Below are 144,179 nucleotides of genomic sequence, written 5' to 3' on the forward strand. Positions count from 1 at the left end.
TAGCATGGATAATAAACGATTATCTTGATACAGGAATTATAATAATAACTATATTTATTATTGCCTCTAGGGCATAATTCCAACATATTTTACAATGATGCTTGGGAAGACACGTTTCGGATCAGCGACATCTCGGCTCTGAGTTGCAACATTTTAGATCATTGCCCCCTCCTGTTGTCCAACTCTAAGGCGAGACCTAGGGCCTTCCGCTTCCGCTTTGAGAACTTCTGGTGCAAATTGCCTGGTATCATTGATGTGGTCGACAATGCATGGGATAGGGAAGTTCTGTGTTCTGATCCAGTTTTCGTCTTCAACGCCAAGATGGGCCATACTGCTCGGGGCTAAGGAGTTGGGGCCAAAGGAGGCAGAGTGAACTCGCTCTACAATTTCATATTGCTAATGAGGTCATCTTGCAGCCCGATGAGGCTAGATAGTGTCGCCCTCTCACAGAGCAGGAGGAGGGCCTTCGGGTGCTTCTCAAAGGAAAGTGCCTTGCCTTCTCTTCCTTGGAGAGGGTCAGGCGGAGGCAGTGCTCGAGAGTTAGGGACCCGAAGGAGGGGGATGCGAACACAAAATACTTCCATATGAAGGCGAACGCTCAGTGCCGTAAGTGTTTGATTCCAATGTTGTGGGATGGCATTCATTGTGTTGCACAACCGGAGGCTAAAGTGGAGCTGGCCCGTGATTTCTACCGCGGACTGATGGGTGAGGTGCATGCTCGCTCGCGGGCCATTAACTTGGGTCCTCTTGATTTGTCAACTCTCTCCTCGGAAGCGTCCGCTTGCTTGGAGGCGCATTTTACTGAGCATGAAGTACGCCAGGTGATTATGGATATGCCATCTGACCGTGCGCCTGACCCAAACGGTTTCACCAGGTTATTCTTGAAAATCTGCTGGGATACAGTGAAAGTTGACCTGTCTCGGGTGTTTTAGACACTGCCTGGTGGGAGGTTTGGTTCCTTTGATTGCCTCAATTCGTGTCTGATCACTCTGCTCCCGAAGAAGGCAGATGCCATTGATTTGTTGACCTCCAGGCCCATTAATCTCATCCATTCGGCTGCCAAGATCTTTGCTAAAACCCTCTCAGGTAGGCTGGCCCCCTTCTGCCCAGTCTGATCTCTAAGGGTCAGTGCGCTTTGTGTCTGCTAGAAATATCCACGAGAATTTCAAGCTGGTGAAGAATGTGGCCAAATGGTTGCATGGAAGAAAAACCTCTGCGGTCTTGATGAAAATTGACATTTCCAAGGCCTTCGACACCTTGTCGTGGGAATTTTTCTTCGGGTTCTCATGAGAAGGGGTTTGGACATCGGTGGTGCTCGTGGATATGTGTGCTCCTAGCTTTGGCCTCGTCGAAGGTGATGATCAATGGTCAGCAGTCTAAAGCTTTCGCCATTGCCTATGGTGTGCGCCAGGGGGACCCGTTGTCGCCGGCTCAGTTCATCTTGGCGATGGATGTTTTGCACGCGATGTCATCTTGGGATACCGGCAACCGGCTGCTCTCAGATATTGGGTTCAGCCCCAGAGTTCCAATGACGTCTATGTTCGCGGATGATGCACTAGTGTTCTTCAGGCTGTTGCCCACGGATCTTCAAGTTACTTCCTCCCTCCTGGGCCTATTTGGGGATTTCTCTCATCTACGTGTGAACCTCAACAAGTGCTTTGTAACTTGCATTCATTGTGACGATAGCTTAGCGAGCAGTGTGGTGGCATTTTTCTCGTGCAAGCTCTAATCATTTCCACTACAGTACCTGGGGATTCCTCTATCCATTTATCTGCTCCAACGTCACCACTTTGAGCCCCTCATTGACAAGTTCTCCGGGAAGATGAAAAGATGGAAGCCAGAGCTGTTGGCGGTCGTCGGGTAGCTATCCTTGACCAAATCAGTCCTCATGGCCTTGCCGGTGCATTTCATGGAGGTGTTGTAGCTCCCCAAGTGGGCTATCAAGATGATTTATCGCATGTATCGGAGCTTCTTTTGGAAGGGCGAGGACAACATCAACGGAGGTCACTGCGTGCTTCCTTGATCTCGGGTGTGCATGCCGGTAGAATAAGATGGGCTTGGGGTGCTGAATTTGAGCTGGTTTGGCGATGCGCTGAGATGCAAATGGATTTTTGCTCGTTGGGGTTCTGCAGATCGCCCATGGCAATGCTTTTTGGACCCACTAGATGCTTCGGCTTCCAAGTTATTCATGGGTGGTTTGGCTGTTTAGCTCGGTGATGGTATGAAGGCTATGTTCTGGACTGATAATTGGCTCCCAGGAGTATGTTCGATCGCTGTGCTGGCTCCATCCGTCTTCTTCTCTGTGCATCGATGGAACAAGACGGCTGCTCAAGACTTGCATGGACGTGCCTGGGCCAGGGACATTACTGGCGGTATCTCTGTACAGGTGATTGCCCAATACCTGAGGATTTGGGACATGGTGGAACCGGTAACACTCAGGGAAGAAGAACAAGACACCATCTATTGGAAGATGTTTAAGGAGAGGTTGTTTTCCATGAGCTCCGCTTACCAAATGTTCTTCATGGCCAAGGTACATTTTCCCTGCCACCGTGTAATCTGGAAGAACAAGGCGATGCCACAATGTAAGTTCTTCATGTGGTTGGCGGTCCATTGCAAGTACCTCACGACGGACAACCTTCGGCGTCGGGGCTGGCCATGAGATCCCTTATGCTCACTTTTCCACGTAGATTCGGAGGACTATGATCATCTCTTCATCCTTTGTCGGTTTTCATGTGAGGTCTGGGTAGGCTCAGAGCATGGTCAGCTGTGGACTTCGCTATCCCAGGCTCGTCCTTTGGCTCTACGAGGAGTGGTGGCTGCGGGCCAGGGATAAGGTGCACAAGAATGCTAGGAGGAACTTCAACACGGTGGTTATTCTGGTGCACTGGAAGCTTTGGAAGAAGCGCAACACCAGGATTTTTGACAACAAAATTACCTCGGCTGCCCAGGTCTTCCAATCAATCCAGGAGGATATTCTCTCTTGGAAATTGGCCGGTTTCATAACCGATCTTGTTTAATAGCTAACTGTACCACTTCTGAGGTTTTCTCCTGTAGTGCTCGATCTAGATAGCATAGACTGTAAAACCTTGTAAGATACAACATTTTTCATTTAATAAAATACGGTTGGGGCCCTTTGAGAAACAACATTTTTCATTTAATATGAAACAAAGAAGATCAAACAAACATAAAATAATTTTTTTGAAAATAGTTTAATTCTTATTACAACTGGAAAAAAATAAACTTAAATACAACAAATGTTCAGCACAACAAACATACAACATCATGTGTTTTGTCGTCCATTCCATACGCATCACTCCTCAACTAGATCCTTCTGAAGATCATCATGCCTTTCGCCACGTCGAATGGCGTGATAGGAGGCAACAAAGTGGGCCACCCTCTCGAGTAACGAATTTCTTTAGTCAACCAGAGATGTCAACTAATTTCGATTAAGGTCTATGAGTTGAAAACACACCTCACCAGCACACACCAGTTTAACTTACCAATGTCTGGATCAACCACGACACTCATTAAGTAAAACTCTAAGTGGGGAGACTCCCATCTCAATTAGCATGGGATCAAATTTATATCGCGCGCTACTAAGGGGTGCCCCCTCTTAGCCCCAGGCCAAAAACACCCATGCCTACGGACCAAGTGGCATGCCTACCACATGCATCTCGTATATTCCGTTGTGGCCTCTCTGTACGGTGTGTGCAAGGAAAGGGTCAATGACTTACTCGACCGCACCCTACCCATGGCAGGAACAAGTGGTAGCACAAATCAAGTATGGGGGTTACTCGCGCAAGACTTGATCTACGGTCAACTCAGGAGGTTTAAGTTTTCCTGCAATGGTTAGCACCACAAAATTCCTCAATGATATTTAATAGGGTTACCACCATCACACCTTGATATCCCCGATTGATCACTCTCGTCGCTACGAGATATTAGTTTAACGGTCACATATTCACCATGACGAACCTTCCTTCGAGGTTGTCCGAACCGGCATGGCAGAATTGGCATGAGGCAGTATCCACTCATCATGTGTATTATATGCTCAACAGCAAATAAATACCCATCACATGCATTCATGCAAAGTATGTTACTATGTGGATTTTTTATCTAAGTAACATAACCATGCATTTATTCATCGCAGCAAGCAATCACACAACTTAAGACAAATTAGGGTTCAAGATACTTGCCTTGGGTATGAACAAGGGTGGGGTGCACCCCAAAGTCTTGAAAGGGTTCTTCCCTCCACTTTTTCCTATTTTTGAAAATACCGGAATCAACACACATTCCAGAAATAGTGTGTAAAAGTTGTTTGATTTTTTTAGTAAATATAATAATAAACTAGGTGAAATTTGAGAAACAACAGAAAAAGAATAAAGTTATTTGGAGTTGTAGTTTAAAAGTTATAACCAGTCAAAGTTTGGTCAAAGCTCTGATTTTAAATAAACACACAAAAGAAAGCTCTTCGGGAAAAATACGCTTCCCGGTTACTAAAGCGTACTTACAGCGCTCCGCTTTCTCAAGGAGGAAGCGCACTAGAGGGCATGCGCCATCGGGGCCGAGGTTGACTCGCCGCAGGTGGAACCCACCTGTCGGGTTCGTCTTCTTCCCCGTCGCGCGCACTGGCAGAGAGGAGGGCTGACGCCGACGACGATTGCCGGTGCTACGAAGCACCATTCCTAGAGCTGGACATATCGGCATGCTCAGGGGGGCCTCATCCTCTAGAGGGCACAAGAGTCGCGGGAGAGATCGGGACTGAGCACACCTATGGCCATGACGGAAGGGAGCCTCCAGCACACTGGCATCCGTCTACGGCTTTGTTATAGTGCAAATGCAAGGGGGAATGAGTTCTGGGGGTCGAGGGGAGGCTAGAAGCGGCTAAGGTGGTGCGGAAGGGGCCCAGGGTTGGCAACGACGATGCGGTCAGAGGCGAGCAGGGCGGGCGGCTCCGGGCGAATTGGAGCGTCAGGGAGCTAGCGGCGGGTCCACGGAGGAGGATAGGGTGCTCAGAGAGCTCGGGAGGCCTCCTTATATAGTCGCACGACATTGGTTCATTGTCTCCCGAAGATAAGCATGGCGGCGACCGTATCTAATGTAGCACATGGGCGGCAGGAGGATCTGGCTGAGTGCTTCGGGGCTGTCGGAGGAAGGAGACGCTGAGGGGATAAGCTTGACGAGCTGGGGGCTCATGGGCTTGCCCAGTGGCCTGCACGGCACTGGTCACACAAGGGAACGGTGGTGGCTTGCACTCTCACACGGAAGGGCTAGACGCTACACTACAGAGCACGGTAGAAAATCTGTCGGGGTTCGGCTTGATGCGACGCGACTCTACGCCTAGCAAAGGGGCTAAGGAACGGGGTTTTGGCACACGCGGCGGCTCGACAAAGTGGCGTGCAAAACATGCGCTCTCGCCGCTCCCACAGCACGCACGGGAAGTGCTCGATATAATGCCTCTCACTACTAAATGTCTTCGATTCTCCTCAAACCTACCAGGGTTGGGTTAATGGATAAGGGAAGGTTCCTAGACATGCTGGTTAGGCTAGGGGATCAACTCCATAATGCAGTTTTAAAATCATGCCAAAACTGGCCATGCACCCAGGTGTTTGATGAAATGGCAGAGGCATCTAAAAGATTTTTTTGGCACCCAAACTTCCTAGTTTGATGTCTCTCTGGACATTAAGAATGATGATGGGGTTAAATTTGAAAAGGAGAAAACTTCCCAATGCAAGTTTTGGAGAAAAACAGTTCTGGTCAAAAATGCAAGCTATTGCTAAATGCACTTAAAATACTCCAATGAGGCTAACAACCTCGACTTAAGGGTTTGGTAGGATGGACTTCAAGCAGGAAAAAGTTTCATGGCCAAAAGGGCAAGCTAGAGTAGGGTTGCAGTTCAAATTGCAAAATTGGACCAAAATAGAAAAAGGGTTGCTTTGCTCTAATTTTCCAAAGAACACAAATGGGTTTTTGCATAAAAGTGAATCACACGCATGCCTTGATATCTCAAAAAATGGAATTTTTAAATGGGTTTAAGAAATGGTTGCAGTGCAACACAAACTCTTAAATAATGATAAGGCCTTTAAAAGAATCAAATTTGGCAATTATTTTTATAAAAATAATTCCCTATTGAATTTATAAAATGAAATACAAATGAATTTATACCAATACTCAAATCCATAATGCTTTTCAAAAGTCTACTTGGAGGGAAAAGTTTTAGAAAAGGGGTTCTCAAATAAGCAAAAAAGCAAATTATGTTCAAAAGTTTTATTTCAGGCAATATTTTAATTCTACCATCTTTACAAATAAATCTCGTCCCCGAGATTTGCTTATGGAAAGAAAGTACATCTGGGGTGAAAACATGGAACAACGTCACCCATATGCAGGTGCAATCAAGACAATCATATAGCGCACAATCACTCATATAGCATCATGAAAATACACTGCTAGAGTAATGTACACTCCAATGATGTCAACAATGCACAAGCGATGGGGTTCTGAGGAAATGTCTCGGGTCAGGGGACACACTCTGCTCCTCCTTGGAGGTGTTCGGAGAACGTGCCCTCTCTGGCGTGGCAACAACGATGTACCGACGGAATCCTGAGGATTCTCGACAGCAAGCGTGTGGAGTTAATCCACCTGTTACTTTGTCAAACACTTCTGGCAATGAAATATGGGACAAGGGTGGTCACACGTGGGCTTCTCTACCTTGGGTTGCAAGGAAACACGTCTTTCTATCGTGAGGTTGCATCCAGTAATCCCAGATGAATCCCAATGGGTAACAGGGGGAACGAGGGTTGCGGGGTAGTGCACACGGTGAGGAGTGCTTGGGTGGGTCATGGGTGTGGCCTCATATAGAGTGTCTGGTTTAGGGACAAATAGTTTAGCACTTGTGCAACCTAGGTTATCGGGGCGGGGGTCTCAGATATCAATTCCCAAAGTGACACATCACTCGGGTAGCTGGTTAGGTGGCTTTGGTGGCACGCTCAAAAATTTATTCTAAGGCCAAATGTAAACTAGCTAATTCTGGTTACACTTACTACCCTTAAAATAACTACATGCTAATACGTTCCAAATCTATCTACAATTTTTGCTTGTTCCATGATCTTTTGGGTGACATTGTTACATGTTTTGCTACACTTTTATGTCATTTTACAGATATTTGGACTAACCTACTAACTCAGTGCACCGAGTGCCGATTTCTGTCTTCTGATGTCTTTTTTGCACAAGCTTTTACCCAATTTTCCGAAGCCCGAAAAAAATCCAGAAAAATATAATAAAAAAATCAGCGAAACAGAAGCTTCGGGATCACCGAAGGAGGGCCACGGGCCTCCCAAGTGGCGTGCTGGCGCGGCCAGGCCCTAGGCGCGCCAGGAGGTCGCCTGGGTGGGCCCCACCTCCTCTGGTGCCCTCCTTTGGCCTATATTTAGTGTTCCTTGAGGAAACCCTCGTAGACTATGTGGAATCGCAAATTTCTCCATCGTTCCGCCGCCGCAGCGCTCCCGAGATCGGGAGCGTCAGGAAACCTCTTCCTGGCACCGTGCCGAAGGGAGGATTGACCTCCGGGAGCTTCTCCACCACCATGGACGCCTCCCGGATGTGCTGTGAGTAGTTTCCCTTGGATCATGAATCCATGACCAGTAGCTATGTGATATCTTCTCTCCAATCTTGTGCTTCAATGGTTAGTCCTTGTGAGCTGCCCTACATGATCAAGGCATCTATGTAATTCTCTTGCTATTGCTATGCTCGGTTTGTTGGGATCCGGTGGATTATGAGATTATGTTCAGATTATTATGAGTTATATATTTGATTATCATTTTATATTATGTTCCTTAGTGATTCATGCATGTTCTCCGTTGCTTTTTATTGCTTTGGCCAAGTAGTAGATCGTAACTCCAAGAGGGAGCGTTATGCATGATTGTGGGTTCGGGCCCCTCGATGTCTAGCTTGAGTGACAGAAACATGAGACTAGGGGATGTGCTTGTTGCCACCAGGGAGAAAGCAACGGTGCTTGTGACCACGATTGCAAGGATTGTTTACCTTACACATAGTTTGTTAATGCAATTGTCCGTTGCTTTGAGTTTACACTTTTGGTGGGGCTCGCAACTTAATATCGGAGAGATGTTCTGGATAGATATCTCAAGGTGGATGATTAGTAAGTAGATGCTGATGAATAAACGGTCTACTTGTCATGGCGTATTTCCCATTACTATTGAACCTCTAACTATCAAGGAGCATAATTAGCATTGCGGTGCGATCATAATTCTATCAATTGCCCAACTGTGATTTGTTTACCCTAGCGTAGTTGTTTATCGTCTTTTGGGAGAGAGACATCACTAGTGAACGTCATGTGACTCCGGTCCATATCACCATCATTGCTTACACCTCCATCATTTACCGCTTTATTTACTTTTCCGTTGCAATCATTATTACCTTCCCGCTTGTGTTTTGATCCTTTGCATACTACAAGACCGGAGAGATTGACAACCTCTCTGTACTCGTTGGGAGCAAAGTTATTTGTTTTGTGTGTAGGTCCATGTCTTCTGCTGACCAGGACAGGAGACACCTACTTGTTGAGCCGAGGAGTCCTCCTGGTTCGATAAACCTTGCAGTCTTCATGTAAGGGAAATTTGATGTTGACTACATCTCCACCTTCCACTTGGGATATCCAACGAGGGGCGAGAAGTATATACATCACCTCGTCATCAAGTGAATTTATGGCGCCGTTGTCGGGGACTCCACTCTTCAAGATAGGAGAGTTTCACACTATCTTTTACCTTTGCTTGTTAGTCTTGTTAGTTTGCTTTCTAGTTTTTGCTTTAGAGTCTTATACCAAAAACCCAAAAAAATTAGTTACTTTTCTTTTAGTTGTCAAGCATGTTAAGGTTTGATTCCTGGAAAGAATCCGAGGTCCTAGACTTCCATCAAACGAATGGAGAAAATATGAAGGAAGCATGTGATAGAATTTCTGAAGCACACAAAAGAATTATGCCTTGGATACCCATCAAAATTGTGCTTAGAAGTTTTTATCATGGTCTCTTTATATGGTGTGAACACTCTCTTGATATTATAGCTAAGGAGATTTCTTAGAGTGTGATGAGGCAAGATCTCTTGATATTATACATGGTCTATCTAATAATCTTGTTTATAATCATGGTTCTGACACTATTATAGATAGAGTTGCTACTATTGAAGGGAAAATAGATGCTCTAGATTTAAGAGAAAGATAGAAATCCATGGTTGATAACGAGCAGATTTTGAAAATAGACGATGACTGGGAGCCTTTTGTTAGAATTGGCATCTCTAACGAAGACTTCCTTGCTTATTGTGATATTGGATCCATGGTTTCTACTATGCCAAAAGTTGTTTATGATTCTCTCTGGTTAGACATGGAATTTTTTTCATCCTATCATGAACATGCTAATGTTGACATTTCTGAGATCTAGGGAAAGGTAAAAGATGTCCAGGTTACAATCCCTAAAAGGAGTGCAACAATTGATTTCTTCATCATGGAGCCCAACAAAGGGAATATAGTGCTTGGAAGGGACTTCCTCCGAGCCATGAGAGGATTCATTGATTTAGGTAAAGGACACATACGCTTACGAGGTAAAGAGAAAGGTACGTACCCATTCCCTAGGAAAAATGAGGATGAACTTGTTGAGGATCCGTTTGAAGGTCTTTATAATTCCGATAACTTTGAAGAACTTTGATCCTCCTTCTTGCATTATGCCTAGCTCAAAGGCATAAAAGAAAGCGCTTGTTGGGAGGCAACCCAATATGTTTTTTACTTTCTGTTTTAGTGGTCTTGATGTGTGTTACTACTGTAGAAACATCATGGTATCTTTATTTTTAAGCTTTGTGCCAAGTTATAGCCTCCGATTGCAAGAAAGATCAAGAATTGTGACATGTTGTCCAGAAACAGATTTTGTCTGCTTGACGAAACAATTCGCCAAACATCACCAGATCATCTTTGTGATCTGAATTTTTTTGAAAAAATGATCTATATAATTTTATTTCTAGCATGTGTTCTGAGTTTTTTGATTTGAGTTGTAGAAGTGCCTCGAATAAATTATTTACTACCTTATGTGCTGTTTTTCACAGATTCTGCCATGTTTTGTGTTTTCGTTGATTTGTGAATCCTAAGCTTGCTTTTTATTTGCAAAAATCTTTTGGCATTCATGATAAGCAGTAGCTTTTCATGAAAATCTTTATTTCCAGCACGTATTGAGTTATTTTATTAAGGAAACTAACTACTCTAATCAGCATATGATGAGTTTTGTATGAAGGGAGTTTTCAAGTATTACGATGGGAGAGATGATGAAAGAAGATAAAGGAGTGTCAAACGCTCAAGCTTGGGGATGCCCCCATGCATACCAAGAAATATTCAAGGAGACTCAAGCGCGTAAGCTTGGGTATGCCCCCGTGCATCCCCTTCTCTATCAACAATCATCAGGTCGTTCATCTCCTTGTTATATTTTTATCACTTCATATGATATGTGCTATGCTTGGAGCGTCCCGCTATTTGCTCTTTAGTTTGTTTTAGTTTTGCTTGCTGTTCATAACAAATCGGAACCTATCCTACCTTGTTTGGGAGAGAGACACGCTCCATTCCACTCTAGAACACAACATAGGTTTTCATGCTTATTCTTTTTGTGTGTTATTCATCTTCTCGTAGCTACTGTCATGCTTAGCTCTTAGCTTTCATGCTTATCTTTTTAAGAGATATTACTTAGGTTGATTTTGGAACTCTCTTGAGTTTTCATGCTTATCTTGTTTAGAGAGTTGGCTTGTTGCACTGAGTTGTGTGTCTTGCATGAGTAGGTAATTGAGGTTGTTATTTAAGTATAGTAGTAACTTGAAATAGTTTTGAGGTATTGATTTGAGTAATGTTTGGACTATTCGTGCAAGATCTTGAGACTATTAGTGATAGGTGTCGTATTTTGGGAAATCCGTGTGTTTTTCAAAAACTAAAATTTAGTAGAGAACTCTAGCTCCTAAATTGATCGCTAACCTCTAGGGTTGGAATATATAGAGTACCCTCACGTTACCATGAGTCGAGGATGCACAAGGATAACCAAACCCCCAAACATTCCTCCTCGGGGTACATGTCTCTTTGAGAATTTCCTAACTAGATGGAGAGTTACCGATAATAAGTGTACGAGTTCTTCGGACTAATGTGAGTATTCGATTGTTGGCACTTCCACCATCCATATTTTGCTAGCCTCTTCGGTACCGTGCATTGCGCTTTCTCACATTGAGAGTTGGTGCAAACTCCGTCGGCGCATCCAAACCCATGACATCATACACTCTGTCATACATAAGCCTCATTATATATTTCCTCAAAACAGCCACCATACCTATCTATTAAGGCATTTTCATACCCTTTCCGAGATACATTGCCATGTAACATCCATCATCTCATGACTTGATCTTCAGGTTATACATGTTTTTTCCCTTAAGAGAGGAAAAGATCCCAAAGAGGACAAACAAAAGATCCCAAAGAGGACAAATGAGAGATAAAAAGAAAGAGCCAAAGAGGACACAAAATAAAAAAGAGAAAAAATAAAAATAAAAAGAGAACAAAAAGAAAAAAAGAGAGAAGGGGGCAACACTACAATTCCTTTTGAAAGATCCACAATCTTACTCCATTACTATATTGGTACTATATAGAGATTATCATTCATGCATAACTATGTGGTGATCCTTACACTATAGAACTTGGTTTGCATATTCCAATGATGAGCCTCCTCGAATGAGCTCTAGGTCTTCATGAGCAAACAAGTTGGATGCACCCCCACTAGTTCCATTGTTGAGCTTACCTTAGCTCATATGTGCATCCGTTACATGGCAATCCGTACTCCTCACATCATATCTATCGTTTGGATTTCTCTCGCCTATGGTTGTCCTCATTGATGTGATCCTTTCATACCTTTTTGTTTTCCTTCCCCATAATTATTCTATTTGCCATCCTAAGTGCCAACATATCTTGCTTACGCTCATCCATTGCATGAGTGCTCAAAGTCGAAAGGGAGAGGATCATTTTGACTTGTGCCTAACAAGTGGTATGGGGATGAGTCAATTTTTTTTCCAAAGGAGACTAAGTGTGAGGTTTAGTAGATTGAGTTCTCAATTAAAAAAATATTTTATCTTTGAACCCATATCCCACTTCTTGCACGCAAACACCATTTGGAGACATTCGAGTCACGGACATCGAGAGCTCTTGCACCTTTATGTTCTTACTTTGCTAAACTCAATACTAGATATAGACTCTTGCTTGTTATTGTCTTGACTTGAATTGCATATCTCACTTGCTTTACTTTGAAGTTCTTATATGTGTGTTAGGATTGTTGGAGAACGTTGCATGAGAAACAAAAAATTTCCTACGCACACGAATACCTATCATGGTGATGTTCATCTACGAGAGGGAGATCGGATCCACATAACCTTGTAGATCGCTAAGCGGGAAGCGTTAAGAAACGCGGTTGATGTAGTGGAACAACTTCATGATTCAAATCACCATCGTCCCACGATCCGTTCCGATCTAGTGCCGAACGGACGGCACCTCCGCGTAAAGCACACGTACAGCTCGATGACGATCTCCGCCTTCTTGATCCAGCAAGAGAGATGGGTTAGTAGATGAGTTCTCCGACAACATGACAACACGCCGGTGATGGTGATTATCTATTCCTGCAGGGATCCGCCCGAGTTCCGCAGAAAACCGATCTAGAGGAAGAACTACGAAGTAAAGGTTTAGGGTTGCACGTGGCAAAGTTGTGTCTCAAAAATCCCTAAACCTCAAGTATATATAGGAGGTGCCAAGGGGTGAGGCTTGCCCTTGGGGCGCCGGACGAAGGGAGGAGGGATCCTCCTCCAAGTCGGTTTGGAGGAAGGAGTCCCTTCCTTCCTTCCCACCTCCGCTTTTTTTTCTTTCCTTTTTTTTCTTTCTCCTTGATTTTTTCCTCTTGGCCGAAATAGCCCACTTGGGCTGGCCTCACCAGCCCTCTAAGGGCTAGTGCACCACCTTTGGGTTATTAGGTTCACTTCCGGGTGGGTGGGCCCCTCCCGGTAAAAACCTGGAACCCATTCGTCACTCCCGGTACAATGCCGGTAATGCCCGAAATCTTTCCGGAGGCCAAATGAAACAATCCTATATATCAATCTTCGATTCCGGACCATTTCAGAAACTTCCGTGACGTCCGTGATCTCATCTGGGACTCCAAGCAAACCTCCAGTCACCAACACCTATAACTCAACTATACCAAAACGTCACCGAACCTTAAGTGTGCAGACCCTACAGGTTCGAGAATTATGCAGACATGACCTAAGATACTCCCCGACCAATATCCAACAGCGGGACGTGGATGTACGTATTGGATCCTACATATTCTACGAAGATCTTATCGGTTGAACCTCTATGCCAAGGATTCATATAATCCCGTATACCATTTCCTTTGTCCTTCGGTATGTTACTTGCCCGAGATTTGATTGTCGGTATCTCTATACCTTTTTCAATCTAGTTACCGACAAGTCTCTTTACTCGTTCCGTAATACAAGATCCCGTGACTAACACTTGAGTCACATTGCTCGCAAATCTTATATGTGATGTTGTATTATCGGGTGGGCCCTGAGATACCTCTCCGTCACACGGAGTGACAAATCCCAGTCTTGATCCATGCTAACTCAACGAACACCTTCGGAGATACCTGCAGAGCACCTTTGTATTCACCTAGTAACGTTGTGACGTTTGATACACACAAGGTATTCCTCCGGTGACAGTGAGTTACATGATCTCACGGTCATAGGAATGAATACTTGACACGCAGAAAACAACAGCAACAAAATGACACGATCACATGCTACGTTTATAGTTTGGGTCTTGTCCATCACATCATTCTCCCAATGATGTGATCCAGTCATCAAGTGACAACACCTGCATATGGTTAGAAAACCTTAACCATCTTTGATCAACTTACTAGGGACATTGTTTTGTCTATATATCCACACATGCATCTATGCTTTCATTTAATACAATTATAGCATGGATAATAAACGATTATCTTGAAATAGGAAATATAATAATAACTATTTTATCATTGCCTCTAGGGCATATTTCCAACAGTCTCCCACTTGCACTAGAGTCAATAATCTAGTCTCACATCGCTATGCGATTTACATTGGAATGAATCTAACACCCATACAGTTCTGGTGTTGATCATGCTTCGCTCGTGGAAGAGGTTTAGTCAGCGGATCTGCAACATTGAGATCCGTGTGCACTTTGCAACTATTTACGTCCTCTCCTTCGACATAGTCGTGGATGAGGTTGAAGCGTCGTTTGATGTGTCTGGTCTTCTTGTGAAACCTTGGTTCCTTGGCTAGAGCAATGACACGAGTGTTGTCACAGAACAGAGTTATTGGATTTAGTGCGCTCGGCACAACTCCAAGATCCGTCATGAACTGCTTCATCCAGACACTCTCCTTAGCCGCCTCCGATGCAGCCATGTACTCTACTTCACATGTAGAATCAGCTACGATACTTTGCTAGGAACTGACCAGCTTACCGCACCCCCATTAAGAATAAATACGTATCCGGTTTAGACTTAGAGTCATCTGGATCAGTGTCAAAGCTTGCATCGACGTAACCCTTTATGACGAGTTCTTCGTCACCTCCATAAACGAGAAACATTTCCTTAATCCTTTTCAAGTACTTCAGAATATTCTTGACCTCCGCCCAGTGTTCCACTCCTGGATCACTTTGAAACCTGTGTGCCATACTTATGGCCACGCCGACGTCCGATCTTGTGCACAATATTGCATACATGATAGACCCTATGGCTGAAGCATAGGGGATGATACTCATCTTTTCTCTATCTTCTGCAGTCACTGTACATTGAGTCTTACTCTACTTTATACCTTATAACACTGGCAAGAACCCCTTCTTGGATTGCTCCATTTTGAACTTCAAAACTTTATCAAGGTATGTGCTTTTTGAAAGTCCTATTAGGTGCCTCGATCTATCTCTATAGATCTTAATACCTAATATGTAAGCAGCTTCTCCTAGGTCTTTCACTGAAAAACATTAGTTCAAGTAATCCTTTACGCTCTCTAAAATCTCCACATTGTTTCCAATCTGCAATATGTCATCCACATATAATATTAGAAATGCTACGGATCTCCCACTCACTTTCTTGTATATACAAGATTCTCCAACAACTTGTATAAACCCAAACGCCTTGATCACCTCATCAAAGCGCTTATTCCAACTCCGAGATGCTTGCACCAGTCCATAAATGGATCACTGGAGCATGCATACCTTGTTAGCATTCTTTGGATCGACAAAACCTTCGGGTTGTATCATATACAACTCTTCCTTAAGAAAACCATTAAGGAACGCCGTTTTGACATCCATGTGCCAGATTTCATAATAAAAAAATGCAGCTATTTCTAACATGATTCAGACGTACTTAAGCATCGCTACCGGTGAGAATGTCTCATCGTAGTCAACTCCTTGAACTTGGGAAAAACCCTTTGACACAAGTCGAGCTTTATAAACGGTCACATTATCGTCCACGTCCGTCTTCTTCTTAAAGATCCATTTGTTCTGAATAGCCTTACGACCTTCAGGTAATACTTCCAAAGTCGACACTTTGTTTTCATACGTAGATCCTACCTCGGACTTCATGGCTTCTAACCATTTGTTGGAATCCGGGCCCACCATTGCTTGTTCATAATTCGCAGGCTCATTGTTGTCTAACAACATGATAGATAAGACAGGATTCCCGTACCACTCAGGAGCAGTACGTGATCTTGTCGACCTGCGAGGTCCGATAGTAACTTGATCCGAAGCCTCATGATCATCATCATTAGCTTCCTCCTCAATCAGTTTTGCCTCAACAAATATTTCCCTCTGCCCTGCGCTACCATCTAGAGGGAGCAGAGGTTCCAAAACCTCATCAAGTTCTATCTTCCTCCCAATCAATTCTTTCGAGAGAAACTCCTTCTCAAGAAAAGCTCCGTTCTTAGCAACAAACACTTTGCCCTCGGATTTGAGATAGAAGGTGTACACAACTGTCTCTTTTGGGTAACCTATGAAGACACACTTTTCCGCTTTGGGTTCCGGCTTTTCAGGCTGAAGTTTTTTGACATAAGCATCGCATCCCCAAACTTTAAGAAATGACAACATAAGCTTTTTGACATAAGCATCGCATCCCCAAACTTTAAGACATGCCGTAGCTCATATGGTGTCGTCTCAATGGATTTTTATGGTGCCTTATTTAATGTGAATGAAGCTGTCCCTAATGCATAACCCCAAAACGATAATGAAAATCGGTAAGAGACATCATAGATGGCACGATATCTAACAAAGTACGATTATGACGTTCGGACACACCATTACGCTGTGGTGTTCGAGGCGGTGTCAACTGTGAAACGATTCCACATTGTCTTAAGTGAGTGATACGTCTCCGTCGTATCTACTTTTCCAAACTCTTTTGCCCTTGTTTTGGACTCTAATTTGCATGATTTGTATGGAACTAACCCGGACTAACGCTGTTTTCAGCAGAATTGCCATGGTGTTGTTTTTGCGCAGAAATAAAAGTTCTCGGAATGACCTGAAAATTTACGTAGAATTTTTGTGGAATTTATGAAAAATACTGGCACAAAAATCAGTGGAGGAAGTAGAGCCGTGAGCCCACAAGCCCACCAGGCGCGGGCCCCTCCTGGTCGCGCATGGCAGGCTTGTGGGGCCCACAAAGCTCCACCGCCTCCAAATCCAGCTCTAGGTAGTTCGTCTCGCCCGGAAAAAAATCAAGAAGAAGAGTTCATCGCGTTTTACGATACGGAGGCGCCGCCAGGGCAGATCTGGAGTCCGTTTTGGGCTCCGGAGAGGGGAAATCGTCGCCATCGTCATCACCAAACCTTCTTTCATCGCCAATTCCATGATGCTCTTCACCGTTCGTGAGTAATCTCATCGTAGGCTTGCTGGACGGTGATGGGTTGGATGAGATCTATCATGTAATCGAGTTAGTTTTGACGGACATTGATCCCTAGTATCCACTATGTTATAAGATTGATGTTGGTACTACTTTGCCATGCTTAATGCTTGTCACTAGGGCCCGAGTGCCATGATTTCAGATCTGAACCTATTATGTTGTCGCCAATATATGTGTGTTCTTGATCCTATCTTGCAATTTGTAGTCACCTACTATGTGTTATGACCCGGCAACCCCGGAGTGACAATAGCCGGAACCACTCCCGGAGATGACCATAGTATGAGGAGTTCTTGTATTCACCAAGTGTTAATGTGTTGGTCTGGTTCTTTATTAAAAGGAGAACCTTAATATCCCGTAGTTTCCATTAAGACCATGCTGCCATGGGAGGGATGGACAACAGATGTCATGGAAGTTCTTTTCCCTAAGCACGTATGACTACATACGGAATACTTGCCTACATTAGATTGACGAACTAGAGCTAGTTACATATTTCTCCGTGTTATAACTGTTGCATGATGAATAGCATCCGGCATAATCATCCATCACCGATCCAATGCCTACGAGTATTTTCCTACTGGTCCTTGCTACGTTACTTTGCCGCTACTGCTGTCACTGCTACTACTGTTACTCTGTTGCTACTGCTGTTACTTTGCTGCTACTGGTTACTGTTGCTACTGCTGCTATCATACCACCTTACTACTGATACTTTGCTGCAGATACTAAATCTTTCAGGTGTGGTTGAATTGACAACTCAAGTGCTAATACTTGAGAATATTCTTTCGCTTCCCCTTGAGTCGAATTACTAAATTTGGGTTGAATACTCTACCCTCAAAAACTGTTGCGATCCCCTATACTTGTGGGTTATCAAGACTATTTTCTGGCGTCGTTGCCGGGGAAGCACAACTATATTCTCTGAGTCACTTGGGATTTACGTCTGCTGGTCACTATGAAGAATCTGAGAGATCCAAGAACTAAAGTCTTGCCCTTAACTACGAGAACAGGTAAGGAACTGCCATCTAGCTCGGCACTTGATTCACCTTCAGTTATGACTAAGTTTGCGACACCACCTCCTGCTAGAAATCTTAATATGTCGCATGTGCTTGATGATGCTACTTCTGCTGCTCATGATGCTTATGATGATGCTATGCTTGATACTGCTCTGCCTGATGATGCTATGCTTGATACTGCTCTGCCTGATGATGTTATGCTTGATACTGCTTTGCCACTAGGTGCATTCCTTGATGCACAAATTGCTAGATTGCTGCTAGATGTGATGATACTTCTGAAACTGCTGATACTATTGAAGTAGAACCTGCTATTATGCCTGAATTGCTTGATATGCGTGAGCGTTATGTTATGGAGGGAGAGATAGCTCAGGATTTTCTTGCGTGTAAGGATAGCTATGATGTTGAGAATTTACTGCGCAAGTGGAAAGAAAAATCTCTGAACGCTAGGATGAAATACGACCCGAAGTTTGCTACTTCGCTTACCTTTGTGACCGATAAGGATTATGAATTCTCTGTCGACCCTGAGTTAATCACTCTGGTCGAATCTGATCCTTTTCACGGTTATGAGTCTGAAACGGTTGTAGCCCATCTTACCAAACTACACGATATAGCCACCCTATTCACTAGCGAGGAAAAGATCGGCCACTACTATATCCTCAAGCTGTTCCCTTTCTCGCTAAAGGATGATGCTAAGACCTGGTTCACTTCTCTTGCTCCTGGTTGTGTGCGTAGCCCCGAGAATATGGTCCACTACTTCTGTGAAAAATATTTCCCTGCCCATATGAAGCAAGCTGCATTGCAGGAACTATACAACTTTGCCCAAGATGAAGAAGAGAGTCTCCCACAAGCTTGGGGGAGGCTTATCCAGCTACTGAATGCTTTGCCTGATCACCCTCTTGAGAAGAATGAGATACTTGATATCTTCTATAATGGACTTACCGACGCTTCTAAAGACCACCTAGATAGTTGTGCTGGTTGTGTTTTTAGGGAACGAACCGTAGAACAAGCTGAGATCCTATTGCATCACATCTTGTGTAATGAGAATGCTTGGACTATTCCTGAACCACCTCCTAAGCCAACTCTGAAGAAAAGAGGTATTCTATTCCTCAGTCCCGAAGATATGCAAGAAGCTAAGAAATCTATCAAAGAGAAAGGCATTAAATCTGAAGATGTCAAAAATCTACCACCCATCGAAGAGATCCATGGTCTTGGTAACCCGATACAGGTAGTAGAAGTAAATTCTCTGTGTAGATTCGATAAGAGTGATATTCCTATTGATAAACCAGATAGCCTATGCCTGGATGAAATTGATAACTTTGTTGCCAAACAACAAAGTTTCAATGATTATGTTAGCAAACAATTGGAACAAAATGCTCGTATGCTTAGTCATTTAAGTGCTTGTGTGGACAGAAATGTCAATGATCTTAAGCTTCTGAGTAAACATGCCTCTATGGCTACTACTCAAGTAGAACAAGTACTTCAGGCTCATAATGACTTGCTCAATGAGCTGAATGACAATTCTGTCAGAGTCGTCACTAGAGGTGGTAGAATGACCCAGGAACCTTTGTATCCTGAGGGTCATCCTAAGAGAATTTAATAAGATTCTCAAGGAGTTAGCACTGATGCACCTAGTCATCCTAGAAAGAAGAAGAAAGATGATAGGAACCTGCACGCTAGCAACCTTGTTGCTGCTACATCTGAGAGTCCAAACGATGCCTCTGTTTCTGAAGCTGAAACGCAATCTGGTGATGAACATGAGCCTAATGATAAATCAATAGTGACATTCATGCACATGCTCAACCTAGCAATGATAAGTATGTGGAGATTGAACTTGTTGATCTTGATAACCCACAGCCTAAGAATAGAAGATACGATAAGAATGACTTCGCTGCTAGGAAGCATGGTAAAGAAAGGGAACCATGGGTTCAGAAATCCATGCCCTTTCCTCCCAAACCATCCAAGAATAAGGATTATGAGGATTTTGAGCGCTTCATTGAAATGATCAGACCTGTCTTTCTGCAAATGCGTTTGACAGATATGCTCAAAATGTCTCCGTATGCTAAGTACATGAAAGATATTATGACTAATAAAAGGAGGATACCTGAGGTTGAGATTTCCACCATGCTCGCTAATTATACCTTCAAGGGTGGAACTCCTAAGAAACTAGGTGATCCTGGAGTGCCCACTATACCTTGCTCCATTAAAGGCAACTACATTAGAATTGCTTTATGCGACCTTGGATCCGGTGTTAGTGTTATGCCTCTCTCTCTTTTTATCGTAGACTTGAACTGGATAAGTTGACACCCACTAAAATTCTCTGCAAATGGCCGACAAATCAACTACTTTCCCTATCGGTTTTCAAGGATGTGCCTGTTCTGGTTGCGAACGTCACTATCTTAACAGACTTTGTTACCCTGGATATTCCCGAGGATGATGCCATGGCGGTCATCCTCGGAAGACCCTTTTTAAGCACTGCAGGGGCTGTTATAGATTGCAACAAAGGCAATGTCACTTTACATGTCAACGGTAATAAGCATACGGTGCACTTTCCGAAGAAACAATATCGAGTACATTACATCAATGCTATCGGAAAACTTCATCGATTCTTATTGGGAGCTTTGAATTCCCTATTCCTCCTGTTAAGATGAAGTGTGATTTGCTTGTTGGGGAGATACACATCCCCATTGAGGTAACCTAGTGACTATTCGAAAATTCTTCGTTCTCTTTTGCGATTCGAAAAAGTTTGTCAAGGAGACTTGATCAACCTCATTGACGGATTCCTTTCGATGACCATGAGATGGATGAATTGAGGAGTCACAAACCTCTGTTCCAAGCTTTCACCTTCGGTTGCTTAGAAGAAAAATGATAGATTTAGTTTAGTTTTCCCTGTTTTCTGCTTTTAGCGTCCCATGGAAAAGTACCCCGAAAATAAAATTTCTCTGAACGTCCTGAAAATAAAGTATGATTTTTTCTGGAATTTTTGAAAAATACTGAGACAAAGAGCTAGTCTGGGGGCTGCACTAGTGGGCCACAAGCCCTGAAGGCGCGGGAACCTCCCTGGCCACGCCTACCAGGCTTGTGGGGCCCACGTGCACACCCTCCACTTATTCTAGCTCCCGTCTGCTTCTCCTACCTCCAGAAAAAATTGTTTCACAGCTCAAACCCGTGTTCTTGCTCTTCTTGCTGGGATTTTCGATCTCCTTGCTCAAAGCACCATTCTCCGAACTATTTTGGAGAAATTGCTCCTTGGTAAGTGACTCCTCCATTGGTCCAATTAGTTTTTGCTCCAGTCGCTTATACTTCGCGTATTTTTGCTGCCTTGGTGACCATGTTCTTGAGCTTTGCATGCTAATTTTAGCTGGTCCCAAGTAGTTTTGATGCGTAATATGGCCTCTAGGCACTTGTGGGAGTAGTTGCTATGAGTTTCGTTGAGCCTTATTCACTTTTCCTTAGAATCACTAAAATTTCAGAAATTTTCAGAGATAGAAAAGGGAAAAGATGAGGAGGTTCTTAAGAGGCTATTCAAGCCGTGACCCCAAGGATGATGGAAGTGAGAAGATGCCCAAGTATCCGTTCCCTCGAGTTGCAGAAGTACGAGCGTGCGAATGGCCAAGCAATGTGTTCTTACGCGCCGCCGGGCTTTATGAGGACTTTTATCACTTGGTGAAGAACGGAGGCCTTACCGCCGTCGTTGAATATAAGTGTCCGCAATACCTCCTCCTCACTAATATCTTTGTACAAAGCTTTAACTTCTATCCGAGGAAGAATCCTCCTATGCTTGAGTTCAAATTATATGATATCCCCCAGCGCATGTCACTCCAGGATTTTTGCAATGTTTGCAAATTACCTTACATTGGGGATATTCATGAACCTCGTCCACGGGACATGGAAGCTCTCATCGACACTATTGTTATAGGAGAGGAGAGAGGAGTGTCTTGCGCTAGAGCTGCTAGCATACATTTTCCCGTGCTTCGGTACTTCTCACTATTTGTGGGAAAATGTTTGATTGGCCATGGGAAAGCTGGGTCCCTTAGCTCCCCAGACCTTGCGGTCTTGCGTGAAGCCCTTTATAATGACAAAACTTATAGCTTGGGCGCTATAGTAGCTCAACAGTTGAACATGAACCGTTCTAAAGGCGTTGTCTATGGAGGTATCTATGCTACCCGTCTTGCTAGACACTTTGAGATATCTATTAGACTGGATGAGGAAGAAGAGATTCTTCTTCCCGAAAGATATCTAGATTATGATAGCATGGTTCGCCATGACTTTCTTGATAGAGATATAAATAGAAGGATTATTTATAACATGTTATTTAGTCAGGGTACTCGTGAGACTATTACTTTGCCTGCTCCTTCTTTGTTCAATCTTCATGCAGGCAGGTACATTATTATGCCCTCGGACATCTGCGCATATTGGGGCTTAGCCCAACCACAGGTGCCCGTGCCCGAGCCACCAGTCGAGTACCATACGCTAGTTTATCAGTGGGAGCCATAGGAGGTCACACTGCAGTGGCATCCTCAGTCCACTCTGGAGTACCCCGGAGCTGGTTATTTCCCTTCTTGGGAGTAGACCAACTTAGGTCAAAAGCCTAAGCTTGGGGGAGTACATGTTTCTCACCGACTTTACATTCTTGCTTATGCTTTCACTCTGTTCGTCGGTGTTCACACTTTGCCACTCTATCATCCATGCTAGTTTATTTTCTTTTTCTCGTTTTCTTTTCGTGTGTCTGTCTAGTTTGAGAAAACCCAAAAAGATTCTATTTTTCTTCTTTTGCTTGTTGGGAGCTTTCCCGTGTAAATAGTTTTTCTTTTCTTTGGGTCAAGGTAGAAGACCATGGCTACAATGTTTAGTGGCTTTCGCATGCATACATGTTTATCTGTTAAAGAGCCATATTACTTTGTCTTCTCCTTTGTGTTTGCCTGCAGATTCCAGCTTTAGTCCAATGCACGAGCACTCTTATTATAGTTCACATCATTCGGTCGTGCAAGTGAAAGGCAATAATGACGATATATGATGAAGTGACTGAGCCTAGAAAAGCTGGTATGAACTCGATCTATTTTGTTTTTGTAAATATGACTAGCTCAGCGTTCCTAGTTCAGCTTTGGTGTGAGAGCAACATGTTTGCAATGACAACTTAGAGATCATAGTTTCTGATGCCATGCTTAATTAGCTAGGAGCTAATAATGGTTTGTCTTGGATGCCAACATGAATTTTGAGATGACTATGATCTAGTATGATAGGATGGTATCCTCCTTTGAATGATTCAACTGGCTTGAATTGGCACATGTTCACGCATGTAGTTGAAACAAAATCAACATAGCCTCTATGATATTCATGTTCATGGTGATTTATGTCCTACTCATGCTTGCACTCAATGTTGGTTAGTCTCAATGCATTTTGATGACTTTTGTCGCTCTCTAGTTGGTCACTTCCCAGTCTTTTGCTAGCCTTCACTTGTACTAAGCGGGAATACTGCTTGTGTATCCACTTCCATAAACCCAAAGTTGTTCCATATGAGTCTACCATACCTACCTATATGCGGTATCTACCTTCCGTTCCAAGTAATTTGCATGTGCCACTCTCTAAACGTTCAAGAAATAATCTGTTTTGCATGCCCGAACCGCTCATGTGGTGACAGGGGGCTATCAGTATCTTCCATGCTAGACGTGTTATCCTCGATATGTGTTTATTCACTATCATTCACGAGAAAGGGGCCGGTAATTGGAATGCCCAGTTCCATACTCAAATCGAAAAGAAAATTGCAAACAAAACTCCCCCTCGATTGATGTTGGTATGGACGGCACCCGAGTATTCGGCTAGTCATGGAGTGTGATTGATTGGTGGTGGGGGAGTCAAAACTTTACTTTTCTGTTTGGGAACCGCCTATAGCATGTGTAGCTGTCACACCCAGTTTTTGGCCTTCCTGATTAATTAACTTATTTCAAAAATCAGGACCAGTTAATTTTTTTTGTGAATGCTTGTGATGTTTGGAGTGACTATTGTTTGCCTATTTGCTTGAATGCATGTGAATGCTCCCCATTAATTATTGCCATCCTCCGAATCACCTCCTCATCCCATGTTCTCCTACCTAATGATCATGCCATGTGTTTAGGATAAATATCTGTTTTCACCAAATATTATTTTCACCAAAAAGCATTTCTTTGAATTAAACTTTCAAACCCCTGAGATGAGGTTTGTACAACAAGTCCTCAAATTAGGGAAATTCTTTTGCACAAATTATTTTATTTGAAACCTATTATCAAAATGACTTCCAAAACCCATCATATTATTATTTTAAAAGTTATTTTATTATTTTATTTAAAGGCCTTTCTGTGAGGCCAAAAATGGTCTCCTATGAAGGAAAGCTACTTTTATTGCTTTCAAAATGTTTAAGAAAATTTAGGGAAACTCAGTGGATATATTTATTCCATATTTATGAGTTTCCACACATGGTCATGTTTAAAATATTGGGCAAATCCCTCCAAAACTATTCCTGCCTATTTCAAGCATTTGGAATATTTCTATAAGAAATATTCTCAATAAAATCCAGTAAAATTCTAGCAGGTTATCTATGATATTCTTGATGATCTAGCCAAGTTTCATTTCAATCCAAATTAATTTGGCTCCCCTAATCACTCTAAAACCCTATCTGTCCAGAATCAAATTTGAGCAACTCTACATTGTGAAGTGTCTCCAATTGTGCTCAAATTTGGTGGACATGTTCTAATACTCCAATAAGGCATCCACACCAAGTGGTGCACCAAGGAGAATAGAGGAACTTGTCCTAAGACCCTCAAAACCCTCTCTCTTGATTTCTGGCTTTGGTAAACTTTACATTACAAAGTTTGTCCAATTGACCTCAAACTTTTTGGGCTTGCCTTAATGCTCAAGTAATGCCCCTACACCAAATATTGGATTTGTGGGAATTATCTGAATAGGGTTCTAAGCAGAAACCCATTTATGCCCATTTCTAGGGTTTTTCAAGTCTACATTGGAAAACTTCTTCAGCAAATCCCAAATTTGGTGTGCAAGCCTATTTTCATCTATTATTTGATCCTGTTAAGTTTCATAGCCATTGGAATCCATCTGGTAGCCTAACCACAGATCAAACACCTTGTGTGCACTCACTAAATTGGCTTCTTTTGCCCCTTCCACTTTTACCCTTGAGCTCAAATTTCTACCACAGCTATAACTAGTTACATTCCCTTGGCCACTGGTCAATTACTGGAGAAGGTCCCTTTGTAACTTTCTCTCATTTTCACCCTTGCATCACTATTTTATCCCTTCATCCCATTCTTCTTCTTAACCCAAGGCTCCCAACTCTTTCCAGAGCATCTATTATATGCCAAGGCTTCATTTAGAACCAAGATATAGCCTGCTCATGTGGAGAAAATGAGCAGCACGTCCTCAAGTTGATTTCTGGCCAAAATATAGGATTGCACTACAAGTACTAGCTAGGCTCACTTTCCTGAGCTGAAATTTGGCAGGCTAGTAGTCCTTCTATTAACAAGAATGCTGGACATGGTTTTCCCTCAACTAACTCCGTGTGCAAACTAGTTTTACTAGCACTAAGTTTGCTGCTGCAAACTAAATCAAAGTCAACACCCATTCAAACCTTCTTCACTTGGCTCCAAACTCCACAAGTGACCTCTGGCAAGCATGCCTTGCATGGGAGACATCTTTTTCAGGTCGAATGGACATCCTGGACACGCGTGGCCATGGTGACCACGCTGTCAGCCTGCACTAATGGTGGTCTGCACCATTTCCTTGTTCCCTAGCTCGTGTCCCGCACTGCAGTATGCCCTAGAGCGCCAGAGCATCCCCCATCCCTCCTTGACCCCCCTCGACGACGCCACCAAGGCTCCAAGAAGGCTCAGGGACGCGTGGCCGCCGTGCCCTGGGTGCACCAGAGAGCTCTGAGGTCCTTCTAGGTTCCTCCTTCCCCACTTAGGGGGCCTCCCCACGCACCAGAGCCTCGGATCCACTCCCCTCTCTCTCTAGGAACCCCTGGACCGAGCCACATAAGCTCCCGAGCTCCCCAATCCTCTAATGCCCACAGCGGAGCCGCCTTGGCCTCCTCTCAGATTCGAGGTCCTACAAGCCTCCCCTCTCCCTTGAGCCCCTCCGGCGCCATGGCACCTCCGTGTGGAACCCTCGGTTAGCCCTCATTCCCTCCCCGGGGCGCCAAGAGCTCGAGGCCGCGACTTCCGACGGCCACCTCCGCGGTCAACCGAGGCGCCGCCACCTCGACCCCTTCCAGCTCGCGCTCAGCATGGGAATGGGTGCGGCTTGCCTCTCTGAGCTCTCCTGTTGTCGGAGCGCTGGGAGCCATGCCCTGTAGCTCCGACAGCCGCCGTCGGCCTCCCCTGCTCTCTCCCATGGCGGGAGGTTGAAGAAGGCCACGGGCCCGCACGTCAGCCGGCTGGCTAGGCCGCGAGGTGGGGTCGCGCCACTTAGGTGGCCGCGCCTCGGTGGGATGCCGTCACCCCCGTGGAGGAAGCGTATTTCATGCAAGGCGCCTCCCGCGTAGCCCTCACTGGTGGCCCGAGCCAGTGGGCCGGCCCAAAGGCTTATCTGGCGCTGGTGGCGCAAGATAGCCCCCCAAAGGCTGAGCTCTTTTCCTTTTTATTTTCTCTTTAACTTATAAATTCCATCACAAATTCGTACTAACTCCAAATCTGATGATTCAAAATTCTACAGGTTCCTAAATTCAAGCTCTATCCACATATGTGCCTTGCACATTTTTCCAAGACATATTTCTGTGGTGTTTTATTTAAAATCTAATTCTGGATAATTAAAACCCCACCTTGTGAAAATCCTAGAGGTTCCAATTCAACTCCAAATGGAGTTATTCCAATTCCTAGGAGCATCTAAAATCATTCCCTATTTTTAGGACGTTGGTCAACATTTTTGTGTGACTTACTTCTGTTGCAATAAATAAATAGCTCCTATTGCTATTTATTCCTCGTTGTAAAATTCCTAGAATATTCATACCAACTCCAAATCCAGTGAAACCACTTCCTAAATATTTCTAAAATCATTCTCTGTTAAATGGGTGCCTCCACTCATTTTTAACAGGATGATTTCTGTTGGCTTCTTCAATGATCACGTGTTGCTCTTTCCATCCATTCAAAAATCCTTGATGATTCAAATCTCCTATATCAAGATTCAGGTATTTTTCTTATGACCAGAGAGGTCCAACAAAAATATAACTTCTATTTTTGTGGCACTTTTATTCTGCTTGCTATGTGGCTTACTATGGTTGTTTCCGATGATAGTTCACGGTAGACGAAGTATTCGGAGTTGGAGCAGAAGACCTCGAAGACCCCAGGACTTACGTGAGCAACGCAAGCAACCCTTTGACCATGACTGATGCATATGTTACTTTGCATGATAAAATAGCAAGTATTCCCGTTGCATATGATCATAAGTGCCGGTAATCATTTGATATGATTTTACCGAAGGCTCCTCCAGAGCATTTGCATTGAGCTTGACTCTACCCCTTCGGGTCATGCTAATACCATGTTGACAAGTAAAGATAGAAGTAGTATTATTCATGAGCATGATGTTGTCATAAAGCAAGAGTTTATGAAAACCCCGTCGGGTGCCACTAATGCCCGAGGGTGATGATGAGTTGGTGGTCACTTTTGGTGAAGTGATGCACCCGGTATTTGTGTGAGTAAGGTTTCGGAAATGGGATTAGATTTATGATGTGTCGACCGTCCCAACCTTACCAGTACGACCACGTTAGTCCTTATGGGACGGGGCTATGTTAATTACTCTAGTCGGTGCTAGCAAAGAGCCACATTACTAGTGGCGGGAGTGATTGTAGTCACTCTCGTGATGGGGTCGTGCCGGGTAGGACGACTATGCCATTTTTATGAGTTCCAGTCACACCGTTGGTCCCCGCATGGTCGATACTGTCCAGAGTTGGTGCTTGTAAGACGTACGACATGTGGGCTGGGTACCAATCTAGTGGACCTCTTTCTCTAGTATAGTCAGCGGAAAGGCATTGATCGGGTACTTACCTCGGGTATGTGATATACCGCGAGTCGTGGATGACACGGAAGTTTCCGGATCTCGTGGGTTCAGCATACTACCTCTGTAGAGTGTAAACTATTCGAATAGCCGTGTCCACGGTCAAGGACAGTTGGGTAATCCTGCTTAAACTACGTCCTGATATTGCCGCATAAACCAAGTGTGTGTGAGTGAGTGTGTGTGGTGTTGGAAAAGGTGTTGTTATGAAAGTAATAATATGACCAAGTTCGGTGACTTGGCATATAGGGTGAACCCGGATGGTTTAGCCCTCAACTGATATATTGATGATATGACCAAGTTCGGTGACTTGGCATATAGGGTAAACCCGGATGGTTCAGCCCTCAACAGATATGTTGATATCTGTAACCTGTTCTTCAAGAGTAATGCTTTAACTTGATGCATGATCATTCCACCCAGATGAGTTACACCAAAGATGCATGATATTGTTATCCTTCACTTTCGTTGATTATATCATTGGTTGTTTGCGAGTACATTCAAAGTACTCATGGGCTTGCCACTGGTTATTTCATTTACTAGTTGTGAAAGATAGGACATGGTGAAAATTAACTCGGCGACGTTCATGCGCGCTAGGATGTTTCCCAGTCAGAATGCGTGTAGGTTAAGGCTGATGGCATGGGTTCACGCTTTCAACCAATAATTCCACTATTTGTCCAGTTTCAAGTGTAGGCCTTTAAGGCCCTATATATGTAAGACTCGACCGAAGTGGTCATTTATTGTATCAAATGGTATGTCTGGATGTAAGACTCTTTTATTCGGTATCTGTGTTCGGTGAGCATTGATCTCTGGGATCACTCAGCACGGCGATCTCGACTCGTAAGTCGGGGTCCCCACAGTAGCGTGGAAGATGGTGAAAACTCTTAGTCATTGCGTTGACAATGAAAGCATGCCACCCAAAATTATTATCTCTGTTTTCAAAGCTTGAGCTCTGGCACCTGTGCAAATCAGTGCTTCCCTCTGTGAAGGGCATGTTGATGGCTGCTGTGTATCCCTTGCAACGGCGCCAGAAATAGTTGTGTCGACGGCACCAGGAATCCTTCAGCTGTGGCTACGCCTTAAGGGACTTCCTAGGCAAGTATGCAAAGGATTTCCCCCGTGGCCTTGGAGCCTTGCGTTGGTGTTCCCTCGAAGCGGAAAGGGTGATGTAGCACATCGACGGTAAGTATTTCCCTCAGTTTGAGAACCAAGGTATCAATACAACGGAAGAGTATCTCAAGATCCTGCACAAACACAAAAGCTTGCACCCAACGCTATGAAGGGGTTGTCAATCCCTTATAGATTGTTTGCCAAGTGAGAACTGAAAGCAACAAAGTAACAAAGCAAAGTAAAAGCGGAGGTGTAAACGATGGATGTGAATAGACCCGGGGGCCGTAGTGTTTACTAGTGGCTTCTCTCATGGAAGCAAGTAGACGGTGGGTGAACAAATTACTGTCGAGCAATTGATAGAACTGTGCAGAGTCGTGACGATATCTATGCAATGATTATTTCTATAGGCATCACGTCTGAAACAAGTAGACCGATACTTTCTGCATCTACTACTATTACTCCACACGTCGGCGCCGGAAAGGGTCTCCAGATGAGATCTCGCGGAAATAGAAGCTTGCGGCGGCGGAAAAGTATTTTCGAGGCTGCCCTGATTTTTTGCGGAATATTTGGGAATTTATAGACCAAAGATCTAGGTCAGGGGGCGGCCAGGGAGGCCACAAGCCTGCCCACCGCCGCCTCCCCCCTGATGGTGGAGTGGGGGCTTGTGGGCTCCCTGGAGCCCACCTGGCTTGGCCCAAAAGCCCCCTGGTCTTCTTCCGTTTGGGAAAAAATCATTTCGGGGTTTTTCTTCCGTTTGGACTTCGTTCCAAAATCAGATCTGAAAAGAGTCAAAAACACGGAAAAAACAGGAACTGGCACTTGGCACTGAATTAATAAGTTAGTCCCAAAAAAGATATAAAAGGTACATAAAAAAACCAAAGAAGACGAGATAACAACGTGAAACCATCAAAAATTATAGATATGTTTGAGACGTATCAAGCATCCCCAAGCTTAACTCCTGCTCGTCCTCGAGTAGGGAAGTGATAAGAATGAATTTTTGATGCTTTCATGCTACCTAGCATAGGTGTCCTTTGTAATTCCTCTTATGTGACGTGAATGTTCAGATCCATTAGATTCAAAACAATAGTTTGCTATTGACGTGGAAACAATAATAATTCAAGCAAACTAGCAAAGTAATCATGAACTTTCAAAATAACAAGGCCAAAAGAAAGTTATCCCTACAAAAGCATATAGTCTGGCTATGCTCTATAATCATTGCACAACGAATTTAAATCATGCACAACCCCAGTATTGGCCAAGTAATTGTTTCACACCTTTACTTTCTCAAACATTTTCAACTCACATGCAATACATGAGCGTGAGCCATGGTTATAGAACTATAGATGGTGTGGAATGTGGTGGAGGTTGCAAGACAAAAAAAGGAGAAGATAGTCACATTAACTAGGCATATCAATGAGATGTCGAGATTCTCATCAATAGATATTAAAGTGAATGAGTAGGGATTGCCATACAAACAATGCACTAGAGCTACAAGTATGTGAAAGCTTTTAAAGAAAACTAGTGGGTGTGCATCTAACTTGCTTGCCCATGAAGACCTAAGGCAATTTTGAGGAAGCCTATCATTGGAATATACAAGCCAAGTTATATAATGAGAATTTTCCCACTAGCTATAAGGTGGTGACAAAACGAGAGACTATCAATCATGAAGATCATGGTGCTCAAAATGCACAAGTGTGGAAAAAGTGGTAGCATTGTCCCTTCTCTCTTTTTCTCTCATTTTTTTTAATTTCGGTGGGCTCTTTGGCCTCTTTTTTTATGGGCTTCTTTGGCCTCTTTTATTTCCTCACATGGGACAATGCTCCAATAATGATGATCATCACACTTTCAACTCAAAACTTAGAGCAATTATGACTCTATATGGAATGCCTTCGGTAGTGTACCATGGCAATGATCTAGCATGGCTTAGACATCAATGGAAACATCATGCTAGCTATCTTACAATCGTGCAAAAGCAATGAAGACATGGTGGCACATGTCATGGTGGTAGTTGCATGGCAATATATCTCGGAATGACTTTGAAAAAGTCATAGTCGGTAGGTATGGTGGCTGTTTTGAGGGAGGCTAATGGTGGGTTTTGTGCACCGACGAAAGTTGCACGACACTAAGAAGATAGTGATGGTGGAAGGTGAAAGTGCATCTAAACCATGGACTCAACATTATTCATGAAGAACTCATATACTTGTTGCAAAAGTTTTATTAGTAATCGAAACAAAGCATTCAACGCATACTCCTAGTGGAAGGGTTGGTAGGTATAAACCATCGCGTGATCGCGACCGCCACGCAAAGGATGATAATCAATAGACTAATCATGCTCAGATTTCATCACATAGTGGTTCACCATACGTGCATGCTACGGGAATCACTAACTTCAGCACAAGTATTTCTAGATCCACAACACCTTACTAGCATGACTTTAATATTACCATAACCACAACTCAAAACTAATTGAGATGAATCAAACTTCTCTAACTATTCAATACACATGAAGGTGGAAGTTTTCGTATCCCCTTGGATAACTACCCCTTTTGAGACTACTTTCAAAGCATAGATAAACTACCAAGCCACGCACCACTACGCTCTAAAAGATATAAGTGAAGCACATAGAGCAAAAGTATTTAGTTCAAAAGATATAAGTGAAGCACATGTGAGCTGAATTGTCTACCAAAAGATATAAGTGAAGCTCGACAAAATCATGGTGAGTGCATGTCTCTCTCTCTAGGTGTGCAGCAAGGATGATTGTGACACAACAAAAATAAAAGACTCCTACGATACAAGACGCTCCAAGCAAAAATACATAACATGTGGTGAATAAAAATATAGCCCCGAGTGACGTTACCGATGGATTGAAGACGAGAGAGGGGATGCCTTCCCGAGGCATCCCCAAGCTTAGGCTTTTACGACATCCTTGAATCTCTTGGGGTGCCTTGGGCATCCCCAAGCTTGAGCTCTTGCCACTCTTTATCTTTTTGTCCATAAGAACTTCACCCAAAACTTGAAAACTTCACAACACGAAACTTAAACAGAAACTCGTGATAACATTTGGACAAGAAAGCAAACCACCACTTCCTGAGGTACTGTAGACAACTTAAATTCTACTTGTGCTGATGTTGGGTTACTATACTTTCAATCTTCCATGGCTAATACCCCCCGATACTATCCATAGTTTCATCAAAATAAGCAACCAACATAACAAAAACAGAATCTGTTAACAGCAGACCAGTCTGTAGCAATCTGTATGTTTCGTATACCTCTGGTACTTCAAAAATTCTGAAAAATTACGACAGTCTGAAGAATTTGCGTAGCCATTAGCAGCAAAAATAATCAACTCAAAAGCTCTTACGGAAAAAAATGAAAATTCTTTTTGTGAGCAGAAAGTTTCTGTGTTTTCCAACATGACCAAACGATCATCCCCAAGACTAATCATAGCGGTTTTGCTTGGCACAAACGCAAAAAGAAACACAAAAAACACAATCATAACAGAATTATGAAAGTGTGAAAAACACAAAACAGAAAGAAAAAGGATAGATTCCTTGGGTTGCCTCGCAACAAGCGATTTTGTTTAACGCCCTTAGCTAGGCATTCAGTGATGCTCTCACAAAAGACAAGAATTGAAGCACAACGAGAGCATCATAAAGCATGTGAAAATCACATCTAAGTCTAACATACTTCCTATGCATAGGCATTTTATAGGAAAACAGATTGTCAAGACAACCAATAGTTGCCATATGCAAGGAAGAAGAAAGAGACAAAAGCAATCTCCACATAACGAGAGGTAATTTGGTAACATAAAAGTTTCTACCAAAATATTTTCCTCTCTCATAGCAATTACATGTGGGATCATATTCAAATTCAACAATATAGCTATCCCATAGGATATTCTTTTCATGATCCACATGCATGCAAAGTTGACGCTCTTCAAAAATAGTGGGATTATCATCAACTAAAGTCATGACGTCTCCAAACCCACTTTCAGTATTATTGCAAATATCATATTCATCATGAGGTTTGAACAAATTTTCAAGATCATAAGAAAGATCATCACCCCAATCATGATTATTGCAACAAGTAGTGGACATAGCAAAGCTAGCATCCCCAAGCTTAGGGTTTTGCATAATTTTAGCATGATTATCACTAATAGAATTTATAGTGAAACCATTGTAATCATGCTTTTCATCCAAGGAGCCCTCGTGAATCACTTCATGAATTTCTTCCTCGCAATTTTCAGATTCACGCATCTTATGCAAAACTCCATAGAAATAGTCAATTTCCCTCAACTCAATAGCAATTTGTTCCACACGAGTGGGTCTCTTAAAGAGACTAGAAAGTGGATGAGGATCCATATCACTAGATTTTCACCAAGCGAAGATGCAAGAATATTGAGGGCACATGGCACACAAGTGAGCAGGAAAACCGGCAAAGGCAAAAGAAAACGGCGAAGGCGAAAGGCGAATGAAAACGACAAATGTGAAGTGGGGGAGAGGAAAACGAGAGGCAACTGGCAACAAAAGTAAATGCAAGAGAAGAGTTTGTGAGACCTACTTGGATAGATCTTGATTTCTCCTCCCCGGCAACGGCGCCAGAAATACTTCTGATGGCTGCTGTGTATCCCTTGCAACAGCGCCAGAAATAGTTGTGTCGACGGCACCAGGAATCCTTCAGCTGCGGCTATGCCTTAAGGGACTTCCTAGGCAAGTATGCAAAGGATTTCCCCCGTGGCCTTGGAGCCTTGCGTTGGATTTCCCTCGAAGCGGAAAGGGTGATGTAGCACATCGACGGTAAGTATTTCCCTCAGTTTGAGAACCAAGGTATCAATCCGACGGAAGAGTATCTCAAGATCCTGCACAAACACAAAATCTTGCACCCAACGCTATGAAGGGGTTGTCAATCCCTTATAGATTGTTTGCCAAGTGAGAACTGAAAGCAACAAAGTAAGAAAGCAAAGTAAAAGCGGAGGTGTAAACGATGGATGTGAATAGACCCGGGGGCCGTAGTGTTTACTAGTGGCTTCTCTCATGAAAGCAAGTAGACGGTGGGTGAACAAATTACTGTCGAGAAATTGATAGAACTGTGCAGAGTCGTGAGGATATCTATGCAATGATTATTTCTATAGGCATCACGTCCGAAACAAGTAGACCGATACTTTCTGCATCTACTACTATTACTCCACACGTCGACCGCTATCCAGCACACATCTAGTGTGTTAAGTCCATAAGAACAGAGTAACGCCTTAAGCAAGATGACATGATGTAGAGGGGTAATCTCAAACCAATGATCAAAACCCCATCCTTTTACCCTTGATGGCTACTACTTGATGTGTGCCTTGCTGCCCCTACTATCACTGGGAAAGGTCGCCACATGGCAGAACCCAAAACCAAGCACTTCTCCCATTGCAAGAATCATAGATCTAGTTGGCCAAACAAAACCCAAGACTCGGAGAGACTTACAAGGATATCAAATCATGCATATAAGAAATCAGCAAAGACTCAAATATATATCATAGATAATATGATCACAAGTCCACAATTCATCGGATCTCGACAAACACATCGCCAAAGAAGATTACATCGGATAGATCTCCATGAAGATCATGGAGAACATTGTATTGAAGATCCAAGAGAGAGAAGAAGCCTTCTAGCTACTAACTACGGGCCCGTAGTTCTGAAGTGAACTACTCACGAGTCATTGGAGGGGCGATGATGATGATGAAGAAGCCCTCCACCTCCAAAGTCCCCTCCGGCAGGGCGCCGGGAAGGGTCTCCAGATGAGATCTCGCGGAAACGGAAGCTTGCGGTGGCGGAAAAGTATTTTCGAGGCTCCCCTGATTTTTTGCGGAATATTTGGGAATTTATAGGCCAAAGATCTAGGTCAGGGGACGGTGAGGGAGGCCACAAGCCTGCCCACCGCCGCCTCCCCTTGGTGGCGGAGTTGGGGGTTTGTGGGCTCCTTGGAGCCCACCTGGCTTGGCCCAAAAGCCCCCTGGTCTTCTTCCGTTCGGGAAAAAAATCATTTCGGGGTTTTTCTTCCGTTTGGACTCCATTCCAAAATCAGATCTGAAAAGAGTCAAAAACACGGAAAAACAGGAACTGGCACTTGGCACGGAATTAATAAGTTAGTCCCAAAAAAGATATAAAAGGTACATAAAACAACCAAAGAAGACAAGATAACAGCGTGAAACCATCAAAAGTTATAGATACGTTTGAGACATATCACCTGTCTATTTATGTTCCTGTTGAGTCATCCTCTTCTTATAAAAGCACCAAATAGAGAGCACCTCTGTCATTTTTATGCTTTGCTTTTAACTTTGATTGAGTATGACTGTGACTGGATCTTCTTTGCCATGAATTACAATGTTTAGTCATCCCTTGGTCTTTGAAGGTGCTCTGCAATTATGTTTTGCGGTCTCAAAAAGAACTAGCGAGATACCATCTGTTCGTACTGCTTCATGATTGTTTTGATTGAAGTGTTGATGTTTGAGACTTATTATTATTTGCTCGCTAGTTGATTATGCCATTGATATGAGTTTATCGTGAGACCTAGATGTCATTTGCTTATGTGGTTTGCTTGTGATCTTGCTGAAATTATGGTTATGAGTTAGACATAGTTGCAACAACAAGATCAAACAGAGTTCGTAAAAGTTTTTCTTTTGTCTCTTTCAGTTTGTCAACTGAATTGCTTGAGGACAAGCAAGGCTTCAAGCTTGGGGGAGTTGATACGTCTCCGTCGTATCTACTTTTCCGAACTCTTTTGCCCTTGTTTTGGACTCTAATTTGCATGATTTGAGTGGAACTAACCCGGACTAACACTATCTTTAGCAGAATTTCCATGGTGTTGTTTTTGCGGAGAAATAAAAGTTGTCGGAATGACCTGAAAAGTTACAAAGAATTTTTCTGGAATTTATGAAAAATACTGGCGCAAGAATGAGCGGATGAAGTGGAGCCGTGAGCCCACAAGCTCACCAGGCGCGGGCCCCCTGGCCGCACCTAGCAGGCTTGTGGGGCCCAGAAAGCTCCAGCGCCTCCAAATCCAGCTCTATTTAGTCCGTCTCGCCCGGAAAATAACAAGAAGAAAAGTTCATCGCGTTTTACGATATGGAGGCGCCGCCACCTCCTGTTCTTCCTCTAGAGGGCAGATCTGGAGTCCGTTTTGGGCTCCGGAGATGGGAAATCGTTGCCATCGTCATCACCAACCTTCCTTCATCGCCAATTCCATGATGCTCTTCACCGTTCGTGAGTAATCTCATCGTAGGCTTGCTGGACGGTGATGGGTTGGATGAGATCTATCATGTAATTGAGTTAGTTTTGACGGGGATTGATCCCTAGTATCCACTATGTTCTGAGATTGATGTTGCTACTCCTTTGCCATGCTTAATGCTTGCCACTAGGGTCCGAGTGACATGATTTCAGATTTGAACCTATTATGTTGCGCCAATATATGTGTGTTCTTGATCCTATCTTGCAAGTTGTAGTCACCTACTATGTGTTATGACCCGGCAACCCCGGAGTGACAATAGCGAGAACCACTCCCGGAGATGACCATAGTATGAGGAGTTCATCTATTCACCAAGTGTTAATGCGTTGGCCCGGTTCTTTATTAAAAGGAGAACCTTAATATCCCGTAGTTTCCATTAGGACCCCGCTGCCACGGGAGGGATGGACAATAGATGTCATGCAAGTTCTTTTCCCTAAGCACGTATGACTACATAGGGAATACATGCCTACATTAGATTGACGAACCGGAGCTAGTTACATATCTCCCCGTGTTATAACTGTTGCATGATGAATAGCATGCATCATAATCATCCATCGCCGATCCAATTCCTACGAGTCTTTTCCTACTGGTCCTTGCTACGTTACTTTGCCGCTACTGCTATCACTGATGTTACTGTTACTCTGTTGCTACTGCTGTTACTTTGCTGCTACTCGTTACTGTTGCTACTACTGCTATCATACCACCTTGCTACTGATACTTTGCTGTAGATACTAAATATTTCAAGTGTGGTTGAATTGACAACTCAACTGCTAATACTTGAGAATATTCTTTGGCTTCCCCTTGATTCGAATCAATAAATTTGGGTTGAATACTCTACCCTCGAAAATTGTTGCGATCCCCTATACTTGTGGGTTATCAGTGAGCACCAAACTCGAATCTCAGATGTTCACCCCCTCGATCAGATCGTAGGAACTTGATCTTGTTGTTACGATGATTTTCAACTTTACTCGGAATTGTTTGAACTTTTCAAACGTTTCAGACTAGTGCTTCATCAAGTAAATACATCCATCCTACTCAAATCATGAGTGAAGGTGAGAAAATAATGATATCCTTCGCTTGCCTCCACACTCATTGGCCCGCACACATCACTATGTATGATTTCCAACAAGTCACTTGCACGCTCCATTGTTCCAGAGAATGGAGTCTTAGTCATCTTGCCCATGAGGCATGGTTCGCACGTGTCAAGTGATTCAAAATCAAGTGACTCCAAAAGCCCATCAGCATGGAGTTTCTTCATGCGCTTTACACCAATATGACCTAAGCGACAGTGCCACAAAAAGGTGGCGCTATCATTGTTAACTCTACATCTTTTGGTCTCAATGTTATGGATATGTGTCTCATCACAATCAAGATTCAATATGAACAAACCCCTCACATTGGGTGCATGACCATAAAAGATATTACTCATAAAAATAGAACAACCATTATTCTCTGACTCAAATGAGTAACCATCTCGCAATAAAAAATATCCAGATATAATGTTCATGCTTAACGCAGGCACTAAATAACAATTGTTTAAGTTATTAACTAATCCCGATGGTAATTAAAGTGAGACTGTGCCGACGGCGATTGCATCAACCTTGGAACCATTTCCGACGCGCATCGTCACTTCATCCTTCGCCAGCCTTTGTTTATTCCGCAGTTCCTGCTTCGAGTTGCAAATGTGAGCAACAAAACTGGTATCAAATACGCAGGCACTACTACGAGAGTTGATTAGGTACACATCAATAACATGTATATCATATATACCTAGTCTGGCGTTGGTAGCCTTCTTATCATCCAAATACTTGGGGCAGTTGCGCTTCCAGTGGCCCATCCCCTTGCAATAATAGCACTCTATTTCTGGCTTAGGTCAAGCCTTGGGTTTCTTCATCGGAGTGGCAACAATTTTGCCGCTCTTCTTGGAGTTACCCTTCTTGCCTTTGCCATTTCTCTTGAAACCAGTGGTCTTATTGACCATCAACACTTGATGTTCTTTTCGGAGTTCTGACTCTGCAACTTTCAGCATCGCGAATAACTCGCCGGGTGACTTGTTCATCCCTTGCATGTTATAGTTCAACACAAAGCTCTTGTAGCTAGGTGGCAGTGATTGAAGAATTCTGTCAGTGATAGCCTCTTGCGGAAGTTCAACTCCCAGCTCAGCTAGACGGTTTGAGTACCCACACATTTTGAGCACATGTTCACTGACAAATGAATTCTCCTGAATTTTGCTAGCATAGAATTTATCGGATGTCTCATACCTCTCGATCTGGGCGTTCTTCTGAAAGATAAACTTCAACTCCTGGAACATCTCATATGCTCCATGACGTTCAAAGCGTCATTGAAGTCCCGGTTCTAAGCCATACAAGACTACACATTGAACTAGTGAGTAGTTCTCCTCACGTGCTTGCCAAGCGTTCAAAACATCTTGATCAGAGGGAGCGGGTGGTTCATCTCCTAGCGCTGCATCAAGGACATAATTCTTTTTCCCAGCTTGTAGGATGAGCCTTAGATTACGAGCCCAGTCTACAAAGTTGCTACCGTCATCTTTCAGCTTAGATTTCTCTAGGAACGTATTGAAATTCAGGGTTGCTACTGTGTGAGCCATTGATCTACAACATAAAATATTGCAAAGTGGACTTAGACTATGTTCAAGACAATTAGAGTTTAGCTAATCAAATTACTAATAAACTCCCACTCAAATAGACATCCCTCTAGTTACTTGAGTGTGGCATGATCCACATTTAGTAACTCAAGTCCGATCATCATGTGAGTTGAGTGTAGTTTTAGTGGTAAACATCTCTATGTTAATCATATCAACTATACGGTTCATGCTCGACCTTTCGGTCTCTTGTGTTCCAAGGCCATGTCTCCACATGCTAGGCTCGTCAATTTGAACCTGAGTGTTCCCCGTGTGCAACTGTTTTGCACCCGTTGTATGCGAACGTTGAGTCTATCACACCCGATAATCACGTGGTGTCTGGAAACAAAGAACTGTCGCAATGGTGCACAGTCGGGGAGAACACAATTTTATCTTGAAATTTTAGTGATGGATCACCATATAATGCTACCATAGTTCTAAGAAAGATAAGTTGCATAAAAGGATTAACATCACGTGCAATTCATAAGTGACACGATATGGCCATGATCTTGTGCTTCTTGATCTCCATCACCAAAGCACCGGCATGATCTTCATTGTCACCGGCGCCACAACATGATCTCCATCATCGTGCCGCCATCGAGGTTGCCGTGCTATCTATGCTATTACTACTAAAGCTACAACCTAGCAATATAGTAAACGCATCTACAAACACAAACGTTAGTTTAATGACAACCCTATGGCTCCTTCCGGTTGCCGTAGCATCGACGTGCAAGTCGATATTTCACTATTACAACATGATCATCTCATACATCCAATATATCACATCATGTCTTTGACCATATCACATCACAAGCATACCCTGCAAAAACAAGTTAGACGTCCTCTAATTTGTTGTTGCATGTTTTACATGGCTGCTATGGGTATCTAGTCTGATCGCATATTACTTACGCAAAAAAACAACGGAGATGTGCAAATTGCTATTTAACCTCTCTCCAAGGACCGTCTCGGTCAAATCCAATTCAACTAAAGTTGAAGAAACAGGCACCCACCAGTCATCTTTATGCAACAAGTTGCCTGTTAGTCGATGAAACCGGTCTCTCGTAAGCGTACGAGTAATGTTGGTCCGGGCCGCTTCAATCCAACAATAGCGCCGAATCGAGAAAAGACTAAGTAGGATGGAAAATCAAACATCAACGCCCAAAAAAACTTTTGTGTTCTACTCGAGATTACATCTATGCATGAACCTAGCTCTTGATGCCACTATTGGAGAACGTTGCATGGGAAACAAAAAAATTCCAACGCACACGAAGACCTATCATGGTGATATTCATCTACGAGAGGGAGATTGGATCCACATACCCTTGTAGATCGCTAAGCGGGAAGCGTTAAGAAACGCGGTTGATGTAGTGGAACAACTTCGTGATTCAAATCACTGTCTTCCCACGGTCCGTTCCGATCTAGCGCCGAACGGACGACACCTCCGCGTTCAGCACACGTACAGCTCGATGACGATCTCCACCTTCTTGATCCAGCAAGAGAGATGGTGAAGTAGATGAGTTCTCCGGCAGCGTGAAGGCGCGCCTGTGATGGTGATGATCTATTCCTGCAGGGCTCCGCCCAAGCTCCGCAGAAAACCGATCTAGAGGAAGAACTACGAAGTAGAGGTTTAGGGTTGCACATGGCAAAGTTGTGTCTCAAAAATCCCTAAACCTAAAGTATATATAGGAGGAGCCAAGGGGTGGGGCTTGCCCTTGGGGCTCCGCCCGAAGGGAGGAGGGATCCTCCTCCAAGTCGGTTTGGAGGGAGGAGTCCCTTCCTTCCTTCCCACCTCCTATTTTTTTCTTTCTTTCCTTTTTTTCTTTCTCCTTGACTTTTCCTCTTGGCTAAAATAGGCCACTTGGGCAGGCTTCACCAGCCCACTAAGGGCTGGTGCGCCACCCTTGGGTTATTAGGTTCACTCCTGGGTGGGTGCGCCCCTCCCTGTAAAAACCCAGAACCCATTCGTCACTCCCGGTACACTGCCTGTAATGCCCGAAATCTTTCAGGAGGCCAACTGAAACAATCCTATTTATCAATCTTCGTTTTCGGACCATTCTGAAAACCCTAGTCATGTATGTGATCTCATTCGGGACTCCAAACAAACCTTCGGTCATCAACACCTATAACTGAACTATACCGAAACATCATCGAACCTTAAGTGTGCAGACCCTGCGGGTTTGAGAACTATGCAGACATGACCTGAGACACTCCCCGGCCAATATCCAACAGCAGGACCTGAATGTCCATATTGGATCCTACATATTCTACAAAGATCTTATCCGTTGAACCTTTGTGCCAAGGATTCATATAATCCCGTATACCATTCCCTCTGTCCTTCGGTATGTTACTTGCCCGAGATTTGATCGTCGGTATATCTATACCTATTTCAATGTCGTTACCGGCAAGTCTCTCTACTCGTTCCGTAATACAAGATCCCATGACTAACACTTGAGTCACATCGCTTTCAAGGCTTATATGTGATGTTGTATTACCAAGTGGGCCCCGAGATACCTCTACGTCACACGGAGTGACAAATCCCAGTCTTGATCCATGCTAACTTAACGGACACCTTCCGAAATACCTGTAGAGCAACTTTATAGTCACCAAGTAACGTTGCGACGTTTGATACACACAAGGTATTCCTCTGATGTCAGTGAGTTACATGATCTCATGGTCATAGGAATGAATACTTGACACGTAGAAAACAGTAGCAACAAAATGACACTATCACATGCTACGTTTATAGTTTGGGTCTTGTCCATCACATCATTCTCCCAATGATGTGATCCAGTCATCAAGTGACAACACTTGCATATGGTGAGAAAACCTTAACCATCCTTGATCAACTGGCTAGTCAACTCGAGGCTTACTAGGGACATTGTTTTATCTATATATCCACACATGCATCTATGCTTTCATTTAATACAATTATAGCATGGATAATAAACGATTATCTTCAAATAGGAAATATAATAATAACTATTTTATCATTGCCTCTAGGGCATATTTTCAACAAGCATGTCACCACAAAAATTATTATGTTATCATTTATCTACTCGAGGACGAGCATAAATTAGGCTTGGGGATGTTGATACGTCCCAAATGTATCTATAATTTCTGCTTGTTCCAGGGGCCTCCCAGGCGGCCTGCTGTCACGGCGAGGCCCTAGGCCGCACTAGGAGGTCGCCTGGGTGGGCCACACCTCCTCCGGTGCCCTCCTTTGGCCTATATTTAGTGTTCTATGAGGAAACCCTCGGAGTCTATCTGGAATCCCGAATTTCTCCATCGTTCTGTCGCCGCAACACTTCCGATATCGGGAGTATCAGGAGACCTCTTCCTGGCACCCTGCCGGAGGGAGGATTGACCTCCGAGAGCTTCTCCACCACCATGGACGCCTCCCGGATGTGCCGTGAGTAGTTTCCCTTGGACCATGAGTCCATGACTAGTAGCTATGTGATGTGTTCTCTCCAATCTTGTGCTTCAATGGTTTGTCCTTGTGAGCGGCCCTACATGATCAAGGCATCTATGTAATTCTATTGCTATTTCTATGCTCAGTTTGTTGGGATCCGATGGATTATGAGATTATGTTCAGATTGTTATGAGTTATATATTTGACTATCCTTTTATATTATGTTCCGTAGTGCATGTTCTCCGTTGTTTTTTATTGGTTTGGCCAAGTAGTAGATCGTAACTCCAAGAGGGAGCGTTATGCATAATTGTGGGTTCGGGCCCCTCGATATCTAGCTTGAGTGACAGAAACATGAGACTAGGGGATGTGTTTGTTGCCACCAGGGGGAAAACAATGGTGCTTGTGACCATGGTTGCAAGAATTGTTTACCTTACGCATAGTTCGTTAATGTAGTTGTCCGTTGCTTTGAGTCTACACTTTGGGTGGGGCTCGCAACGTAATGAGATGTTCTGGATAGATATCTCAAGGTGGATGATTAGTAAGTAGATGTTGATGAATAAACGGTCTACTTGTCTTGGCGTATTGCCCATTACTATTGAAGCTCTAACTATCAAGGAGCATAATTAGCATTGCGGTGCGATCATAATTCTGTCAATTTCCGAACTGTGATTTGTTTACCCTAGCATAGTTGTTTATCGTCTTTTGGGAGAGAGACATCACTAGTGAACGTCATGTGACTCCGGTCCGTATCACCATCATTGCTTACACCTCCATCACTTAAAACTTTATTTACTTTTCTGTTGCAATCACTCTTACCTTCCTGCTTGTGTTTTGATCCTTTGCAAACTACAAGGTCGGAGAGGTTGACAACCTCTTTGTACTAGTTGGGAGCAAAGTTATTTGTTGTGTCTGCAGGTCCACATCTGCCGCTGACCATGATAGGATACACCTACTTGTTGAGCCTAGGAGTCCTCCTGGTTCGATAAACCTTACAGTCTTCGTGTAAGGTAAATTTGCTGCTGACTACATCTCCACCTTCCACTTGGGGTATCTCATACGTCCATTTTGCATCATACTTTCATGTTGATATTTATTGCTTTATGGGCTGTTATATTACTTTGTGGTACCATATTTATGCCTTTTCTCTCTTATTTTGCAAGGTTTATTTGAAGAGGGAGAATTCAGGAAGCTGGAATTCTGGACTGGAAAAGGAGCAAATCTTAGTCCACTATTCTGCACATCTCCAAATGCCCAGAAAAGTTACGTGGATTTTTTTGGGATTATATAAAAAATACTGGGCGAAAGAAGTACCGGAGGGGGGCTTCCAGGGCGCCACAAGCCCTGCCACCGCCACAACCTCCCTGGTGGTGGAGTGGGGGCTTGTGGGCTCCCTGACGACCCACTATCCCCCCCTATTTGGATATATGAAGGGTTTTGGTCCACAAAAATCTTTTAGGAGCTTTTTTGTGGTTTCGCCGCCGCCACGAGGCGGAACTTGAGCAGATGCAATCTAGATCTCCGGCAGGACGATCCTGCCGAAGAAACTTCCCTCCCGGAGGGGGAAATCGTCGCCATCGTCATCACCGACACTCCTCTCGTCGGAGGGGAGGCATCTTCATCAACATCTTCATCAGCACCATCTCCTCTCCAATCCCTAGTTCATCTCTTGTAACCAATCTTCGTCTCACGACTCCGATTGGTACTTGTAAGGTTGCTAGTAGTGTTGATTACTCTTTGTAGTTGATGCTAGTTGGATTACTTGGTGGCAGAGTTTATGTTCAGATCCTTGATGCTATTCATTACACCTCTGACCATGATTATGATTATGTTTTGTGATTAGTTACTTTTGTTCCTGAGGACATGGGATAAGTCATGTTAATAATAGTCATGTGAATTTTATATTCGTTCGGTATTTTGATATGTTGTATGTTGTTTTTCCTCTAGTGGTGTTATGCGAACGTCGACTACATAACACTTCACCATATTTGGGCCTAGCGGAAGGCGTTGGGAAGTAGTAAGTAGATGATGGGTTGCTGGAGTGACAGAAGCTTAACCCCCAGTCTATGCGTTGCTTCGTGAGGGGCTGATTTGGATCCGCTAGTTTAATGCTATGGTTAGACTTTGTCTTAATTCTTATTTTGTAGTTGCGGATGCTTGCGAGAGAGGTTAATCATAAGTGGTATGCTTGTCCAAGTAAGGGAAGTACCCACATATCAAATTATCAAAGTAACGAACGCGAATCATATGAACATGATGAAACTAGCATGACAGAAATTCCCGTGTGTCCTCGGGAGCGTTTTTCATCCTATAAGACTTTGTTCAGGCTTGTGCCTTGCTACAAAAGGGATTGGGCCACTTGCTGCACCGTTACTACTACTTGTTACTTGTCACTTTTTGCTTGCTACGTTTCACCTGGCTACACAATCACTTGTTACCGCTACTTTCAGTGCTTGCAATTATTACCTTGCTGAAATCCGTTTATCAGAGCCTTCTGCTCCTTATTGGGTTCGACACTCTTACTTATCGAAAGGACTACGATTGATCCCCTATACTTGTGGGTCATCAAGAATCTTTTCTGGTGCGTTTTCGGGGAGTGACACGCTTTGGTAAGTGGAAATTGGTAAGGAAACATTTTTATACTGTGCTGAAATTTATTGTCACTTGTCACTATGGAAACTGTTCCTTTGGGGAGTTTGTTTGGGGTATCTTCACCACGAACGAAAGCACGAGGAGTTGTTCCTCAACCTGAGGTACCTACTGAAAATATCTTTTATGAAATTCCTTCGGGTATGCTTGAGAAACTACTGGCTAATCCTTTCACAGGAGATGGATCTTCACATCCAGACTTACATCTAATCTATGTAGATGAAGTTTGTGGTTTATTTAAGCTTGCAGGTTTGCCTGAGGTTGAGGTAAATAAGAAAGTATTTCCTTTATCTTTGAAGGATAATACATTGACATGGTATAGGCTATGTGATGATACTGGATCATGGGGCTACAATCGGTTGAAATTGGAATTTCATCAAAAGTCCTATCCTATGTATTTAGTACATCGTGATCAGAACTTTATTTATAACTTTTGTCCTCGTGACAGGGAAAGCATAGGTCAAGCTTGGGGGAGGCTTAAATCAAGGCTATATTCATGCCCCAATCATGAGCTCTCGAGAGAAATCATCACTCAAAACTTTTATGCTCGGCTTTCTCATGAAGATCATACCATGCTTGACACTTCTTGTACCGGTTCTTTTATGAAGAAGGATATTGATCACAAGTGGAATTTATTGGAAAGAATCGAACGCAACTCTGAAGATTGGGAGCTGGAGGAAGGTAAGGAGTCATGTATGAATTTCCAGTTTGATTGCGTTAAATCTTTTGTTGAGACAAACACTTCTAGAGATTTTAGCGCTAAGTATGGACTTGACTCTGAGATAGTAGCTTCTCTATGTGAATCTTTTGCTACTCATGTTGATCTTCCCAAAGATAAGTGGTTTAAATATCATCCTCCTGTAGAAAGCAACATAGCCAAAACCAATCTAGTTGAGGAGAAAGTCATTGCTTTTAGTGATCCTGTTGTTCCTTGTGCTTACACTAAGAAACCACCATACCCTGCTAGGATAAAGGATTATTCTAAAGCTCCAACTGTGATACGTAGGGGTTACATTAGACCACTTGCACCCCCTGAGGAGATTAGAGTTGAACCTAGTGTTGCTATTATCAAAGATCTCTTAGCCGAAGACATAGATGGGCATGTTATCAAATTCTGTGAGGACTCCGCTAGAATTGCTAAACCTCACGCGAAAGACAAACACGGACCTGTAGTTGGCCTACCCACTGTTTCTGTCAAGATAGGAGATCACTGTTACCATGGTTTATGTGATGTGGGAGCTAGTGTTAGTGCAATACCCCGTTCTCTATATGATGAAATCAAAGATGAGATTGCACCTGCTGAGTTAGAACCCATTGATGTCACTATTACGCTAGCTAATAGAGACACTATCTGCCCTCTGGGAATTGTGAGAGACGTAGAAGTCCTGTGTGGTAAGACGAAGTATCCTACTGATTTCCTCGTCCTTGGTACTGCACAAGATAGCTTTTGTCCCATCATATTGGGTAGACCCTTTCTCAACACTGTCAATGCTCACATTGATTGCATTAAGCAGACCGTCACAGTTAGTTTCGAGGGTGTGTCTCATGAATTTAACTTCTCAAGGTTTGGAAGACAACCCCATGAAAGAGAGTCGTCTGGTAGGGATGAAATCATTGCTCTTGCCTCTATTGCCGTACCTCCTACGGACCCTTTAGAGCAATATCTTTTTGAGCATGAAAATGATATGCATATGGAGGAGAGAGATGAGATAGATAAAATTGTCTTAGGACAATATCCTATTCTCAAGAATAATCTGCCTGTTTTATTGCTTGGGGATCCTCCCCCACCAAAGGGTGATCCTGTGTTCGAGCTTAAACAGTTGCCTGATACTCTTAAGTATGCCTATCTTGATGAGAAGGAGATATATCATGTCATTATTAGTGCTCTCCTCTCAGAGCACGAAGAGAAGAAGTTAGTAAGAACTCTGAGGAAGCACCGTGCTGCTATTGGATATCCTCTCGATGATCTTAAGGGTATTAGTCCTACTCTATGTCAGCACAAGATTAAAACCGATCCTGACTTTAAACCAGTTGCTGATCATCAAAGGAGATTAAATCCTAAGATGAAAGAGGTCGTTAGAAAAGAAATATTAAAGCTTCTGGAAGCAGGAATCATTTATCTGTTGTTCATAGTGATTGGGTAAGTCCAGTACATTGCGTACCTAAGAAGAGAGGTATCACCGTCGTTCCTAATGATAAGGATGAACTAATCCCACAAAGGATTATTACCGGCTATAGGATGGTGATAGACTTCCGGAAACTGAACAAGGCAACCAGGAAAGATCATTATCCTTTGTCGTTCATTAACCAAATGCTAGAAAGGCTATCAAAACACACACACTTCTGCTTTCTAGACGGTTATTCAGGTTTCTCGCAAATACCTGTTGCACAATCTGATCAAGAGAAAACCACTTTCACCTGTCCCTTCGGTACCTTTGCTTATAGACGTATGCCTTTTGGCTTATGCAATGCACCTGCCACTTTTCAAAGATGTATGATGGCTATATTCTCTGACTTTTGTGAAAAGATTGTCGAGGTTTTCATGGATGACTTCTCTGTTTACGGGTCTTCCTTTGATGATTGCCTCAACAACCATGATCGAGTCTTACGCAGATGCGAAGAAACCAACCTCGTCTTGAATTGGGAGAAGTGCCACTTTATGGTTAATGAAGGTATCGTCTTAGGACACAAAATCTCTGAAAGAGGCATTGAAGTTGATAAGGCTAAGGTTGATGCAATTGAGAAAATGCCTTGCCCCATAGATATCAGAGGTATACGAAGTTTCCTAGGTCATGCTGGTTTCTATAGAAGGTTCATAAAAGACTTCTCTAAGATTTCTAGGCCTCTTACCAACCTCTTGTAGAAGGATGTTCCTTTTGTTCTTGATGAGGATTGTGAGGAAGCCTTTGAAATACTTAAGAAGGCTTTAATAACCGCACCTATTGTTCAACCACCTGACTGGAACTTGCCCTTTGAAATCATGTGTGACGCTAGTGATTATGCTGTTGGTGCTGTTCTAGGACAAAGGGTTGACAAGAAGTTGAATGTTATTCACTATGCTAGTAAAACTCTAGACAATGCCCAAATAAACTATGCCACTACGGAGAAGGAATTTTTGGCAGTCGTGTTTGCATGTGAAAAGTTCAGATCTTATATAGTTGACTCCAAAGTCACTATTCACTCTGATCATGCTGCTATTAAGTACCTTATGGAGAAGAATGACGCTAAGCCTAGGCTGATCAAATGGGTTCTCCTGCTACAGGAATTTGATTTGCACGTCGTTGACCGAAAGGGTGTTGATAACCCTGTAGCAGATAACTTGTTTAGGCTAGAGAATGTCCTTGATGACCCACTACCTATTGATGACAGCTTTCCCGATGAGCAATTAAATGCCATCCGCACTTCACATAGTGCACCGTGGTATGCCGATTATGCAAACTATATCGTAGCCAAATACATACCACCGAGTTTCACCTATCAGCAAAAGAAGAAATTCTTCTTTGATTTGAGACACTACTTCTGGGATGATCCTCACCTTTATAAGGAAGGAGTAGATGGTGTTATTAGATGCTGTGTACCTGAATATGAACAGGGACAGATCCTGGAGAAGTGTCATTCCGAAGCCTATGGAGGACACCACGCTGGAGATAGAACTGCCCATAAGGTATTGCAATCAGGTTTCTATTGGCCCACTCTCCTCAAGGATGCCCATAAGTTTGTCTTGTCTTGTGACGAATGCCAAAGAATAGGAAATATCAGTAAGCGTCAGGAAATGCCTATGAACTATTCACTTGTCATTGAACCATTTGATATCTGGGGCTTTGATTATATGGGAACTTTCCCGAGTTCCAATGGGTACACTCACATCTTAGTTGCTGTGGATTACGTTACTAAGTGGGTAGAAGCTATCCCCACTAAAAATGTTGATCACCACACCTCTATTAAGATGCTTAAAGAAGTCATTTTCCCAAGATTTCGAGTCCCTAGATATTTGATGACTGATGGGGGTTCACACTTTATTCATGGTGTTTTCTGCAAGATGCTCGTTGAGTATGATGTCAACCATAGAGTTGCATCTCCACATCACCCTCAGTCTAGTGGTCAAGTGGAGTTGAGTAATACGGAGATCAAATTGATCCTACAAAAGACTGTCAATAGATCTCGAAAGAATTGGTCTAGCAAACTTGTCGATGCACTATGGGCTTATAGAAATGCTTATAAAAATCCCATGGGCATGTCACCGTATAAAATGGTTTACGATAAGGTCTGTCATTTACCTCTTGAGCTGGAACACAAAGCTTATTGGGCAATCAAAGAGCTCAACTTTGATTTCAAACTTGCCGGTGAGAAGCGGTTTTTGATATAAGCTCGTTAGATGAATGGAGAGCCCAGGCATATGAGAATGCCAAGTTGTTCAAGGAAAAGGTTAAGAGATGGCACGACAAACGAATACAGAAACAAGAGTTCAATGTAGGTGATTATGTCCTGCTATACAATTCTCGTTTGAGATTCTTTGCAGGCAAGCTTCTCTCTAAATGGGAAGGTCCTTATGTTATCGAGGAAGTATATCGTTCCGGTGCCATCAAAATCAATAACACGGAAGGAAATTTTCCTAGAGTGGTAAATGGGCAAAGAATCAAGCATTACATCTCTGGTACTCCTATAAATGTTGAGACCAATATCATCAATGTCATAACTCCAGAGGAGTACATAAGGGATATTTATCAGCCTGTTTCAGACCCTGAAAACGAAGAGGTATCTGTTTCGGTAAGAAATTGGACTCCGATGCTTTTCCAATAGGAAATTTCCTCCGTTTTGGAATTTTTGGAAAACTAGAAAAATAAAAAGCAGTCCGGAGAGCGCACAAGGCGGCCACAAGCTTGGACACCGCCCCCTACCCCTTGGTGGCGGAGGGAGGGCTTGTGGGCACCTCGTGTGCCTCCTGGACTCTGTTTTCTTGTGGAGCACTCCTTCTGGTCCAGAAAAAAACAATATATATTCGCCCAAAGGTTTTGATCACCGTATCGTGTAGTTTTCCTTTGTTTTCGTTTCGAGCTTATTGTCTGTAGCAGATTTAGAGAAAAGATGTCTCAGGATTCTATTGGGGAGAATGATCTTCACCAAGTTCATGAGGAAGTAGATGCTTATCTGAAAAGAGTAGAAGTCACGGAAGCGAGGGACCAAGCTAAGGAGAAAACCCAAGCTAGGGAGGAAGTTCAACCTATGTTCAACATTGAAGATGTTGAAGGAGTAGATTTTCTCCAACCCTTCCTCCACGTGCTGTCTCCATCCTTGATTGAACTCTTGAGGTTTTGCGAAACAACTCGTGCTCGCAATATTTCCCTTTATCGTGAAGTTGCTTTGGTGGAAAACCATGTCATAGATCTCAAAGGTATAAATCAAAGATTGATAGCTCTCTTGGAATCAAAGGCGACAACTTCACCACCATCACCGCCAAAGGAAGACAACTAAGCATTGGTATGGGCAATCCTCTTGGCTTGTGCCAAGCTTGGGGGATTTGCCCTGGTATCGTATCACCTTTATATTCGTTGCTTTTACCTTTGTTTTAGTTCTTTCCTTTTCAGTTTTAATTTCTTCTCTTAGAGGAATAAGTCTTTAGTGTTTAGTTTGAGTCTTTTGCTTTTGTCTCTCCCCCGATGTATTCGAGCTCGCGAGCTATATAATAAAGAGTGTCTTAGTCAAGGGCTTTGCTTTGTGCCATGATCAATAGTATGAAAAGAACGATAGCATGAAAGATCAAGAGACGATCTTATGGAAAGTGATAACTTCACTTATGACACGTATGATGATTGAAACTTGTTGAGAATAAATCAACATAGACCTCAGTCATTGTTGCAATTAATAAGAAGTAATAAGGAAAGAGAGGTTCACATATAAATATATCATCTTAGACACTTTTTACAATTGTGAGCACTCACCAAACTATTACATGCTTAGGAGTAGATGTTGGACAAGGAAGACAACATAATGAATTGTGTTTGCTTGGTTCCAAACAATGTTAGATGATTAGAGATCCCTTAGCATGTGACGATTTCTTCCACCTCGTATTAGCAAAAACTCCCGCACCAAGTAGAGATACTACTTGTGCACCCATAAACCTCCAACCCAGTTTTGCCATGAGAGTCCACCATACCTACCTATGGATTGAATAAGATCCCTCAAGTAAGTTGTCATGGGTGCAAGCAATAAAAATTCTCTAATATGTATGATCTATTAGTGTGTGGAAAATAAGCTTTGTACGAACCTGTGATGAGGAAGGCATAAAAGCGACAGACTGCATAATAAAGTTCTTTATCACAGGAGGCAATATAAAGTGACGTTCCTCCGCACTAAGAGGACACGGATTCAAACCTCTAAAGCGCATGACAACCTCTGCTTCCCTCTGCGAAGGGCCTATCTTGTACCTTTACTTTTTGCCCTTGTAAGAGTCATGGTGATCGTCACCAATTCCCTATTTTTGCCCTTGTCTTGGCTACCGTCACATGTTTGGGAAAGATCTATATTCTTATATCAACTTGGAGTTGAGTACTTATGCTTTATTGTTGTTGACTTTACCCTTGAGGTAAATCGTTGGGAGGCAAAAACTATAAGCCCCTATATTGTTGTTGACTTGTCTAGCTGAAACTTCAACACCATGAGTACCACGTGAGTTGTAACAATTGTGGAAAACAAAAGAGATGATTGAGTATGTGGATTTGCTTTACAAGCTCTTATTTGACTCTTTCTCATGTTGTGATAAATTACAATTGCTTCAATGACTATGGATTATTGTTGGTTACTTCTCGGTAAGGTTTTTGCTTCATGCTTTGCTTTCTGAAGGAATTGTTACTTTCCCAAAAGAATCTTTATGATGTATTGTTGTTCTATGTGTGATCATGATGCCCTCATGTCCGTATTATGTTTTATCGACACCTTCGTCCCTCAACATGTGGACATATTTATGGAACTTGGTTTTCGCTTGAGGACAAGCGAGGTCTAAGCTTGGGGGAGTTGATACGTCCATTTGCATCATGCTTTCATGTTGATATTTATTGCTTTATGGGCTGTTATATTACTTTGTGGTACCATATTTATGCCTTTTCTCTCTTATTTTGCAAGGTTTATTTGAAGAGGGAGGATTTAGGCAGCTTGAATTCTGGACTGGAAAAGGAGCAAATCTTAGTCCACTATTGTGCACATCTCCAAATGCCCTGAAAAGTTACGTGGATTTTTTTGGGATTATATAAAAAATACTGGGCGAAAGAAGTACCAGAGGGGGGCTGCCAGGGCGCCACAAGCCCTGCCACCGCCACCACCCCCCTCGTGGCGAAGTGAGGGCTTGTGGGCTCCTTGACGGCCCACTAGGTCCCCTCTTTTGCTATATGAAGGGTTTTGGTCCAGAAAAAAATAATTCGGGAGCTTTTTCGTGGTTTCGCCGCCGCCACGAGCCGTAACTTGAGCAGATCCTATTAGAGCTCCGGCAGGACGATCCTGCCGGGGAAACTTCCCTCCCGGAGGGGCAAATCGTCGCCATCGTCATCACCAACACTCCTCTCGTCGGAGGGGAGGATTCTTCATCAGCTCCATCTCCTCTCCAATCCCTAGTTCATCCCTTGTAACCAATCTTCGTCTAACGACTCCGATTGGTACTTGTAAGGTTGCTAGTAGTGTTGATTACTCTTTGTAGTTGATGCTAGTTGGATTACTTGGTGGACGAGTTTATGTTCAGATCCTTGATGCTATTCATTACACCTCTGATCATGATTATGATTATTTTTTGTGAGTAGTTACTTTTGTTCCTGAGGACATGGGATAAGTCATGTTAATAATAGTCATGTGAATTTGATATTCGTTCGGTATTTTGATATGCTGTATGTTGGTTTTCCTCTAATGGTGTTATGTGAACGTCGACTACATAGCACTTCACCATATTTGGGCCTGGAGGAAGGCAATGGGAAGTAGTAAGTAGATGATTGGTTGTTGGAGTGACAGAAGCTTAAACCCCAGTCTATGCGTTGCTTCGTGAGGGGCTGATTTGGATCCACTAGTTTAATGATATGGCTAGACTTTGTCTTAATTCTTCTTTCGTAGTTGCGAATGCTTGCGAGAGAGGTTAATCATAAGTGGGATGCTTGTCCAAGTAAGGGCAGTACCCAAGCGCCGGTCCACCCACATATCAAATTATGAAAGTAACGAACACGAATCATATGAACATGATGAAACTAGCATGACAGAAATTCCCGTGTGTCCTCGGGAGCGTTTTTCCTCCTATAAGACTTTGTTCAGGCTTGTCCCTTGCTACAAAAGGGATTGGGCCACTTGCTGCACCATTGCTACAACTTCTTACTTGTTACTTTTTGCTTGCTACGTTTCACCTCCCTACACAATCACTTGTTACCGCTACTTTCAGTGCTTGCAGTTATTACCTTGCTGAAATCAGTTTATCAGAGCCTTCTGCTCCTCGTTGGGTTCGACACTCTTACTTATCAAAAGGACTACGATTGATCCCCTATACTTGTGGGTCCTCAATATCCAACGAGGGGCGAGAAGTATATACATCACCTCGTCATCACATGTAGGCATCCTGCAATTTTATTTAAAACATACTTACTACAACTTTCGAAAATACGGGAATGCAACATTACAGGGCAACATGGATACTAGGGTCTGACATCTACTCTGATGGACTCGCTCCGCCTTCGATGGCTTCTGAGCTAACGTGGTCGGTCGTCGACTCTGCTTCTCGAGTTGCCATAGTTTCAGAGTTGACTAGGCCATGGAATGGGGTTGCAAAGTTGCGGTGGAGACTATGTCTCGGACAATGCACCCTACGCATAGTGTCGGGGATATAACCCCAAAATTTAACCGTCCTTATGGGGCCGGCTTAAGTCGCAAGGACAACATGAGAATATGGGCCAGAGGACTTAGTCGATAAGCCACCAAGCGGCCCATCACCAGGATATGGCGGCTCAAAGACACACGAGGCAACAGACGTAGGAAGTTTTCCTAACTTGGAAAGAAAGATAAGATAGACTTGTAATAGGTCACGGGTATTATTCTACCCCGACTCCGTTGTAAACTTGGGGCTCTACCTATGTATAAAGGAGAGCCCTCAATTCAGAAAGATCAAGTAAGAAACGCCCGAGAGCTAGGTTAGCGATTACGCGCCCTTGTAATCGAGATTCCCATCAATACAAACACAAAGCAGGACGTAGGCTTTTACCTCCATGGGAGGGGCCAAACCTGGGTAAATCTGCCTCTCATTTCCCAGTCAACCCCTTTGAGTCGCCACACTGCGATAATGGCCTAACCACAAAGTCTGTTCACGAGGACATCTGCCGTGACAAAACCACGACAATTGGCACCCACCGTGGGTCTATCGCAACGTGGAGTTGAGTTCTCGGAGGCAATTCGAAAGTGAGTTATATCGACTAGAGGGGGGTGAATAGGAGATTTTCAGAATTTCATCACTGAGGAAATTCCTTTTGTGGAAATTCCTCACTGATGACTAACTTACAGCGGAAACAGTTAAGGATCAGCAGTGCAAAGTTTCACTACAACAGTTTTTCAGGATGAAGAATATGAAAACACTTTGCACAGTATGCATGCACGCAGAAAATAGATGAGGATTAACTTGTGTGAAGAATTTGGGGTTGAGGAATTTCAGAGAAAGTATTCAGCAAATTCTTCAAACAGTGACAGTGAAAATCATCAACACACAATCTGAGGAATATAAAGAGTTGAGGCAATAGAACCCGTTTCACAGTGAAGACAGTGGTTGATGACCTAGTTCCAACTGATTTGACACTTGTACATCTGGTTTGGAGCGGCTTGGTATTGAAACCAAAAGACACACAGTCTCGGGACACAAAGTCTCGGGACACACAGTCCCTACCATATTCTCCTTGGGCTAAGAACACACAGTCCTCGCCCAACACTCGTGGTAAGTCTTCAGGGCAGACTTCCAAACCCTCACAAACTTGGTCACCCGGCGATCCAGAATTGACTGTTGGATTGCTCTAGACCATGATGCCTAATCGTCTGGAGGATGCATAGTCCTCAAAGGAAAAAGGCTTCGGTCCCACACAGGAACAACTTCTTAAGTGACGCTCAATCACTTGGTTCTCGGTTTGTGGTTTGGTGTTTGGGGTATTTCCTCACTAATGTATTACTCTTGAAGACTCTAAGGAATTTGTGTTGCTCTTACGACAAGTGTCAGTTTCTAACGGAGCAACCAACCAGCTAATGGTTGTGGGGGGTGGCTATTTATAGCCTGGGAGCATCCCGACATGATTTGACATTAATGCCCTTAAATAATATGACCGTTGGTGTGGATAAGACCAATGATGTGGCGTGGCTATCGATAATGGTCGAGACCCTCAACTGTGAGAGTCCTCATGTCTCTCATATTCCTCACTTGAGGCTTTTGGTAGGATTAGGCTTGGATTGAGCATCATGAGGAAATTCATTCCAAAGTGTTACCTCAACCCCCTTTAATTGTACGGTGTTCCTATTACTGAAGTGTGAAGAAAATAAAACAGAAAGGATAAATCTTCATGCTTCAAAGTCTTCACATTGATTTTCTTCAGGACACACCGAATTCCTCAATTTCAATATCTTCATGAGGAATATCAATTTCGTCGCAAATTCTTCACGATTCAATTCTTCAGCTTCAGACCAATTTCTTCAACCGAAGATATACATTTTTAGGGGTCGATATTCATCGATTATTTCAAACTCCTCAGCGACTTATAGATCCTGTGTACACTCAAGAACACATTAGATACTTAACCTATAAGTCTTCAGACCACCAAAATCACTAAGGGGCACTAGATGCACTTACAATCTCCCCCTTTTTGGTGGTTGATGACAATTAGGTTAAGTCTTCAACGGGAATAAACATATGAAGTGTAAATACTCACTTGAGGAATTTGAAATCAAGATTCAGAGAGACTCCCCCGAAAGATGTGCATATCTTGAGGATTTTTCTTTTCACAGGAAATTCACATTGATGATTTATATCATGGAGATCTCCCCCTGAGTCTTGTAAATCATGCATACATATGACATATAGTATGAAGAAATTGAGGATGCATGATGACAAATGGTATCTGACGAATTCCAGCATGCATGCATTAAAATATTGAGGAATAAGCATGCGAAGAAAAACGTTCGAAAGCGTCAGAGTACCATCGGGCTTAAGTTACAACTCATTACATAAAACACTTCAGAAGAGCCAAGAGTTTGTAACTTAAATATAGTTTATAAGCCCCCAAACTATCCCGCGGGAAGACTAACTCTCAAGTTTCTCCCCCTTTGTCATCAAGTGACAAAAAGGGACAAACTGAGGACTAATGCCCGTGAAGACTTTCACTCCTTGGCAGTTGATGAAGACGCATGCGGATTCTTGGGAGCAGTCTTCCTGCTTGGACCGGTGGCAGTGTCTTGTTGTTCTTCATCAGATTCGGCAGTGCGGAATGAAGAAAAATAACTGTCCTCAAGGTCTGGAACTGGAATTGGCCTGAATTTCTTCTTTGGTGGCCACGACCAGTCGAAGTCCCGCGCAAACTCCAATTCTTCAAGTTCCGCTGGAGTCTTCAAATGAGTTAGTGTAGCCCAGGTGCAATCAAAAACCTCATGAAGATAATAATGGTTAAGCTTCACAACATTCTGCGTTTCATTGAGGTTTTCACAATGGCGCCGAACTGGCGTTTGACCCACTTGTGATTCTGATCCACCTTCTGGTGAAGACTGAGAAGAATCTCTCTGGTATTCATCACCCTAGGAGCAATAGGACTTGGAGGATGAGTCTCGGTGTCATCCCATGAAGAATAAGCTTCGGGCTCTCTGAACTGGCCATCAAGGGGCCGACTGCCTTCATCAATGACAGACTTTCCTTTTCCTTCAAGAGGCTCGAAAGTCTTCTTGTTGACCCTTATAGGAGGCATATAACCGACTTGGTTGTTGAAATCAGCGTGATAATCGATGCCTTACCTTGTTCTGATGAATCTCATGATCCATGGCGCATATATCTTGTGGTCAAAAGGAGACATTGCATTCTCGGCCAAAGTCCTCAAGAAGAAATCATGAATGTTGATAGAAATACCATGTATGATGTTGAAGAGGATATTATTCATGATGCCTACGACATCTTCTTCATCATCATGGCCCTTGATTGGCGCAAGAACACTGCAGAGGATTCTGTAAACCGTCCTGGGTTCATATTTGAGCTCATGGATCATGAAGGTTGTTCTTGGTGGTTGCCCTTTAGACAAAGGCTTCATGAGGACATCCATCAACTTGTTTGGCAGCTCACGTTCATCATAAAGCTTCACGCCCTGCTCTGAGGGAATTCATACTGGCAGTTCACGCAGTAGCTCAACGGCATGAGCCTTGAAGTGTGTGGTTTGCGCCATCCAGTCTAGCACCCATGTGTTGATGTCTGTTGGATCTCCTGAGATGTGAAGAGTTGCATAAAATTAAAGAATAAGCTCACTGTTCCAATCACAGATATTTGAGCACATTGGGAGGAGTCAAGCTTCAAAAAGGACGTTGAGGACTAGAGCAAAGCATGGTATTTCTTCAAGTTCAACGTGAGGAATATGCATGTGCTGGAAAATCTTGTTTCTTCCACACAGCACAGAGGCATAGTAGTTGAGCTGTGTCCTTGTCCAACACTTCAGATGCCTGATGCGAGGCTTGTCATAGGGATTTTCTCCAATGAAGAACATGCGTTCTTCAAAGAAGGACTCCTTTTGAAACTTTGTCCGCTTGAAGAACGGCTGACGCTGCATTGGCTGAAGATTCTGCGGCTGGACTTGAGGGGAGACAACTATTGCAGACTCTCGGTTGAGGACGACGAAGGCATTGTCTGGATCTGGTGCATTTTCCTCAGCATGGTCCTCCGGGTGAGGAATTTCATCAGCTTGAGCTTCAGGCTGAGGAACATGCTCTGGTTGCGCTTCAGGCTGAGGAATGTGTTCTGGTTGAGCTTCAGGCTGAGGAATGTCGTCAACCGGAGCATCCTGTTGGGGGTTTTGCTCTCGAGGAAGAATAGGTTCATCCTGAGCCTCAGCTTGAGGGTTTTGCTCAGGAGGAGGAGGAGTTCGGTCAGCCTGATCCTCAGGTTGAGGATTTTGCTCAGGAATGTGACTTTCATCAGGCTGAGGATTTTCACTTTGTTCTTCCTCAGCTTGCTTGGTGACGGAGCGAGATTCATCAGCTAGTGCAGCTGATCCTTGTGCAGTTTCTTCATGAGGAATGGAGGGCTGAGGACTGTCATCAATGCGAATTTCCTCATCAGTGTGTTCCTCAGTTTCGGCATTCTACATTTCCTCATTTTCCCCTTGCTCCTGGTCTTCGCTTGCGAAGGGAAACATCTCATAGGATGGAGCGCTGTTAAGAGGAACAGGATCTAGATGAGCATTTTCTTCAAGTGCCTTGAGGCGCTTGGCCTCAGTGTGTTCTTCTGCTGATGAAGCTTTTCTTTTCTTGGCTTCCTTTTCAGCAGCCCTGGTCTTTTTCACGTCTGATACAGATGGAGTCATTTTCTTCACCTTTGAAGCTTTTGGTGAAGGTGTTTTCTCAGCGGAGACATTTTCATCAACTGGCTTTGAAGCACCAGCTGGAGCAGAGTCATCAGCTGGCTTTGAAGCATCAGCTGGAGCAGAGTCATCAGCTGGCTTTGAAGCATCAGCTGGAGCAGGGCCAGTCTCACCAGCTGTAGCAGAGTCATCAGCTGGATTTTCCTTGGTGATTTCCTCAATCGCCGGTTCATCCACACGGCTTCCTTGAGGGATTTCCTCAGCATGAGCAGTTTCATCTGCTGGTTCTTCAATCGAAGGATGAGGAGTTGGTACAGGAGGGGCAGCCTTCTTGTTGTAGTTGTCAACAACTTTAGTGGCAAATTTGATGAAACTTCTTTTGAGACTTTGACGGTCAGAAATCTTGGAGTACTTATCTGTCAAAGTCTTCAATTCAGCCTGTGTTGACACAAGTGCATCAGGCGTCAGGTTGAGGAGATTCTGCCTGAGGAATTTCTCCTTCTTGAGCTTGGCAACCTTGGCCTGTTTGGCTTGCTGCTCCTTCCACTTGGCCTCGTTGATGAATGTGGCCACCATGTGGCTGATGCCTGGGGGAAGCTTCAAATCATCAAGTGGAGTGTTGGGGTCCTCATACCAGATGTTGATGTAGTCGAGGAGGACTTTTGGGTCCATAGCGAGAGGAATGGACCTGCCAGATGCTTGAGCTACCCTCTCTTGCTTGTTTCTGATGATGGCTTGCAGAGTGTCATCATCAAATTCATCACTACCTTATGATGGAGAAGGGACCTTGATGATTTTTCTAGGGCTTGGTCTTGTTACTCTCCCAGTAGTCACTTCAGTCTTCAGAGGAGTTGGTGAAGACTTTGTCTCCGAGCTTGTTGCAGATGGGACTGAGGAGCTGGAGACAGCAGGCAGTGGCTTCACTATCGGCTTCTGTTCAGGCTTTGAAGCCTTTCGAGCTGATGGTTTTGGTGCTGAAGGTTTTGGTGTTGATTCTGGTGCAGGTTTCTCTTGAGGCTTTGAAGCCTTTGGTTTTGGTGGCACAGACTTCAGTTGAGGAATTGCCGTACCAGAAGTCTCAGCTGCAGAGGAAGTAGCGGCAGCTGCAGCAGCAACAGATTCGTCCTTAAACTTCTTCACGGCAGCCTCTGCTTGCTTCTGAAGCTTTGACAAGTGTTTAGACTTTTCCTCAGGATAGTCATCAATTGTTTTGAGGCTTGAGGGATGTGCTTCATGATAGTCCTCAAGTGGAGCCCGTTTTCCAAAAGGCTTCAGAGCGAATTTCTTCACGTATTTGGGAGAGAAGAATCTATACTCCTTCCACTCCTTAGCCCATCGGCGTTCTATCTTTTGAAGCTTGGTCTTTCTCTTGGGCATAGTTTCATGTTCATCAGGAGTGCAGTAATCCAAGTATATATCCTCAGGGATATCTGCGGCAGTGTTCTGCTCAAGTTTCTTGCCTCCCTTTTGCTTTCTTTCATCCTCCATTTTTTTCAGCTGAGACTTTTGCTGTTGAGATTGAACTCTTGAGGATTCTGATGAGACTTGCAGATTTTCTTCAAAAAATGCTGCAAATGAGTTAATTTGATGAGAACCGGGAGATTCATCAGCTGACATGTGTGTACCTGTGAACAGAGTATAGTTGCGAGGAATTTGGAGAGGTCATATGCGTTCTCAGATTTGACGAAATGAAATTTTTTGAGAGTTGAGGAATTTGACCAGTGGTTGAGGAATTCGTCTAAGCATACTGTTCTTGGGTTCCAGAGTTGTACAGATCCGAAAATTCACAGAACTGAGGAATTTGGTGATAGGAGGTGTTTGAGGAAAAGAAATTGATGGATTCTTGAGGAAAAATAGATTTCACATCTCAAAGGTAAAATAGTAGATCAAACTTGTTGTAAAAATAGGGTTTTTATTTACCCTAGATGGCGCCCACGAAGTACACATAAGAGGTAGCAGTAGATGCTCTTTCGGTGCGAGTCCAATGCGCCCTAACTCGGCAGCAGAGGACAGCTATGCCGGCGGCGGACGAAGATGGTCCGGTTCCGGCGTGGTTTCGACGACGGAGAGGTCGAGGCAGTCAAGCTCTTCTTCGCCGGCGTCGAGACTTCTAGCGGTGGCGCTAGGGCTTGGAGTTTGCTGTAGCCGGAGGGCGATGGAACGAAGAAGATTTTACCAAGGGAGATGGGGACATATTTATAGCCAGGCGGTAACTGTTGGTGCGAAAATATCAGACCAAATAACCCGTGTCTCTATGTCTCTGCAAGACACATGTAGCTCACGAGAGAAGCGGTGGAGATCGTGGAGATCGTGGTTATCCGAACAAGGAAGGTGGGGTTCAGTTACTGTGTATTAATTTTTTTTTGAAGATTTGAGGATGTTGTTACAAAATCATCAACTGACAAGGACGCAGTGAGGATTTTGAACAAAGTTTCAAGTAGAACGCATATCAAGAATTGAATAGACTGGGTGAGAGTAGCATAGAGGGAAAGTAGGGTCCGATCACATTCACTTAGATGAAATATCAAATTGAAGAAATAGCTATAAGTGAATGCTATTGAGGAGTTGAAATCACAGTCTATCTGGGTAAACGAAAATCATCAAGTGTTTTTGAAGATTTGAATGACTTGAGGATTTTGTGATAAAGCGTTATGATGATGAATTTCAGTTTTGAAGAAAAACGATTTTGAAGAGCAACTGTTTTTGAAGAAAATCAAATTTTGAAGGAATGCAGCTTTGAAGAAATTCAACTTGAGGAATTTCACATTGGGCGGTGGCGTGACCCACCATATAAGAATGTTGATTACAGACGATGCTTACAATTGTCGTAGGGCCCTGAGAATCAATTTCTTCGTTGATTTCTTCACAGTCAGAGTGATATTCTTCATTAGTTGAAGAAAATCGATTCATCATGTGTTGCACATCTAAGTCATCAATTTTGCATAAGTGTTAGGATGTGTGCATGTTTTTACAAAACATTTGAAGATTCTAAGATATTTAGCTCACAGTGCAACTTGCAAAACCTTTTCTCATCCAAGGGCTTAGTGAAGATATCTGCCAGTTGATCATCAATCTTCACATGGCCGATGAGGATATTGCCCTTGAGGACATGGTCCCGAAGAAAATGATGACGAATCTGGATGTGCTTGGTCTTCGAGTGTTGTACTGGGTTGTATGCAATCTTGATTGCACTCTCATTATCGCAGTAGAGAGGCACATTCTTCATGTTGATGTCGTAGTCCTTGAGGTTTGCTTCATCCATAGCAATTGAGCACAACATGAACCAGCAGCAATGTACTCAGCTTCGGCTGTGGAGAGTGGAACGCAGTTCTGCTTCTTTGAGGACCAGCAAACTAGTGATCTTCCGAGGAAATGACATGTGCCAGAAGTTGACTTGCGATCCACACGGTCTCCAGCATAGTCAGAATCAGAGTATCCCACAAGATGAAGATTTGAGCCCTTGGGGTACCATAATCCTAGTGTTGGTGTGTGAGCTAAGTATCGAAGAATATGCTTCACAGCCTTATGGTGTGATGCCTTCGGTTTTGCTTGAAAACATGCACACATGCAAACACTAAGCTTTATATCTGGCCTAGATGCACATAAATACAATAAAGATCCAATCATAGAGCGATATACCTACTGATCGAATTCTTTACCATTTTCGTCAGTGCAGAGGTGGCCGTTGGTAGGCATTGGAGTCTTGGCACCTTTGCATTCATGCATGTCCAATTTGCTCAGAACATTGAGGTATTTCTCCTGTGATATGAAGATTCCATTGCGTTGTTGACGAATTTGAAGACCTAAGAAGAATTTCAGCCCCCCCATCATTGACATCTGATATTCTTCACTCATCATGTAAGCAAATTCATCACTGTAACGTTTGTCAGTACAGCCAAATATAATGTCATTGACATATATCTGGCACAGAAATAGCCCATTATCATAGGATTTAGTAAAAAGAGTTGGATCGAGTGAACCAGGTTTGAATCCTTTCTTCATGAGGAATTCCTTCAATGTATCATACCATGCCCGAGGGGATTGCTTGAGACCATAGAGTGCCTTTTTGAGTCTGAACACTTTGTCTGGATTCTTTGGATCCTCAAAACCTGGGGGCTGAGCAACATATACTTCTTCCTCAAGCTTACCATTGAGGAATGCACTTTTCACATCCATTTGATATAAGATTATGTTATGATGATTAGCATAACCAAGTAGTATTCGAATAGCTTCAAGTCTAGCAACATGTGCAAAAGTTTCATCGAAATCTATTCCTTCAACCTGTGTGTAGCCTTGGGCTACAAGTCATGCCTTATTCCTCACCACATGACCATCCTCATCTTGCTTGTTTCGGAAAATCCACTTGGTTCCGATGATATTGTGCTTGCGAGGATCTGGTCGTTTGACGAGCTCCCATACATCATTCAGCTTGAATTGAAGAAGTTCGTCTTGCATAGCTTGGATCCACTCCGGTTCCAGGAAAGCCTCAGCAACTTTTGAAGGTTCAGTGATAGAGACAAAGGAGAAATGCCCACAAAAGTTAACTAAGTGTGAAGCTTTTGAGCGAGTGAGAGGACTTGGCGCGTTGATGTCATTGAGGATTTTGTCAAGTTCCACTTCATTTGCAATCCTCGGATGAGCTGGTTCAGGATTTCGTCTAAGCTGAGGAATTGGTTCTGGAGTAATTTCCTCACGAGTATCTTCTTGATTTTCATCAGTGATGGGAATGATTTCTTCATCAATTTCCTCAGTGGGAACAATGTCTTCAGTAGCTTTGTGCTTTATTGCTTCCCCAGGAGACAACTTATCTGGATCAGAAGGCAATTGCTCTCTTTGCGAGCCATTAGTTTCGTCGAACCGCACATCTACAGTCTCAACAACCTTGTTGTGATAGTTGTTGAAGACTCTGTAGGTGTGCGAGTCCTTTCCATAACCGAGCATAAAACCCTCATGTGCCTTAGGTGCCAATTTTGAGCTGCGGTGAGGATCTCTAATCCAACATTTTGCACCGAAGACTTTGAAATAACTCACATTGGGTTTCTTGTCAGTGAGGAGTTCATATGAGGTTTTCTTGAGGAATTTGTGAAGATATACCCTGTTGATGATATGACATGCAGTGTTGATTGCTTCAGGCCAAAAGCGACGAGGAGTCTGATATTCTTCAAGCATGGTTCTTGCCATCTCAACCAGAGTCCTGTTCTTCCTTTGAACGACACCATTCTGTTGAGGAGTATAAGGAGCAGACAATTCGTGAGTAATACCAAGTTCATCAAGATAATTATCAAGACCAGTGTTTTTGAACTATGTTCCATTATCACTCCTGATGTGTTTGATCTTGATGCCGAAGTTCGTCGAGGCCCTTAAAGAAAATCATTTGAAGACTTCCTGCACTTCAGTTTTATATAAGATGATATGCACCCATGTATATCTGGAATAATCATCAACTATGACAAAGCCATATAAAGATGCTGCATTTGTTAGTGTGGCATAATGAGTAGGTCCAAATAGATCCGTGTGAAGCAATTCAAATGGACGAGTAGTGGTCATGATAGTGTTCGAGGGATGCTTGGATCTGGTCATTTTCCCAGATTCACAGGCACCGCGGAGGTGATCCTTGAGGAATTTGACTGATTCGATGCCGATGACATGCTTCTTCTTCGCAAGCGTGTGCAAATTCCTCATGCCTGCATGACCAAGTCTTCGATGCCACAACCACCCTTCTGAGGTTTTTGCTAGTAAGCAAGTGGCTGGTTGAGGACCTATAGAGAAATCAACAATGTACAAATCCCCTCTTCTGACACCTTCGAAGACTTTGGATCTGTCATATTCCATGATGACAACACAGCCATATCTACCAAAGATAACAATCATATCAAGATCATAAAGCTTCGAGACTGACATGAGGTTAAATCCAAGGGATTCAACAAGCATCACTTTGTCCATATGCCTATCCTTGGAAATAGCCACTTTGCCAAGTCCCAATACCTTGCTTTTACCTTTGTCAGCATATGTGATTTGCTTCAGGGGTGATGGAGTTAGTGGCATATTCATCAGCAAGCTTTTATCACCAGTCATGTGATGTCTACAGCCATTATCAAGAACCCACTCAGTACTCTTGGGTTTGTCATCCTGTAGATGAATTAGTACAGCTTACCATCTCATATGCTTCAGACTTGAAGAATATGATACCAATTTCATCAGATAGGAATTTCATCATAACAGAATTATAAGGACGTGTGAAATATTTATATTTCATCAATATTAGCTTGCGTCCTATCAAGCATTTTCCTCAGGTCTCCAGCAAATTCTTCAGATGATGATTTTCATCTGGAGACCTGACCTGTAGAAGTGATTAGTTCAATTTCTTCATCACCCACATCTGAAGGGGTGGTAAAGCATTCATCATCCTGCGAGCACCATATTAGAAAGGGGGCATTGAAGCTAATGCACTTATCTTAACAGTAGGGGGTTAAAGTACTCATATGAATATGCAGAGAACTGGTTTGAGGATTTATGAACATAATGATTTGAAGAATAACGTTAATATTCATATTCCTTGTAGTTTCCCTGCATGTTAGAAGCATTAGCACCGATACGAGCATAGTTTTGACCAGCTGAGGATTTTGATCCTCTTGAAGACTTTGGTCCTCCTGAGGAATTTGATCTGGGGTTCAAATTTTTCATCGGTGGTGTCATGAGGACATTCACCTGAATATTTTCAAGCAACTTTTGCAAACCCAGATTTTCCTCACGGGAGGGCCATTCCTGCACTTAGTTCCAACATATCGAGCAAATACTTCACCAGCTTGATTTTTGAACAATTTATAGTTGGGGTCAAATGACTCATCTGAGGAATAGGATAATTCACATGAAAAGCCTATTAGGTTGGATGGATCAAAAGGAGGCCCAGTAGCAGCAACCCATGAGGTTTTGGGATACTGCTCAGGTTTCCAATAAGATCCATCAACATTCAATTTCCTCTCAAAGGCAATTCCTTCTTTCCTCGGGTTCCTGTTCAAGATCTGCTTTTTGAGCACATCACAAAGGGTTTGATGTCCTTTGAGACTTTTGTATATGCCTGTCACATACAATTCCTTCAGCCTTGCATTTTTATCAGTGACATTTGTGTTTTCCTCAAGTGAGGAATTTGACATTACAGGATCAGTTGAAGAATTTGTAGCAATTGAAGCATTTGATGATTCTGGTGAAGAATTAGCAGTTTCACATTCAATGCACTTAAGACATGGAGGAATGAATTCAGCTTGAGCAGCGCTGATCTGTTGAGCTAGTAATGAATCATTTTCCATATGAAGATGATGATGAGAAATCCTCAACTTCTCTAGATCAAGCTTCCTTTGAAGAAATTCATAGGAAAGTTTCTCATGATCAACGAGGAGTGTATCATGACGATCTTGAAGATTATCAAATCTACACGGAAGACTTTTCACATCTTCAGTGAGGATTTGGGTAAGATTCATTTCATCATTCAACAGATCATCGCTTCTATCTAGCAGTTTCTGAAGCTTTTCCAAGGCAGTTTGTTGTTTAGTGGCAATCTGAGCAAGTTTACTATAACTGGGGTTTTTTATAATCATCAGGTTCATAGTCACTTGAGTCAGAGGAGGAAGCATCATTTGGTACCTTTGAACCTTTTGCCATGAAGCAATAGGTTGGAGCGAAGTCATCAACATTGTCATCAGTGTGGATGGTGTTATCATTTTCTTCAAGGTTGAAGATTGACTTGCTTACGAATGTGGTTGCAAGTGCAAGACTAGCCTGTCCGGATTATGAGTCTTCATCAGAACCCTCCTCTTCATCACATTCCTCGGATTCTGCCTCGGAATCCATTTTCTTGCCAATAAGTGCCCGAGCCTTTCTGAAACTAGTCTTCTTGTGCGATGATGACTTTGAAGATGAGGATCTTGAAGATTTCTTCTTTTTCTTCGAGTCATCAGAACTGTCATCCCTGTATTTCTTCTTCTTTGATTCCTTTCCCCAACGAGGACAATCAGCAACGTGGTGACCTGATTTCTTGCATTTGTGGCAGGTTCTTTTCTTGTAGTCCTCAGATGAAGATTCTGATTTCCTCATATCTCTTCTTGAAGATTTACCGAACTGGCCACGTCGTGTAAACCTCTGGAATTTCCTCACGAGCATTGCAAGCTCATGTCCAAATTCTTCAGGATCACCAATGCTATTATCCGAGTCTTCTTCTTCAGATGACGAAATTGCTTTAGCCTTCAGTGCACGTGGTCTAGAATAGCTTGGTCCATATAGATCCCTCTTTTCTTCTTATTGGAATTCATGAGTATTGAGTCTTTCGAGTATATCAGCTGGATCAAGCATCTTGTAGTCTGGTCTTTCTTGTATCATCAGAACTAAAGTATCAAATGAAGAATCCAAAGATCTTAGCAGTTTCTTCACCACTTCGTGATCAGTGAAGACAGTGGTTGATGACCCAGTTCCAACTGTTGTGACAGTTGTACATCTGGTTTGGAGCAGCTTGGTATTGAAACCAAAAGACACACAGTCCCGAGACACACAGTCCCTACCGTATTCTCCTTGGGCTAAGAACACACAGTCCTTGCCCAACACTCGTGGTAAGTCTTCAGGGCAGACTTCCAAACCCTCACAAACTTGGTCACCCGGCGATCCACAATTGACTGGTGGATTGCTCTAGACCATGACACCTAACCGTCTGGAGGATGCACAGTCCTCAAAGGTAAAAGGCTTCAGTCCCACAAAGGAACAACTTCTTAAGTGATGCTCGATCACTTGGTTCTCGGTTTGTGGTTTGGCTTTGGGGTATTTCCTCACTGATGAATTACTCTCGAAGACTCTGAGGAATTTGGGTTTCTCTTATGACAAGTGTCAGTTTCTAACGGAGCAGCCAACCAGCTAATGCTTGTGGGGGGTGGCTATTTATAGCCTGGGAGCATCCCGACATGATTTGACATTAATGCCCTTAAATAATATGACCGTTGGTGTGGATAAGACCAATGATGTGGCGTAGCTATCGATAACGGTCGGGACCCTCAACTGTGAGAGTCCTCATGTCTCTCATATTCCTCACTTGAGGCTTTTGGTAGGATTAGGCCTCGGTTGAGCATCATGAGGAAATTCATTCCAAAGTGTTACCTCGACCCCCTTTAACAGTACGGTGTTCCTATTACTCAAGTGTGAAGAAAATAAAACAGAAAGGATAAATCTTCATGCTTCAAAGTCTTCAGATTGATTTTCTTCAGGAGACACCGAATTCCTCAATTTCAATATCTTCATGAGGAATATCAATTTCATCGCAAATTCTTCGCGATTCAATTCTTCAGCTTCAGACCAATTTCTTCAAACGAAGATATACATTTTTAGGGGTCGATATTCATCGATTATTTCAAACTCCTCAGCGACTTATAGATCCTGTGTACACTTAAGAACACATTAGATACTTAACCTATAAGTCTTCAAACCACCAAAATCACTGAGGGGCACTAGATGCACTTACACAATTCTTCCCGCATTTGGGAGTCGCGCGGTGGCCATGATGAGCCAGAGTCGTTGCAACAATCGCTACATCGACTATGCAGGTTGGGGCATAAAGGCGGACTTAACAGAAACTAATTCGAATATGCCCTTTGGCCAGATGTACGCAACGACGCTCGGGTCGGACGTCAACACCACATCAACGAGCCAACTCGGAACGATTGGCGCGGTTGTTTCCAAATAGTTAGTCATCACGTGAGTGTCGGATTCACCCAGGGGATCATCCATACGGTTGAACCGGCAAGCAGTGAATACATCCTCGACAACCACAACCATGATGGTGAGTCCTCCACGAGAGACACCGGATCCATCTTTCCCCTCAGTAACGAGCTTGGGAAAGCTCTGGAGGAAGAAGCTTCTAGGGAACCAGATGACCTACCTCAGCAAGTCACTATTTACATGGGTGGAGCCGTGCCTGCACCAGATCCAGCTGTAACGGGAGCTACCATTGAGGCTGGAAAGTCGAGTAAAATGCCGGTTCAAGCCATGATTGACCTGGTGGACGAGATGACTAAACTCTTGGAGGATACAGTCACTGAGGAGAACCGAGAAGAACGTAACGCAAAGTTAGCGAAACTCTGCGCACACATGATTAAGGTTTAGAAAGAGATCGCTGCCGAGAACATCCGGATGGTAGAGACGCACGCTCGAATCTGTGATGAGTTGGAGCGTCTATGGGTGGAGGCGTGGCAGCTTGGACTTCGTCAATAGACTAATGAGGTGGTTCACCTGAGGATGCATCAATCTCGGTTACCACCAGACGTAACACCGACGCGCCTATTCGCTAGCCCGTGTACCCCTGGCGCTGCATAGAACCCGCCACATGATCAGGCACAGCAGACTCTGGCACAACCGACTCAGTCATTGCCACAACATTTTCACACACCGCGGGATCATTTTTCCAACCTTGTTGACAATATGTTGGCTGTGAGCGTCACTTGGAGGTGCTCCCTGTACACGGACACACTCCGGTGGAAATTTAAGCTAGGAACGCCATTGAGATGCTGAAGACGGCAGTGGCCCAATAGGTGTAGTACTCATACAGTCGAGATCGAATGCACTCTACACCTTATGTTAGCCGCCATGGGGAGTAGTCGGTTGTTTCCAGTAACACGCGGCGACAATAGCCTCGGTATTCCCCAACACGGTCAGGATTACATAATGCCCAAGACATGGTGGACATAGCAAGATCCGTCCGTCAGGCGGAGGCAGAAGCATCCGTGAGGTAGGCGTCCCAACCTCAGTGTAACGGAAGCCCGGTCAACAACACATGGAGCCATAAGTAGCACCAGCACGATCGGTGTTCCATATTGATCTCAGGATCTTCACAGCGAGGCCATGCTTAAAGACTTCAAACGACCTCGCAAAGTGCCAAACTATGCAGCAGGTCGTGAGATGGTGACATGGATTGAAAGTTTTGAGCTATCCATATATATGCTCGATGTCCGCGATGCGGTATGTGCAAAGTATCTAACGATGATGTTAGAAGGGCCAGCCCGAACTTGGCTTAAAAATCTTCCACCTAGTTCCATCAACACTTGTGCGGAGCTGAAGGAACATTTTATGAAACAATTTCAAGGAACGTGATAGAGCCTGATGACAATTGTGGATCTCCAGCACTGCGTTCAAAGCACGGGCGAGTCAACCCATGATTGGACTCGTCGGGTTGCAGAAATAATCCATTCCTCGGATAGTATAACAACTTCGTAAGCCGTTCTAATCCTTGAGAAGAATTGTCATTTCCAGCCACTCGTGCATAAGTTGGGTCGTTTGAAGCATAAGACTCAAGACATGGGTGACTTGATGGATGCTCTGAATAGGTATGCTGAGTTAGACGGCACAAAAGACTGAGGTTCAGACAAGGATAAGACATGCAAAGTCAAGAAAGGAGAAGGTGCCAAAAGTAACCAACAAAGTGGAAACCAAGGAAACCACAATAATAAACGAAAGCAGCCTAGCGGCGGCTCAGAGTTTGTGGCCAATACCAACCCCGGGTTCAAACACCAGCGCCGTTCCAGAGGACCTTATAATGGGAATAAGCTGCACAACTATGAGGAGGCACTCAAAGCACCTTGCCCAAAGCATAGTACTCAGGATAAGCCATCTAATCATTCCTTGGAAAATTGCTATATCATGCAGGAGTTTGGAAATCATGCCTTTCAGGACCACCTGGGGGATAATGGTGGACATTCAGGTTAGTAGGGACAACCCGGCCCACAAGGTTTCCGAGGGTGAGGATTTAATGAACAAGGCGGCTCTAGACCAGATTATCAGCACCAAGGGAATTCTGGTAACACGCAACGTTCTGACCAAGGAAATCAATAAAATAACAATCACTCTGGGTTTCACAGCAACCCTAAATAGCTGAATAATGGTTAGTACCACATTTTTACCACCAATGGCTCCAAAGAGGATAGGAAGCGTAAGGAGACATTCGTCAGCATGATCGAGCCGGTAGTCCCCAGATATCTCAACTAGTCCAAGTAAGCAGTTGTTTGGAGCCGCGAGGATCACCCTCCCCGGGTTGATAACCTTGGAATCTAGCTTTGGTAATAGCACCTCACGTTGGTGGATACACCCTCACAAAACTTCTCATGGAAAGAGGGAGCAGAATGAACATTTTATATTATGGCACTTTCCGGAGGATGAACTTGAGGCACAATAATTTGCAAACTTCGTCCACCTTTTTTCATGGAATCGTTCCTGGGAAGTGAGCATACCCGGTTGGGTGGATCAAGCTTAATGTTGATTTTGGGGATGAACATAATCCCAGATGTGAACACCTAATGTTTAAGGTGGTGAAAATAAAGAGTCCTTATCACGCCCTCTTTGGAAGGACGATTTATGCTCGGTTTTATGACCCGTCCTTGTTATATCTACCTCAAGCTCAAGATGTGGGTCCCAAAGGCACCATAACAGAAGGAAGCAGCAGAAATATAGCTCAAGAATGTGAGGAAGGAGACGCGGCTTATGCTGAGTTAGTATGTGCTGCTGAAAAGATGAAATCCCTCATAGAAGACTATGGTAAAGTCTCTCTCAAGTAAGCCACCAGTATGAGTAATCCAACCCGCCCAATTTCTTTTGGCCCTCTCATACTACGAGCTATCGGCTCATTATCTCTTGTACCGATCCCCAAATTCTATACATAATTCTATGATATTTGAACCTAATAAACCTCTTTTTAGCAAAAAAACGAGCATGAGTTTTTTACCATCCAGTATGTTAGTTGGGGGCTACAAAGTTCAAATAAATTATCATGGTCAATAGAATTAAGCCGGCTTATCTGGGTCTACCTGCCCCAAGTTGTTTAGCAGTAATAGCATTGTCTTTTGCAATCCTATGACATGCCTTTCTATTTTGATCATGGTCACTTGGGGGATTTTAACTCAAAGAGTTCAGCTTCTTACCCTCTTGATCGAAAAAGATGCCACAAAATGATTAAACCTACCGGTATGATTTGGCGACTCTGAAGAAGTTGACTCTATGTACTCTTGACTGATCAATCCATTATGGACCCTGAATCAGTATGGTTAAAACATGGGTATGTCATGTGAGAGCCAACATATTGAAAGCTAGGATAAATCATGGGTTTTTATGCCCGCTTTGTTGAAGCAAGGCTAGGGCTAAAAAGTCAGTCTTTTATTTTTTAACCATGCCTCACTGAGCCGGCCTGTGAATCATGACTAATACCCTGCGTGATTTGTTATTTTTTAGAAATCTTTCGGCAGGGAATACTATCTAAAAACTATCATAAAAACAGGATCACGACATATTGCATGCTATTTTCTTTTTAAAGTAAATTTTGTTTTATCCTACGATAATGACGTAAGAAGATGGTGCTATGTTACCGGATCGTCATAGATAGTCGGGTTATAAAAGATATGGCTATAAAGATTCTGATGATTAACTAAGATAAACATGCTCAATGGCGTGATCACAGGCATCTCAAAGTTGTTGCTACCCAATTACACACTCACGTCATGAGTCATCAAAACCCAAAGATGTTTTGATTCAAAAGTACGAGAGGATTTTTTTTTTGCTAGGAAAGTCATTTGTGAACCGCCATCAGTTTTCGCCATCGGCCGATTCAACACCCGATTCTTCTGACTCGTCATCATCATCAATATGCTCCTAGCCTTGCTAGATCCACCGATTTGATCTCAAAGATTTAAAATTTGGAGCGGTCCCAGTTGAAGTAGAAGCTCCGGTGTGAGAAGCAGTCTTTTTCTTATAATGAGGGGGAATGAGCTCATAGGGCTCGTGTTTAGGCACTGAAACACACTCATTATCAGCAGTATATGCCGGGTAATAATGAGATGTGTCAACCTATTCTCCCAGAATGGTTGCTAGAAGCCGGGTCTCCTTCTTGACATGAGCAAAGTCTTCTCGGGAGAATACCGAGGCGTCCAACTTCTATTCTGGAAAACCATATTTTAGAGCCGCCAAATCCAATTCTGGTAAATATGCTTTGGCGCGTGCGAGGGCAAAGTTGGCCCCGCCACGAGCTGCTGATTTGTGGGTTTCAAGAACCCAGTATGGCACACCAGAGAGAATTTTCAGCATATCTTTGACGGTTCGTGGCAGATACTTGCGATTTTTCTTAGCCATGATAGAGTACACAGACCCGGTATACAACTTCTCCACATAGGAACAATATGGTTTTCAACTTCATCAACGACGGGTGTACCAGGGATTGATCTATTCGGCCTGCACGCAGAAGAACACATATGAAACATTTTTGAGTCGTCAATTTGAGTATAAGAAATAAAAATAGAGATACAATTTGCAAGACTTTACCAAAGATGATGGTCAACAGGTCATTGATTTGCTTCACTAAGGTGGAATAATTCTCTTTAAGAGGGCCAAGTTTACCTTTGGCATTTTCAGCACGGGCTAATACAACAGTTTTCTCTTTCTCAAATTCCTTCTGGACTAGATCAAGACGATCCAACATTTGATGAACACAACTTTGGAAAAGAGCCATCGTAGTTTCGACCTCATCCCGAAGCCTTTTTCTGTCTTGAGAAGTCTTTGTAGATCCGCATCAGTGGATCCATCATTTCCTACAAGACTCTGGTAAATAAATAGAGTTTTATCAGCAATTGGAAGTATAACACGCCTTAAGAATAACTCGTACACAACAACAGCAATGTGCCGAAGGTACGACAAAGATAAACAATGAGGAAGTCTAGACAAGTCCCAAGAAGATTGCAAGCAATATACTCAGCCCTTGGGGGATAATGTGCATGAGTTCTTTAAAAGACGTATAGAAGACTCGACTCATGTGAGGGAGATGAGCCGGCCCTTGGGGGCTATAGGTCAAATTTAATGTCTATATGTAAATGACCCGAATCATCTGAAGGAGATGAGCCGGCCCTTGGAGGATACACAATGAATTCAATGTTTATACTTAAATGCCCCACTCATCTCGGGGAGATGAGCCGGCCCTTATGGGCTACATGTCGAATTCAATGTCTATATTTAAAAGACCCGATCATCTCAAGGAAATGAGCCGGCCCTTGGGGGCTACAGATTATATATAGGAAAAATAGAAAGAATGATTCTTGAAATAAGCCTGTTACCTCCTATTTCTCCTTCAAAGCATGAATCATATGAGCTTTAGTATCCCGGTTCTTAGTGAGCCAGGTCAAGTATTGCTGAAGGACCTCTCGAACACTCAGTGAGGATATATTTGGAGGACTAGGTGATCTTTCCCTTTGTCAAGGTTCATCATCTATTCTTTAGCCACAATTTTGGCAAGAGCAGTGGAAGCAGTAGGAGCTTAAAATTGTTCTTTCACAATAACGATCTCTCGAGTATTTTTATCAATCGGCGGAAGGGGGACTTCAGTATGAGTCATGAGGATGGGGTCTTGAGCCTGGCTCGTCGTCTTGGCAGAGGAAGTAATGAGTTTTTATGATCCGTCTATCAAAATCGGCTCATCTAGAAGGATCATAAAAACTCATTTTTCTTATGATTTTTATGATCCGTCTATCAAACTCGTCTCAACAACAGACACCGGATCAATCGTGGCATCCGGGACACGTGCTTGAGGAGGGTCAATTTCGACGACTGCCTTTTAGATTTGAGGGTCCAAGATGTCTTGCTTCTTAGCACCAGAATATGACCCCTGCACACGGCTGGATAAAGTATTCTTTGCCCTAAACAAGTAAGAAGCCAAGTAAATATACTAAGAGAGTGAAATAAGTAATCAAGTTATGTTTAAGAAACTTACCCACAATTGACGTTAAAAGTAGGTAGTGGAGATGCTGATGAGGCGCCCGAAGATGGAGAAGATTCATGAAATTTAAAGGGGTTCAAGTTTCGAAGATTGTATTGAACCAAGATCAGCCTGAGTAAGCAGCATAGAAACTTACTACCTCAACATGAGGTTTGCGAGCCGATGGTGCATGAGGCAAGCCAGGATCTAGCTCGCCTGCATCGCTCTGAGTCTTGCGTTTGGATTGACCAACCAGATGTTTTTTCTTCAAGATAAAACGGGTAGCTAGATAAGCTTGATTTGACATTTTGACCTTTCGGACGGCTTGTTTTGACCTTCTTGCAACAAACTTTTTTGAAGAGCTGGAAGGTATGGCAATTACCTCAACATTGCTGACTTGGTGGGCTTCAGATTCGTCCTAAGAAGGAGGCTTATCAGCAAGTTCCATAAATAAGTGACCAAGTGAGTCAAGTTCTACTCCCGATGATTGCTTTGAAGATGAACCGGAATCCGTGTCATCTTGAGTCGGATCATTCCCTTAATTCATGGAGGGAACATGGGCTTGAGGTGTAACATTCCAAAAGCTAGTACTCTGATATAAAATAGAGAAGTATGGCAAAAAGGCGGGTCAAAGATAAGTTTAGCAGAGAAACAAAGTGTATATAAAGAAGAAAAGATAAATACCTCAGGAGGGGATTCAACAAATAAAATGGGTTCAAGCTGGAGGTACTGCACCGTTCCTTCGAGTGAGAAATAAACTTCTTCATTTCTTTGGAAAGAACATCATTGGTTATATTGTCAAAGGAAAAGCGTTGAGGGTGAGTTGATGAGACTGAATCATCACACATCAGGTCGGGTCTCACACTAACATGTTGAATACACCACTGAATCCAGCAGTGGATCAAATTAATGCCAGTCAGGCCATGTGCGATTAAGACCGGTAGCTTTGTGTGGATGGAAGCCATATCATCTCTCTCTTTTCCTGTTGGCCACCACGCAGCTCCACGTTTTTATAAATCAGTCTTAGCCTATAACATGGCAAGGGATTTCCATTTGCAAGGGCGGTACTCTTACAATAAAACCAAGTTTTGTGCCACACTTTGGGATGACTCACCATTTTTGACTCAGGAAATAGGTTGTTCTTCCTTTTCTGAAAACAAATTCCCCCAAGTTCACAAGATGGACCGTTTTTTACCTCGGTCTGACGGTTGGCATAGAAGAATTCCATGTATATGGTTGTTGTTGGCTCAGTTTGAAGATATAATTCACATAACACTTGGAACTGGCATATGTTGGTAATTGAGTTGGGGGGAAATGCCTTGCGGCCTCAGGTTGAAACAATGCAGAAGATCCCTGAAGAATTGTGAGCCGAGAGGGTGGAAAACCATTTGCAAATGATCAGTAAAGATGATGATTTCCTCCTCCCGAGGCTCAGGATAAGTATCTTCTTTGGGAGCATGCAAATTATCTCTTTCTTGCATGGCAAAAGTCCTCGACTTACCAGATTATCTAAGATAAGCGTGGATTCCCGAGTTTTTTGGGGCCTTGGAGTTTTTTGGGGCCATCTGTTACAAGCCTTGGAGTTTTTTGGGGCCATCTATCATTGAAGATAGATACAAAAGAAAATAAGCAGAAGTAAACCAAAGGAGAAGATATTGAGAGTATTATTGGTTGCTAAAGTTGCCAAAATTATCATCATGGACATCTTAAGCCGGCCAATGTTGCAACTACGTTTTAAGTTGGTAAGACAAAAGAGAGGAATTCAGAGGGAAAGATCGAGGAAAGACTTAGCAGAGAGACTTCCCCTCAAACAAGTTGCAAACAAGTGCTCTCATTATGACAGATCTAAATACAAATTGAAAAAGAAAAATATATGTTCTAAAAGTGGCGGAGAGGCCGACGTGAGTATTTTGGAACAAAGCTGTTCTAAAAAAGGTTTTTGTCCAAGTTTGTGTACTCTTCAAGTGAGGATAAGGCCGCAGTACCAACATAGTTGTGTTAGGTTATGGATCTAAGAAGCATTTCTTCTGTGATGACCCGAAGAACATGACATGAACCCATCGGGAAATCTAAAAATCCTCGACAAGAAATATACATACCACAAGTTACCGGAGGAGAAGATTGACGGCTTCAGGAAGTTCGACGAGGAAGCAAAGGTTAGTGGATCGGCGAGCTGCTCCAAGAGTTTCCTTCACCGCAATCAAGATCTGACACGCGTGGTAATGGAGGAATATGCGAAGAAGAAGAAGGTGGAAATAATAGCACGAGGGGTTTCTCACCTATTTATAAGGAAAAGGAGGGCCAAAACAGAACGGTCGTAGGAAATGAGCGACTAAGTTTGCGCCTAGATTTTCATGCCAAACCTGATTTAGTACTGCTTTCAAAAAGATTCGCCATGATGAGTGATATTTCTCCATCGGTCTACTTTTCAGAACTCTTTTGCCCTTGTTTTGGACTCTAATTTGCATGATTTGGATGGAACTAACCCGGATTGACGCTGTTTTCAGCAGAATTGCCATGGTGTTGTTTTTTGCGCAGAAATATAAGTTCTCGGAATGACCTGGAAATTTACGAGGATTTTTTGTGGAATATATAAAAAATACTGGCGCAAGAATTAGTTGGAGGGACGGAGCCAAGAGCCCACAACCCCCGGAGGCGCGGGCCCCCTTGGCTGCGCCTGGCAGGCTTGTGAGGCCATCGTGGCTCCGCCGCCTCCAACTCCAACTCTATATAGTCTCTCTCGCCCAGAAAAAATTAAAAGAGAAGAGTTCATCGCGTTTTACGACACGGACCCCGCTGCCACGGGAGGGATGGACAATAGATGTCATGCAAGTTCTTTTCATTACGCACATATGACTATATACGGAATACATGCCTACATTACATTGACGAACTGGAGCTAGTTACATATCTCCCCATGTTATAAGTATTACATGACGAATGTCATCCGACATAATTATCCATCATCGATCCAATGCCTATGAGCTTTTCCTACTGGTCCTTGCTACATTACTTTATCGCTACTGTTGTCACTGCTGCTATTGTTACCGCTACTGTTGTCACTACTGCTACTGTTACCACTGCTACCGTTACTACCACACTACTTTGCTACTGAAACTTTGCTGCAGATACTAAATCTTTCAGGTATGGTTGCTGAAGTCTTTCTTGCGTGGAAGGATAGCTATGATCTTGAGAATTTATTGCGCAAGTGGAAAGAAAAATCTCTGAATGCTAGAATGAAATACGATCCTAAGTTTGCCACTTCACCCATCTTTGTGACTCATAAGGATTATGAATTCTCTACTGATCCTGAGTTGATCACTTTGGTTGAGTCTGATCCTTTTCATGGTTATGAGTCTGAAACGGTTGTAGCACATCTTACTAAGATGAATGATATAGCCACCCTACTCACGAGTGAGGAAAAGATTCACCCTTATTATATCCTTAAGTTCTTTCCTTTCTTGCTAAAGGGTGATGCTAAGACTTGGTTTACTTCTCTTGCTCCTGGTTGTGTGCGTAGTCCCCAGGATATGATCTACTACTTCTCTGAGAAATAGTTTCATGCCCATAAGAAACAAGCTGCCTTGCAGGATATATATAACTTTGTGCAAGTTGAAGAAGAAAGTCTCCCACAAGCTTGGGGAGGCTTGTCCTGTTACTGAATGCTTTGCCTAATCACCCTCTTAAGAAAAATGAAATACTTCATATCTTTTATAATGGACTAACCGATGCTTTTAGGGACCACCTAGATAGTTGTGCTGGTTGTGTTTTTAGGGAACAAACTGTGGAACAAGCTGAAATTCTACTGAATAATATCTTGAGCAACGATAATGCTTGGACTATTCCCAAACCACCTCTGAAGCCAACTCCGAAGAAAAGAGGTATTCTATTCCTTAGTCCTGAAGATATGCAAGAAGCCAAGAAATCTATGAAAGAGAAATGTATTAAATATGAAGATGTTAAGAATCTACCACCTATTGAAGAAATACATGGTCTTGATAACCCGACACCAGTAGTAGAGGTAAATTCTCTTTGTAGATTCAATGAGAGTGATATTCCTTTTGATAAACCTGCTAGCTTATGCTTAGATGAATTCGATAACTTTGTTGCCAAACAAGAAAGTTTCAATGAATATGTTAGCAGACAATTGGAGCAAAATGCACGCATGATTAATCATTTAAGTGCTTGTGTGGATAGAAATGTCAATGATCTTAAGCTTTTGAGTAAACATGCCTCTATGGTCACTACTATAGTAGAACAAGTGCTTAAGGCTCAAAATGACTTGCTCAATGAATTGAATGACAATTCTGTTAGAGTCGTCACTGGAGGTGGTAGAATGACTCAGGAACCTTTGTATCCTGAGGGCCATCCTAAGAGAATTGAACAAGATTCTCAAAGATTTAGCACTCATGCACCTAGTCATCCTGGTAATAGAAGAAAAAGAAAGATGATAGGAACTTGCATGCTAGCAAACTTGTTGCTGTTACACCCGAGAATCCAAATGATGTCTCTATTTATGATGCTGAAACACAATCTGGTGATGAATATGAGCCTAGTGATAATATTGCTAGTGGTGTTCATGATGATGCTCAACCTAGTAATGATAAGGATGTGGAGATTGACCCTGCGGTTGATCTTGATAAACCACAACCTAAGAACAGGAGATATGATAAGAACGACTTCATTGCTAGGAAGCATGGTAAAGAAACAGAACCATGGGTTCAGAAACCCATGCCCTTTCCTCCCAAACCATCAAAGAAGAAGGATGATGAGGATTTTGAGCGCTTTGTTGAAATGATTAGACCTGTCTTTTTGCAAATGCGTTTGACAGATATGCTCAAAATGTCTCCTTATGCTAAGTACATGAAAGATATCGTGACTAATAAAAGGCAGATACCTGAGGTTGAGATTTCCACCATGCTTGTTAATTACACCTTCAAGGGTGGACCTCCTAAGAAACTAGGTGATCCCGGAGTGCCCACTATACCTTGCTCCATTAAAGGAAATTATGTTAGAACTGCTTTATGCAATCTTGGAACTCGCGTTAGTGTTATGCCTCTATCTCGTTATCATAGACTTGAATTGGATAAGTTGACACCCACTGAAATGTCTTTGCAAATGGCCGACAAATCAACTGCTTTTCCTATCGGCATTTGCGAGGATGTGCCTGTTGTGGTTGCTAACGTTACTATCTTAACGGACTTTGTCACTCTGGATATTCCCGACGATGATGCCATGGTGGTCATCCTTGGAAGACCCTTTTTAAACACTGCAGGGGCTGCTATTGATTGCATCAAAGGCAATACCACTTTCCTTGTTAATGGTAATGAGCACACGGTGCACTTTCCAAAGAAACAATATCGAGTACATTGCATCAACGCTATTGAAAAATCTTCATCAATACTTATTGGAAGCTTTGAATGCCCTATACCTACTGTCAAGATGAAGTATGATTTACTTGTTGGGGATATGCACATCGCCGTTGAGGTAACCTAGTGATTATTCGAAAATTCTCCGGTTTTATGCGATTCGAAAAAAGTTTGTCAAGGAGACTTGATCAACCTCATTGACGGATTTCTTTTGATGACCATGAGATGGATGAATCTAGGAATCACAACCTTTTGTTCTGAACTTTTACTTTCTGTTGCTTAGAAGAAAAATGATAAATTTAGCTTTATTTTTCCTGTTTTCTGCTGTTTCCGTCCCTAGAAAAGTGTCCCGAAAATAAAAGTTCTTCAAATGCCCTGAAATTCAAGTATGATTGTTTCTCGAATTTTTGAAAAATTTCGAGATAGAGAGCTAGTCAGGGGGATGCACCAGTGGGCCACAAGCCCAGGAGGCGCGGGCACCCGCCTGGCCGCGCCTGGCAGGCTTGTGGGCCCCACGTGGCCTGATGTTTGCTGTGTATCCCTTGCAACGGCGCCAGGTATACTTCTTCTACCTCAAAAAGATGTCCGGCAACGGCGCCGGAAATTGTTGTGTCGATGGCACCAGGAATCCTTCAGCTACGGCTACGCCTTAAGGGACTTCCTAGGCAAATATGCAAAGGATTTCCCCCGTGGCTTTGAGATTTGCGTTGGTGTTCCCTCGAAGCGGAAAGGGTGATGTAGCACAGCGATGGTAAGTATTTCCCTTAGTTTGAGAACGAAGGTATCAATCCGGTGGAAGAGTATCTCAAGATCCTGCACAAACACAAAAGCGTGCACCCAACGCAATGAAGGGGTTGTCAATCCCTTATATATTGTTTGCCAAGTGAGAACTGAAAGCAACAAAGTATCAAAGCAAAGTAAACGCGGAGTTGTAAACGATGGATGTGAATAGACCCGGGGGCCCTAGTGTTTACTAGTGGCTTCTGTCATGAAAGCAAGTAGACGGAGGGTGAACAAATTACTGTCGAGCAATTGATAGAACTGTGCAGAGTCGTGACGATATCTATGCAATGATTATTTTTATAGGCATCACGTCTGAAACAAGTAGACCGATACTGTCTACATCTACTACTATTACTCCACACGTCAACCGCTATCCAACATGCATCTAGTGTATTAAGTCCATAAGAACAGAGTAACGCCTTAAGTAAGATGACATGATGTAGAGGGATAATCTCAAACCAATGATAAAAACCCCATCTTTTTACCCTTGATGGCAACTGCTTGATGTGTGCCTTTCTGCCCCTACTGTCACTGGGAAAGGTCACCACATGGGAGAACCCAAAACCAAGCACTTCTCCCATTGCAAGAATCATAGATCTAGTTGGCCAAACAAAACCCAAGACTCAGAGAGACTTACAAGGATATCAAATCATGCATATAACAAATCAGCAAAGACTCAAATGTATATCATAGATAATCTGATCACAAGTCCACAATTCATAGGATCTCGACAAACACACCGCCAAAGAAGATTACATCGGATAGATCTCCATGAAGATCATGGAGAACTTTGTATTGAAGATCCAAGAGAGAGAAGAAGCCATCTAGCAACTAACTACGGACCCGTAGGTCTGAAGTGAACTACTTACGAGTCATTGGAGGGGCGATGATGATGATGAAGAAGCCCTCCACCTCCAAAGTCCCCTCCGGCAGGGCGCCGGGAAGGGTCTCGAGATGAGATCTCGCGGAAACGGAAGCTTGCGGCGGCGGAAAAGTATTTTCAAGGCTCCCCTGATTTTTTGCCGAATATTTGGGAATATATAGGCCAAGGATCTAGGTTAGGGGCGGCGAGGGAGGCCACAAGCTTGCCCACCGCCGCCTCCCCCCTGGTGGCGGGGTGGGAGCTTGTGGGCTCCCTGGGGCCCACCTGGCCTGGCCCAAAGGCTCCCTGGACTTCTTCCGTTCGGGAAAAAATCATTTTGGGGTTTTTCTTCCGTTTGGACTCCGTTCCAAAATCAGATCTGAAAAGAGTCAAAAACACGGAAAACATGAACTCACACTTGGCACTGAATCAATAAGTTAGTCCCAAAAAAGATATAAAAAGGTACATAAAACATACAAAGAAGGCAAGATAACAGTGTGAAACCATCAAAAATTATAGATACGTTTGAGACGTATCAAGCATCCCCAAGCTTAACTCCTGCTCGTCCTCGAGTAGGGAAGTGATAAGAATGAATTTTTGATGCTTTCATGCTACCTAGCATAGGTGTCCTTTGTAATTCCTCTTATGTGACGTGAATGTTTAGATCCATTAGATTCAAAACAATAGTTTTCTATTGACGTGGAAACAATAATAATTCAAGCAAACTAGCAAAGTAATCATTAACTTTCAAAATAACAAGGCCAACAGAAAGTTATCCCTACAAAAGCATATAGTCTGGCTATGCTCTATCATCATTGCACAACGAGTTTAAATCATGCACAACCCTGGTATTGGCCAAGTAATTGTTTCACACCTTTACTTTCTCAAACATTTTCAACTCTCACGCAATACATGAGCGTGAGCCATGGTTATAGCACTATAGATGGTGTGGAATGTGGTGGAGGTGGCAAGACAAAAAAGGGAAGATAGTCACATTAACTAGGCATATCAATGAGATGTGGAGATGCTCATCAATAGATATCAATGTGAATGAGTAGGGATTGCCATACAAATGATGCACTAGAGCTACGAGTATGTGAAAGCTTTTAAAGAAAACTAGTGGGTGTGCATCCAGCTTGCTTGCTCACGAAGACCTAAGGCAATTTTGAGGAAGCCTATCATTGGAATATATAAGCCAAGTTATATAGTGAAACTTTCCCACTAGCTATATGGTGGTGCAAAAAACGAGAGACTCTCAATCATGAAGATCATGGTGCTTAATATGCACAAGTGTGGAAAAACTGGTAGCATTGTCCCTTCTCTCTTTTTCTCTCATTTTTTTTATTTTTTATTTTGGTGGGCTCTTTGGCCTATTTTTTATGGGATTATTTGGCCTCTTTTATTTCCTCACATGGGACAATGCTCCAATAATGATGATCATCACAGTTTCAACTCAAAACTTAGAGCAATTATGACTCTATATGGAATGCCTTCGGTAGTGTACCGTGGCAATGATCTAGCATGGCATCAATGGAAACATCATGCTAGCTATCTTACGATCATGCAATGGCAATGTAGACGTGGTGGAACATGTCATGGTGGTAGTTGCATGGCAATATATCTCGGAATGACTTTGAAAAAGCCATAGTAGGTAGGTATGGTGGCTGTTTTGAGGGAGGCTAATGGTGGGTTTTGTGCACCGGCGAAAGTTGCACGGCACTAAGAAGATAGTGATGGTGGAAGGTGAAAGTGCATCTAAACCATGGACTCAATATTAGTCATGAAGAACTCATATACTTGTTGCAAAAGTTTTATTAGTAATCGAAACAAAGCATTCAACGGATACTCCTAGGGGAAGGGTTGGTAGGTATAAACCATCACGTGATCCCGACCGCCACACAAAGGATGACAATCAATATACTAATCATGCTCAGACTTCATCACATAGCGGTTCACCATACGTGCATGCTACGGGAATCACTAACTTCAACACAAGTTTTTCTAGATCCACAACACCTTACTAGCATGATTTCAATATTACCATAACCACAACTCAAAATTAATTGAGACGAATCGAACTTCTCTAACTATTCAATGCACATGAAGGTGGAAGTTTTCGTATCCCTTTGGATAACTGCCCCTTTTGAGACTACTTTCAAAGCATAGATCAACTACCAAGCCACGCACCGCTCTGCTCTAAAAGATATAAGTGAATCACATAGAGCAAAAGTATCTAGCTCAAAAGATATAAGTGAAGCACATGTGAGTTGAAGTTTCTACCAAAAGATATAAGTGAAGCTCGACAAAATCACGGTGTGTGCATGTCTCTCTCTCTAGGTGTGCAGAAAGGATGATTGTGACACAACAAAAAAAATAAAAGACTCCTACGATACAAGACGATCCAAGCAAAACACATAACATGTGGTGAATAAAAATATAGCTCCAAGTAACGTTACCGATGGATTGAAGACGAGAGAGGGGATGCCTTCCCGGGGCATCCCCAAGCTTAGGCTTTTACGGCATCCTTGAATCACTTGGGGTGCCTTGGGCATCCCCAATCTTGATCTCTTGCCACTCTTTATCTTTTCGTCCATAAGAACTTCACCCAAAACTTGAAAACTTCACAACACGAAACTTAAACAGAAACTCGTGATAACATTAGTACAAGAAAGCAAACCACCACTTCCTTAGGTACTGTATAAAACTTAAATTCTACTTGTGCTGATGTTGGATTACTGTACTTTCAATCTTCCATGGCTAATACCCCCCGATACTATCCATAGTTTCATCAAAATAAGGGACCAACACAACAAAAACAGAATCTGTTAACAGCAGACCAGTCTGTAGCAGACCAACACAACAGAACTGGCGCTTGGCACTGAATCAATAAGTTAGTCCCAAAAAGATATAAAAAGGTACATAAAACATACAAATAGGGCAAGATAACAGCGTGAAACCATCAAAAATTATAGATACGTTTGAGACGTATCATGACCCCCCCTCCACTTATTCCAGCTCCCATCTCCTTCTTCTACCTCCAGAAAAAATCATTCCACGGCTCAAACCCGTGTTCTTGCTCTTCTTGCTGCATTTTTTGATCTCCTTGTGCAAAGCCCCATTCACCAAACTATTTTAGAGGAATTGTTCCTTGGTATGTGACTCCTCCATTAGTCCAATTAGTTTTTGCTCTAGTGCTTTATTCGTTGCATATTTTTGCTGCCTTGGTGACCCTGTTCTTGAGCTTTGCATGTTAATTTTTGTTGGTCCCATGTAGTTTTGATGCATGATATTGCCTATAGGCACTTGTAGGAGTAGTTGCTATGAGTTTTGTTGAGCCTTGTTCACTTTTCTTTTGAGTCACTGAAAATTTCAGAAATTTTCAGAGAAAGAAAAAGGAAAAGATGAGGAGGTTCCTAAGAGGCTCTTCAAGCCGTGACCCCAAGGAAGATGACAATGAGAAGAAGGTACCCAAGTATCTGGTCCCCCGAGTTGCAGAAGTTCGAGCGTGCGAGTGGCCAAGCGATGTGCTCTTGCGTGTCGCCGATCTTTATGAGGATTTTTATTACTTGGTGGAGAATGCAGGCCTTACCGCATTTGTTGAAGATAAGTGTCCACAATACCTCCTCCTCACTAATATTTTCGTGCAAAGCTTTAATTTCTATCCAAGGAAGAGTCCTCCTATGGTTGAGTTCAAGTTATATGATATCCCCCAGCGCATGTCACTTCAGGATTTTTGCAATGTTTGCAAATTACCTTATGTTGGGGATATTCATGAACCTCGTCCACGGGACTTGGAGGCTTTCATTGATACTATTGCTGTAGGAGAGGAGAGAGGAGTGTCTTGCGCTTGAGTTGCTAGTGTACATTTTCCCGTGCTTCGGTATCTCTCATTATTTGTGGGAAAATGTTTGATTGGCCGTGGGAAAGCTGGGGCTCTTAGCTCCCCAGATCTTGCGGTTTTGCACGAATCTCTTTATAATGATGAAACTTATAGCTTGGGTGCTATAGTGTCTCAACGGTTGAACACGAATCGTACTAAAGGCGTTGTTTATGGGGGTATCTATGCTACCCGTCTTGCTAAACATTTTGAGATACCTATTAGACTGTACGAGGAAGAAACGATGCTTCTTCCTGAGCGATATCTAGATTACGATAGCACGGTTCGCCATGACTTTCTTGATAAAGATATAAATAAGAGGATGATTTATAACCTGGTATTTAGCCAGGGTACTCGTGAGACTATTACATTGCCTGCTCCTTCTTTGTTCAATCTTCATCTACGCAAGTACATTATTATGCCCTCGGACATTGATATGTCTCCGTCGTATCTATTTTTCCAAACTCTTTTCCCCGTGTTTTGGACTCTAATTTGCATGATTTGAATGGAACTTACCCGGACTAACGCTGTTTTCAGCAGAATTGCCATGGTGTTGTTTTTGTGCAGAAATGAAAGTTCTCGGAACGTCCTGAAAATTTACGGAGAATTTTTCTGGAAAATATGAAAAATACATACGCAAAGATCCACCGGAGGGGATGGGCCAGTGGGCCACAAGCCCTGTTGCCGCGGACACCCCCCCTAGCCGCGGCAACCAAGCTTGTGGGGCCCACGTGGCTCCGCCGCCCCCAATCTCAGCTCTATAAATTCACTTTCACCCAGAAAAAACCAGAAGAGAAGATTTCATCGCGTTTGCGATACGGAGGCGCCGCCACATCCTGTTCTTCATCTGGAGGACAGATCTGGAGTCCGTTTTGGGCTCCGGAGAGGGGAAATCATCGCCATCATCATCATCAACCATCTTCCCTATCCAATTCCAAGAAGATCTTCTTCGTTCGTGAGTAATCTATTCGTAGGCTCGCTGGCGGTGATGAGTAGGATGAGATCTATCATGTAATCGAGTTAGTTTGGACAGGGATTGATCCCTAGTATCCACTATGTTCTGAGATTGATGTTGCTACTACTTTGCCATGCTTAATGCTTGTCACTAGGGCCCGAGTACCATGATTTCGGATCTGAAATTATTATATTGTCACCAATATATGTGTGTTTTAGATCCGATCTTGCAAGTTGTAGTTACCTACTATGTGTTATGATCCGGTAACCTCGGAGTGACAATAACCGGAACCACTCCCGGTGATGACCATAGTTTGAGGAGTTCATGTGTTCACCTAGTGCTAATGCGTTGTTCCGGTTCTTTATTAAAAGGAGAACCTTAATATCCTGTAGTATCCTTTTGGACCCCGCTGCCACGGGAGGGATGGACAATAGATGTCATGCAAGTACTTTTCCCTAAGCACGTATGACTACAGACGGAATGCATGCCTACATCACATTGAAGAACGGGAGCTAGCCACATATCTCTCCGTGTTATAACTGTTTCATGATGAATATAATCCAAAGAAATCACCGACCAATTGCCTACGAGTTTGTCCCACTGCTGTTGTTACTTATTTTGCTCTGCTGCTGTTACTTGCTCTGCACTGCTGCTGTTACTACTGTTGCTACTTGCTACTGCTGTTACTACTGACGCTTGCTCTGCTGCTACTTGCTACCGTTGTCACTACTGTTGTTACTCGTTACACTGCTGCTACTTTCTACAATTCTGGTTCGCTCGGCGTTGACGGGAAAAGACAATTTCCATCAACGGGCAACTTCTGGCGCCATTGATACAACCATTAGAAATAGTCTGCCGTGTCAATAGATCGTTTCTCGCACTGTTGTTATCATACTACTTTGCTGCTGATACTTTGCTTGCTGATACTAATCTTTCAGATGTGGTTAAATCTGACACATTCAGCTGCTAATACTTGAGAGTATTCTCTCACCTCCTGACTGGCGTACCAACAAATTTGGGTCGAATACTCTACCCTCGAAAACTATCGCAAACCCACACGTTGGTGGGCCATTGCAACACAATTGATAATTGTTGAGCAACTAGGAGCAGTTCCGACTCTGTTGTCGTGAAGGCATCAAGTCAGGGACTCGTCAACAACATTCTTCTAGTGTCGTTGCTGGGGACTACTAAGCAGCATCTTTCTGGCGCCGTTGCCGGGGAGGGTATTGTATATTCTTTGAGTCACTTGGGATTTATATCTGCTGATCACTATGAAGAATCTGAAGGATCGAAAAACCAAAGTCTTGCCCTCAACTACGAGGCGAGGTAAGGAAGTGCCATCTAGCTCTGCACTTGATTCACATTTAGTTAAGAGTAAGTTTGCGACATCACCTCCTTCTAGAAATCCTGATATGTCGCCTGTGCTTGATGATGCTACAGCTAGAGATGCCATGCTTGATACTGTGCTTGATGATGCTATGCTTGATACTGCTAGAGATGCTATGCCTGATACTTCTAGAGATGCTATGCCTGATACTGCTTTGCCTGATGATGCTAGAGATGTTATTTTGCCTGATGATGCTATGCTTGATACTGCTAGAGATACTACTTTGCCTGATGTGCCACTAGGGGTATTCCTTGATGCTCATATTGCTAGAGTTACTGCCAATGCTCGTGATGCTTCTGAAACTGCCGATACTATTGAGATAGAACCTGCTTTTGCTCCTGCTAGATCTAGCTCTCCTAGATATGAATTGCCTGATATACCTGAGGGTTACGTTATGGAGGGAGAGATAGCTGAGGATTTTCTTGCGTGTAAGGATGCCTATGACGTTGAGAAATTACTTCTCAAGTGGAAGGAAAAATCTCTGAAAGCTAGGATGAAATACGACCCGAAGTTTGCCACTTCACCTATCTTTATCACCGATAAGGATTATGAATTCTATGTCGATCCTCAGATAATCTCTCTAGTCGAATCTGATCCTTTCCACGGTTATAAGTCCGAGACCATAGCCCATCTTACCAAACTACACGATATAGCTACCCTTTTCACTAGTGAGGAGAAGATCCGCCACTACTATATCCTTAAGCTCTTTCCTTTCTCTCTAAAGGATGACGCTAAAGCCTGGTTCACTTATCTTGCTCCTGGATGTGTGAGTAGTCCCCAGGATATGGTCTATTACTTCTGTGAGAAATATTTCCCTGCCCATAAGAAGAAAGCTGCCTTGCAGGAAATATACAACTTCGCTCAACTCAACAAAGAGAGTCTCCCACAATCTTGGGGGAGGCTCTACCAGCTACAGAATGCTTTGCCTGATCACCCTCTTAAGAAGAACGAGATACTTGATATCTTCTATAACGGACTTACCGATGCTTCTAGAGATCATCTAGATAGTTGTGTCGGTTGTGTTTTTAGGGAACGAACTGTAGAACAAGCTGAGACTCTACTGAATAACATCTTGATCAATGATAATGCTTGGACTATTCCCGAACCACCTCCTAAGCCGCGAAGAAAAGATGTATTCTATTCCTCAGTCCCGAAGATATGCAAGAAGCCAAGAAATCTATGCAAGAGAAAGGCATTAGATCTGAAGATGTCAAAAATCTACCACCTATCAAAGAGATCCATGGTCTCGATAACCCGACATAGGTAGTGGAACTAAATTCTCTGCGTAGGTTTGATGAGAGTGATATTCCTTTTGATAAACCTGCTAGCCTATGCTTTGATGAATTTGACAACTTTGTTGCCAAACAACGGAGTTTCATTGATTATGTTAGCAGCCATTTGGAACAAAGTACTCGTATGTTAGTCATTTAAGTGCTTGTGTAGACAGAAATGTCAATGATCTGAAGCTTCTAAGTAAACATGCGTTTATGATTACTACTCAGGTAGAACAAGTACTTAAAGCCCGGAATGACTTGCTCAATGATTTAAATGACAACTCAGTCAGAGTCATTACTAGAGGAGGCAAAATGATTCAGGAACCTTTGTATCCTGAGGTCATCCTAAGAGAATTGATCAAGATTCTCAAGGAATTAATGCAGATGCACCCAATCATCCTAAGAAGAAGAAGAAGGATGATAGAAACCTGCATGTTAGTTCACCAAATACCGTCACACCTGAAGAACCAAATGATATTTCTGTGTCTGATGCAGAAACACAATCTGGTGATGAACATGAACCTGGTGACAATATGGACAGCGATGTTCATAATGATGCTCAACCTAGCAATGATAAGGATGTGGAGATTGAACCTACGGTTAATCCTGATAACCCACAACCTAAGAGGTACGATAAGAATGACTTCACTGCCAGGAAACCTGGTAAAGAATGAGAGCCATGGGTTCAGAGACCTATGCCCTTTCCTCCTAAGCCATGCAAGAAAAAGGATGATGAGGATTTTGAGCGCTTTATTGAAATGATAAGACCTGTCTTTTTGTAGATGTGGTTAGTTGATATGCTCAAAATGTATCCGTATGCCAAGTACATGAAAGATATCGTGACCAATAAACGGAAGATACCAGATCTTGAGATCTCCACCATGCTTGCCAATTACACTTTCAAAGGTGGAACTCCTAAGAAACTTGGTGATCCCGGAGTGCCCACTATACCTTGCTCCATTAAAGGAAACTATGTAAGAACTGCCTTATGTGACCTTGGAGCCGGTGTTAGTGTTATGCTGCTCTCTCTTTATCATAGACTTGAACTGGATAAGTTGACACCCACTGAAATCTCTGTGCAAATGGCCAACAAATCAGCTGCTTTCCCTGTCGGCATTTGCGAGGATGTGCCTGTTGTGGTTGCTAACACCATCATCTTAACGGACTTTGTTATCTTGGATATTCCCGAGGACGATGCCATGGCGGTCATCCTCGGAAGACCCTTTTTAAATACTTCAGGGGCTGTTATAGATTGCAACAAAGGCAATGTCACTTTCCATGTCAACAGTAATGAGCATACCATGCACTTTCCAAAGAAACGATATCAACTACATTGCATCAATGCTATCGAAAAAACTTCATCGATTCTTATTGGGAGGTTTGAATGCCCTATTCCTCGTGTCAAGATGAAGTATGAATTGCTTGTTGGGGTGATTCATAACCCCATTGAGGTGACTTAGTGGCTATTCGAAAATTCTCCGTTCTCTCTTGCGCTTCGAGAAAGTTTTGTCATAGGGATTTTATCAACCCCATTGACGGATTTCTTTCGATGACCATGAAATGGATGAATCAACGGGTCACATACCTCTATTTTAAGCTTTCACTTTCTTTTGCTTAGAAGAAAAATAATAGATTTAGTTTAGTTTTTGCTGTTTTCTGTCTTAGCGTCCCGGAGAAAAATACTTCGAAAATAGAAGTTCTCCGCTGGTCCTGAAAATCTAGTATGTTTTTTCTGGAATATTTGAAAAATACTAGGACAGAGAGCTGGCCTGGGGGCCACCCCAGTGGGCCACAAGCCCTGTCACCGCGGGGTACCCACCTGGCCGCGGGGAGCAAGCTTGTGGGGCCCACAGGGGCCCCCTCCACTTATTCCAGCTCCCATCCTCTTCTTCTTCCTCCAGAAAAAATTGTTTCACAGCTCAAACCCGTGTTCTTGCTCATTTGGCTATGATTTTTGATCTCCTTGCTCAATGAGTTCATGATCGAAGCAGGCTTCAAGGATGAGTTTGATACAGTTGTCCGCAATGCTGGGTTAGCAGAATTCCTCTCAGATAAATGTGAACAGTATGCTATGCTCACTGCCTCTTTCGTGCGTAGATTTAAATTTTTAGTTGGCCGTGACTCATCCATATTGTTTGACTTGTATGATAAATCCTATGCCATGGATTTGGAGGATTTCAATAGGATTTGCAAAATACCCGATGGGGGTAATCTTAAGGATCCTGCTAAATCTTCGGTTAGAGATTTTTTTCTCCAGTATATCTGTTGGAGAAACTAGAGACATCACGCAAGCTACCATAGGAAGCATTCATTTCCCTGCCTTGCACTACTTTGCTCTCTTCATAGGTAGATGCATTAACGGTAAGGTTGAACATTGTCACCTATGCGCTTCCGACCTTAGTATCCTTAAGAGCGCAGTTACGGGTGACAAAATCTTCAACATGGGAGCTATTATAGCAAGGAGGCTGAATAAAAACGCTATTCAGGGAGATTTCTTTGGTGGCATCTATGCCACTCGCATAGCAAATTTTCTTGGAGTACCCATCCACGCAGGAGATCCCCCGCTCCATACAACTTTCCTTGACCGCGTCGCTTTGACACGCTACCAGTTTCTTGGGAGGGATGATGAATCCCTCCTATACCGATTGATATTTAACCGGCAGCGTGTCTTCCATATTACCCTTCCTGCTCCTGCTTTCTTTGACTTTCAGGTAAAATGGAGATACTACATAACCATAGGAGAGGCAGAGGAGTATGAGAGGGAGGCGACGACTGCTCGTCTTCGTGAGGCAGCTATTCAGGCAGTGGCTGCAGCACTCCCGTACAACCCCGATTATGATTTTGGGTTTCGCCGGGACCGTCCTTGGGAGTAGACCAAGCTAGGTCAAAAGCCTAAGCTTGGGGGAGTACGTGTTCTCACCGACCTTACATTCATGCTTATGCTTTTACTTTGTTCGTCGGTGTTCACACTTTGCCACTGTATTATCCATGCTAGTTTATTTTTGTTTTCTTGTTTTCTTGTTTTGTGTCCTTTTGAGAAAACCCAAAAAGATTTTCCTTTCTTCTTTTGCTTGTTGGGAGTTGTTCCAGTGTAAATAGTTTCGTTTTTGTTTGGGTCAAGGTAGAAGATATTTGTTACAATGTTTAGTGTCTCTTGCATGCATACCTGTTTAGCTTTCAAAGAGCCATATTACTTTGTCTTCTCCTTTGTGTTTGCCTGGAGATTCAGCTTAGTCCATTGCACAAGCATGCTTATTATTGTTCACATCGTTCGATCGTGCAAGTGAAAGGCAATAATGATGATATATGATGAAGTGACTGAGACTGGAAAAGCTGGTATGAACTCTATCTATTTTGTTTTTGTAAATATGACTAGCTTGTCGTTCCAAATTCAGCTTTGTTGTGAGAGAACCATGTTTGCAATGAAAACTTAGAGATCATAGTTTCTGATGCCATGCTTATTTATCTAGGAGCTTATAATGGTTTGTCTTGAATGCCAACATAGATTTTGAGATGACTATGATGTAGTATGATAGGATGGTATTCTCCTTTGAATGATTCAAGTGGCTTGACTTGGCGCATGTTCATGCATGTATTGAATCAAAATCAACATAGCCTCTATGATGTTCGTGTTCCTGGTGATTTATATCCTGTTCATGCTTGCATTCCATGTTAGTCAAACTCATTGCATCTTGATGGCTGTTGTCGCTCTCTAGTTGGACGCTTCCCAGTCTTTTGCTAGCCTTCACTTGTACTAAGCGGAATACTTCTTGTGCATCCACTTCCATAAACCCAAAAGTTTTTCCATGAGAGCCTATCATACCTACCTATTTGCGGTATTTACTTGCCGTTCCAAGTAAATTTGCATGTGCCATTCTCTAAACCTTCAAGAAATAATCTGTTTTGCATGCCCGAACCGCTCATGTGGTGACAGGGGCTATTGGTATCTTCCATGTTAGGCGTGTTATCCTCGACATGTGTTTATTCACTGTCATTCACGAGAAAGGGGCCGGTAATTGGAATGCCCAGTTCCATGCTTAAATCGAAAACATAACTGTAAAACAAGACCCCCCCTAGATTGATGTTAGTATGGACGGTACCCGAGGATTCGGCTAGCCGTGGAGTGTGATTGATTGGTGGTGGGGGAGTTAAAACTTTACTTTTCTGTTTGAGAACCGTCTATAGAATGAGTAGCATGGAAGATATTGAGAACTCTTGGTCATTGCGTTGACAATGAAATCATGCCGCCCAAAATTATTATCTATGTTTTCAAAGCTTGAGCTTTGGCACCTCTGCAAATCAATGACTATGACTGGATCTTCGTTTCTATGAATTACAATGTTTAGTCAGCCCTTGATCATTGAAAGTGCTCTGCATATATGTCTTGCGGTCTCAAAAAGAGCTAGCGAGATACCACCTATTCATATTACTTCATGCTTGTTTTGATTGAATTATTTGTATATGAAACTCATTATTATTTGCTCGCTAGCTGATTATGCCATTGATATTAGTTTACCGTGAGATCTTTGTGTCACTTGCTTATGTGGTTAACTTGTGATTTGCTGAAATTCTGGTTATGAGTTAGACATAGTTGCAACAACTAGATCAAACAGAGTTTGTCAAAGTTTTTATTTCTCTTTCAGTTTGTCAACTGAGTTGCTTGAGGACAAGCAAGGTTTTAAGCTTGGGGGAGTTTGATACGTCTCCGTCGTATCTACTTTTCCAATTTCTTTTGCCCTTGTTTTGGACTCTAATTTGCATGATTTGAATGGAACTAACTCGGACTGACACTGTTTTCAGCAGAATTGCCATGGTGTTGTTTTTGTGCAGAAATGAAAGTTTTCGGAACGTCCTGAAAATTTACGAAGAATTTTTCTGGAAAATATGAAAAATACCTGCGCAAAGATCCACCGGAGGGGATGGGCTAGTGGGCCACAAGCCCTGTTGTCGGGGCCACCCCCCTGGCCGCGGCAACCAAGCTTGTGCGGCCCACGTGGCTCTGCCGCCCCCAATCTCAACTCTATAAATTCACTTTCGCCCAGAAAAAAATCAGAAGAGAAGATTTCATCGCGTTTGCGATACGGAGGCGCCGCCACATCCTGTTCTTCATCTGGAGGATAGATCTGGAGTCCGTTTTGCGCTCCGGAGAGGGGAAATCGTTGCCATCGTCATCATCAACCTTCTTCCCTTTCCAATTCCATGAAGCTCTTCATCGTGAGTAATCTATTCGTAGACTCGCTGGGCCATGATGAGTAGGATGAGATCTATCATGTAATCGAGTTAGTTTTGACGGGGATTGATCCCTAGTATCCAGTATGTTTTGAGATTGATGTTGCTACTACTTTTCCATGCTTAATGCTTGTCACTAGGGCCCGAGTGCCATGATTTCAGATCTGAAATTATTATGTTGTCACCAATATATGTGTGTTTTAGATCCGATATTGCAAGTTGTAGTTACCTACTATGTGTTATGATCCGGTAACCTCGGAGTGACAATAACCGGAACCACTCCCGGTGATGACCATAGTTTGAGGAGTTCTTGTGTTCACCAAGTGCTAATGCATTGTTCCGGTTCTTTATTAAAAGGAGAACCTTAATATCTTGTAGTATCCTTTTGGACCTCGCTGCCACGGGAGGGATGGACAATAGATATCATGCAAGTTCTTTTCCCTAAGCACGTATGACTACACACGGAATGCATGCCTACATCACATTGACGAATGGGAGCTAGCCACATATCTCTCCGTGTTATAACTGTTGCATGATGAATATCATCCAAACAAATCACCGACCCATTACCTACGAGTTTGTCCCACTGCTGTTGTTACTTGTTTTGCTCTGCTGCTATTACTGTTGTTACTTGCTCTGCATTGCTGCTATTACTACTGTTGCTACTTGCTACTGTTGTTACTACTGTCGCTTGCTCTGCTCCTACTTGCTACTGTTGCTACTTGCTACTGCTGTCACTACTACTGTTCCTTGCCACTGCTATTACTTGTTACACTGCTGCTACCTGCTACAATTCTGGTTTGCTCGACATTGACGGGAAAAGACAATTTCCGTCAACGGGCAACTTCTGGCGCCATTGATACGACCGTTAGAAATAGTCTGCCGTGTCAACAGATTGTTTCTCACACCGTTGTTATCATACTACTTTGTTGTTGATACTTTGCTTGCAGATACTAATCTTTCAGGTGTGGTTGAATCTGACACATTTAGCTGCTAATACTCGAGAGTATTCTCTCACCTCTTGAATGGCGTACCAACAAATTTGGGTCGAATACTCTACCCTCGAAAACTGCCGTGAACCCAAGCGCTGGTGGGCCATTGCAAGACAATTGCTAATTGTTTAGCAACTCAGAGCAGTTCTGGCTCTGTTGTTGCGAAGGCATCAAGTCAGGGACTCGTCAACAACATTCTTCTAGTGTCGTTGCCGGGGACTGCTAAGCAGACATCTACACATATTGGGGCATAGTGCCACCACAGGCGCCCGTGCCCGAGCTACCAGTCGAGTACCAAACGACAGTTTATCAGTGGGAGCCACAGGAGCTCACCCAGCAGTGGCACCCTCATTACACTCCGGAGTACCCTAGAGACGGTTATTTCCCTCCATGGGAGTAGACCAACTTAGGCCAAAAGCCTAAGTTTTGGGGAGTACGTGTTTCTCACCGACTTTATTCATGCTCACGCTTTCATCTTGTTAATCGGTGTTCACACCTTGCCACTGTGTCATCCATGCTAGTTTATTTCTTTTTCTCGCTTTCTTCTCGTGTGTTTGTTTAGATTGAGAAAAACAAAAAAAATAGTTGTAAGTTTACTTTCGTGCTTCCTTAGTGGTTTTTAAAAAGAAAACCCAAAAATATTTCCCGTTCTTCTTTTGCTTGTTGGGAGCTTTCCCGTGTAAATAGTTTTCTTTTTCTTTGGGTCAAGGTAGAAGACCATGATTAAAATGTTTAGTGGCTCTCACATGCATATCTGTTTAGCCGTGAAAGAGCCATATCACTTTGTCTTCTCCTTTGAGTTTGCTTGCAAATTCCAGCTTAGTCCAATGCACGAACACTCTCATTATTATTCACATCATTCGGTCGTGTAAGTGAAAGGTAATAATGACGATATATGATAAAGTGACTGAGCCTGAAAAAGCTGGTATGAACTCGATCTATTTTGTTTTTATAAATATGACTAGCTCATCGTTCCTAATTCAGCATTGTTATGAGAGAAACATGCTTGCAATGACAACTTAGAGATCATAGTTTTTGATGCCATGCTTAATTAGTTAGGAGCTTATAATGGTTTGTCTTGGATGCCAACATTGAATTTCAAGATGATTATAATGTAGTATGATAGGATGGTATCCTCCTTTGAATGATTCAAGTGGCTTGACTTGGCGCATGTTTACGCATGTAGTTGAGACAAAATCAACATAGCCTCTATGATATTCATGTTTATGGTGATTTATGTCCTACTCATGCTTGCACTCAATGTTGGTTAATTTAAAATCATATTGATGACTGTTGTCGCTCTCTAGTTGGTCGATTCCTAGTCTTTTGCTAGCCTTTGCTTGTACTAAGTGGGAATACTGCTTGTGCATCGACTTCCATAAACCCAAAGTTGTTCCATATGAGTCCACCATACCTACCTGCCGTTCCAAGTAAATTTGCACGTTCCACTCTCTAAACCTTCAAGTAATAATCTGTTTTGTATGCAAGAACCGCTCATGTGGTGACAAGGGGTGGTCAGTATCTTCCATGATAGGCGTGTTATCCTCGATATGTGTTTATTCACTATCACTCACAAGAAAGGGGCCGGTAATTGGAATTCCCAGTTCCATGCTCAAATCTAAAAGATAATTGCAAAAAAAACTCGCCCTGGATTGTTGTTGGTATGGACGGCACCTGAGGATTCGGCTAGTCGTGGAGTGTGATTGATCGGTGGTGGGGGAGTCAAAACTTTACTTTTCTGTTTGGGAACCGCCTATAATATGTGTAGGATGGAAGATGGTGAAAACTCTTGGTCATCGCGTTAACAATGAAAGCATGCCACCCAAAATTATTTATCTTTGTCTTCAAAGCTTGGGTTGTGGCACCTCTACAAATCAATGCTTTCCTCTGCGAAGGGCCTATCTATTTATGTTTCTGTTGAGTCATCCTCTCCTTATAAAGGCACCAATTAGAGAGCACCTCCATCATTTTTTTGCTTTGCTATTAATTGATATTGAGTATGACTGTGACTGGATCTTCTTTGCCATGAATTACAATGTTCAGTCAGCCCTTGGTCTTTGAAGGTGCTCTGCATTTATGTTTTGCGGTCTCAGAAAGAGCTAGCGAGATACCATCTGTTCATATTGCTTCATGATTGTTTTGATTGAAGTGTTGACGTTTGAAACTTATTATTATTCCTCGCTAGTTGATTATGCCATTGATATGAGTACATCATGAGACCTAAATTTCATTGCTTTTGTGGTTAGCTTATGATCTTGCTGAAAATCTTAATATGAGTTAGACATAATTACAACAACAAGGTCAAACATAGTTCATAAAAGTTTTTCTTTTGTCCCTTTCAGTTTGTCAACTGAATTCCTTGAGGACAAGCAAGGCTTTAAGCTTGGGGAATTGATACGTCTCCATCGTATCTACTTTTCCAAACTCTTTTGCCCTTATTTTGGACTGTAATTTGCTTGATTTGAATGGAACTAACCCAGACTAACGTTGTTTTCAGCAGAATTTCCATGGTGTTGTTTTTACGCAAAATAAAAGTTCTCGGAATGACCTGGATATTTACGAGGATTTTTTTGTGGAATATATAAAAAATACGGGCGCAAGAATTACCTAGAGCGACGGAGCCAGGATCCCACAAGCCGAGGAGGCGCCCCCCTGGCCGCGCCTGGCAGGATTGTGAGGCCCTCATGGCTCCGCCGCCTCCAACTCCAGCTCTATATAGTCTCTCTCGCCCAGAAAAAATTAAAAGAGCAGAGTTCATCGCATTTTATGACACGAAGCCGCCGTCACCACATGTTCTTCCTCTTGAGGGCACATATGGAGTCCGTTCTGGGCTCCGGAGAGGGGAGATCGACGCCGTCGTCATCATCAACCATCCTTCATCACCAAGTCCATGATGCTCTTCATCGTTCGTGAGTAATCTCATCGTAGGCTTGCTCGACGGTGATGGGTTGGATGAGATCTATCATGTAATCGAGTTAGTTTTGATTGGGTTTGATCCCTAGTATCCACTATGTTCTGAGATTGATGTTGCTACTACTTTGCTATGCTTAATGCTTGTCACTAGGGCCCGAGTGCCATGATTTCAGATCTGAACCTATTATGTTTTCATCAATATATGTGTGTTCTTGATCCTATATTGCAAGTTGTAGTCACCTACTATGTGTTATGACCCGGCAACCCCGGAGTGACAATAGCCGGAACCACTCACGGAGATGACCATGGTATGAGGAGTTCATGTATTCACTAAGTGCTAATGCTTTGTTCTGGTTCTCTATTAAAAGGAGACCTTAATTTTCCTTAGTTTCCATTAGGACCCCGCTGTCATGGGAGGGATGGAAAATAGATGTCATGCAAGTTATTTTCCTTAAGCACGTATCACTACTGAAATTCAGAAATGCAGAAGGCAAAGGCTTTGCCGTCGGTCAGCACACGACAAAGTAGATGGAAAAAAAATCCGGTGAAGAGGTTCTTTGCCGTCTGCTTTTTTAAAGCGGACGGCAAAGAATCTTTGCCATGAGGGGGCATACGGCAAATTAAATGGGATGGCAGATACACCAACGGTTCCGTTAAGTGTTAAAGGGAGGCCTCCTCTCTTTGCCATCTTCCCTCCCCCCTTTGCCATGAGGGGGCAGATGGCAAAGGGGGGAACCAAGCCTCTCTCTCACCCCTCTTTGTCGTCTGTTGTCCCCCCTTTGCCATGAGGGGGCAGACGACAAAGGGGGGAACCAAGCCCCTCCCTCTCCCCTCTTTGTCTTCTGCCATCCCCCCTTTGCCATGAGGGGGCAGACGACAAAAGGGGGAACCAAGCCTCCATCTCTCCCCTCTTTGCCGTCTGCCATCCCCCCTTTGCCATGAGGGGGCAGACGGCAAAGGGGGGAACCAAGCCCCTCTCTCTCCCCTCTTTGCCGTCTGCCATCCCCCCTTTGCCAAGTGGGGGCAGACGACAAAGGGGGGAACCAACCCCTTTTTATTTTATTTCTTATTATATCCAACATTTTTCAAAATAATTAGGATATATATATGTATATATTTGACATAAATACATTTGTTTCCGTACTCACAACCATATTAAAATAACTTTCAGCCATAGTACATACATATTATGCAAGTTCCATCTCTACCAAACCATATATTACTCCAGTTTCATCCACATGCATACAAAGTTTCATATATATCCATATACTACACTAGTTTCAATATAAGCTTCTCTGAAGCCATGGTACAAGAAATCATCTTCAAGCATTCCATCAATATAGTCCAAGCTTCCCGTGAAGTGAATGTAATCTACAAAATGACAAATAAGAAAGTTAGAAGAATAAAACTAGATGAAGAAGTATATAGGTTATTTCAGAGAGAAATTAGCTAAGTCAGAAGAAGAACAACAACAACATATGATGTTTATGAGGTAATCAACGACAACAGCAAAAATGTGAATATGAAAGAGGAGAAGAAAGAGGAGGAGGAGGAGAAGAAGAAGAAATCATGAAGAAGGAGAAGAAGAAGGATAAGGAGGAGGAGGAGGAGAAGAAGAAGGAGAAGGTCTATCCTCCTTCTCCTTCTTCTCCTCCTCCTCTCCTCCTCCTTCTTCTCCTCCTCCTCCTTCTCCTTCTCATCTTCTTCTCTTCTTCTTCTTATTCTTCTTCTTCTTCTTTCTTCTTTTCATTTTTCCTATTTCTTCTCCTCTTCTGGGAGCTAAATTACCTAGATATGTCTTTTTGGAGCTAAATGGGCTAATTATGTCATTTTAGAGGAAAACAAGCTAAGTATATAATATTCATGAGCTAACCAAGGTTCTTATGCCATTTTGAGCTTATTATGTCATTTTGGAACTAAATGGGCTAATTATGTGATTGTTGGGGAAAATAAGGTAAGGATAATATGAAAGACGAGAAGAAAGAGGAGGAGGAGAAGAAGAAGAAATCAAGAAGAAGAAGAAGAGAAGGAGAAGGAGGAGGAGGAGGAGAAGGAGGAGGAGAGGAGGAGGAGAAGAAGGAGAAGGAGAAGACCTTCTCCTTCTTCTCCTCCTCCTCTCCTCCTCCTTCTCCTCCTCCTCCTCCTTCTCCTTTTCTTCTTCTTCTTCTTCTTCTTCCTTATTTTCATTTTTCCTATTTCTTCTCCTCTTCTCCTCTTCTTGGAGCTAAATTATCTAATTGTGTCTTTTTGTAGCTAAATTGGCTAATTATGTCATTTTGGAGCTATATGGGCTAATTATGTCATTGTCGGAGAAAATAAGGTAAGGAGAATATGAAAGAGGAGAACAAAGAGGAGAAGGAGAAGAAAAAGAAATCAAGAAGGAGGAGAAGAAGGAGAAGGAGGAGGAGAAGGAGGAGAACAAGGAGGAAAAGGTCTTCTCCTCCTTCTTCTCCTCCTCCTCTCCTCCTCCTTCTTCTCCTCCTCCTCCTTCTCCTTCACTTCTTCTTCTCTTCTTCTTCTTCTTCTTCCTTCTTTTTGTTTTCCTATTTCTTCTCCTCTTCTCCTATTCTTGGAGCTAATTTTTCTAATATGTGTTTTTGGAGATAAATGGACTAATTATGTCATTTTGTAGATAAATGGGCTAATTATGTCATTGTTGGGGAAAATAAGTTAAGGAGAATATGAAAGAGGAGAAGAAATAGGAGGAGGAGAAGAAGAATAAGATATCAAGAAGAAGGAGAAGAAGAAGGAGAAGGAGGAGGAGGAGGAGAAGGAGAAGAATATGGAAAAGGTCTTCTCCTCCTTCTCCTTCTTCTCCTCCTCCTCTCCTCCTCCTCCTTCTCCTTCTCTCCTTCTTCTCTTCTTATTCTTCTTCCTTCTTTTCATTTTTCCTATTTCTTGGAGCTAAATTTTCTAATTATGTCTTTTTGGAGCTAAATGGGCTAATTATGTAATTTTGTAGCTAAATGGGCGAATTATGTCATTGTTGGGGAAAATAAGTTAAGGAGAATATGAAAGAGGAGAAGAAATAGGAGGAGGATAAGAAGAATAAGAAATCAAGAATAAGGAGAAGAAGAAGGAGAAGGAGGAGAAGGAGAAGAAGATGGAAAAGGTCTCTTCCTCCTTCTCCTCCTCCTTCTCCTCCTCCTCCTTCTCCTTCTCTCCTTATTCTCTTCTTATTCTTCTTCCTTCTTTTCATTTTTCCTATTTCTTCTCCTCTTCTCCTATTCTTGGAGCTAAATTTTCTAATTATGTCTTTTTGGAGCTAAATGGGCTACTTATGTCATTTTGGAGCTAAATGGGCAAATTATGTCATTGTTGGGGAAAATAAGGTAAGAAGAATATGAAAGAGGAGAAGAAAGAGGGGGAGAAGAAAAAGAAGAAGAAATCAAGAAGAACGAGAAGAAGAAGGAGAAGGATTAGGAGGAGAAGACGGAAAAGGTCTTCTCCTCCTTCTCCTTCTTCTCCTCCTTCTCTCCTCCTCCTTCTTCTCCTCCTCCTCCTTCTCATTTCTTCTTCTCTTCTTCTTCTTCTTCTTCTTCTTCTTCTTCCTTCTTTTCATTTTTCCTATTTCTTCTCCTTTTCTCCTATTCTTGCAGCTAAATTTTCTAATTATGTATTTTTGGAGCTAATTAGGATAATTAGGTCATTCTGGAGCTAAATGGGCTAATTATGTAATTGTTGGGGAAAATAAGGTAAGGAGAATATGAAAGAGGAGAAGAAAGAGGAGGATGAGAAGAAGAATAAGAAATCAAGAAGAACGAGAAGAAGAAGGAGAAGGAGGAGAAGGAGGAGAAGAACGGAAAGGTCTTGTCCTCCTTCTTCTTCTCCTCCTCCTTCTCCTCCTCCTCATTCTCCTTCTCTCCTTCTCTTCTTTTTCTTCCTTCTTTTCATTTTCCTATTTCTTCTCCTCTTATACTATTCTTGGAGCTAAATTTTCTAACTATGCCTTTTTGGAGCTAAATGGGCTAATTATGTCATTTTGGAGCTAAATTAGCTAAGTATATAATATTCATGAGCTAACCAAGGTTTTTATGCCATTTTGAGCTTATTATTTCATTTTTTAGCTAAATTGGTCATTTTAATGATCTAACCAAGGTTCTTATGATGTTTTCACCTAACTAAGCTAATTATGTCATTTTGTAGGATAATTAGCAAATTTAGTTTTTCTTGGATGAGTCTCAGCTACGTAGAAGAAGAGAAAGAGAAGAAGCAAGAAGAGAAGAAGAAGTAAAAGAAGAAGGAGGAGGAGGAGAAGGAGAAGTTAGAGGAGAAGAAGAAGAAAAGAAGAAGGAGAAGGAGGAGGAAGAAGGAGAAGGAGGAGCTCCTTCTCCTTCTTCTCGTCCTTCTCCTTCTTCTTATCCTTCTTCTTCTCTTCTTCTTCTTATCTTCTTCTTCTTCCTTCCTTCCTTTCATTTTTCCTCTTTCTTCTCCTCTTGTCCCCTTCTTCGGGATAAATTAGCCAAGAATGCCTTTTTGGAGCTAATTATGTCATTTCGAGGATAATTAGCTAAGTATAGGTCATGTTTTATTAAATAGACCATTTCGGAGCTAACTAAGCTAATTATGTCATTTAGGTGGAAGCCTAGCTAACTATAGGTCATTTCGGAGCTAACTTGGATAAAATGTGTCATTCATGAGCAAACTATGCTTATTAAGCCATTTTGGATCTAGCTAAGCTAATTATAGGCCATTTAATACCTAAGTTAGGGGAATAGGTCATCTTCGAGCTACCTAAGCCATATTATGTCATTTAGGAGAAAACTTAGCCAACTATAGGTCATTTTTATTAAAACACTAGAAATAACACACCATTATCGTCATCACGGCGGTGAAGCACGGTGGCTCTGGCTTGTTTAACCTGGAGAAGGCTGCCCTGGACTAGTAAACAACAGTGGTGAAGCACGGTGGCTCTGGCTTGTTTCACGGCGGTGAAGCACGGTGGCTCTGGCTCCTCTCCTCTTTCTTCTTCTTCTTCTTCTTCTTTTTTCTTCTAGTTTTTTCTTCTATTATTATCTTCAAAAAATTTCTTTTCTATCTACTTTATTCTACCTAATAAACTAACTATCTAAGTTAACAGAAAAAATAGAAAAAAACTAACTATCTAATTTAAAAAAAATAGAAAATATGGGTACCGGAGGCACTCACCGGAGTTGGGGACGGCCGGTGAAGGGAGGGGCGTCTCCGGAAGCCGGTGAGGGGAGGGGGCGGCGCTAGGGGCAGCGCCCATAGCCAGTGAGAGGAGCGGCAGCGTCGGGGGCGGGTGAGGGGAGGGGCGACGCAGGGGGAGGGAGAGGGGAGGGGCGGCGAAGGCGGCGGGTGAGGAGAGGGGGCGGCGTCGGTGGTGCTGGAGCGAGGGGGCGGGTGAGGGGAGGGCGGGTGAGGGGAGGGGGCGGGTGAGGGTAGGGGGTGGCGCAGGGGGCAGCGCAGGTGGCTGCACCTGGGGCGGAGGGACGTCGGGGTGGCGTAGGGGGCTGCACCAGGCGTAGAGGGACATCGGGGCGGCGCAGGGGAAGGCACCAGGGGCGGAGGGACGTCGGGGCGGCGCGGAGGGTCGTAGGCGCGGAGGGACGTCGCGTGGGGTGGGGGATTCGAGCAGAGGGGCTACGCGGGAAGCGGGGGTTGGAGGGGGCGGGCCTGAGTGTGGTTGGTGGGCCGCCCCTTTGCCGTCCTCCGTGCTCCCAGGCAAACGGCAAAGGGGCGGGGTGGGGGAGGCATCGGGTGGGGGCAGCCGCTGTCCCCTTTATCGTCCGCCGTGCTCCCAGACGGACGACAAAGGGTACCCTTTGCAGACGGCAAAGGGGAGGGGTGGGTGGGGGTGGGGATTTCGGCCGTTTGGGGGGGGGGGGCTTTGCCGTCTGCCCACCCTTTGTCGTCCGCATAGGGCTTCTTTGTCGTCCGCCAGCGGATGACAAAGAGGTGGCCGATGGCAAAATAAACCTTTGCCATCAGCCACCTCTTTGCCATCAGGACTGTGACAGCTGACGGCAAAGAGTACCTTTGCCATGCGTCAGCACACGGCAAAGGCCAGGCAGACGGCAAAATTATGAGTTCGAGTAGTGTATGACTATATACGGAATACATGCCTACATTACATTAACAAACTGCAGCTAGTTACATATGTCCCCTTGTTATAACTGTTACATGATGAATGTCCTCCGACATAATTATCCATCATCGATCCAATGCCTACGAGCTTTTCCTACTGGTCCTTGCTACGTTACTTTACCGCTACTGCTGTCACTGCTGCTACTGTTACCGCTACTGCTGTCACTACAGCTACTGTTACCGCTGCTACCGTTACTATCACACTACTTTGCTACTAAAACTTTGTTGTAGATACTAAATCTTTCAGGTGTGGTTGAATTGACAACTCAACTACTAATACTGGAGAATATTCTTTGGCTTCCCCTTGTGTCGAATCAACAAATTTGGGTTGAATAATCTACCCTCGAAAACTGTTGCGACCCCCTATACTTGTGGGTTATTAATGACCTAAGACGAGAGCAGTCGCCTTGATGATGTCATGTCAATAAAGACTAAAAGGATGTTAAGTATCAAAAAAGAGACAATGACCCGACATTGGTTGCCGACTCATTTTCTTGTCAAATAGCTTGACATGAACAAAGCTCAAGTCAACCTGGGGCCTAATGTCGGGGATATAACCCCAGGATTTAACCTGCCCTATGGGGTCGGGTTAATCCGCAAGGATAACATGAGAAGATGGGCCGGAGGACTTAGTCGACAAGCCACAAAGCGGCCCATCACCACAAGACAGCGGCTCAAAGACACACGAGGCAAGAGACATCGGAAGTTTTCCTTACTTGGAAAGAAAGATAAGATAGACTACTAATAGGTCACGGGTATTATTCGACCCGGACTCTGTTGTAAACTTGGGGCCTATACCTATATATAAAGGAGAGCCCTCAAGTCAGAAATATCAAGTAAGAAACCCTCGAGAGCTAGGTTAGCGATTTTGCACCCTTGTAATCGAGATTGCCCGCAATACAAACACAAAGCAGGACGTACGCTTTTACCTCCATCGGAGGGGTCGAACCTAGGTAAATCCGCCTCTCGTTTCCCAATCAACCCCTTAGAGTCGCCACACCATGAAAATGGCCTCACCACTAAGTCCGTTCACGAGGACATCTACCGTGCCAAAACCACGACACACAATTTCATTGCAGAAAGCATCCAAACTGCGATGAAGCTCTACTAGGGTCATGATCGGGTTGTCTAACGAAAAGGCTGGGGCAGACCATAGGGATCCAACAGGTCTTCCAAATAATACAAGCTGGTTGTTGGAGATGGTTACAACTTCACTGTTTACCGGGGCCTGATGAGCAAATGATGTGCGGTTCATAAGCAGGTCAAAGGTGATCTGATCTATCAGTGCCTCTTGCGCTCTCAAGTCGCGCACTACCTGCACTAATGTAGGGTCTCACACAAGTTTTCCTCTGGCGACTTGGGTTGGGCTACCATAGATTTCACGAATAGAGTGGGGTGAATAGGCGCTTTAAAACAATTATGGTTTAGGCTTGAACAAATGCGGAATAAAACTAACGTTTAATTTGTCAAGCACAAAACCTAAAACATCTAGGCTCGCCTATGTGCACCAACAACTTATGCTAAGGAAGATACACAACTAAGTGATAGCAAGATATATAACAAGAAACAATATGGCTATCACAAAGTAGTAAGTAAAAAAGGCTCGGGTAAGAGATAACTAAGGCACACGGAGACGATGATGTATCCCGAAGTTCACACCCTTGCGAATGCTAATCTCCATTTGGAGCGATGTGGAGGCACAATGCTCCCCAAGATGCCACTAAGGCCACCGTAATCTCCTCACGCCATCGCACGGTGCAAGATGTCGTGATTCCACTAAGGGACCCTTGAGGGAGATCACTGAACCCATACAAACAAGGTTGGGGTAATCTCCACAACATAATTTGGAGGCTCCCAACAATACCACGAAGCTTCACCATAATGGAATATGGTTTCGAGGTAACCTCAAATGCTCGGGGCAATCTCCACAACCTAATTGGAGACCCCGAAGCTTGGTCAGGTCTTTACACCACAATGATTGAGCTCCAAGGCACCACCCAACTTCTAGGACGCCAAAGCATCCACGAAGAACAATTGGGTACCAAGTACCCAAGGGTAATAACCTTCTCAGACTTCACTTCCATGTATCACCGTGGAGAACTCAAAGTGATCAAGTCCCTCACACTCAAATCCCTCCACAACAGCAAAAGCTATGGAGGAATATGAGAGCAAGAACAAGGAGCTCATAAAGAACTCCAAGATCTAGATCCAAGGGGTTCCCCTCACATAGAGGAGAAAGTGATTGATGGAAATGTGGATCTAGATCTCCACTCTCTTTTCCCTCAAGAACTAGAAAGAATCACTGGAGGGATTGAGAGTTAGCAAGCTCAAACAAGGTCAACAATGGAGGGCAAATACGAGCTCAACAGATAGAAAACCATTGGGGAAGAAGACCCCCTTTTATAGGGGGGGAGGAAATTCCCCGTTACCCACCACATCTGCCCGAGCCACGGCAGTACTACCGTTCTTGGGAGTCGTACTACCGCTGAGGCAGAGGGAGGCGGAACAGAGAGGGGGCAACTCCGATAGTACTGCCAGGAGCGCTAGTAACAAGCGGTAGTACTGCCTTACGGGCGGTACTACCGCCCAGCACTACCACATAGTCCGATCAAAAAAGGTGTCAAACTTATGGGCAGCGATACTAGCTAATGGTACCAGCTAGACCACTACTACCCTAGAGCGGTACTACCGCTGGCCCGGCTGGTACTACTAATGATAAGAGGTAGTATTTCTCTAGGGAGCGGCACTACCGCTTGGAACAAATAACCTTTCCAAAACTCCTAGAACTTTCGCATATGAGCTCCGAATTGAGCAAACTCAAGCTTGTTGGATTCATGACTACAAGAGTTATCCAATAGCAATGTGAAACCTCTATGAATGAAAAACTGGCGAAAACTCCAATATCAAAAATATCATGGAAGATGCACATGAACTCCATTTTCAATGAACTCGAGCTTGTCATAAAGATGACAATAAGCTCAAATACTCACAAAAGAGAAATACCAAACAAGAACCAAGAAATATGATGCAAGGATGCAAATGGTTTGAGCTCTCAACAAATGATACGATCTAGCTACTCACCTGAGAGCCCCCCTTGACCGTACGACAATCTATCCAAAAATAGAAAAACCTATCAACGTCAAACCTATACCTTGCACATAGTCCACTTGAGCTGGATTATGACGATCTTGACTTCCTCAAGATGGACCACCTTTCTTGATTGCGTTGGCTTGATGAAGACTAGTTGATTCCTCACCCATACTCACTATGGGTGATCAACTCTTCAACACATCTTCACAAGTCCATTGCCACCACAATGGACGGCAGGCTTCAAGCATGATATCTTCGTGATGCTCCACTTGAACTTGCACATCGCAATCTTAATTACGATCACCACTTGATGTCATCCTTCATGGGTTGAATGAGATCTTCCTCTTGACGCAAGCCCATGGAAACACACCTAACCCCACATAGAACTCTCACGAATACCATGGATTAGTACAGAAAAGCATAATGGACAATGCTTACCATACCCTGGGATCACTTGATCCCTCTCGGTACATCTTGTATGTTTTGTGTGTTGATCAACTTGATTTACTCTTTGTCTTAGTCTTTATGAAACTTGCATCTTTAGGACCATTCTTTAGATGACACCTTGAATATCACCTTGGTCATCATATAAAATCCTTAAAACCAACAGATAGACTTCAAGAAGTGCGTGTGGAAAAATTCTACAAATATAACTTAAGGAACCATTAGTCCGTAGTATTTGTAGTAATTGTCATGAATTACCAAAACCACATATGGAGAAATATGCTCTAACAATCTCCCCCATTTTGGTAATGGATGACAATCACTTTCAATAGAGTTTACATAAATAAATAAGAAAAAATAAGCACACACATGCAAAGAAGTAATGCATGGGTATGAGATGCAAGTGCTTAAGCAACAAACATAAAAATCTCTAAACTTCTGCAAACTAAACTCTCTAAATTTATACCCCATCGGAATCGATTGCCAAAATGGACAAAAAGCTTAGAAAGCCAATATAATAGGTGGTCCTCCAAAAAGTGTGTACTTTTGAACAAAAGAGTGCAAATAAATACATATATACAATGATAAGTAGTTGAAGGAAAACAAACAATACCGAGGACCCAAAGATTGCAAAAAAGATCGTATGGCACATAGTTATACAAAAGAGAGAAGCAAGAAATCAAAAGATACCAATTGGAACAAACAATCATATGGTCCTTCGAACCACATGAATAAAAGATATTGTAATATGGGAAAGAAGTATTTTATCAAAACTAGAGAAGCTCCCCGTTATTTCTGCACTAATAATAAAAAAATTGTATTTGATGCAAGTGCACAAAATAGGATCGTGGCTCCCTGAAAATTAATAAGAACACACAACAAGTGCAAGCAAGTAGATAAGACAATAGGCATATCAGTTGCACAAAACATATGGTTGCGCAACATGTAAAAGAGACAACTTAAGAATAGGCTCAACCAAAATGATATGTGTGAGTCATGGCAAAGCACTTGAGAAGACTAGGATAAGGATGAGCATTACTCATCAACATAGTCTTGATGAAATGAGAAACAAAGTGCAAGACATAACCTTCCCACACACACAGTACTAGAAAATGGGTTCACAAGCTTACTAATAAATAAATTAAGAACCAACGCTTGTGACAACCCATGGTGAAGATAGGAAATAATAACTTTGTCAAGAGGAGGGATACCGATCGAAATGGTAAAACCCTTGTCAAGACAAGGATGTGGAAAAATAATCTACACCACCAATGAATGCATCAAGATGCAAGAATATAAGATCTTCACTCAAGACAAATCCTTTCACGAAACCACCAAAAACTGAAAATAAAGTGCAAAGCTGGACGTGAAAGCAAAGAGGGTATCAATTAGAGATGCAACTTATTTTATGTGTAAAAGATTCAAGGTAGAAGACAATCATGATAATATATATCCACAAAGAAGGATGTACACACGAAATAGTTACAAGAAGGAACAAACAAAATATTGATGACCCACAAGTGTAGGGGATCTATAGTAGTCCTTTCGATAAGTAAGTGTGTCGAACCCAACGAGGAGCAAAAGGAAATGACGAGCGGTTTTCAGTAAGGTATTCTCTGCAAGCACTGAAATTATTGGTGACACATCATTTTGTGATAAGGTAATTTGTAATGGGTAACAAGTAAAATTGTAATAAAGATGAAGCAAGGTGGCCCAATCCTTTTTGTAGCAAAAGGACAAGCCTGGACAAACGCTTATATAAAGAAAAGCGCTCCAGAGGACACATGGGAATTTATGTCAAGCTAGTTTTCATCAAGCTCATATGATTCGCATTCGTTACTTTGACAATTTGATATATGGGTGGACCGGTGCTTGGGTGCTGCCCTTACTTGGACAAACCTCCCACTTATGATTAACCTCTCTCGCAAGCATCTGCAACTACAAAATAGGAAATAAGATAAATCTAAGCATAGCATTAAACATATGGATCCAAATCAGCCCCTTACGAAGCCACGCATAAACTAGGGTTTAAGCTTCTGTCACTCTAGCAACCCATCATCTAATTATTACTTCCCAATGTTTTCCTTTAGGCCCAAATAATGGTGATGTGTCATGTAGTCGACGTTCATATGACACTACCAGAGGAGAGACAACATATAACTTATCAAAATATCGAATGACTACCAAATTCACATGATTACTTATAACAAGACTTATCCCACGTCCTCAGGAACAAACGTAACTACTCACAGAGCATATTCATATTCATAATCAGAGGAGTATTAATAAGCATTAAGGATTTGAACATATGATCTTCCACCAAATAAACCAACTAGTATCAACTACAAGGAGTAATCAACACTACTAGAAACCCACAGGTACCAATCTGAGGTTTTCAGACAAAGAACGGATACAAGAGATGAACTAGGGTTTGGAGACGAGATGGTGCTAATGAAGATGTTGATGGAGATTGACTCCCTCTTGAAGAGAGAATCATTGGTGATCATGATGGCTTCGATTTCCCCCTCTAGGAGGGAAGTTTCTCCGACGTAATATCTCCGTCGGAGCTCTAGATTGGTTCTGTCGAAGTTCCACCTTAAGACGGCGGCGTCGCATCCTGAAAGCTCTGATATGATTTTTTGCAGGTCAAAACCCTTCATATAGCAGAAGATGGGCATCGGAGGCCTGCTAGGGGGCCCACAAGCCTGCAAGGCGCGGTCAAGGGGGTAGGTCACGCCCTTTGGCTTGTGGCCACCTCGTGGGTCCCCTCCAGTACTTGTTTCACCCATTATATTTTGTATATTCGAAAACAATTCTCCGTAACTTTTCAAGACTTTTGGAGCTGTGTAGAATAGGTCTGTTAGATATGCTCCTTTTCCAGTCCAGAATTCTAGCTGCCGGCATTCTCCCTCTTCATGTAAATCTTGTAAAATAAGAGAGAAAAAGCATAAGTATTGTACCCTAATGTGTAATAACAGCCCATAATGCAATAAATATTGATATAAAAGAACGATGCAAAATGGACATATCAAATATCCAATAGGAAGTCATAAATATACCAATAAGATATTTGCTTGGAAGCATAGCACATGGCCTAATATTTTCTTATTGTACGTAAATGAACTTCCAACTCACGAACATAAAATACATCACAACTAGTCATAAGACATCATCGTTGCGATGCTTTGATAAAGGAAAAAGTATCACAAGAACGAACCAAGAGATTCATGCCATGATGCAACCTAGGAAAGGTGGAATGCAAGAAATTTATGCATGAAGTAGATACTTGTTATCGAGATAGCGTTGGATTGATTTAGTAGATAAATGTCCGTTGATCATCCTAACTTGGATCCAATAAGCACATGGTGTCAACACCTTCCTTGTAAGTAAGTTGAGCATCCACTACATCTCCAATTGTTCCTAGAACAACAACACAAACAAAATGGTTCCCGAACTCATTGGGACCAAAGACTTAGAAAACCAACAATACATAGTACAAACTCCACATAAATATGTGCATAAAGATATGAAATTGAATTTCCTACACACTTTAGCCAATTTATGATAAGGTGGAGTTTCCCCTATATATCGGGTTAAAGGAATAAAGCATGCAAAAGAAACTATATCTAGTAAATATGCATGCTCAAGGCTTTCAAAAAATCAAATCAACATATAGTTGAGAAGACACCAAAACACAAGGTATTAAGTTGGAATAAAATACCAAACAAGAAATTATCACTTGAAGGATACCAATTAAAAGATACATCAATGAGTGTGATATCCATTGACACATGCTAAATAAACAGAAACAAGATACCAATTGAAGGAAAACTAACACGAGGTATCTAGTTCCCAAAAGAGAGGAAGGTTCCAAACAAACCAAACCCTCGAAAAAATTTCATGATGGCACAAAGCACTATAAAGAGCCAGACTTGCCTTGCATCAACACACAATTTGTGGGGATCAAAAGATTTTATGATAAACGCACAAAGAGAGTGTTCTAAAGAAAATAGGATAGCTCCCCCAAGAGATGTGCATTATAGAATTTTCATTTAAATACAAAATGCACAAGATGGGATCATCACTTTCTCTATATCTATAGAAACACTACACATGTTCCATAAAAGGCAAGGAAGACAAACGATACAAAAAACCAATGTAAAGATAATTATGAATTTCTACCACATGATTGAAATACCAATTGTCAAAGGAAAAGCGGTATTTGGAAATAATTCCCAGTGGTAGATTGAAAAAATATCCAACATCATCTTTACTCCTAAAACACAAGAAAATGACACTTGTCGAGCTAACATGCTGATCACGAGTTGATGTATATACTTCTCGCCCCTCATTGGACCCCAAGTGGAAGGTGGAGATGTAGTGAGCAGAAAATTTCCCTCACACAGCGACCGTAAGGTCTATCGAACCAGGAGGACTCCTAGGATCAACAAGTAGGTGTCCTCCACCCAGGCGCTACTAGAAGACGTGGACCTTGATACGTCTCAAACGTATCTATAATTTTTGATGGTTTCATGTTGTTATCTTGTCAACTTTGGATGTTTTATATACCTTTTATATCTTTTCTATGACTAACTTATTAATTCAGTGCCAAGTGCCAGTTCCTGTTTTTTCTGTGTTTTTGACTCTTTTCAGACCTGATTTTGGAACAGAGTCCAAACGGAATAAAATCCCCGAAATAATTTTTTCTAGAATAGAAGAAGATCGGGGGACTTGAGGGCCAAGGCAGGAGGCCCACAGGGAGCCCACAAGCCCTGTGGCCGCGGCCAGGGGGCCCACGGCCACCAGGCTTGTGGCCTCCATGAAGCTCCCCTGCCCTAGCTCTTTGGCCTATTTATTCCCTAAAATCCCACAAAAAATCAGGGCATCCATGAAACCACTTTTCCGCCGCCGCAAGCTTCCGTTTCCGCGTGATCTCATCTGGAGACCCTTCCCGGTGCCCTACCGGAGGGGACTTTGGAGCTGGAGGGCTACTACATCAACATCATTGCCTCTCCAATGACTCGTGAGTAGTCCACTTCAGACCTACGGGTCCGTAGTTAGTAGCTAGATGGCTTCTTCTCTCTCTTGGATCTTCAATACAAGGTTCTCCATGATCTTCATGGAGATCTATCCGATGTAATCCTCTTTGGCGGTGTGTTTGTCGAGATCCGATGAATTGTGGATTTGTGATCAGATTATCTATGAATTATATTTGAGTCTTTGCTGATTTCTTATATGCATGATTTGATATCCTTGTAAGTCTCTCCGAGTCTCGGGTTTTGTTTGGTCAACTAGATCTATGATTCTTGCAATGGGAGAAGTACTTGGTTTTGGGTTCATACCGTGCGGTGACCTTTCCAAGTGACATATGGGGCAGCAAGGCATGCATCGTGTTGTTGCCATCAAGGGTAACAAGATGGGCTTTCATCATAGATTTGAGATTGTCCATCTACATCATGTCATCTTGCTTAAGGCGTTACTCTGTTCTTATGAACCCAATACACTAGATGCATGCTGGATAGCGGTCGACGTGTGGAGTAATAGTAATAGATGCACAAAGTATCGGTCTACTTGTTTTGGACGTGATGCCTATAGATATGATCATTGCCATAGATAACGTCATGACTTTGCGCGGTTCTATCAATTGCTGGACAGTAATTCGTTCACCCACCGTCTACTTGCTTTCATGAGAGAAGCCACTAGTGAACACTACGGCCCTCGGGTCTATTCAAAACTATCATCTCCGCTTTTACTTTTACTTTGCTTTGTTTACTTTTTGCTTTCAGTTCTCACTTTGCAAACAATCTATAAGGGACTGACATCCCCTTCATAGCGTTGGGTGCAAGCTCTTTGTGTTTGTGCAGGTACTTGTGACTTGGCGCGATCCTCCTACTCGACTGATACCTTGGTTCTCAAACTGAGGGAAATACTTACCGCCGTTGTGCTACATCACCCTTTCCTCTTCAAGGGAACACCAACGCAAGGCTCCAAGGCCGCGGGGGAATCCTTTGCATATTTGCCAAGAAAATCCCTATAGGCGTTGCCGGGGAGGATCGCTTACCGAGGAGTATCAAGACAAGAATAATCTGCCGTCAACATGCCAATTTCTGGCGCCGTTGCCGGGGAGATCAAGTCCAGATCTATCCAAGTAAGTGTCACAAACTCATCTCTTGCATTTACCTTTTTGCCAGTTGCCTCACGTTTTCCTCTCCCCCACTTCACATTTGCCGTTTTCATTTGCCTTTCTCCTTTGCCGTTTTATTTTGTCTTTTCCCTTCTTTTTCCGCCTGTTTTCCTCGCTTGCTCTTGGGCTTGTTCGTGAGAGACCTTTCCTCATGGCCAAACCAAACTATTTCAGAAGGTTGGAAGAGATTGAAACTAGTGTCAAAGGTTTCATGTCCTCTCAGTTTGACCAAAATAGTTACTTCTGTAGGGAATTAAAAGGGCAAAATTATTTTATGGCCTGTTTGAATAAAGAAGTTGATGATATGGCCAAAGAATTCCTTGCACTAAATTCTCAGCTTGCTCACATTCAAAAATTGGTGGCCCAAATTTCTGACAAGCAGGCTACCTTAGTCAACAAGATGGCAGCTAAACCTAAAAATTGTGATGCAGATCACGAAGATCTTAACGTTCTTCGTGTGACTCCTCTTGAATCTTTGTTTTCGCGTGTCAAACCTATTGATGAAGGGGCTGGATATGAATACACTTTGGTTGAAAACGCCCCAATGATTCAGAGACCACCTATCTTGATGATAAAGGTGTGGAGAGTGGAGTAGAAGAAATCAAAATATTGGGTAGTAATGAAACTCCCACTTTGGATTTCAAGGAATTCAATTATGATAGTTGCCCCTTGTTTGAATGCATTTCTTTGATGCAATCCATTGCAAACTCTCCACATGCTTATAGCCAAAGCAAAGCCTTTACCGCATGTATCGTAGATTCTATGATGAAATCTCTTGAAGAGAAACTCGAATTAGAAGTCTCTATACCTAGAAAACTTCATGATGAGTGGGAACCTACTATCAAAATCAAAATCAAAAACTATGAATGCAATGTTTTGTGTGATTCGGGTGCTAGTGTTTCCGCGATTCCAAAGTCTTTATGTGATATTCTTGGTTTTCATGAGATTGAAGAGTGTTCTTTTAATTTGCATCTTGCGGATTCTACTGTCAAGAAACCCATGGGGAGGATCAATGATGTTCTTATTGTTGCAAATAAGAACTATGTACCCATGGATTTCATTGTACTTGACATAGATTGCAATCCTTCATGTCCCATTATTCTAGGTAGACCTTTCCTAAGGACTATTCGTGCTATCATCGATATGAAGGTAGGGAATATTAGATTTCAATTTCCTCTAAAGAAGGGCATGGAGCATTTTCCTAGAAATAAAATAAGATTGCCTTATGATTCTATGATGAGGGCTACTTATGGTTTGAGCACCAAAGATGACTATACGTGATTCCATCACCTTATGCCTAGCTAAAGGCGTTAAACAATAGCACTTGTTGCGAGGCAACCCAACGAATCTATCCATATTCTTTCTGTTTTGTGTTTTCCACACTTTCATAATTCTGTTATGATTGTGTTTTTTGGGTTTCTTTTTGCGTTTGTGCCAAGTGAAACCGTTATGATTAGTCTTGGGGATGATCGTTTGGTCATGCTGGAAAAGACACAAACTTTCTGCTCACGAAAAGAAATTTCATTTTTTTCTGTAAGAGCTTTTAAGTTGATTCTTTTTGCTGATGATTTGTATGCAATTTCTTCAGACTGTCGTAATTTTTCAGATTTTGTTGAAGTACCAGAAGTATACGAAGTATACAGATTGCTATAGACTGGTCTGCTGTTAACAGGTTCTATTTTTGTTGAGTTGGTTGCTTATTTTGATGAAACTATGGATAGTATCGGAGGGTACTAGCAATGGAAAAGTGAAAATACAGCAACCCAACACCAACATAAGTAGAATTTAAGTTTTCTACAGTACCTAAGGAAGTGGTGATTTGCTTTCCTATACTAATGATATCACGAGTTTCTGTTTAAGTTTTGTGTTGTGAAGTTTTCAAGATCTGGGTGAAGTTCTTATGGACAAAGAGATAAAGAGTGGCAAGAGATCAAGCTTGGGGATGCCCAAGGCACCCCAAGTTGATTCAAGGATGCCGAAAAAGCCTAATCTTGGGGATGCCCCGGGAAGGAATCCCCTCTTTCGTCTTCAATCCATCGGTAACATTACTTGGGGCTATATTTTTATTCACCACATGTTATGTGTTTTACTTGGAGCGTCTTGTATCTTAGGAGTCTTTTATTTTTGTTGTGTCATAATCTTCCTTGCTGCACACCTAGAGAGAGAGACATGCACTCACCATGATTTTGTCGAGCTTCACTTATATCCTTTGATTAGGCAATTCAGCTCACATGTGTTTCACTTATTTCTTTTGAGCTAGTTGATTTTGCTCTATGTGTTTCACTTCTATCTTTTGGAGCACGGCAGTGCGTGGCGTGGTAGTTGATCTATGCTATGAAAGTAGTCTCAAAAGGGGTAGTTATCCAAAGGGATATGAAAACTTCCACCTTCATGTGCATTGAGTAGTTAGAGAAGTTTGATTCATCTCAATTAGTTTTGAGTTGTGGTTGTGGTAATATTGAAGTTATACTAGTAAGATGTTGTGGATATAGAAATACTTGTATTGAAGTTAGTGATTCCCGTAGCATGCACGTATGGTGAACCTCTATGTGATGAAGTCTGAGCATGATTAGTTTGTTGATTGTCATCCTTTGTGTAGCGGTCGGGATCGCGCGATGGTTTATACCTACCAACCTTTCCCCTAGGAGTATGCGTTGAATGCTTTGTTTCGATTATTACTAAAACTTTTGCAACAAGTATATGAGTTCTTGATGACTAATGTTGAGTCCATGGTTTAGATGCACTTTCACCTTCCACCATCACTATCTTCTTTACTGCCGTGAGACTTTCGCCGGTGCATAAAACCACCATTAGCCTCCCTCAAAACAGCCACCATACCTACCTACTATGGCTTTTTCAAAGCCATTCCGAGATATATTTCCATGCAACTACCACCATGACATTTTCCATAGATTCTACATTGCCATTGCATGATCATAAGATAGCTAGCATGATGTTTCCGTTGATGTCTATGCCATGCTAGATCATTGTCACGGTACACTACCGAAGGCATTCCATATAGAGTCGTCATTGCTCTAAGTTTTGAGTTGTAAGTGTGATGATCATCATTAATGGAGCATTGTCCCATGTGAGGAAATAAAAGAGGGCAAAGATGCTCACAAAAAAAAGAGGCCAAGGAGAGAAGGGACAATGCTACTATCTTTCCACACTTGTGCTTATTAAGCACCATGATCTTCATGATTGAGAGTCTCTCGTTTTGTCACTTCCATATAGCTAGTGGGAAATTTTCATTATATAACTTGGCTTGTATATTCCAATGATGGGCTTCCTCAAAATTGCCTTAGGTATTTGTGAGAAAGCAAGTTGGATGCAAACCCACTAGTTTTCTTTAAGAGCTTTCACATACTCTTAGCGCTAGTGCATCATTTGTATGGCAATCCCTACTCATTCACAATGATATCTATTGATGAGCATCACCATAGCTCATTGATATGCCTAGTTAATGTGATGTCACGCCCAAGATGCGACCCTATCCTCAATTTGGCACGAAGGCCTCATCAGGGATAGAAGCGCATCTCGTCGTGTCGCAAGAATGGATATCCTTACAAGTACATGTACTGAAAGAAGATATATATATATATATATATATATATATATATATATATATATATATATAGAATTGCTTACACTCGCCACAAGCTACATCAGAGTCACATCAATACATTACATAATCATCAAGAGTAAGAGCAGGGTCCGACTACGGACGAAAACAAACGAGAAAAATAAGAACGACGTCCATCCTTGCTATCCCAGGCTGCTGGCCTGGAACCCATCCTAGATCGATGAAGAAGAAGAAGAAGAAGTAACTCCAAATGAACAATCAACGCGCTCGCGTCAAGTAACCTTTAACTGTACCTGCAATTGGTGTTGTAGTAATCTGTGAGCGACAGGGGACTCGGCAATCTCATTTCCAAAGGTATCAAGACTAGGAAAGCTTATTAGGTGAGGCATGGTTAAGTGGTGAGGTTGCAGCCGCGGCTAAGCATATATTTGGTGGCTAAAGTTACGAGTACAAGAGATAAGATGGGTCAAATGAAAGATCCTGAACACCTACCTACGTCAGACATAACCCCACCGTGTCCTCAATCGGAGAAGGAACTCACGAAAGAGACAGTCACGGTTACACACATAGTTTGAATATTTTAATTAAGTGAACTTCAAGTTACCTAGATCCAGTGTTAAACAAAATTTCCACGTTGCCACATAACCGTGGGCATGGCTTTCCGAAAGATTTAACCCTACAGGGGTGCTCCAACTAGTCCATCACAAATTACCACAAGCCTTATAGAAATCCTCGATCACGACACTTGCGATCTCGTCGGACTCCTTAGTGGAAAACCTCAACTCTGAGATTACCCAAAGCATCACCAGAATCCCGATGCACAAGATATCTCGTCAAAGGTAAAACTAATCCAGCAAGGCCGCCCGATGTGTCGACGTACCTGATAGGAGCCGCGTATCTCATTCTCAGGACACGACGGATGGAACTAGCTACGAGTGCCAAACTTTGAGTTTCCTCGCGGTGGCCCTGCAGGAAGACCGTTTGGGACCAACACCAGCAGCACTGGCCCCTTGTTTATGTAAAAATTACTCCTCGGGTAGGGCTAACTCCCTATGCATTTCAGTGTTATCAAAATTATTATGTTGGGCAAATGTAGAACCAAAGTTGGGCCTTGCCAGACCAGCTTTAATCTAAAACGAATTATCAAGGGGGTTCCCATAACAACCCCGATCGTGTTAGGAGCGCTCAAATATGGAACATAACACCGGTAGCCAAAACTAAGGGGGCAAAGGTGGAACGAAACACCAAGCTAGAAAGGCCGAGCCTTCCACCTTTTACCAAGTATATAGGTGCATTAAATTAAATAGCAATTAATATGGGTGATATAACAAGGAACCCATGTTATCACATGGAAGCAACTACACCTGCAACTAGCAACGCTAACAACAGGGTTAAGCAAGCAGTAACATAGCCAATCAGTGGTTTGCTAGGTCGTACAGGTTGAAGGTGATCATGGCATTGTTGAGAGGCTGATATTTAACATGTGGTAGGCAACGAGACATAAACGATAGAAGCAATAAAACTAGCATGCCAATGATAGTAATGGTATCTAGGGAAATGGTCATCTTGCCTGAGTTCCCGTTTGGAAGAAGAATGACTCCATGAAGCAGACGAACCGACGTAGTCCAACGGGTCCTCACAATCCGGCACGCTGCGGAACTCTACCGAGACGGGGGAAAGCGGAAACAAGCATCAACACACGATATTCACCACATGATGCACAACACAAATGATGCATGAGCATCTGAATACATTCAAGTCACGGCATGACAATTCACACAAACAGACACTACACATTAAGTGAAGTTCAATATGCAACGAGTTGCATATTGACGAAACTCCACGTTTAATTATTTACTTCTATCCCGATTAGGTACTCGGCAATATTAAACATGATTAAACATGGCAAGAGGTGAAGCGTAATTAAACTACCTATCTAGGCATTTTAAATGAGGTTGAAAATGACATATAGCATCTCTGGGACGACCTCACATGTTAATTTACAATTCTGTCCAGATCTGAACTAACACATTTAATTAGTTGTTAAACAGCAAAAAAAAATAGGTTCACGTGATTCTACGCGCCGAGACAAGCAATTTACACATAGAGATCATCTCCAACGGAGCTACGGATCAAAAGGTACAAGCACCGCAAGATATGATGGCATGAATGCAATATGTGTGCGACTACGGTCACGAGCACTTCAAAACATACAACCAACAAGATAGAATGAAACTACACGAGATTCTAAGCAAGGTTTCATGTAGGACACGATCAAATTGGAGCTACGGTTCAAAAGCTACGAGCAAAACAAGAAATCACTACAATCTACCAAAATCAGCCACATAGCATTTTTGACACCCCACAACTACGAGCTACTCAACTCAAATATAATCAACCAAGGCATGACACGAAAGAGGGCAAGAAGCACTACAACAAACAACTAACATCTACTAGCATGGCAACAAGGAACACTAGGGAAAGAAGTAACAAAATGGCATCTCACACACTATTTCAGACTTAGTGAAAATAACACTTCAGGGAAGTGCAGTTTTCAATCTAGCCATTTTGACAGCAGAAAAACCTATAGCTACAGGACTCCAAATGGCATGAAAATTCGCAGCATACTAGAGAATCACAAGGGCTACAACTAACTCTATTGCACCAACCTCAAAAGAGCTACAGAACAAAAGATAGAAGCAAGACAAGACACCAACAAAATATAAAAGATTCCAGACTTAGAAATATTTCAGCTCCTCCAAATCAGCACTATTTCTAGCAACCTGAGAGCAAGCAAACCACATCTAAACATGCATTTCTATTGCAACCAAAAATACCAGGGGCTAGAGTAAACACCCAAGAACAAGTCCCTAGTTGACAACTTAATCAAACAAAACACGGAATAAAACCTACGAAATAGACGAGAGGGCAACATGGCAAAATATCTCGCGAACTAAGTTACTCAAAAGCTAAAACTAAATACACAGAAAAATCCTATGGATTTTCTACCCCGAAAACATATAAAACATGTGGGGTTGCACAACAAATATAATGCCACACGTAAATGCGAGATAATAACCTAAGCACGGAAAATAAACTAGCGGCAAATCCCTACACGCAAAAATACCAACGCCTACTCTAAAATACATGGAAAAGTGGTTCCTAAAACATAGACATTTCTACCACGGCATACGAGCAATCCGGACACGCACGAGAAATTATTACGGGACGAAACCTATAGAAACAACACGTTATTCTAGGCATCCGGCGTGCTAAACGACGTCAAACAATTATGCAAGTTGCGTCAATATATTCTACGCGCGAAACTACACGAAAACAATATATTACACATCCCGATCCGACTAACGGTTAAAAAGTTATGCGCGTTCTAATATATTACTATTTCGTGGAATTTATTAATTCTGAAAAAATCCTATTAACTAACGGGCCTCATAGACGCAATATAGCAAAATATGCACACGCGGGGGAGGATCTCACCTCGGCTCCTGGGCCGGTCTGGAGTGGGAGGAAAGGCCTGGGCCGTCGTAGCTCCTGCTGGGCCTCAAAGAGAGGTTGGAGGAGTGGGCCTTGGGGAAGCTGGCCGGGGGCTGCTCGTGCTGGGCTGCGGCAGGAGCAGGCTGAGCCGGGGCGCTGGCGAGCGAGGCCATGCGCTGGTCAACGCGGCGCTCGGGACGTCGCCTCGTCCTCCTGAGCGGGATCTCTGACGGCAGCCGAAAAGAACCCCGACGAAGAAGCGCCACCGGCGAGGGGGTTCTCGCAAGGAACACGTGCGGTGAATGGATCCGGTCTCCACCCCCCCATTCCCGGCGACGGCAGCCGAGATGGAGCCGGGGCGCTGGATCGGCCGGCGCTGCTCCTGGCGGCGGTGCAGATCTTGGCACGCGAACAGCGAGGAGGAGCAGGCCGCGACCGGCGGGGAAGGCACGGCTGGGGGGAGCCTCGGGCGGCGCGGGCAGCCTGACGGCCGGCGGCTCGAGGCGCGGGAGGTGAGGCGCGGGGGCTTGCTGCGAGAGCCTCGGCTCCAAGCGGCGGTGCGGACGAGCCCGGCTCGGGCGGGCCCCAGATGGGCTTCGCGGGCCCGACTGCTGGAGGGGGAGAGAGAGAGGTGGGAGGCTAGGGTTTGGTGGGGGCTGTGCGGAAAACGAGCAGGAGAGAGTGGTAGGCCACCTTAAAAATAAGACGGGTATATATAGACAAATGGGGGGGGCTAGGTTACCCGAAATTCCGTTCCGGATCCAACCGTGCGGTCGGATTCGGACGATTCCGCACGTGGGAACGGGCGAATGGTTGTGTAGTGTAGATATCAGGAGACGAGAGGGAGAGCGGGCGGCACGACAACGAATTTTAAAATACCGACAGACGTCCGACGGTAGACCGAATACGGTGCCGCTACGGTCGACCGTTCGGGTACCAGACGAACTCCGATCGCGACGAAATTCGACAGGCGGCCTAGCTATAACTAATCACGACCGCATGCCATGTGTCACCTCGATCATAGAAAGTTTTCAACACACTTTTAAAAGAGGGTTTGGACGATGCCGCGAGCGCGTGCGTGTGCGATCGGGCTCAGAACGGACAACGACGTGAACCGGCAACTAACAACGGATGCAAGTTTTGAAAACTGGCGGCAATGGAGATGTCGATGCAATGCTGATGATGCGCATGATGTGATGATGATGTAAAAAATAAAAATAACCACACGACGGAAACGGAATAAAGGGGGGAATCTTCTGGAACGTCGGCATCGGGCTGTCACAACTCTCCTACACTACAAGAGGATCTCGCGCCGAGATCCAAGAATGAAAAGGGGAGAGGATGAGAAAGAACAAGAGGTAAAACTTAGTCGCTTCTTTGACAAACGAGTGACACCAACAATCCTTGAAGGTTGCAAAGAGATGAGGAATGATATGAGAAAGAAGCAAAAATTCACGGAAAATTTCGGCAGCACTTCGGTAGGAAAATGGGACAAAAAATTCGATAAGATGGAATAAATAGACAATATTCATAAAAAACAACTAAATAAAACGAGGGAACACCATGATCTTGGTAGAACAAATAATAGACCCAAAAGAGCAATATCACAAAGCCTCTAGAACAATAGAATAGGAACTAGCTCATACGGAAGAAGAGAATGAAGAGAGAATGACAACTACTAACTCTAATGAACTTGGCAAGCATCCTTGCAAGAAGAATTGGACGAAGTTGTTGGAAAAACAACAACGAAAAGAACAAGATCGTAGTGGGCTTATGGAAACCTTTTCAAACTAATGAAGTGACAACCAGCCACTAACAGAAACATGGATTGATTGGGAGAACAAGATATGGACAATTATTTACACCAAGAGGATACATTGAGAACTTGGATTAATGACAAGCACCATGATAGCAACAATCCCTAGGAAAAGCTTTAGGTGAAATCCAAACCAAGATAGCTCAATGAAGAAATCATGGGTTGCAAATATCTCATGATCATAGAATCGGTGGCTTTAATTATCTCAGTCTTGAAAGGAAATCTCTTCGAAACTCCTACACTAACAAGAATGCTATAATACCACCTCAAAGGATAAAGGAATAAATAACGCCTTGGAAATGCCAGAGAAGAAAAACTTGAGGTTCTCCAATAATAATCTTGAAGAACACTTGAGAATGAATTGACATCATAAGCCACTCCGGAAGAAGAATTCAGATTACTATGAACAAGAATAAGAATCATGTTATGCTTATCCTTCATCAAATTTAATTTACGACAAGCAACGGATTTAGCATACCACTTAATCTTCTTGAAATGATTGAGGAGAGATATGAGCACAAACTAGAAGAAATCTTGAAAGAGACACCGGTGAGAATTGAAATGAATGAGGCAACCATGAATGACTCGAGATACATGAGAAAGAAGAGATCATGAGCCACTTGAGAGAAAACTAGAACAAGGCACCGGATAATCGAGAGACGAACGAAGAGACAACAATTGTGAAGAATCGAGGAAGAAAGCTGAAAGCTGAGAACGAAGAATCTTCTAAAATGATGGCCTTCGGAGAACGAGAATGAAAACAACTCAGAAAAGCACCGGATAGAGAGAAATGGATTCTCATGATTGAGAACAAATTCAAGATGATAACACGAAGCTGAAATGATGAATATCCAAGAGAATGGACCAAGATTTGATAGAAAAACTCCTTCGAATTGCAAGTTGAGAATGATGACGAGAACAACACCAAGAATTACTGAGACACTCAGGAATAATGAAGAATGGAAGGTTGAGCCAAGATGAGAATTAATTCGAATAGATCTTGAAGAAGTAATATGTCTGATGGAAATCATACTTACGTCATAGTTGAAAAGAATTAAAGACCTCCAGAAAGATTACAGAGCTATATAAGATCCTGGGAAAAACCAGTGGGTTATGGGCCCACTCAAAGAAACCACCGTTGAAAGGATTTCTTAGAAGAGAGATATTACATCGGTATAAGAAAACCATATGAGGTTAGCACCTCAAAATAATTAAAGAATTGAAAACAAGAAACACTGAGACATCTTCAACGCTCCAGATAGAAAAAAGAGGAATGAATAACAAGAAGACTGATAAGAATTTCCAACATGGGAAAAATTATAAGGATGAAAAGGATATGATGAACACGGACAACTGAATTAAATTCACCGGAAAGGAACAAAATGAAGAAATCATGAACTCAACTCCTGAGAATCTTCACAATGAATCACCGACCACGAAAGGAAGACGAGATAGCAGAAACATCACTGGAATGAAATGCACTTGGATGAAATCCAAACACTGAAGAAAAGGGCGGGAGGGCGGGGAAAAAACAAAGACAACTTGGGACAGATGAGATGAACTCCGGAATAAAATGGGAGAATGATCTTGCAAAATTGGAAAGGATAGAATTACTTGAGGAGAAGCACACCGGTTGGAAAAGAATTGATAATACAATTGATTTGAGCAAAGAGAATTAGCCTTCCCACAAAAATATGAGAACACCACTTAGAGAAGATCCGAAATCACCACTTGACATCGAAGCAACTTGAATTACCATATTCCAACAAAAGAAGGTGCGAGGCATGGAAATAGCCAGAACAAACTCATGAGAAATATTTCGTCCGATATTTTCGTGGACAGGATCGCACGGGCTCAATTTTACAGTAGCCATCAAGTGCAAGGCAGTGCACCCGACGTACGAAGCGTCCCCGAGTCGTAGCAAGCTACAAGGACTCTTTAAGACACAACGTGTACCGCTGTAAGTCGACCGTGAACAAACGAATCAACTAGATGCCGAACCCCAACCTAATATCATGCATTTGTTGGAAGAATGTCCTATAAGTAACTACTTGAATTCCCACCTAAGAATTCCCGAAATTTCTGGTCATGCAATCTGGTACACGGATACAAGGAGTAATATCACACAACTCCTATACTAACCCGTCACCTGTATCACATCCGTCAACACACAACCAGAATCTCGGACCTTCATCTACAACAGACCCTCGTGATCACAATGATACAAAGCATGGCAGTACTCCCGAACAATCTGCACCAGTACTGGGGACATCGGGGTTATCTCTCCACTACTAGTATTGAAGCAATTACGAACATCCTTCGCTCTGAGATACTAAGAAATCTGAATGATAACGATGTACTCAAGTATCCCCTGGAGCTCAACTCCCCTGAAACTCAAAGCAGATAGGAGGCACCAAGACAGAACTCCGTCACATCGGCATCATATAGATTGCAAAAATATCCGCGTGATCCTAAAAAAAAATTGAGTGAAAAGAGGAGTAGAATTAAAATATTACGTCAAGATTCCTCACCAGAGCATAGAAGAGGATAAAAAAGAATCCTACTCTCCGATATATAACTAGACTCAAAGCATTTTTTTCACTAGACTCGACTCGGCCAAGTTCGATCAATCAAGGGGGCTCCTTGGTCGGTACTGCTCTGATACCAACTTGTCACGCCCAAGATGCGACCCTATCCTCAATTTGGCACAAAGGCCTCGTCAGGGATAGAAGCGCATCTCGTCGTGTCGCAAGAATGGATACTGTTACAAGTACATGTACTGAAAGAACATATATATATATATATATATATATATATGGAATTGCTTACAATCGCCACAAGCTACATCAGAGTCACATCAGTACATTACATAATCATCAAGAGTAAGAGCAAGGTCCGACTATGGTCGAAAACAAACGAGAAAAATAAGAATGACGTCCATACTGCTATCCCAGGCTGCCGGCCTGGAACCCATCCTAGATCGATGATGATGAAGAAGAAGAAGTAACTCCAAATGAACAATCAACACGCTCGCGTCAAGTAACCTTTACATGTACCTGCAACTGGTGTTGTAGTCATCTGTGAGCCACAGGGGACTCAGCAATCTCATTTCCAAAGTTATCAAGACTAGCAAAGCTTATTTGGTGAGGCATGGTTAAGTGGTGAGGTTGCAGCAGCGGCTAAGCATACATTTGGTGGCTAAACTTACGAGTACAAGAGATAAGAGGGGGAAGAACTAGGCATAGCGGACGTGAACTACTGATGAAAAAAATGAATGATCCTCAACACCTACCTACATCGGACATAACCCCACCGTGTCCTCGATCGGAGAAGGAACTCCCGAAAGAGACAGTCACGGTTACGCACACGGTTGGCATATTTTAATTAAGTTAACTACAAGTTATCTAGATCCAGTGTTAAACAAAGTTTCCACATTGCCACATAACCGCGGGCATGGCTTTCCGAAAGATTTAACCCTGCAGGGGTGCTCCAACTAGTCCATCACAAATTACCACAAGCCGCATAGAAATCCTCGATCACGACACTTGCGATCCCGTCGGATTCCTTAGTGGAAAACCTCAACTCTGAGATTACCCAAAGCATCACCGGAATCCCGATGCACAAGATATCTCGTCAAAGGTAAAACTAATCCAGCAAGGCTGCCCGACGTGTCGACGTACCCGATAGGAGCCGCGTATCTCATTCTCAGGACACGACGGATGGAACTAGCTACGAGTGCCAAACCTCGAGTTTCCTCGCGGTGGCCCCGCAGGCAAACCGTTTGGGACCAACACCATCAGCACTGGCCCCCCCTGTTTATGTAAAAATTACTCCTCGGGTAGCGCTAACTCCCTATGCATTTTAGTGTTATCAAAATAATTATGTTGGGCAAATGTAGAACCAAAGTTGGGCCTTGCCAGACCAGCTTTAATCTAAAACGAATTATCAAGGGGGTTCCCATAACAACCCCGATCGTGTTAGGAGCGCTCAAATATGGAACATAACACCGGTAGCTGAAACTAAGGGGGCAAAGGTGGAACGAAACACCAGGCTAGAAAGGCTGAGCCTTCCACCTTTTACCAAGTATATAGGTGCATTAAATTAAATAGCAATTAATATGGGTGATATAACATGGAACCCATGTTATCAAATCGAAGCAAGTACACATGTGGTAGGCAAGGAGACATAAACGATAGAAGCGATAAAACTAGAACGACAATGATAGTAATGGTATCTAGGGAAATGGTCATCTTGCCTGAGATCCCGCTTGGAAGAGGAATGATTCCGTGAAGCAGACGAACCGACGTAGTCGAACGGGTCCTCACAATCCGGCAAGCTGCGGAACTCTATCGAGACGGAGGAAACCGGAAACAAGCATGAACACACGATATTCACCACACGATGCACTACACAAATGATGCATGAGCAGCTAAATACATGCAAGTCACGGCATGACAATTCACACAAACAGACACTACACATTAAGTGAAGTTCAATATGAAACGAGTTGCATATTGACGAAACTCCACGTTTAATTATTTAGTTCTATCCCGATTAGGTACTCGGCAATATTAAACGTGATTAAATATGGCAAGAGGTGAAGCTTAATTAAACTACCTATCTAGGCATTTTAAATGAGGTTGAAAATGACATATAGCATCTTCGGGACGACCTCACATGTTAATTTACAATTCTGTCCAGATCTGAACTAACACATTTAATTAGTTTTTAAACAGCAAAACAAATAGGTTCACGTGATTCTACGCGCCGAGACAAGCAATTTACACATAGAGATCATCTCCAACGAAGCTACGGATCAAAAGTTACAAGCACCGCAAGATATGATGGCATGAATGCAATATGTGTGCGACTACGGTCACGAGCACTTCAAAACATACAACCAACAAGATAGAATGAAACTACACGAGATTCTAAGCAAGGTTTCATGTAGGACACGATCAAATCGGAGCTACGGTTCAAAAGTTACAAGCAAAACAAGAAATCACTACAATCTGCCAAAATCAGCCACATAGCATTTTCTACACCCCACAACTACGAGCTACTCAACTCAAATATAATCAACCAAGGCATGACACGAAAGAGGGCAAGAAGCACTACAACAAACAACTAACATCTACTAGCATGGCAGTAAGGAACACTAGGGAAAGAAGTCACAAAATGGCATCTCACACACTATTTCAGACTTAGTGAAAATAACACTTCATGGAAGTGCAGTTTTCAATCTGAAGCCATTTTGACAGCAGCAAAACCTATAGCTACAGGACTCCAAATGGCATGAAAATTCACAGCATGTGAGAGAGTCACAAGGGCTACAACGAACTCCATTGCACCAACCACAAAAGAGCTACAGAACAAAAGATAGAAGCAAGACAAGACAACAACAAAATATAACAGATTCCGGACTTGAAATATTTCAGCTCCTCCAAATCAGCACTATTTCTAGCAACTTGAGAGCAAGCGAACCACATCTAAACATGCATTTCTATTGCAACCAAAAATACCAGGGGCTAGAGTAAACACCCAAGAACAACTCCCTAGTTGACAACTTAATCAAACGAAGCACATACTAGAACCTACGAAATAGACAAGAGGGCAACATGGCAAAATATCTCGCGAACTAACTTACTCAAAAGCGAAAACTAAATACACAGAAAAATCCCATGGATTTTCTACCCCGAAAATATATAAAATATGTGGGGTTGCACAACAAATATAATGCCACACGTAAATGCGAGATAATAACCTAAGCACGAAAAATAAACTAGCGGCAAATCCCTACACGCAAAAATACCAACGCCTACTCTAAAATACATGGAAAAGTGGTTCCTAAAACATAGACATTTCTACCACGACATACGAGCAATCCGGACACGCACGAGAAATTATTACGGGACAAAACCTACAGAAACAACACATTATTCTAGGCATCCGGCATGCTAAACGACGTCAAACAATTATGCAAGTTGCATCAACGTATTCTACGCGCGAAACTACACGAAAACCATATATTACACGTCCCGATCCGACTAACGGTTAAAAAGTTACGCGCGTTCTAATATATGACTATTTCCTGGAATTTATTAATTCGGAAAAAATCCTATTAACTAATGGGCCTGACAGACGCAATATAGCAAAATATGCACGCGCGCGGGAGGATCTCACCTCGGCTCCTGGGCCAGCCTGGAGTGGGAGGAGAGGCCTCGGCCGTTGTAGCTCCTGCTGGGCCTCGAAGAGAGGTTGGAGGAGTGGGCCTTGGGGCAGCTGGTTGGGGGCTGCTCGTTCTGGGCTGCGGCAGGAGCAGGCCCAACCGGGGCGCTGGCGAGCGAGGCCACGCGTTGGTCAACGCGGCGCTCGGGACGTCGCCTCGTCCTCCTGAGCGGGATCTCTGACGGCGGCCAAAAAGAACCCCGATGAAGAAGCGCCGCCGGCGAGGGGGTTCTGGCAAGGAACATATGCGGCGAATGGATCTGGCCTCCACGCCCCCATTCCCGGCGACGGCAGCCGAGATGGAGCCGGGGCACTGGATGGGCCGGCGCTGCTCCTGGCAACGGTGCAGATCTTGGCGGGCGAACGGCGAGGAGGAGGAGGCCGTGACCGGCAGGGAAGGCATGGCTCGAGGGAGCCTCGGGCGGCGTGGACAGCCCGGCGGCCGGCGGCTCAAGGCGCGGGAGGTGAGGCGCGGGGGCTGGCTGCGGGAGCCTTGGCTCCAAGCGGCGGCGCGGATGAACCGGGCTCCGGCGGGCCACAGATGGGCTTCGCGGCTGGAGGGGGAGAGAGACAGGTGGGAGGCTAGGGTTTGGTGGGGGCTGCACGCAAAACGAGGAGGAGAGAGTGGTAGGCTGCCTTAAAAATAGAAGGGGTATATATAGACAAATGGGGGGGCTAGGTTACCCGAAATTCTGTTCCGGATCCAAGCATGCGGTCGGATTAGGATGATTCCGCATGTGGTAATGGACGAATGGCTGTGTAGTGTAGATATCCGGAGACGAGAGGGAGAACTGGCGGCGCGGCAACGAATTTTAAAACACGGACACACGTCTGACGGTAGACCGAATACAGTGCCGCTATGGTCGACCATTCGGGTACCAGACGAACTCCGATCGCGACGAAATTCGACAGGCGGCCTAGCTATAACTAATCACGACCGCATGGCAAGTTTCACCTCGATCAGAGAAAGTTTTCAACACACTTTTAAAACAGGGTTTTGACGATGCCGCGGGTGCGTGCGTGTGCGGTCGGGCTCAGAACGGACAACGACGTGAACCGGCAACTAACAACGGATGCAAGTTTTGAGAACTGGCGGCAACGGAGATGCCGATGCAATGCTGATGGTTCTCATGATGTGATGATGATGCAACAAATAAAAATAACCACACGACAGAAACGGTATAAAGGGGGGAATCTTCTGGAACGTCGGCATCGGGCTGTCACATGTGACCATCTTCTCCTTGTTTGCCTTGCAACCTCCACCACACTCCATTCCAATTATAGTGTTAAAACCATGGCTCACGCTCATGTATTGCGTGAGAGTTAAAAAGGTTTGAGAAAGTAAAGGTGTGAAAACAATTACTTGGCCAATACCGAGGTTTTGCATGATTTAAATTCGTTGTGCAAGGATGATAAAGCATAGCTAGATTATATGATTTTGTAGGGATAACTTTGTTTTGGCCTTGTTATTTTGAAAGTTCATGATTGCCTTGCTAGTTTGCTTGAAGTATTATTGTCTCCACGTCAATAGCAAACTATTGTTTCGAATCTAATGGATCTGAACATTCATGTCACATAAGAGGAGTTACAAAGGACATCTATGCTAGGTAGCCTGAAATCATCAAAAATTCATTCTTTAACACTTCCCTACTCGAGGACAAGCAGGAGTTAAGCTTGGGGATACTTGATACGTCTCAAACGTATCTATAATTTTTTATGGTTTCACGTTGTTATCTTGTCAACTTTGGATGTTTTATATACCTTCTATATCTTTTTTCGGACTAACTTATTAATACAGTGCCAAGTGCCAGTTCCTGTTTTTTGTGTGTTTTTGACTCTTTTCAGATCTGATTTTGGAACGGAGTCCAAACGGAATAAAATCCCCGAAATAAATTTTTTCGAGAACAGAAGAAGATCGGGGGACTTGAGGGCCAAGGCAGGAGGCCCACAGGGAGCCCACAAGCCTTGTGGCCACAACTAGGGGGGCGCAGCCACCAGGCTTGTGGCCTCCCTAGCGCTCCCCTGCCCTAGCTCTTTGGCCTATTTATTCCCTAAAATCCCAGAAAAATCAGGGCGTCCATGAAACCACTTTTCCTCCGCCGCAAGCTTCCGTTTCCGCGGGATCTCATCTAGAGACCCTTCCCGGTGCCCTGCCGGAGGGGGACTTTGGAGCTGGAGGGCTTCTACATCAACATGATTGCCTCTCCAATGACTCGTGAGTAGTGCACTTCAGACCTACGGGTCCGTAGTTAGTAGCTAGATGGCTTCTTCTCTCTCTTGGATCTTCAATACAAGGTTCTCCATGATCTTCATAGAGATCTATCTGATGTAATCCTCTTTGGCGGTGTGTTTGTCGAGATCCGATGAATTGTGGATTTGTGATCAGATTATCTATGAATTATATTTGAGTCTTTGCTGATTTCTTATATGCATGATTTGATATCCTTGTAAGTCTCTCCGAGTCTTGGGTTTTGTTTGGCCAACTAGATCTATGATTCTTGCAATGGGAGAAGTGCTTGGTTTTGGGTTCATACCGTGCGGTGACCTTTCCCAGTGACAGAAGGGGCAGCAAGGCACGCATCGTGTTGTTGCCATCAAGGGTAACAAGATGGGCTTTCATCATACATTTGAGATTGTCCATCTACATCATGCCATCTTGCTTAAGGCGTTACTCTGTTCTTATGAACTCAATACACTAGATGCATGCTGGATAGCGGTCGACGTGTGGAGTAATAGTAGTAGATGCAGAAAGTATTGGTCTACTTGTTTTGGACGTGATGCCGATAGATATGATCATTGCCATAGATAACGTCATGACTTTGCGCGGTTCTATCAATTGCTCGACAGTAATTCGTTCACCCACCGTCTACTTGCTTTCATGAGAGAAGCCACTAGTGAACACTACAGCCCCCGGGTCTATTCACAACTATCATCTCCGCTTTTACTTTTACTTTGCTTTGTTTACTTTTTGCTTTCAGTTCTCACTTTGCAAACAATATATAAGGGATTAACAACCCCTTCATAGCATTGGGTGCAAGCTCTTTGTGTTTGTGCAGGTACTTGTGACTTGGCGCGATCCTCCTACTGGATTGATACCTTGGTTCTCAAACTAAGGGAAATACTTACCGCCGCTGTGCTACATCACCCTTTCCTCTTCAAGGGAACACCAACGCAAGGCTCCAAGGCTGCGGGGGAATCCTTTGCATATTTGCCAAGGAAATCCCTGTAGGCGTAGCCAGCAGCAGACCTGCACACACAACAAATAATTTTGCTCCGAACGAGTACGAAGAGGTTGTCAATCTCTCCGGCCTTGTAGTTTGCAAAGGATCAAAACACAAGCGGGATGGTAATAGTGATTGCAACGGAAAAGTAAAGGAAGCGGTAAATAGTGGAGGTGTAAGCAATGATGGTGATATGGACCGGAGTCACATGACGTTCACTAGTGATGTCTCTCTCCCAAAAAGACGATAAACAACTATGCTAGGGTAAACAAATCATAGTTGGGCAATTGACATAATTATGATCGCACCGCAATGCTAATTATGCTCCTTGATAGTTAGAGGTTCAATAGTAATGGGCAATATGCCAAGACAAGTAGACCATTTATTCATCAGCATCTACTTACTAATCATCCACCTTGAGATATCAATCAAGAACATATCTCTGGTATTAAGTTGTGAGTCCCACCCAAAGTGTGAACTCAAAGCAATGGAGAATTGCATTAACGATCTATGCGTAAGGTAAACAATCCTTGCAACCATGGACACAAGCACCGTTGTTTTCTCCCTGGTGGCAATAAGCACATCCCCTAGTCTGATGTTTCTGTCACTCAAGCTAGACACCGAGGGGCCCGAACCCACAATCATGCATAACGCTCCCTCTTGGAGTTACAATCTACTACTTGGCCAAAGCAATAAAAAGCAACAGAGAACATGCATGAAGCACTAAGAAACATAATATAAAATGATAATCAAATATATAACTCATAACAATCTGAACATAATCTCATAATCCATCGGATCCCAACAAACCGAGCATAGCAATAGCAAGAGAATTACATAGATGCCTTGATCATGTATTGCAGCTCACAAGGACTAACCATTGAAGCAAAAGATTGGAGAGAAGATGTCACATAGCTACTGGTCATGGACTCATGGTCCAAGGGAAACTACTCACGGCACACCCGAGAAGCAACCATGTTGGTGGAGAAGCTCCGAGAGGTCAATCTTCCCTCCGGCAGGGTGCCGGGAAGAGGTCTCCTGACGCTCCCGATCTCAGAAGCGCTGAGGCGGTGGAACGATGAAGAAATTCGCGATTCCAAAAAATTTGCGAGGGTTTCCTCTCGGGACTCTAAATATAGACCAAAAGAGGGCACCGGAGGAGGTGGGACCCACCCAGGCGACCTCCTAGCGCTGCCCAGGGCCTGGCAGCGCCAGTAGGCCGCTTGGGAGGGATCTGGCCCTCTCTGGCCCTCCTTATGTGATCCGGAAGCTTCTCATTCACTAATTTTTTAAATATTTTTTGGATTTTTTCAGGCTTCAGAAAATTAGGTAAAAGCCCGTGCAATATAGACATGAGCAGACAGAAACTGGCACTGGGTGCACTAAGTTAGTAGGTTAGTACAAATATGTCTAAAATGATATAAAAGTGTAGAAAAACATATAACAATGTCACCCAAAACATATAACATGGAACGAGCAGAAATTATAGATACGTTTGGGATGTATCAACATCCCCAAGCTTAATTCCTGGTCGTCCTTGAGTAGATAAATGATAACACAATAATTTCTGTGGTGACATGCTAACTCACATATAAGAACTTCAAAGTAAAGCAAGTGAGATATGCAATTCAAGTCAAGACAATAACAAGCAAGAGTCTATATCTAGTATTAAATTTAGCAAAGTAAGAACATAAAGGTGCAAGAGCCCTCGCTATGCGTGACTTGAATGTCTCCAAATGGTGTTTGTGTGCAAGAAGTGGGAGATGGGTTGAGATCATAAAATATATTTTTAATTGAGAACCTAATCTACTAAAGCTCACACTTAGTCTCCTTCGGAATCTTATTTTGATTCATCCCTAGACCACTTGTGAGGCACAAGTCAAAATGATCCTCTCCCTTTCGACGTTGAGCACTCATGCAATGGATGAGCGTAAGCAAGATATGTTGGCACTTAGGATGGAAAAAATAATAATGATGGGGAAGGAAGACAAAAAGGTGTGAAAGTCTCACATCAATGAGGACAGCCATAGGCGAGTGAAAGCCAAATGATAGATATGATGTGAGGAGTAGGGATTGCCATGAAACGGATGCACATCTGAGCTAAGGTAAGCTCTCCAATGGAACTAGTGGGGGTGCATCCAACTTGTTTTCTCATGAATACCTAGAGCTCCTTTGAGGAGGTTCATCATTGGAACATGCAAACCAAGTTCTATAGTGTAAGGATCCCCACATAGTTATGCATGAATGATAATCTCTATGTAGTACCAATATAGTAATGGAGTACGAGTGTGGATCTTTCAAAAAGAATAGCAGTGTTGCCCCCTTCTCTTTTTTTATTTTTCTCTTTTTTTATTTTTTGTGGCCTCTTTGGCTCTTTCTTTTTATCTCTCATTTGTCATTTTTGGGATCTTTTGTTTTGTCCTCTTTGGGATCTTTTCCTCACGTAAGGGCAACACTCTATGTTTTACATGAACAAATAAAAATCATCACACTTTATAAGAAGTACTCAACATAAAGACAAGTGAAAGCAATCATGATGTATGCAAATGTATGCCTCCGCTAGTGTAGCAGGATATGCAATGATACTAGCGCGTCATGTAGCAATAATGAGGGCAAGGCCCAACTAGCATGCAGCTCTATGATCAAGCAAAAGCATGTATGACATGAAGATCAAATCATGAGATGAGGGATGTTACATGGAAATGTATCTCGAAAAGGCTATGGTAATGCCTTAATAGGTAGGTATGGTGGTTGTTTTGAGGAAAGATATAATCAGGCTTATGTATGACAGAGCATATCATGTCATGGGTTTGGATGCACCGACGGAGTTTGCACCAACTCTCAATGTGAGAAAGGGCAATGCACGGTACCGAAGAGGCTAGCAAAATACGGATGGTGGACGTGCCAAAAATCAAATACTCACATTAGTCCGAAGAACTCATACACTTATTATCGGTAACTCTCTATCTAGTTAAGAAATTCTCAAAGACACATGTACCCCGAGGAGGAATGTTTGGGGGTTTGGTTATCCTTGCGCATCCTCGACTCATGGTAACATGAGGGTACTCTATATATTCCAACCCCTCCATAGGTTCGCGATCAATTTAGTAGCTAGATTTCTCAACTAATTTGTAGTTTTTGAAAAACACAAGGATTTCCCAAAATATGACACCTACCAAAAATAGTCTCAAGCTCTTGGCACCAATAGTCCAAACATTACTCAAATCAATACCTCAAAACTATTGCCAGTTACTACTATACTTAAATAGCAACCTCAATTACCTACTCATGCAAGACACAACTCAGTGCAACAAGCCAACTCTGTAAACAAGATAAGCATGATAACTCAAGAGAGTTCCGAAATCAACCTAAGTAAAAGCTCTTTAAAAATATATGCATGAAACCTAAGAGCTAACCATAACAGTAGCTACGAAAAGATGAAGAACACAAAAAAAGAATAAGCATGAAAATCTATGTTGTGTTCTAGAGTGGAATGGAGCGTGGCTCTCTCCCAAACAAGGTAGGCTAGGATACCACTTGTTATGAACAGAAATCAAAACTAAAACAATCTAAAATTTAAATAGCGGGACGCTCCAAGCATAGCACATAACAAATGAAGTGATAAAAATATAGCATGGAGATGGACGACTTGATGATTGTTGATAGAGAAGGGGATGCACGGGGCATCCCCACGCTTAGACACTTGAGTCTCATTTGAATATTTCTTGGGGTGCATGGGGGCATCCCCAAGCTTGATCGCTTGATGATAACCCACAAATATACGGGATCGCAACAGTTTTCGAGGATAGAGTATTCAACCCAAATTTGTTGATTCGACACAAGAGGAAGCCAAAGAATGTTCTCGAGTATTAGCAGTTGAGTTGTCAATTCAACCACACGTGAATGACTTAGTATCTGCAGCAAAGTATCCGTAGCAAAGAAGTGTGATAGCAATAGTAGCAATGGTAACAGTAGCAGTAGCAGTAACAGTAGCAGCAGTGACAACAGTAGCAGCAAAGTAACGTAGCAAGGACCAGTAGCGGCAAAGTAACGTACCAAGGACCAGTAATAAAAGACTCGTAGGCATTGGATTGGTGATGGATAATTATGCTGGAGGACATTCATCATGTAACAGTTATAACATGGAGAGTTATGTAACTATCTCCAGTTCGTCAATGTAATGTAGGCAAGCATTTCGTACATAGTCACACGTGCTTAGGATAAAGAACGTGCATGACATCTATTGTCCATCCCTCCCGTGGCAGCGGGGTCCTAATGGAAACTACGGGATATTAAGGTTCTCCTTTTAATAGAGAACCGGAACAACGCATTAGCACTTAGTGAATACATGAACTCCTCATACTATGGTCATCTCCGGGAGTGGTTCCGGCTATTGTCACTCCGGGGTTGCCGGGTCATAACACATAGTAGGTGACAACAACTTGCAAGATAGGATCAAGAACACACATATATTGACGAGAACATAATAGGTTCAGATCTGAAATCATGGCACTCGGGCCCTAGTGACAAGCATTAAGCATGGCAAAGTAGTAGCAACATCAATCTCAGAACATAGTGGATACTAGGGATCAATCCCCATTAAAACTAACTCGATTACATGATAGATCTCATCCAACCCATCACCGTCCAGCAAGCCTACGACGAGATTACTCATGAACGGTGAAGAGCATCATGAAATTGGCGATGAAGGAAGGTTGGTGATGACGATGGCGATGATCTCCCCTCTCCGGAACCAAGAACGGACTCCAGATCTGCCCTCCAAAGGAAGAACAGGTGGTGGCGGCGCCTCCGTATCGTAAAACGCGATGAACTCTTCTCCTTGATTTTTTCCCGGACGAAAGGGACTAAATAGAGCTGGAGTTGGAGGCGGCGGAGCCCTGAGCGCCCCACAAGCCTGCTAGGCGTGGCCAGGGGGGCCCCGCGCCTCCTAGGCTTGTGGGCTCCTCGCACCACGCCTCTGGTTGATTCTTGCGCCAGTATTTTTTATATGTTCCACAAAAAATCCTCATAAATTTCCAGGTCATTCCGAGAAATTATGTTTCTGCGCAAAAACAACACCATGGCAATTCTGCTGAAAACAGCGTCTGTCCGGGTTAGTTCCATTCAAATCATGCAAATTAGAGTCCAAAACTAGGGCAAAAGAGTTTGGAAAAGTAGATACGATGGAGACATATCAACTCCCCCAAGCTTAAAGCCTTGCTTGTCCTCAAGCAATTCAGTTGACAAACTGAAAGAGACAAAAGAAAAAACTTTTACGAACTCTGTTTGATGTTGTTGCTGTAATTATGTCTAACTCATATTCGGATTTTCAGCAAGATCATAAGCTAACCACATAAGCAATGACATTTAGGTCTCAAGAGGATCTCATATCAATGGCATAATCAACTAGCGAGCAATAATAATAAGTTTCAAACGACAACACTTCAATCAAAACAATCATGAAACAATATGGACAGAAGGTATGTCGCTAGCTCTTTCTGAGACCGCAAAACATAAATGCAGAGCACCTTCAAAGACCAAGGGTTCACTGAACATTGTAATTCATGGCAAAGAAGATCCGGTCATAGTCATACTCAATAACAATTAAAAGCAAAGCATAAAAATGACGGAGGTGCTCTCTAATTGGTGCTTTTTGAAAGAAGAGGATGAATCAACGGAAACATAAATAGATAGGCCCTTCACAGAGGGAAGCATTGACTTGGAGAGGTGCTAGAGCTCAGGCTTTCAAGACAGAGATAAATAATTTTGGGTGGCATGCTTTCATTGTCAATGTAATGACCAAGAGTTTTCACCATCTTCCATGCTACACATACTATAGGCGGTTCCCAAACAGAAAAGTAAAGTTTTGACTCCCCCACCACCGATCAATCGCACTACACGACTAGCCGAATACTCGGGTGCCATCCATACCAACAACAATCGAGGGGGAGTTTTGTTTGCAATTATCTTTTTGATTTGAGCATGGAACTGGGCATTCCAATTACCGGCCCCTTTCTCGTGAGTGATAGTGAATAAACACATATCGAGGATAACACGCCTAGCATGGAGATACTGATCGCCCCTTGTCACCACATGAGCGGTTCGGGCATGCAAAACAGATTATTACTTGAAGGTTTAGAGAGTGGCACGTGCAAATTTACTTCGAATGGCAGGTAGATACCGCATATACGTAGGTATGGTGGACTCATACGGAACAACTTTGGGTTTACGGAAGTGGATGCACAAGTAGTATTCCCGCTTAGTACAAGTGAAGGCTAGCAAAAGACTGGGAAGCGACCAACTAGAGAGCGACAACAGTCATCAAAATGCATTGAGATTAACCATCATTGAGTGCAAGCATGAGTAGGACATAAATCACCATAAACATGAATATCATAGAGGCTATGTTGATTTTGTTTCAACTACATGCGTGAACATCTGCCAAGTAAAGCCACTTGAATCATTCAAAGGAGGATACCATCCTATCATACTACATCATAATCATCTTGAAATTCATATTGGCATCCAAGACGAACCATTATAAGCTCCTAGCTAATTAAGCATGGCATCAGAAACTATGATCTCTAAGTTGTCATTGCAAACATGTTTCTCTCACAACAAAGCTGAATTAGGAATGATAAGCTAGTCATATTTACAAAAACAAAATAGATTGAGTTCATACCAGCTTTTCCAGGCTCAGTCCCGTCACCATATATCGTCATTATTGCCTTTCACTTACACGACCGAACGATGTGAACAATAATAAGAGTGTTCGTGCATTGGACTAAGCTGGAATCTGCAAGCAAACACAAAGGAGAAGACAAAGTAATATGTCTCTTTGACAGATAAACAAATATGCATGCGAGAGCCACTAAACATTGTAACCATGGTCTTCTACCTTGACCCAAAGAAAAAGAAAACTATTTACACGGGAAAGCTCACAACAAGCAAAAGAAGAACATGAAATCTTTTTGGGTTTTGTCAAACTAAACAAACACACTAGAAGAAAATGAAAAGGAAATAAACTAGCATGGATGATACGGTGGCAAGATGTGAACACCGACTATCAAAGTGAAAGTCTGAGCATGAATATAAAATCAGTGAGAAACACGTACTCCCCAAGCTTAGGCTTTTGGCCTAAGTTGGTCTACTCCCAAGGCTGGTCCGGGCGATATCCAAAGTCATAATGGGGGTTGTACGGGAATGCGGCACCTACCGCCTGAATAGCTGCCTCACGGAGGCGAGCAGCCTTTGCCTCCCTCTCATACTCTTCTGCCTCTCCTCTGGTTATGTAATATGTTCGTTTTACGTGAAAGTCAAAGAAGGCAGGAGCAGGAAGGGTAATATGGAAAACACGCTATCTGTTAAATATTAACCGGTATAGGAGGGATTCTTTATCCCTGTCAAGGAACTGATAGCGTGTCATAGCGGCGCGATCAAGGAAAGCTGTATGGAGAGGGGGATCTCCTTCGCGGATGGGTACTCCAAGAAAATTTGTTATGCGAGTGGCATAGATCCCAACAAAGATATCCCCTTCATTAGCATTATTATTTAGCCTCCTCTCGATTATAGCTCCCATGTTGAAACTTCTATCACCCGTTACTGCGCTCTTAAGAATACTAAGGTCAGGTGCGCAGAGGTGACAATGCTCAATCTTGCCGTTAATGCATCTACCTATGAAGAGGGCAAAGTAATGCAAGGCAGGAAAATGAATGCTTCCCATGGTAGCCTGCGTAATATCTCTAGTTTCTCCGACAGTTATACTAGAGATAAAATCTCTAACCAAAGACTTAAGAGGATCATTGAGACTACCCCAATCAGGTATCTTGCAAATTCTATTGAAATCCTCTAAATCCATGGTATACGATTTGTCATACAGATCAAACAGTATGGATGTGTCACGGCCAACTGAAAATTTGAATCTACGAACAAAAGAGGCAGTGAGAGTAGTATACTCTTCACATTTATCGGAGATGAATTCTTCGAGCCCGGTGTTGTGAACAAATATATCAAACTCGTCTTTGAAACCTGCATCAATCATGAATTCATCAGAAGGCCATTCACATGGTTGTACCGGTGCCTTCCTCGATATGTAAGGATCGGGCTCCCGAATCGCGAGACGGGGACCCCTCTTGCTCGAGGAACCACCATGATAGTTTCACCTGAACATCTTCCTTTTCTGAAATTTTTGGTGACTCAAAGGAAAAGTGAACAAGGCTCAACAAAACTCATAGCAACTACTCCTACAAGTGCCCAGAGGCCATATCACGCATCAAAAGCAATTGGGCCCAGCCACAATTAGCATGCAAAGCTCAAGAACAGGGTCACCAAGGCAGCAAAAATATACAAGGAACAAGGCACTAGAGCAAAAACTAATTGGACCAACGGAGGAGTCACATACCAAGGAACAATTTCCCCAAAACAGTTTGGTGAATGGGGCTTTGCACAAGGAGATTGAAAATCGCAGCAAGAAGAGCAAGAACACGGGTTTGAGCTGTAGAATGATTTTTTCTAGAGGTAGGAGATGGGAGCTGGAATAAGTGGAGGGGGGACACGTGGGCCCCACAAGCCTGGTAGGCGTGGCCAGGGGGTGCCCGCGCCTCCTGGGCTTGTGGCCCACTGGTGCATCCCCGTGACTAGCTCTCCGTCTCAGAATTTTTCAAAAATTCCAGAAAAAATCATACTTGATTTTCAGGGCATTTGAAGAACTTATATTTTTGGGACACTTTTCTACGGGACGCAAGAAGCAGAAAACAGGGAAAACTAAAGCTAAATCTATCATTTTTCTTCTAAGCAACCGAAGGTAAAGGTTTGGAACAGAGGGTTTTGACTCCCAGATTCATCCATCTCATGGTCATCAAAAGAAATCCGTCAATGAGGTTGATCAAGTCTCATAGACAAACTTTTTCGAATCGTATAAAAAATAGAGAATTTTTGAATAGTCACTAGGTTACCTCAATGGGGATGTGCATATCCCCAACAAGCAAATCATACTTCATCTTAACAGTAGGTATAGGGCATTCAAAGCTCCCAATAAGAATCGATGAAGTTTTTTCAATAGCATTGATGCAATGTACTCGATATTGTTTCTTCGGAAAGTGCATTGTATGCTCATTACCATTGACATGGAAAGTGTCATTGCCTTTGTTGCAATCAATAACAACCCTTGCAGTGTTTAAAAAGGGTCTTCCAAGGATGACGGGCATGGCATCATCCTCGGGAATATCCAGAATAACAAAGTCCGTTAAGATAGTAACGTTAGCAACCACAACAGGCACATCCTCGCAAATGCCGATAGGGAATGTAGTTGATTTGCCGACCATTTCAGAGAGATTTCAGTGGGTGTCAACTTGTCCAATTAAAGTCTATGATAAAGAGAGAGAGGCATAACACTAACACCGGCTCCAAGGTCGCATAAAGCACTTCTAACATAGTTTCCTTTAATGGAGCATGGTATAGTGGGCACTCCGGGATCACCTAGTTTCTTAGGAGTTCCACCCTTGAAGGTGTAATTAGAGAGCATGGTGGAAATCTCAACCTCAGGTATCCTCCTCTTATTAGTAACAATATCCTTCATGTACTTAGCATAAGGAGACATATTGAGAATATCTGTCAAACGCATTTGTAGAAAGACAGGTCTAATCATTTCAACAAATCCTCAAAATCCTCGTCATCCTTTTCCTTTGATGGTTTGGGGGAAAAGGTCATGGGTTTTTGAACCCATGGTTCCCTTTCTTTACCATGCTTCCTAGCAGTGAAATCCATCTTATCGTATCTCCTATTCTTAGGTTGTGGGTTATCAAGATCAACTGGTTCAATCTCCACAACCTTAACATTGCTAGGTTGCGCATCAACATGAACACCACTATCAATATTATCACTAGGCTCATGTTCATCACCAGATTGTGTTTCGGCATGAGAAACACAGACATCGTTTGGATTCTCGGGTGTAACAGCAGCAGGTTTGCTAGCATGCAAGTTCCTGTCATCTTTCTTTTTCTTCCTAGGATGACTAGGTGCATTAGTGCTAAATCCTTGAGAATATTGTTCAATTCTCTTAGGATGACCCTCACGATACAAAGTTTTTTCAGTCATTCTACCACCTCTAGTGACGACTCTAACCGAATTGTCATTCAACTCATTGAGCAAGTCATTTTGAGCTTTAGTTACTTGTTCTGCCTTAGTGGTGACCATAGAGGCATGTTTACTCAAGAGCTTAGGGTCATTGACATTTCTGTCCACACAAGCACTTAAATGACTAAGCATACGAGCATTTTGTTCCAATTGTCTGCTAACATAATCATTGAAACTTTGTTGTTTCGCAACAAAGTTATCAAATTCATCCAGGAATAAGCTAGCAGGTTTATCAAAAGGAATATCACTCTCATTGAATCAACGAAGATAATTTACCGCTACTACCTGTGTCGGGTTATCAAGACCATGGATCTCTTCGATAGCTGGTAGATTTTTGACATCTTCAGATTTAATGCCTTTCTCTTTCATAGATTTCTTAGCTTCTTGCATATCTTCAGGACTGAGGAATATAATACATCTTTTCTTCGGAGTTGGCTTCGGAGGTGGTTCGGGAAAAGTCCAAGCATTCTCATTGCACAAGAAATTATTCAATAGGATCTCACCTTGTTCCACAGTTCGTTCCCTGAAAACACAACCGGCACAATTATCTAGGTGGTCCCTAGAAGCATTGGTTAGTCCATTATAGAAGATATCAAGTATTTCATTTTCCTCAAGAGGGTGATCAGGCAAAGCATTAATCAGCTGGACAAGCCTCCCCCAAGCTTGTGGGAGACTCTCTTCTTCAACTTGTGCAAAGTTGTATATTTCCTGCAAGGCAGCTTGTTTCTTATGGGCAGGAAAATATTTCTCACAGAAGTAGTAGATCATATCCTGGGGACTACGCACACAACCAGGAGCAAGCAAAGTGAACCAAGTCTTAGCATCATCCTTTAGCGAGAAAGGAAACAGCTTAAGGATATAGTGGTGGAGGATCTTTTCCTCACTCGTGAATAGGGTGGCTATATCGTGCAGCTTAGTAAGATGTGGTACAACCGTTTCAGACTGATAACCATGAAAAGGATCAGATTCGACCAAAGTGATTAACTCAGGGTCGACAGAGAATTCATAATCCTTATCGGTCACAAAGATAGGCGAAGTACTAAACTTCGGGTCATATTTCGTCCTAGCGTTTAGAGATTTTTCTTTCCACTTGCGTAGTAATTTATCAAGATCATAGCTATCCTTACAAGCAAGAAAGTCCTGAGCTATCTCTCCCTCCATAACATAACCCTCAGGTATATCAGGCAATTCATATCTAGGAGAGCTAGTTCTAACAGGCGAAATAGCAGGTTCTACTTCAATAATTTCAGCAGTTTCAGAAGTATCATCACATTCAGCACCAACTCTAGCAATTTGTGCATCAAGGAATGCACCTAGTGGCAAAGCAGTATCACGCAAAGCATCATCACAAGCATCATGGATAGCAGAAGTAGCATCATCAAGCACAGGCGACACATCAAAATTTCTAGCAGGAGGTGGTGTCGCAAACTTACTCATAACTGAAGGTGAATCAAGTGCAGAGCTAGATGACAGTTCCTTACCTGTCCTCGTAGTTGAGGGCAAGACTTTAGTTATTGGATCTCTCGCATTCCTCATAGTGATCAACAGACACAAATCCGAAGTGACTCAGAGAATAGTGCTATGCCTCCCCGGCAACGGCGCCAAAAGTATAGGGGATCGCAATAGTTGTCGAGGGTAGAGTATTGAACCCAAATTTGTTGATTCGACACAAGGGGAAGCCAAAGAACATTCTCGAGTATTAGAAGTTGAGTTTTCAATTCAACCATGCCTGAAAGACTTAGTATATGCAGGAAAGTATCAGTAGCAAAGAAGTGTGATAGCAACAGTTGCAATGGTAACAGTAGCAGCAGTGACAGCAGTAGCGGTAAGAG

The sequence above is a fragment of the Hordeum vulgare genome, chromosome 5H, assembly GCF_904849725.1.
Source record: "Hordeum vulgare subsp. vulgare chromosome 5H, MorexV3_pseudomolecules_assembly, whole genome shotgun sequence".
Taxonomy (NCBI): domain Eukaryota; kingdom Viridiplantae; phylum Streptophyta; class Magnoliopsida; order Poales; family Poaceae; genus Hordeum; species Hordeum vulgare.